We start from the raw sequence: 144,179 nt of genomic DNA on the forward strand, positions 1-144,179 counted from the left end.
TTGATACATATGGCCCCAAGTGAGGCCTGTCTTGCAACATGGTGCATCTTTTGCATCACTGCTGCATCGGTTTCATGTGGCACGTTTTTTTTACACCATGACACATCTGCCTAAATGCATCAATTTGTAATTTTGTCGCCTCATAGCAAATCTTTTGCACCGCCGCTGCATCATAAAAGTGACGCACAGTGGCGCAAAAGAGGCATACACCTATCATAAATCTGTCCCTAGCATTTTAAATGATTAATCCAGGATGACGATAAGGTGTGGCCTATCCAGAGGTTTGTTTAAGGTGAGGCCTACTCAGGATTGCAGATTAAAGTTACGCTTGATGAAGAATACAGAGGAGATAATACATGTAAAGGCCTACCAATGAAGTAAGTAATGTCCACTTTATTGCGCCAGTCATCATAAATGTATCCCTAAGCTTCTTATCTTGTTACAGATGAACCGCCATATGTATCATCAAACTATTTTGCATTTCCTAAATAGCGAATTTTAAGGAATAAATAGCGATTCTTTACCATTCCTAATTTGCAATGAGCAAATTGCTAATTGCAAATTACCCATTCATTTCCATGGGCTAGGAGGCTCATAGGAATGAAGGTGCAATTTGCGATTAGCAATTAGCTCATCGCAAATTAGGAATTTTTTCAAGGGTGCAGGGGTGTCTCAAGAACACCCTGCTGCACCCCTGAAAAAGAAATTTGGGGGCATATGGCGCACAAACATGCCCTAAGGGCATGTATTGGCGTCATATGGCACCTTTTGTTTTTTTGAAAAAAAGCTTTTTGAAAAGAATTCGCAAATTACCACAAACTAGAAGTTGGTGTTAGTTTCCAAATCCTTAATGTCATTTTTTACATATTTTTTGTTTGATACATTGCATTTAAGGAATCGCAAAATTTGCAAATCCTTCAGTGCAATCGCAAAATAAGGAATAGCAAATTTTGAATTAAGGACATTTTAAGTCATTTCCACATGTGCAGTGTTTTCAAATTTTGATTTGAAAATCGTTTTTAGGGAAAAGGAATGGTTTGTAAATTTATGACAAGGACATAATGGTGTATGCTTCTTTATAAGGCATTTCACTGTCTCTGATGTCATTTTTCCCATATTACATTATAAGACCTTTCCCCATGGAGCACATTCCTTGTAAATATGCTCCCACCTGTGCATGGTGAATTTAGATTTTGACTGTTTGAGTCACATAGCCATGTTAAAAGTGACCCAAAAAAAATGCAAAGGCTTTAAAAAAACACTTTCATGTGTCTTAAGGACATTTTAAGTCATTTCCCCATGGGCAGTGTTTTGTAAGTGGCGCAAAAGAGGCATACACCTATCATAAATCTGTCCCTAGCATTTTAAATGATTAATTCATGATGACGATAAGGTGTGGCCTATACAGAGGTTTGTTTAAGGTGAGGCCTACTCAGGATTGCAGATTAAAGTTATGCTTGATGAAGAATACAGAGGAGATAATACATGTAAAGCTCTACCAATGAAGTAAGTGATGTCCACTTCATTGCGCCAGTCATCATAAATGTATCCCTAAGCTTCTTATCTTGTTAGAGATCAACCGCCATATGTATCATCAAACTATTTTGCATTTCCAAAATAGCGAATTTTAAGGAATAAATAGCGATTCTTTACCATTCCTAATTTGCGATGAGCAAATTGCTAATTGCAAATTACCCATTCATTTCCATGGGCCAGGATGCCCATAGGAATGAAGGTGCAATTTGCGATTAGCAATTAGCTCATCGCAAATTAGGAATTTTTCCAAAGGTGCAGGGGTGTCTCAAGAACACCCTGCTGCACCCCTGAAAAAGAAATTTGGGGGCATATGGCGCACATAAAATGTAACAACATTCCTTTACCTCAAAACGATTTTCAAGTCATAATTTGAAAACACTGCCCACAGGGAAATGACTTAAAATGTCCTTAAGACACATGAAAGTGTTTTTTGAAAGCCTTTGAAATTTTTTGGGTCACTTTTAACATGGTTATGTAACTCAAACAGTCAAAATCTAAATTTACCATGCACACGTGTAACCATATTTACAAGGAATGTGCCCCACGGAGAAAGGTCTTTTAATGTAATATGGGAAAAATGACATCAAATGTCCTTAAGACACATAAAAGCGTTTTTTGATTGCCTTTGCAGCATGTTTGTATCACTTTTAACATGGCTATGTAACACAAACATTCAAAATCTAAATTTGCCATGCACAGGTGGGAGCATATTTACAAGCAATTTGCGCCACAGAGAAAGGTCTTACATTGAAATGGGAAAAATAACATCAGAGACAGTCAATTGCATTATAAAGAAGCATACACCATTATGTCATTGTCAGAAATATTATAACCATTCATTTTCCTCAAAAACGATTTTCAAGTCATAATTTGAAAAGACTCCACAGCTCCTATGCAGAAAAACACCCTGTCAGTACTAATACTTCACATTTTCTCCAATTACATTTTCTCAAAGAAACAAAATATATTTGTAAAACACTTGAGACAAAGCAACATTTGAAAAACACAACTTTCTTCATAATTTTCTCCTTAAAGCACACTATTCTCTATCTAAATTAAAGAAATATTTTCTCACCTTAGCAAATACTTTGAGTTTGAAAACAGTCTCAGAAACACACCAATTTGTCTTCAGCAGAGCAAAAGGTATGCACTCCAGAGTCTGAAGCTATCAAAAGCACAGAAATGCTGTAATTCTTCACACATATCTCTCATGTCACCCAATCAAAACTCTTCCCTCACTTTTTTTCAAATGAAAACCCTTCCCCCCTCTGCCATTTCATGCCTTTTCTGCATGGCAACCACCTCTTGGAAGACCTCTGGTGTTTGCAAGTTCACACAACAATGTTGCAATTGAACTCTGAACTCTCAGTGCACCTGCGTATCCACTGCAATCTTTCATTTAATGACTTTTTATTGACCATTCAAAATACATCTTTCAAAGAACTCATCCATGCACCCTAACTTTCTGTTTTCAGCAATCAAAATCCACCAATCACTGTTACTGCTTCATTAACACAGAAACTCCACAGTTTTTTTCATTTTAAACTCTCAATTTAATCAATTGCCATTTCATTGCCACACTTCATCTGACTGCAGCAGAACCTTCTCTCACCATGTTTTCTGTCTGGATTGTTGGACATAGTTATATCCACTGGGCTCACAGGTATGCTGAGAACAGAAATTTACCTAACCTCAATTTACAAGATGTGGAAATTAAGTGGTTTGGCCACAGAGGATTAAAATGTCACCAATTGATACCATTGGTGAAAACCTTTATGCATTTGCCAAAACCTGACCTGTTAATTGTGCACTGTGGAGGTAATGATTTGGGCACTTTGACTGGGGTAGGTCTGGAAATGCTTTTAAAGGACACCTTTGAGCAATTGATGGCACTTTTTCCTCAAACTGCCTTGGTATATTCAAATATATGCCAAAGACAGAAATGGAGGTGGTCAAACCAATTTTGTCCACAAATTGAGAAGTCGAGGAAGCATGTAAACAAATCTGTTTCAGCTTACATGAGAGACCATGGAATGGGCTCCCTGTACAACAATAACTTGCGTTACTACATGCAAGATATCTACAGAGGAGATGGAGTTCACTTCTCAGATGAGGGCAACAGAATTTTCATTCTGAATTTAAGACTGTGCATTGGTACCTACTTATAAGTACCTAAATGTACCATAAACCCAAAAGCTCTTCTCAGAGCTACCCTACATCTGATCACTCACAATTATTATTTTACTCTAACATTTTTCACTGATTTTCAACAAAGTACGCTCCCTGGGGCGCTTCCCGGTACGCGAACCGGGAGCTAACCTCGCGAAATTTTTTTTAAAAATGTTTTTTTTTCGCACATATAAGCCTCCTCAGCCACCCTCAGAAAACCTAGGGGGTCAAAATAAGTCTACCGTGCCCCCTTCTACCCATTCTGAACATTATTTGCCCTCCATCTTGTATCTTAATTTGACCGAAACACAAAATGGTGGACTCCCGTAACGCTTAAGGTTCGCGAACCGGGGCGCTCACCAGTTCGCGTACCGGGTCGCTCCCTGGGAAGTGCACCATCAAAAAAGGTGGGAAAGTAGTTTACAGAAAAGCAACTGGAGACAATTTCACCAAATATAGATTAGCTCATACTACATACCAATCCCTACCATTTTCACAAATTTGATTGGAATTCCATTTAGCCATTTAGCCTGTAGACCTCTCTAAATACCCTGAGGTAAATTACTTCTCAAAACACATCTGAAGTGTTGGAATTGACAACCAATTAAAATGTAAGGCCAGAACACTTTAAAATTTGTCGTACATTTGCTTCGCGGGGCCTTCCCAGAATCAGACTGGCAATGGGAAAGGGAGATACAGCGGGCGCATAGGTTTCCCTTCAATCTTAGGAAAGGGCAGAGGGGAGGTGGTCAGACAGGTAAACCACCCCTCCCGAGAGCAATTCTAATATATGTTGGAAACTATCTTCTCAGAGAAGAGATTATGGAGAAGGCAAGGCCAGAGAACAGACGATCTTTTGAGGGCACCACTTTTTTTGCCAGGCCGGACTTTTGTCATGCTACCGTGGAGAGGAGGTGGAGGCTCAGGCAGCTTATAAAGCCGCTTCAAGAGATAGGTTCTGAGGCTTACCTCTTATTCCCAGCAAGATTAAAGGTGGTGACAAGGGGGAAGGTAGAAATGTTCTGGTCAGAAATTAAAGCTCAAAAGTTTCTGGAGCAACTTAAGTCACAGAAAGGGGGTTAAAAATGAGATACATAGTTGGCCATAGCACTTAAGGGCTAGGGGGAAAGAAAAGAGGATGTTAGGATATGAGTATTAAGCCTACAGGGAGAGCACAGGGATTTAAAAGTTCCTTTTTTTTGGGGGGGGTGTAGAGGGGGAGGTTAGCGACTTCCACATACTGTAGCAACCACACATAGGTCTACCTGACCTATTTGCCTGTAAGGGGGGGAGGGGGGAGGGTCAGGAAGGGGGGGCGGGGACCTGAGTCGGGGTAGGGCGGGAGCAGGGGGAGAGGGGGGTGCAGCGAGGGTCAAAAAAACAAAAAAAAGGGTGAAAGTATGGAAGAATCAGCACAAGAAAGCACAATTCAGAGCACAAGTAAGGAATTTCTATTGGTATTTAACAACCGAAATGATGAGGTTTCATGATACACATCAGGTTTATTATGCGAACAAAATGTTAGACCTTGAATGGTTCACAGAGTTGGGTAAAACAAATGATTCAGTCAAATGACCTGTAGGATAGCTACTATCAATATCTGCGGACTGAATGATCTGGGGAAAAGATTAAAAGTAGCGGCACTGCTTAGGATACTTAAGCTGGATTTAGTCTGCCTTCAAGAAACGCATGTCGAAGCTTCCAAGAGTTATATAATGAATCATTTAGGGTTTTCGGTACTGGCAAATACTATGCAAGAAACGAAACACAGAGGAGTGGCAGTACTAGGAAGGCCCACTGACGTAGAAGTAATAAGGAAAGCAGAGGATAAGTGGGGAAGGTGGGTAATAATAGAAATAAAATTTAAGGGAGAAAAATGTACCATAGTTTCTGTCTATGGGTCCACAGAAGACGACCCAGACCTTTTTCAATACTTAGATATAGAGTTGGCACTATGGCCTGAGCCAATCGTATGTTGTGGAGATCTTAACATTCATGATCCTACTAGCTCATTTGGTCAAATGGGGGGTATATATACAGGGAGAAAAAAGAGAACCCACAGGGCACTATCAGATATGGTAGCAAATAACTCTTTAGTTGACCCGTGGATAAAAATCAATCCAGGTATCGATGGTAGTACATTTTATTCGGCTCCACATAAAGTACTTGTTAGGTTGGATTATTTTTTGATTTCACACTCCTTGATACCAGAGGTACAGATAGAGAAACAGCCTCGAATTGTTTCAGATCACAGTCCTTTGATTTTAACGATTAAACTGGGTCAGGCGCAAACGAAAGATAGGCAGTGGACATTCGATAGAGCCCTGTTGAAAGATGAAGGCAATAGGTGTCACATGACAGGATGGATCAGATCCTATTGGGAAATCAATAAAGATACAGCCCCAGTGGGAGTAGTGTGGGATGCCTTTAAGGCAGGAGTACGGGGAGAAACAATGACCTATGTGTTCTCAGCACAGAAAAGAACAAGACTCAAAATTAGCGAAACGGTACAAAAACTGATAAGGGTGGAGGAGGAGTTGGCGCAGGCTTTAAGAAATAGGGCACCAATAGAGGATCATCTAGTAAAAATAGTGGCACTCAGGGTGGAGGTGACGGAAAGTATCTCTAAAAAAGCAGCAGAAAATTATCTGTCTAAGAGAGAGGATGCCTATGAATTGAGTGAGAAGGTAGGCCATCTATTAGCAGTACGCACCAGACAGAGACTAGCTGCATCGGATATTGTGGAGACTATGAACGAGAATGGAATTTTGGTAACCGAAGTAGACGGAGTGAGAGATGTATTTAGGCAGTTTTATGAAAAACTATATACTAGGGATAGTATGGGAACGGTGGGGGAGATGGAAAGTTATTTAAGGGAGGGTATCTCGCCAGGTCTGACGGAAGAAGAGAAAGATAGTTTGGACTCCCCTTTTGTTCTAGAGGAATTCATCATGGCTTTAAGCACGCTTCCGGCAGGGAAAGCTGCCGGACCGGATCAGATCCCGGTGGAGTTTTATAAGGTATTTTACCAAACAGTGGGCTTGGAAATGTTCAATGTCATGATGGAGGCACAGAAAGGGGATAAAGTACCTGATACATGGGGGGAAGCAGATATTATTGTTATTTTAAATAAAGGGAAAAATCCGACACTCCCAGGATCATATAGGCCTATTACATTGTTGAATGCGGACGCGAAGGTATACTCTAAGATCATAGCGACAAGACTGGCGGGAGTAATAGAGGGATTGGTAAGTCACACACAGCATGGCTTTATTCCTGGCAAAGGCACAACGCAACATACCAGACAAGTTATTACAACGTTTGATGCAGCGAATATCCTGGGGGACTCTCTCGCGGCGCTATTCTTAGATGCCGAAAAGGCGTTCGATAGAGTCTCCTGGGAATATCTATGGCAAACATTAAAATGGAATGGATTTGGAAATAGTTTTGTAACAGCAATGCAGACACTCTATAAAAACCCAACAGCAAGGATTAGAGTAAACAGAGGCAAATCATTAGCAGTTAGGATTGGGAGAGGGACTAGACAGGGCTGCCCAGCATCACCACTACTATTCGCTCTTTATCTAGACCCCTTGATAAGGAAAATTGAAAGCAATGTAAGAATTCCTCCAGTAAAGTTGAATGGATGTGTAATAAAGACACTAGCCTACGCAGACGATATTGCCATCCTGACTCCTAATCCTAGTATGGCTATAGTGGAAATTGAGACTGAAGCACAAAGATTCGGGAAAATATCTGGGTACAGCCTGAACAGCTCCAAAACCCAAATAGTATGCAATCAACATATGGCGTTTAGTGATCAAAGAGTTGTGGATTCTGCTGTATACTTGGGGGTTGCAATCACAGCTAACTTAGACGTGTTGGTACAGAATAATCTTGCGCCACTCATGCTAAAAGTTAAGTCCGATCTAGTACGTATGAACAATTTGCACCTGTCATTAGTAGGCTGCACTAATGTTATAAAAATGTTAATATTACCGAAATTTCTGTATTTTTTTAGGACAATACCATTATTTTTTGAGTTAAAATGGTTTAATGATTTGGAAAAAATTCTGAACAGATTTATCTGGGCCCATGGCAAGACTCGAAGGGCATACCGCTTTATGTCTCTTCCCAGAGAAAAGGGGGGGTGGGGGGCCCCCGATTTTAGATTATATTATTGGGCATCTGCACTCCAATATATGCGGGGACTGATAGGGGGGGTGGTGTAGACGTTAGAACAATGAATGACTCATCTAGGATATACTCCATTGTGCTGGGACCGGAGGTAGAGAATTCCTTCCTCAGATGTATTGATTTTGCTTATTTTAAAAGAACCAGGTTCAAGACAGTCCAAGCTGCAATCAAGATTTGGAGTGTAGTGATGAAAAAACTTGGGTTGGGCCGATACAACTGGTATACGAGAATATATAAAAATATCTCCCTCCCAAGGCAGATCTTTGGTGAGAATACAATGGCGGGCTGGGTGGAGAAGGGGATAGTACAGCTTGGAGATGTGAGGAATATGGAGGGGATGTTCCAATTCACAGATCTAATGATCAAATTTGGATTAGATAGGAGGGACCTTTTCAAATTTTTTCAGCTAAGAAGTTTTCTGGGGAATAAGCAGGGTGGAAGTATAGGGTTTGCTAAAGTAGAAATCCTTGAGAAAATAAGATTGGGGGGTGATTGCTCAATACGGTGCTTCTATGCAGAGTTGTTAGCCGGGAAACCAGATGACATAGATAAACATGGTGAAAAGTGGGCAGACAGGCTTGAAGGGGAGTCCCGTTGGTTTAAGGAGTCACTGGATTTAGGGCGTACTCTCCTGTGCTCAGCACCGTTGCAATCGCAGCAGTATAAAACACTTTACTCGCTCTACTTTACCCCTGCAAAAATAGCAAAATGGGGGGGCACCACAGGCACCACATGCCCAAGATGTAGTGCCCCCGACGCAGACCTAATACATTTATTCGCTGTATGCCCGCAGATACAGACAGTGATAAAGGATATAGAGCAGTTTCTGGATGCCACTCTTAATATTCAGATTACTTTAAAACCCCCAGAAATACTCCTTGGGATAGTTACAGACATCAATGTTATTCAGAGGGAGTTCATCTTTGTCGCAATGGCAGTTTTTAGGTTATGTTTAGCTAGGGCGTGGTTAGACAAAAACCCTCCAGGAATGCAAGTCTGGCTGTCTAACCTTTTATCAACCTATAATTTGGAAAAAAATATATACGCCCGGAAAGGTAGGGAAGGGAGGAGACTGGGATTAAGGATATGGGACCCCATTATAAGATGGAAAGAAGGACTGGATTTGTGAGATTTGTGAGATTTGTGAGATTTGAACAGGTCATGTTATGGCAAATGAAATAATCAAATATCCTGAGTAGAGGTTGATATGTTGTTTAATGAAATCTTAATTGTTTTTTTTTGTGTATGATGTAATACGATAATTGAATATAATGTATGGTTGAAGAATATACAATGAATTGTGTGAATTGTGCATTGGTATAAATAAAAATATATATTAAAAAAAAATAAAAATAAAATGTTACTTTCATTTTCTACTTTTTTTACCTGACATTTGATTGGTTATGTACCTGAATATATATAAAGAAAGAGAGAGAAACACAGCCATTTTGACTACTACTTCCTGAATTACACTCACAACTTAACCTTGTTTTTAGAAGGTGAGATATTATTTTATACATTTGAAAACATTTTCAGATAGTTATATACTATCCCTCTGTAAGAGTTAGACATTGAGAAAGGCTTCTTTATTATAATTATGGATTGATTTAGGTTTCTGTGGTATAATTATGAATTTACTTAGGCTTCTTCACAGGCACTTTTTAATAGTACTACTTCACACCTGAAACCATACAGTGCCCATAGATTACTTCTCTGTTATAACCTCACAAGTACCTGTCTGAACTTAAACCCAACAGTGCCCTATCACTACTGATATATTTATTTTTTATGCAAATTACAGCAATAAAATGGAAGGTGAGCAGAATGTTTCCTTCGAAATTGTTCTGGACAGCAACAATGAACAAGTTATGGAACCCATTGATGACTTAGAATTCATAAACTAGTTAAATGTTAGAAATGTTATTACATTTTGAAACACAATCACAATAATAAATAATTGCTTAAAAAATAAAAATTAATCAACAAAACCAACAATCAATTAACATACAGTATTTGAAAAGTCTATCATTCATTTTTCATTATAGTACGCTGCCCAGAACGCTTCCCGGTTCGGGAACCGGGCGCTACCCACGCAAAAAAACAAATTTTTTTTTTTTTTTTTTTTGCCCCGCGGGGCCCTTTAAAGCCTCCACATTAAACCTAGGGGGTCAGGGAGGATATACTATGCCCCCTTATGGTCATTTCCCCCTTTGTTTTGGCCTCCTCTTGTCTCTCAATCCTACCGAGAGACAAGATGGCGGCCGCTCCGGACTGTTTAGAATGTTGACAGACACCGGAGAGCCAATCAGCTTCGCTACGCGAAGTTCCCGGTACGCGTAAAGTCCGCGAACCGGAGCGCTGCCCAGAGCGCGCTTACAGATATATATCTTTTTTTAAACGTTAATTTCTCAAAATCCACTGAAGCACATATATTGAGACCTAGCAAAGGCACATCGGGCTACCAGTCCCTACAATTTTGCCAAGTTTCGTGCAAATCCATTCAGCCGTTCGGGCTAAAAGTGAGGCCAACCGCCCTATGGAAAACTCAATGTTAAAAACACGTTTTGGGACCCCCCTTTTTTCTCGGCCTCCCCTTGACGAACCCCCCCCAAATTTCCAGGGGCTGCTCAGAAACAAAATGTTCCATTTTCCAGAAATTTCAGCCAATTCCGTCCACAAACGCCAAAGTTATTAGACATAGAATTTTCAAAAATCCCATAGGGAAAAAATCCTAACTATATATACCTACTGGCGACCGCCAGTAGGTAATATATATATATATATTTTTTTTCACTGAAAAAACCATAGGTTTCACACCAGTTATAGTTAGGAATTAGCATTTAAAAAACCTATTAAATTCACTGAAAAAAACATAGGTTTGACACCAGTTATAGTTAGCTGGAAATTTTACTGACATAAAACCATTGAAATTCCCACGTTATAGTTAGTTGGACTCACTATAACTTGCGCGCCTGCAATGCACTGCTTATGACGTCACATATTACATCACTCATGACATGGTCAGTGACATCACTCATCACATCACTGATGACACCACCCAGTGAATGTGTGTCTTTCTGAAAAAAAAATATGTTTTATATATGTATATGTAAAGGTCGATGGAAGAATAAATGTTTAAATAAGTGTCTTAATGGATGTTTTTAAAAAAAAAATTGATTGGTTAACTGGCTTATTAAGTGTATCTTAGTGAATACATATATTAGCAAGTATTGTTTAAATATTTAAATGTTTGTATCAGTGTTTCACTTTGTGTATAAGTGGCTGCATGGGTTGGTGAGTAGCTACATGTGTGTGTATATGGGTTATTAGATGTTTTTTTTAGTATCAGTATGAGTGTCTGTATGGTTTGGTGGGGGTGTTACTTAGCACATAGATGCATCAATGACTGACTCACTGTTTGTATGTGTTTTGAAGACAGCATATATGCAGGACTGTATGGGTGGATAAGTGTGTGTATATGTGTGTGTTAGTGAGTGAATGACTGTCTCACTAGTGTCTTTATCAGTAACTACATATGTTTTAATCTAGTATATGTGAGTATTGATGTATATAAGTGAATATATATGAGAGTGAGAGATTGAAAGAGTTTAAATAAGTATGTGTTTCTATAAGTGATGGTTTAAGAGAGTAAGTATGTGTAAGTTTCCTTAGAAGTAAGGTGGTAGTGTGTGTATAGCTGTATATGCAAATAAATGGATGTTCAATAGTTTATTTGCATGTGTGATTATGTGTGTGAGTAACTTTTGGATGACTGTCGGTGTGTAACAGGATGTATAGGTGTTTCACTACATATGATGAGTGAATATATGTATGAGTGACTATATAGAACTGTTGGTGAATGAGTGGATGTGTATATAGATGGTGGTATTACTGAATTGGTTGTTGTAACTGGTATGGGTATCTCTATTTTTTTGAAAATTTTAGTTTCTATTTTTGAATATGTGTTTCAAGGGTAACATTACACTGAAAGGAGGTCTGTCACTCTGTCACAAGGATGGTGTCATCAGTGATGTCATGAGTGATGTCACTGACCATGTCATGAGTGATGTAATATGTGACGTCATCAGCAGTGCATAGCAGGCGCGCAAGTTATAGTGAGTCCAACGATCTATAACGTGGGAATTTCAATGGTTTTATGTCAGTAATAACATTTCCAGCTAACTATAACTGGTGTCAAACCTATGTTTTTTTCAGTGAATTTAATAGGTTTTTTAAATGCTAATTCCTAACTATAACTGGTGTGAAACCTATGTTTTTTTCAGTGAATTTCATAGGTTTTTTAAATGCTAATTCCTAACTATATAAGGCCTGAAACCTATGTTCTTTTTCAGTGAATTTCAAAGGTTTTTTTAATGCTAATTCCTAACTATATAAGACCTGAAAGCCAATCAGGAATCTACAGTATGCGCCAGGGGACTGCATTGCAGAGAGGTGTAATGAATCCACGCCCCTTTTTACACCTCTCTGCAACCTCTCTGAAGAGGGGGAACTAATTCCCCTTGCATACTGGGGGCCCCTGGGGGCCAACTAGCCCACCTGGAACCTCCAGTATGCCCCAGGGGGCTGCATTGCAGAGGTGTAATGAGGCTATGCCCCTTGTTACACCTCTCTGCAACGCAGCCCCCTGCCTCATTTGCAGAGGGGGAACTAATTCCCCTTGCATACTGGGGGTCCCTGGGGGGCAACTAGCCCACCAGGAGCCTCCAGTATGCGCCAGGGGGCTGCATTGCAGAGAGGTGTAATGAGGGCACACCTTTTTTTATACCTCTCTGCAATGCAGCCCCCGTGCATGTTTGAAGAGGGGGAACTAATTCCCCTTGCATACTAGGGGTCCCTGGGGGCCAACTAGCCCACCTGGAACCTCCAGTATGCGCCAGGGGGCTGCATTGCACAGAGGTGTAATGAGGCTATACCCCTTTTTACACCTCTCTGCAACGCAGGCCACTGGCGCGTTTGCAGAGGGGGGACTAATTCCCCTTGCATACTGGGGGTCCCTGGGTCATATCTGCCCAAACACCGATATTCCGAACGATTGAAAATGACTTTTCTTAAGAAACATTTGGATTTGGATTATCATGTCCTATACTTTGGAATTTTTGAAAGACTGACTTTGAGGATGCTATAAATTACTCAAGTCTGCCCGAATTGTGTGGGTAAAAATGATACCTAGTCACTTTGAATAAGAATGTACTTACGTCTCGTCTAACATTTGGAAGAAATATCTAGTTATATGACAACAGGATACCGACATAACTTGAAGGAAATAAGAACGCCCTGAAGAAGTTCTGTTGTACAGAACGAAACGTTTAGTCTGGCTGTGGTACATAAACTTAAGGAAAATAAAAGCATTTGAATATACACCAAGATTCAGTGCTTCAATAAGGACTCTAAGTGATATGATTTGATTGGACTTATTGTGCAAGTGGTGCTGTGCCAAACTTTGGAAAATTCTCCACTACTCTCTACTACTTACTCTCTCCTACTCCACTACTCTCAAATACTCACTCTCTACTACTCATTCTCTACTACTCTACTACTCTCTACTACTCTCTCTCTACTACTCATTCCCTACTACTCACTATCTACTACTCTCTACTACTCACTCTCTACTACTCACTCTCTACTACTCTCTCTCTACTACTCACTCTTTACTACTCACTCTCTACTACTCTCTACTACTCACTCTCTACTTCTCACTCTCTACTACTCTCTACTACTCACTCTCTACTACTTTCTCTCTACTACTCACTCTCTACTACTCACTCTACTACTCACGCTCTACTACTCTCTACTACTGACTCTCTACTACTCTCTCTCTACTAGTCTCTACTACTCACTCTACTACTCACTCTCTACTACTCTCTACTATTCTCTCTCTCCGCTACTCACTCTCTACTACTCTCTACTACTCACTCTCTACTACTCACTCTCTACTACTCTCTACTACTCACTCTCTACTACTCTCTACTACTCACTCTCTACTGCTCTCTACTACTCACTCTACTACTTACTCTCTACTACTCTCTACTACTCACTCTCTACTACTCTCTACAACTCACTCTACTATTCACTCTACTACTCTCTTTTACTCACTCTCTGCTACTCTCTCTACTGCTCTCAACTACTCTCTACTACTCACTCTCTACTCTCTATTACTCACTCTCTACTCTCTACCTCTCTACATCTCTCTACTTCTCTCTCTACTAGTCTCTACCTCTCTACCGCTACCTCTCTACCTCTACCTCTCTAGCTCTACACCTCTACCTCTCTACCTCTCTCTACATGCACACATATACACATATATATATGCATATATATGCATATGCATTTATATATATGTATGTGTATGTATATATATATTACCAACTGGCGGTCGCCAGTAGGTAGTTATAGTTAGGACCTAGTTTCCATAGGAAATGCTCAACATTCTATTTGGATTAACTTTGGCCCTGGTGGATGAATCTTTGCGAATTTCTCAAAGAAGATGGCTCGGTCCGCTGCGCTCCTTCCCTGAAAGTTTGGGGGTGATTGGTGAAGTGGGGGCTGAGATAAAAGTGGGGTCCCAAAACGTGTTTTCTCCATGTTATTTTCCATAGGACGTTTAGACACGGCTACAGGTCGAACGGCTGAATGGATTTATAAGAAATTTGGCAAAACTGTAGAGTCCGGCTCGCAGATTACGCTTTTTTTGGAATGGTGTAAATCCGTTCAGTAGTTGCTGAGAAAATTAAAGTTAAAGTCAATTATATATCTATACGCGCGCACGAGTGCGCGCACTGAAGCGGTTGCGCGCGAGCGGAATTTTTTTTGTTGCTGCGTGACGTCTGTTAATGTTCGATTCGAAGGAAATCAGGAAGTGTTGACCGCCATTTTGTCACTGCGAGTAAATATATTGTTCATTTCAAAGCGTTGGAACATGGAAAGGGGAGAAGGTAGAGATTGTTTTGCTGCGTAGGTTTTCTCAGGGTGTGCAGTAAGGTCCTTAAAGGCGAAAATATATATATATATTTTTTTTAAAAGTTGCGTGGTGCGCGCACTCGGGCGCGCACACCTATTTACAAGAGTGTGAAAATGGAGATAAATCAGAAGTTTGAGTGCTTTGATATAAGGTGGCTATGAAAAGAGCCCTTGTGTTAATTGAGTTTTTTCTGCATTTATAAGTAAGTAGCGATGCAGAGCCGGATGTTGCAGAGGAAGATTCTGTTTCTGCCTTCCTTCCTACTTAGTTATGGTTTTTCACTCCCACTCCGGGCTTTTAGTCTGTGGATGGAAAACCATGAACCTAGACTCACCTATGAAAATCATACTATTGATGCTTGACTGAGGCCAAGGAGATCAGAGTGCATGTGTGTGTAAGGTGATGTAGCTCTGGGGAGATGATGTTACGTTTAAACGTAGCCCCTGAGTGCTTAGTTCGGTTCTGTTCTCTGTCACTGTTGTTGATTTAGAGCCCCAAATACAAAGGCTTGTTGTTGCTTGTGAATCCCCAAGTGTATATTTGCTCATACTAATCCATAACGCCCCGGCGTATCCATGTCGTAGGCCTCAAGAGTGGGCGAAACTCAGCTGGCCGAGCAAGACTTGGGGAGGGGGCAGGAGCCAAGAGGAAACAAGGAGGGGTTTTCATCATTTGGGACAAAAAGTATTTCTAAACCAATGAAAAGTTTTATTAACAAGTCACACGACCTGTTATGCTTACGTTACGGGCTCCGCGCCGCGCCCCGGATTGCTTCCGGGAAGCTGCGACTCGCGCCTCGAGCACCAGAGCACTTCCGGGTTCGCTAACGCGGCGTGTCATATGACTCATTATGCAACAACGCGATACGTCGTTGGGGCTCCACCGGAACTGATTGAATTGGTAGTCTACAGTGTTTCTGGAAGTTTCAGACTGAAGCTGGCGTCAGCATGAGAGCACCCCGTGGCTACGTCGTGGCCATTCTGCGAGCAATCGTGGCAGAAGCTCCCTACCGGAACTCTGCGGGAGTCGGGGGCCCCGGTGACTCTTGTAGAATCTTCAAGGCTGATGGGACGCTTTTGGGAATGGGGCCCATGCCGTAGCAGTCAAGCGTCCGAGTTCCAGGGTTGTCCAGAGCCATCCTTGCAGGCCAGGCCCAAGTCTGTGGAGCCGACCGCCATTTCCTGAGCTCCGTGGCAGCCGCCTGTCGCTGTACCGCAAGAGTGGGTGCAATTCAGCCGGATGGCGGGTGAGACGCTGTAATAGCAAGAGCAGGCGTAATTCAGCTGGCCGAGCGAGGCAATGTGCCGCAGGAGCGGGCGCAACTCATCTTGTCGAGTGACGCGCTGGGGTGTAGCTGAGAAACCTCCACCTGGGGAGGTGGGGGAGGCTCGTTCGCGCTGCCTCTCCCTTCCAGTGCACCCCACGCCGTCTCCTGGCGCAGGTATATGTGATGTTTGGACCAGGGCACCGCAGGACGTGTCTTCAGGTCAAACGGATTGTGGGACAAGGTCCAGAATGGAAGAGTCACCAAAAGGCTAAAAGTTCCGCCGGACCCCGGGAGCCGGCCGCCTTTGTCGAGTGAAGTGCTGGGGTGCAGCTGAGAAACCTCCAGCGGGGAAGGTGGGGGAGGCTCGTTCGCGCCGCCTCTCCCTTCCAGTGCACCCCACGCCGTCTCCTGGCGCAGGTATATGTGATGGTTGGACCAGGGCACCGCAGGACGTGTCTTTAGGTCAAACCCTCAACTATGGCACCCAACATCCAGGACTTATGCCATTTGTGGAAGGTAGTGACATCGAAGCATCTCAGGGACCAAGCATATGCAGAGTCCTTCCTACAGCCTCTGCGTTCCTTCTTACCTAGTTATGGTTTTTTCACTCCCACTCCAGGCTTTTAGTCTGTGGATGGCAAACTATGAACCTACACTCACCTATGAAAATCTTACTATTGATGCTTGACTGAGGACAAGGAGATCAGTGAAGCGCTGGGGTGTAGCTGAGAAACCTCCACCTGGGGAGGTGGGGGAGGTTCGTTCGCGCCGCTTCTCTCTTCCAGTGCACCCCACGTCGTCTCCTGGCGCAGATATATGTGATGGTTGGACCAGGGCACCGCAGGACGTGTCTTTAGGGGTGTAGCTGAGAAACCTCCACCTGGGGAGGTGGGGGAGGCTCGTTCACGCCGCCTTTCCCTTCCAGTGCACCCCACGCCGTCTCCTGGCGGAGGTATATGTGATGGTTGGACCAGGGACCGCAGGACGTGTCTTTAGGTCAAACCCTCAACTATGGCACCCAACATCCAGGACTTATGCCATTTGTGGAAGGTAGTGACATCGAAGCATCTCAGGGACCAAGAATATCCAGAGTACTCCCCGGGGTATTTGCACAAAGGTCCTCCACCCCTAGGCCGCCAGCTATGCTACCTTGACAGGAACAGTGTCATGCATTTGGACCGATGTTGCAGCAGGCTGCCAAGTAAATAGTTATTTAATGAAACGTTTTACCCTGTTACTTTGTTGGTGTGTTGTGTATATTTATAATATTTGCATAGGGTTTGTCGTTATTTTGGGCGGGGTGGGCGGCGGAGCAAATTCACTGAAAAAACCATAGGTTATAGACCATATATAGTTAGGAATTAGCATTTACAAAACCTTGAAAATTCACTGAAAAAACCATAGGTTATAGACCATATATAGTTAAATATCTCAAGTCCATCTCTGCACTCGATGGAGATACAGGTCGTCGATCAGAAAATGTGCTGGCCACCTCTAATGGTAATAGCGTGGCCAGGGCTTTTGTCGATGCCTCTGCAAATTGCACAGTGTGCACTTGTTTGACATGCCGCACCATGGTATGTATGGAAAAGGAATATTTTTTTGTTGGATTTCCTCTTGAGAGAAACGAGTCACATATCGTGCAGGTTACTTTTGGTGCATTTACTTTCTTTTGATCTTCAGGATAAGTGAAAAATTGCCAGATGAAAGATTCTTTTTTTCTTCTTAAAGGTAGTCGATCATTTTGTTCAGATTCGGAAGATGAATGAGATACGGTAGTCATTTCACCAAAGTCTTCCGAAAAATGTAGGACGTTGTTCTCTCTTGAGAGTAGAAAAGATAGTGAGAGAAGTGGGTGGAGTGCTTCGTGTAAATTCCAGAATGGAAACTAGTAAGAACCAATTGGAAGTGTTGTTTTCATGTTGCAGCAGGCTGCCATGTAAATAGTTATTTAATAAAACGTTTTACCCTGTTACTTTGCTGGTGTGTTGTATTTATTTATCATATTTGCATAGGGTTTGTCGTTATTTTGGGCGGGGTGGGCGGCGGAGCCGAGCTATCTTGCAGCCATCATGGCGTCGAGCTCGGTTTCTCTCACTAGTTTCATATTTCTCATGAGGGGTTGTTCCTAATGTTTCTATTTTAGCGAGGTCAAAAAGAGATCCTATCAGTGGCCTACTGATTTTGCTCGATTCCTTTTGTTTTTTGTAACGATTTTTAAGTTAAAGTTTGCTAGCACGATACAGCGGCTAGTCCGCATTTTATATATATGTCTTTTTTATTAGGGGTGTCCTCCGGTGGAGTCGGACGATCTACCTCTAATAAACGGTAAGTGTTCCTCTGAAGGGATGCGTCTTGAAAGTGGCTGACTGTAATGTATGATATTTCACTCAGTGACTTTCAGGCCCATGCTGTTTCAAAACTGTGCATGTGCTTGAAGCAGGCGTAGGTATTGACGCAGCATTGTGAATATAGTGCATTGGTGAGCCTTGCTGGAGCTGCATCACAGTTGCGATGCAACTCTAGCAGTGTATTACTTTTTCAGCACAGATGTGTTACGCATGTATGGTGTTTTTGTACCATGGTGCGCCACATTTAAAATGTGGCACACTATGGGTAACGGAGCACCATTATACTGTGGTGCACATTAACTGGTGCATATCTGGGTATGAAGTAGTTAACATAAATCTGCCCCATAGGTTACAAATCCGCGTTTAGTAGACTGTTTGGCCTTTGTAGTTTTATGTTTTTTCTGTTATTCTATGTAGGTATGTAATATTGCAATATTTTTGTCACGAAAAAGAAGCCATGAGTATTGGGTTTGTGAAAGATTGCAAGATTTTTAAAATTAAAAAGCAACAACCATGGCATTGTTTAATATAGTATTGTAAATACTTATCTTTAACAATGATGAGAGAGTAAAAAAAGGTTAACCTGATGTTTTAAAGTTATTCACAGGCTTCTTTAGAGGAAGTATTCTATATGATTGTAGCGTGGGTGTTTCACTTTGTTATAGGTAATAGAATGCATTCTGCAAGCATGTAGTACTCCTCCTGCTACAGCATAAATATTCTTCAGTGCTTATTTTCATTTCGTAAGTGGTATTGAGACCGACACAGAACTTCCTGTGCATCTGGAGGACTGCCAAGCCGTTGCAGCAGTGGGATTGAGGCCTCTTACAGGGGCGTAGCGCAGCTCCTTTTGATGTTCACAATTGCAGATAACAGGGTAGAGATGTCCGTGGAATTTATGGATGGTTAGTCACACTAGAATGTGCGCGGCGCCCCTAGCACCTTATTACGGCACACAGGGGAGCCGCGTTGCACAGTTTGAGAATCAGAGACTTAGGAGATAAACCTTCATAATAGGAAGGCTTCTAAGTGATAAAAATCGCCGGTGCTCGGCGTTAAAAATATCACTGCTATCGGTGGAATTTTCCACGGTGTTAGTGCTTCAACAGAAATGGGAACACATATCTGATAGAAAATCCTGTAACAATCTCAGTATTTCACATTATCGCGTGAAAAGAATGTCTTTCGAAAGGTGTTGAACGTTGTTCTCTTTTGAGAGTAGAAAAGATAGTGAGAGAAGTGGGTGGAGTGCTCCGTGTAAATTGCAGAATAGAAACTACTAAGAACCAATTGGAAGTGTTGTTTTCAAGTCACATGACTTCACATGCGCGTCTCAGGACGTGTACGCGGTGATAGTATCTGGTCACGTACGCCATTTGGAAGTAGCGGTCTAATTCAGCGAAGTTTCAAAACGTGAAAAGGAGTAAATCCAAACACATCCGGATTTAATATATCTTCTGAGCTCGATTCAAGCATACAATTGTTAAAGTATAAAACCTTTTATATATTTTTTTTAAAATACCAAGGTGTGTACATTCGGTCACGCACGAAAGTTTAAAAAGACATTCGGCTCCATTTAATGAAAATTTTCATAATAATAAAAAAGAAGCCTAGGTTTAGTGTCTTTGACGTAGTATAAGTTCTTTGATGGGTCTATGAAGAAATTTAATGAGTTGCAATTGCAAAGTTTTCACGAAATATATAGGCGGGTGCGTGCACACGGTCGCGCACGAACGAAAGCCAAAAAAGCGGAGATAAACCCCCTTTATAATATGCTCCTGGAGCTCTTTTTGGTAGAATGAGTTAGTTCTGAAAATAACTTTTTTTTTTTTTTTTTTAAAAACAAGTGTTATGTTGTTTTTGATTTTGGACCAGGGCACCGCAGGACGTGTCTTTAGGTCAAACCCTCAAGTATGGCACCGAACATCCAGGACTTTTGCCATTTGTGGAAGGCAGTGACATCGAAGAATCTCAGTGACCAAGCATATCCAGAGTCCTCCCCGGGGTATTTGCACAACGGTCCTCCACCCCAAGGCCGCCAGCTATGCTACCTTGACAGGAACAGTGTCATGCAGTTTTTGATTTTTTAAACTTGCAACAACATTTTCATGTGTGACACAGGATCAAAATGAAATGAAGAAATGTATCTTTTCTCGGGGCATTTATGACTCTCAATTTTTAGTTTAGTAAGAATGAGGCTCTGCTCTCCGTACAGAAGAATTTCTCCACACTCGTTGCATTTCATGTGCACCTTTGCAAGATATGGTCTCAAGTCCATCACAGCAATCGATAGAGATACAGGTCGTCCACCAGAAGATGTGCTGGCCACCTCTGATGGTAATAGCGTGGCCAGGGCTCTTGTCGATGCCTGTGCAAATTCCACAGGGTGCACTTGTTTGACATGCCGCACCATGGTATGTATGGAAAAGGAATATTTTTTTCTTGGATTTCCTCTTGAGAGAACCGAATTGCATATCGTGCAGGTAACTTTTGGAGCATTTACTTTCTTTTGTTCTTCAGGATAAGTGAAAAATTGCCAAATAAAAGATTCCTTTTTTCTTTTTAAAGGTAGTCGCTCATTTCCTTCAGATTCGGAAGATGAATGCGGGGCGGCAGCCATTTCAGCAAAGTCTTCCGAAGGGTGTTGAACGTTGTTCTCTTTTGAGAGTAGAAAAGATAGTGAGAGAAGTGGGTGGAGTGCTCCGTGTAAATTGCAGAATAGAAACTACTAAGAACCAATTGGAAGTGCTGTTTTCAAGTCACATGACTTCACATGCGCGTCTCAGGACGTGTACGCGGTGATAGTATCTGGTCACGTACGCCATTTGGAAGTAGCGGTCTAATTCAGCGAAGTTTCAAAACGTGAAAAGGAGTAAATCCAAACACATCCGGATTTAATATATCTTCTGAGCTCGATTCAAGCATACAATTGTTAAAGTATAAAACCTTTTATATATTTTTTTAAAAATACCAAGGTGTGTACATTCGGTCACGCACGAAAGTTTAAAAAGACATTCGGCTCCATTTAATGAAAATTTTCATAATAATAAAAAAGAAGCCTAGGTTTAGTGTCTTTGACGTAGTATAAGTTCTTTGATGGGTCTATGAAGAAATTTAATGAGTTGCAATTGCAAAGTTTTCACGAAATATATAGGCGGGTGCGTGCACACGGTCGCGCACGAACGAAAGCCAAAAAAGCGGAGATAAACCCCCTTTATAATATGCTCCTGGAGCTCTTTTTGGTAGAATGAGTTAGTTCTGAAAAGAACTTTTTTTTTTTTTGTTTTTTTAAACAAGTGTTATGTTGTTTTTGATTTTGGACCAGGGCACCGCAGGACGTGTCTTTAGGTCAAACCCTCAAGTATGGCACCGAACATCCAGGACTTATGCCATTTGTGGAAGTCAGTGACATCGAAGAATCTCAGGGACCAAGCATATCCAGAGTCCTCCCCGGGGTATTTGCACAACGGTCCTCCACCCCTAGGCCGCCAGCTATGCTACCTTGACAGGAACAGTGTCATGCAGTTTTTGATTTTTTAAACTTGCAACAACATTTTAATGTGTGACACAGGATCAAAATGAAATGAAGAAATGTATCTTTTCTCGGGGCATTTATGACTCTCAATTTTTAGTTTAGTAAGAATGAGGCTCTGCTCTCCGTACAGAAGAATTTCTCCACACTCGTTGCATTTCATGTGCACCTTTGCAAGATATGGTCTCAAGTCCATCACAGCACTCGATGGAGATACAGGTAGTCCACCAGAAGATGTGCTGGCCACCTCTGATGGTAATAGCGTGGCCAGGGCTCTTGTCGATGCCTGTGCAAATTCCACAGGGTGCACTTGTTTGACATGCCGCACCATGGTATGTATGGTAAAGGAATATTTTTTTCTTGGATTTCCTCTTGAGAGAACCGAATTGCATATTTGGCAGGTAACTTTTGGCGCATTTACTTTCTTTTGTTCTTCAGGATAAGTGAAAAATTGCCAAATAAAAGATTCCTTTTTTCTTTTTAAAGGTAGTCGCTCATTTCCTTCAGATTCGGAAGATGAATGCTGGGCGGCAGCCATTTCAGTAAAGTCTTCCGAAGGGTGTTGAACGTTGTTCTCTTTTGAGAGTAGAAAAGATAGTGAGAGAAGTGGGTGGAGTGCTCCGTGTAAATTGCAGAATAGAAACTACTAAGAACCAATTGGAAGTGTTGTTTTCAAGTCACATGACTTCACATGCGCGTCTCAGGACGTGTACGCGGTGATAGTATCTGGTCACGTACGCCATTTGGAAGTAGCGGTCTAATTCAGCGAAGTTTCAAAACGTGAAAAGGAGTAAATCCAAACACATCCGGATTTAATATATCTTCTGAGCTCGATTCAAGCATACAATTGTTAAAGTATAAAACCTTTTATATATTTTTTTAAAAATACCAAGGTGTGTACATTCGGTCACGCACGAAAGTTTAAAAAGCCATTCGGCTCCATTTAATGAAAATTTTCATAATAATAAAAAAGAAGCCTAGGTTTAATGTCTTTGACGTAGTATAAGTTCTTTGATGGGTCTATGAAGAAATTTAATGAATTGCAATTGCAAAGTTTTCACGAAATATATAGGCGGGTGCGCGCACACGGTCGCGCACGAACGAAAGCCAAAAAAGCGGAGATAAACCCCCTTAATAATATGCTCCTGGAGCTCTTTTTGGTAGAATTAGTTAGTTCTGAAAAGAACTTTTTTTTTTTTTTTTTTTAAAACAAGTGTTATGTTGTTTTTGATTTTGGACCAGGGCACCGCAGGACGTGTCTTTAGGTCAAACCCTCAAGTATGGCACCGAACATCCAGGACTTTTGCCATTTGTGGAAGGCAGTGACATCGAAGAATCTCAGTGACCAAGCATATCCAGAGTCCTCCCCGGGGTATTTGCACAACGGTCCTCCACCCCTAGGCCGCCAGCTATACTACCTTGACAGGAACAGTGTCATGCAGTTTTTGATTTTTTAAACTTGCAACAACATTTTCATGTGTGACACAGGATCAAAATGAAATGAAGAAATGTATCTTTTCTCGGGGCATTTATGACTCTCAATTTTTAGTTTAGTAAGAATGAGGCTCTGCTCTCCGTACAGAAGAATTTCTCCACACTCGTTGCATTTCATGTGCACCTTTGCAAGATATGGTCTCAAGTCCATCACAGCACTCGATAGAGATACAGGTCGTCCACCAGAAGATGTGCTGGCCACCTCTGATAGTAATAGCGTGGCCAGGGCTCTTGTCGATGCCTGTGCAAATTCCACAGGGTGCACTTGTTTGACATGCCGCACCATGGTATGTATGGAAAAGGAATATTTTTTTCTTGGATTTCCTCTTGAGAGAACCGAATTGCATATCGTGCAGGTAACTTTTGGCGCATTTACTTTCTTTTGTTCTTCAGGATAAGTGAAAAATTGCCAAATAAAAGATTCCTTTTTTCTTTTTAAAGGTAGTCGCTCATTTCCTTCAGATTCGGAAGATGAATGCGGGGCGGCAGCCATTTCAGCAAAGTCTTCCGAAGGGTGTTGAACGTTGTTCTCTTTTGAGAGTAGAAAAGATAGTGAGAGAAGTGGGTGGAGTGCTCCGTGTAAATTGCAGAATAGAAACTACTAAGAACCAATTGGAAGTGCTGTTTTCAAGTCACATTACTTCACATGCGCGTCTCAGGACGTGTACGCGGTGATAGTATCTGGTCACGTACGCCATTTGGAAGTAGCGGTCTAATTCAGTGAAGTTTCAAAATGTGAAAAGGAGTAAATCCAAACACATCCGGATTTAATATATCTTCTGAGCTCGATTCAAGCATACAATTGTTAAAGTATAAAACCTTTTATATATTTTTTTAAAAATACCAAGGTGTGTACATTCGGTCACGCACGAAAGTTTAAAAAGACATTCGGCTCCATTTAATGAAAATTTTCATAATAATAAAAAAGAAGCCTAGGTTTAGTGTCTTTGACGTAGTATAAGTTCTTTGATGGGTATATGAAGAAATGTAATGAGTTGCAATTGCAAAGTTTTCACGAAATATATAGGCGGGTGCGTGCACACGGTCGCGCACGAACGAAAGCCAAAAAAGCGGAGATAGACCCCCTTTATAATATGCTCCTGGAGCTCTTTTTGGTAGAATGAGTTAGTTCTGATAATAACTTTTTTTTTTTTTTTAAAACAAGTGTTATGTTGTTTTTGATTTTGGACCAGGGCACCGCAGGACGTGTCTTTAGGTCAAACCCTCAAGTATGGCACCGAACATCCAGGACTTATGCCATTTGTGGAAGGCAGTGACATCGAAGAATCTCAGGGACCAAGCATATCCAGAGTCCTCCCCGGGGTATTTGCACAACGGTCCTCCACCCCTAGGCCGCCAGCTATGCTACCTTGACAGGAACAGTGTCATGCAGTTTTTGATTTTTTAAACTTGCAACAACATTTTCATGTGTGACACAGGATCAAAATGAAATGAAGAAATTTATCTTTTCTCTGGGCATTTATGACTCTCAATTTTTAGTTTAGTAAGAATGAGGCTCTGCTCTCCGTACAGAAGAATTTCTCCACACTCGTTGCATTTCATGTGCACCTTTGCAAGATATGGTCTCAAGTTCATCACAGCACTCGATGGAGATACAGGTTGTCCACCAGAAGATGTGCTGGCCACCTCTGATGGTAATAGCATGGCCAGGGCTCTTGTCGATGCCTGTGCAAATTCCACAGGGTGCACTTGTTTGACATGCCGCACCATGGTATGTATGGAAAAGGAATATTTTTTTCTTGGATTTCCTCTTGAGAGAACCGAATTGCATATCGTGCAGGTAACTTTTGGCGCATTTACTTTCTTTTGTTCTTCAGGATAAGTGAAAAATTGCCAAATAAAAGATTCCTTTTTTCTTTTTAAAGGTAGTCGCTCATTTCCTTCAGATTCGGAAGATGAATGCGGGGCGGCAGCCATTTCAGCAAAGTCTTCCGAAGGGTGTTGAAGTTGTTCTCTTTTGAGAGTAGAAAAGATAGTGAGAGAAGTGGGTGGAGTGCTCCGTGTAAATTGCAGAATAGAAACTACTAAGTACCAATTGGAAGTGTTGTTTTCAAGTCACATGACTTCACATGCGCGTCTCAGGACGTGTACGCGGTGATAGTATCTGGTCACGTACGCCATTTGGAAATAGCGGTCTAATTCAGCGAAGTTTCAAAACGTGAAAAGGAGTAAATACAAACATATCCGGATTTAATATATCTTCTGAGCTCGATTCAAGCATACAATTGTTAAAGTATAAAATCTTTTATATTTTTTTTTAAAATACCAAGGTGTGTACATTCGGTCACACACGAAAGTTTAAAAAGACATTCGGCTCCATTTAATGAAAATGTTCATAATATTAAAAAAGAAGCCTAGGTTTAGTCTCTTTGACGTATTATAAGTTCTTTGATGGGTCTATGAAGAAATTCAATAAGTTCAGATTGCAAAGTTTTCACGAAATATATAGGCGGGTGCGCGCAGTCGGTCGCGCACGAAAGCCTGGAAATGCGCTATCCATTTTATTGAGAACTGTTGCAGAGAGTGCGCACACCGGGTCGTGCACGAAAGTTTAGAAAGGCTATTTTTATTTACAGACAAATTTTAATGCGTTGAAAAAAGGCAAGGTACAGACTTTCTAATTCTGTATCGCTTTACAAGGAGTCTCTATGCAACTTGAACAGTGAAGAAAACGGCTTGTTTCCCAAAAAAATATTGCCAGAACTTTATTGACAAAAGTATAGGTTGTATACACGAGATATTTCTGAATTAGCATTTTAAAAACCAATGAAATTCACTGAAAAAACCATAGGTTTTACAGACGTCATAGTTAGGAAGTAGCATTTACAAAACCTATGAAATACACTGAAAAAACTATAGGTTTTACACACGTTATAGTTAGGAAGTAGCATTTAAAAAAACTATGAAATTCACCGAAAAAACCATAGGTTTTACACCAGTTATAGTTAGCTGGAAGTTTTACTCGCATAAAACCATTGAAATTCCCACGTTATAGTTAGTTGGACTCACTATACCTTGCGCGTGCAATGCACTGCTGATGACGTCACATATTACATCACTCATGACATGGTCATTGACATCACTCATGACATCACTGATGACACCATCCTTGTGACAGAGTGACAGACCTCCTTTCACTGTAATGTAACCCTTGAAATGCATATTCAAAAATAGAAACTAAAATTTTCAAAAAAATGGAGATACCCATACCAGTTACAACAATATGCATTTCAAGGGTTACATTACAGTGAAAGGAGGTCTGTCCCTCTGTCACAAGGATGGTGTCATCAGTTACAACAACCAATTCAATAATTCCACCATCTATATACACATCCACTCATTCACCAACAGTTCTATATAGGCACTCATACATATACTCACTCATCATATGTAGTGATACACCTATACATCTTGTTACACACCGACAGTCATCCAAAAGTTACTCACACACATACTCACACATGCAAATAAACTATTGAACATCCATTTATTTGCATATACAGCTATACACACACTACCACTTTACTTCTAAGGAAACTTACACATACTTACTCTCTTAAACAATCACTTATAGAAACACATACTAATTTAAATAGGAACTCTTACAATCTCTTACTCTCAGATATACTCACTTATATACATCAATATTCACATACACTAGATTAAAACATATGTAGTTACTGATAAAGAAACTAGTGAGACACTCATTCACTCAGTAACACACACATATACACAGTCATCCACCCATACAGTCCTGCACATATGCTGTCTTCAAAACACATACAAAGAGAGAGTCAGTCATTCATGCATCTATGTGCTAAGTAATACCTCCAGCAAACCATACAAACACTCATACTGATACTAAGAAAAACATCTAATAACCTATATACATACACATGTACCTACTCACCAACCCATGCAGCCACTTATACACAAAGTGAAACACTAATACATATATTTAAATATTTAAACATTACTCACTAATATTTATTTTTCAGAAAGACACACATTCACTGGATGGTGTCATCAGTGATGTCATGAGTGATGTCACTGACCATGTCATGAGTGATGTAATATGTGATGTCATCAGCAGTGCATTGCACGCGCAAGTTATAGTGAGTCCAACTAACTATAACGTGGGAATTTCAATGGTTTTATGCGAGTAAAACTTCCAGCTAACTATAACTGGTGTAAAACCTATGTTTTTTTTGGTGAATATATATATACATACATATATAAACATATATAATCTGTATATCTATATAAATACAAATATAAATGCATGCATACATATACATATATGCATACAGATGCATGTTATTTACATGAAAGTTTAAAAAACACTAATAAAAGCAAAGCTAAAAAACCACCTCATTACAAACAGAATGGCTTTAACTTAAATGAAGGCGAGATCTATTGCATTTTCAATGCTTGTTTACTTTGGTTCCATCAAGAAGGCATTCAGATGTGTCACACATTTGCCATAAATTCTGAATGTTAGCGCTCTAGTTGCTCATTAGATCACTGTAGTAAAGCTACTGTTCACCAGGGAAGTCTGCTGCTGGTATTCAAAGTGCATGTTTCAGTCTGCATGTCAGAATTTTTTTAATGAAATAGAAGAGGATTTGAGAAGTCACTCAAAATGATCCATAATTTTTCTTTCTGAAGCACTAATCATACTTTCTATGGCAAAATGAACCCCCTCATTTTGTTCCTTTTTAAATTAAATGTTTTCAGACTTACCACTTCATTCCAATCAAGATGGCTTCTGGTGTGCCATACTTTTGTCATAAGTAAGACTGTTAGCGCTCTAGTTGTTCTTTAGAACACTCTGGGACATTCTGTCATTGGGCTATACTTGGGATACATCTGGGTGATATGTGGGCTACATTTAGGCTCTTTTGTCTCTGGTGGCCATCTTGGGAGACTGTATGTCAGAATGTTTTAATGAAATTGAAGTGGATTTGAGAAGTCACTCAAAATGTGCCCTAATTTTTCTTTCTGCAGCAATAATCATACAAAATATACCCCCTCATTTTGTTCCTTTTTAAATTAAATGTTTTAAGAGTTACCACTTTATTCCAATCAAGATGGCTTCAGGTGTGCCATACCTTTGTAATAAGTAGGACTGTTAGCGCTCTAGTTGTTCTTTAGAACACTCTGGGACATTCTGTCATTGGGCTATACTTGGGCTACATCTGAGTGATATTTGGGCTACATTTGGGCTCTTTTGTCTCTGGTGGCCATCTTGGGAGACTGTATGTCAGAATGTTTTAATGAAATTGAAGAGGATTTGAGAAGTCACTCAAAATGTGCCCTAATTTTTCTTTCTGCAGCACTAATAATACTTTCTATGGCATAATATACCCCCTCATTTTGTTCCTTTTTAAATTAAATGTTTTAAGAGTTACCACTTTATTCCCATCACGATGGCTTCAGGTGTGCTATTCCTTTGTAATAAGTAGGACTGTTAGCGCTCTAGTTGTTCTTCAGAACACTCTAGGAGGCTGCAGTAGAACACAAAGGAATCAACTGACAGTCTCTGTCCTTGTTGGAAGTACATGTTTTACTGAGAATGTCAGACTTCATTCTCACATGACTGAGAAAGATAATGTGAATTTACAGAAAATATGCTTTCAGTTTAGCTTATAGATCCCCTTCCAAACCACTGTGGGAAAATCATGAGATATTAGTTTTCTTTCAAACATGATTCATGATATCACAGCAGAAGGCTTTTTCACATGGTAAAATCACCTTAGAACACACCACAATTCCTAAAATGAGTATGGTACCATCAACAAATGATTTATAATGTAACTAAAGTCCTAAAACCCTCTATTAACTACAATGCTTTTTAATGAGGTGCTATCATGTATATTGGTCCCAAGATGGCTGCCAACACTTCTTGGATGAAGTGCTGACAGCCAATCAGATCAGATGTGTGGTTAGGCTCCGCCCAGATATATATATTTGTTTGAACCTAAATTACTCAAAATCCACTGGAGCACATATCTTGAGACATAGCAAAGGCACATCGGGCTACCAGTCCCTACAATTTTGCCAAGTTTTGTGGAAATCCATTCAGCCGTTCGGGCTAAAAGTGAGTCCAACCGCCCTATGGAAATTAACATGGGGAAAACACATTTTGGGACCCCCCTTTTATCTCGGCCCCCGCTTGAGGAATCCCCCCAAACATTCAGGGAAGGAGCGGAGCGCAGCAAGGCAAATTTAAGGAAAATTACAGGCAGATTCCTCAACCGGCGCCAAAGTTATTCCCACTAGAATGTTGCGGATTTCCTATAGAAAACAATCCTAACTATAACTACCTACTGGCAACCGCCAGTAGGTAATATATATATATATATATATATATATATATTGGAACACTTCACTCGGAAACGAGGCCGCTCACCACCGCAGGTTGATTTCCAAAACCTTTATTTGAGAAACATGCAGCTCACAGGTCCCGTGTTAACATCCTTGGCCTTACGCGTTTCGAAGCAATCCCGCTTCTCATCAGAGGCCGCATCACACAAATCCAGTTCATTGTGGATACATCCCCCACGTGCTTTCTTATAATTGCAATTGGCCTCAGCTGTGCCCAAATTTCAAAGTACAATGTTTGCTGGGAAATGTAGTCCTTTTTACAATTTTTTATACCCTCCAATGGGTTCGATTTATGTGTGCCAATCCAGGAATTTTTATAGCCCTCCAGTGTGCTCCGGGCTTGAAAGCGACATGTTCAATTCTGCTACCTGCAGCGCCATTGCAGAGGAAGTTCGTTCTCTCCCCCGCGGTCCTTAACCCTTCTAGGCAGTGCGATCCCTCCACGGCCGGAGCCGCCGTGATTAATCTTGGAACACTTCACTCGGAAACGAGGCCGCTCACCACCGCAGGTTGATTTCCAAAACCTTTATTTGAGAAACATGCAGCTCACAGGTCCCGTGTTAACATCCTTGGCCTTACGCGTTTCGAAGCAATCCCGCTTCCCATCAGAGGCCGCATCACACAAATCCAGTTCATTGCGGATACATCCCCCACGTGCTTTCTTATAATTGCAATTGGCCTCAGCTGTGCCCAAATTTCAAAGTACAATGTTTGCTGGGAAATGTAGTCCTTTTTACAATTTTTTATACCCTCCAATGGGTTCGATTTATGTGTGCCAATCCAGGAATTTTTATAGCCCTCCAGTGTGCTCCGGGCTTGAAAGCGACATGTTCAATTCTGCTACCTGCAGCGCCATTGCAGAGGAAGTTCGTTCTCTCCCCCGCGGTCCTTAACCCTTCTAGGCAGTGCGATCCCTCCACGGCCGGAGCCGCCGTGATTAATCTTGGAACACTTCACTCGGAAACGAGGCCGCTCACCACCGCAGGTTGATTTCCAAAACCTTTATTTGAGAAACATGCAGCTCACAGGTCCCGTGTTAACATCCTTGGCCTTACGCGTTTCGAAGCAATCCCGCTTCTCATCAGAGGCCGCATCACACAAATCCAGTTCATTGCGGATACATCCCCCACGTGCTTTCTTATAATTGCAATTGGCCTCAGCTGTGCCCAAATTTCAAAGTACAATGTTTGCTGGGAAATGTAGTCCTTTTTACAATTTTTTATACCCTCCAATGGGTTCGATTTATGTGTGCCAATCCAGGAATTTTTATAGCCCTCCAGTGTGCTCCGGGCTTGAAAGCGACATGTTCAATTCTGCTACCTGCAGCGCCATTGCAGAGGAAGTTCGTTCTCTCCCCCGCGGTCCTTAACCCTTCTAGGCAGTGCGATCCCTCCACGGCCGGAGCCGCCGTGATTAATCTTGGAACACTTCACTCGGAAACGAGGCCGCTCACCACCGCAGGTTGATTTCCAAAACCTTTATTTGAGAAACATGCAGCTCACAGGTCCCGTGTTAACATCCTTGGCCTTACGCGTTTCGAAGCAATCCCGCTTCTCATCAGAGGCCGCATCACACAAATCCAGTTCATTGCGGATACATCCCCCACGTGCTTTCTTATAATTGCAATTGGCCTCAGCTGTGCCCAAATTTCAAAGTACAATGTTTGCTGGGAAATGTAGTCCTTTTTACAATTTTTTATACCCTCCAATGGGTTCGATTTATGTGTGCCAATCCAGGAATTTTTATAGCCCTCCAGTGTGCTCCGGGCTTGAAAGCGACATGTTCAATTCTGCTACCTGCAGCGCCATTGCAGAGGAAGTTCGTTCTCTCCCCCGCGGTCCTTAACCCTTCTAGGCAGTGCGATCCCTCCACGGCCGGAGCCGCCGTGATTAATCTTGGAACACTTCACTCGGAAACGAGGCCGCTCACCACCGCAGGTTGATTTCCAAAACCTTTATTTGAGAAACATGCAGCTCACAGGTCCCGTGTTAACATCCTTGGCCTTACGCGTTTCGAAGCAATCCCGCTTCTCATCAGAGGCCGCATCACACAAATCCAGTTCATTGCGGATACATCCCCCACGTGCTTTCTTATAATTGCAATTGGCCTCAGCTGTGCCCAAATTTCAAAGTACAATGTTTGCTGGGAAATGTAGTCCTTTTTACAATTTTTTATACCCTCCAATGGGTTCGATTTATGTGTGCCAATCCAGGAATTTTTATAGCCCTCCAGTGTGCTCCGGGCTTGAAAGCGACATGTTCAATTCTGCTACCTGCAGCGCCATTGCAGAGGAAGTTCGTTCTCTCCCCCGCGGTCCTTAACCCTTCTAGGCAGTGCGATCCCTCCACGGCCGGAGCCGCCGTGATTAATCTTGGAACACTTCACTCGGAAACGAGGCCGCTCACCACCGCAGGTTGATTTCCAAAACCTTTATTTGAGAAACATGCAGCTCACAGGTCCCGTGTTAACATCCTTGGCCTTACGCGTTTCGAAGCAATCCCGCTTCTCATCAGAGGCCGCATCACACAAATCCAGTTCATTGCGGATACATCCCCCACGTGCTTTCTTATAATTGCAATTGGCCTCAGCTGTGCCCAAATTTCAAAGTACAATGTTTGCTGGGAAATGTAGTCCTTTTTACAATTTTTTATACCCTCCAATGGGTTCGATTTATGTGTGCCAATCCAGGAATTTTTATAGCCCTCCAGTGTGCTCCGGGCTTGAAAGCGACATGTTCAATTCTGCTACCTGCAGCGCCATTGCAGAGGAAGTTCGTTCTCTCCCCCGCGGTCCTTAACCCTTCTAGGCAGTGCGATCCCTCCACGGCCGGAGCCGCCGTGATTAATCTTGGAACACTTCACTCGGAAACGAGGCCGCTCACCACCGCAGGTTGATTTCCAAAACCTTTATTTGAGAAACATGCAGCTCACAGGTCCCGTGTTAACATCCTTGGCCTTACGCGTTTCGAAGCAATCCCGCTTCTCATCAGAGGCCGCATCACACAAATCCAGTTCATTGCAGATACATCCCCCACGTGCTTTCTTATAATTGCAATTGGCCTCAGCTGTGCCCAAATTTCAAAGTACAATGTTTGCTGGGAAATGTAGTCCTTTTTACAATTTTTTATACCCTCCAATGGGTTCGATTTATGTGTGCCAATCCAGGAATTTTTATAGCCCTCCAGTGTGCTCCGGGCTTGAAAGCGACATGTTCAATTCTGCTACCTGCAGCGCCATTGCAGAGGAAGTTCGTTCTCTCCCCCGCGGTCCTTAACCCTTCTAGGCAGTGCGATCCCTCCACGGCCGGAGCCGCCGTGATTAATCTTGGAACACTTCACTCGGAAACGAGGCCGCTCACCACCGCAGGTTGATTTCCAAAACCTTTATTTGAGAAACATGCAGCTCACAGGTCCCGTGTTAACATCCTTGGCCTTACGCGTTTCGAAGCAATCCCGCTTCTCATCAGAGGCCGCATCACACAAATCCAGTTCATTGCGGATACATCCCCCACGTGCTTTCTTATAATTGCAATTGGCCTCAGCTGTGCCCAAATTTCAAAGTACAATGTTTGCTGGGAAATGTAGTCCTTTTTACAATTTTTTATACCCTCCAATGGGTTCGATTTATGTGTGCCAATCCAGGAATTTTTATAGCCCTCCAGTGTGCTCCGGGCTTGAAAGCGACATGTTCAATTCTGCTACCTGCAGCGCCATTGCAGAGGAAGTTCGTTCTCTCCCCCGCGGTCCTTAACCCTTCTAGGCAGTGCGATCCCTCCACGGCCGGAGCCGCCGTGATTAATCTTGGAACACTTCACTCGGAAACGAGGCCGCTCACCACCGCAGGTTGATTTCCAAAACCTTTATTTGAGAAACATGCAGCTCACAGGTCCCGTGTTAACATCCTTGGCCTTACGCGTTTCGAAGCAATCCCGCTTCTCATCAGAGGCCGCATCACACAAATCCAGTTCATTGCGGATACATCCCCCACGTGCTTTCTTATAATTGCAATTGGCCTCAGCTGTGCCCAAATTTCAAAGTACAATGTTTGCTGGGAAATGTAGTCCTTTTTACAATTTTTTATACCCTCCAATGGGTTCGATTTATGTGTGCCAATCCAGGAATTTTTATAGCCCTCCAGTGTGCTCCGGGCTTGAAAGCGACATGTTCAATTCTGCTACCTGCAGCGCCATTGCAGAGGAAGTTCGTTCTCTCCCCCGCGGTCCTTAACCCTTCTAGGCAGTGCGATCCCTCCACGGCCGGAGCCGCCGTGATTAATCTTGGAACACTTCACTCGGAAACGAGGCCGCTCACCACCGCAGGTTGATTTCCAAAACCTTTATTTGAGAAACATGCAGCTCACAGGTCCCGTGTTAACATCCTTGGCCTTACGCGTTTCGAAGCAATCCCGCTTCTCATCAGAGGCCGCATCACACAAATCCAGTTCATTGCGGATACATCCCCCACGTGCTTTCTTATAATTGCAATTGGCCTCAGCTGTGCCCAAATTTCATATAGATATATATATATATTCACTGAAAAATCATAGGTTTCAGGGGCGTTATAGTTAGTTGGACATTTCACATTTCACTCATACAAAACCAGTGAAATTCCCCCGTTATAGTTAGTTCAGCTAACTATAACCAGCGCGTCCGCAATGCACTGCTGATAATGTCACATATTACATCACTCATGACATGGTCAGTTACATCACTGATGATATCTCAAATTACATCACTGATGACATCATTCAGTGAATTTGTGTTTTTGTGAAAATTACATATGTTTTATATATGTATATCTCAAGGTCGATGGAAGAATAAATGGGTATATAAGTGTCTAAATAAATGTGTTTTTTTGTAAAATTGATTGTATAACTGTCTGATTAAGTGTATCTTAGTGAATACATGGGTTAGTGAGTAATGCTTAAATATGTAAATATCTATATCAGTCTCTCACTTTGTATATAAGTGGCTGCATGGGTTGGTGAGTATTGGTGAGTAGCTACATGAGTGTCTATATGGGTTATTAGTTGTTTTTTGAGTATCAGTATGAGTGTTTATATGGTTCGGTGGGGGGTATTACTTAGTGCATAGATGCATGAATGAGTGACTCACTGTTTGTATGTGTTGAGGACAGCATGTGTGCAGGACTGTATGGGTGGATGAGTGTGTGTATGGTTGTGTTAATCAGTGAATGACTGTCTCAATAGTGTCTTTATGAGTAACTACATATGTGTTAAACTAGTATATGTGAGTATTGGTATATATAAGTGAGTATATGTGAGAGTGAGAGATTGGAAGATGGGAAGAGTTCCTGTATAAATAAGTATGTGTTTCTATAAGTGATTGTTTAAGAGAGTAAGTATGTGTAATTTTCTATTGAAGAAAGTGTGGTGGTGTGAATAACTGTATATGCAGAGAAATGGATGTTTGATACTTTGCAAGTGTAACTATGTGTGAGAGTAAATCTATGGATGAGTGGCGGTGTGTAACAGGATGTATAGGTGTGTGATTAGATATGATGAGTGAGTACATGTATGAGTGACTGTATAGGACTGTTGGTGAATGAGTGGATGTGTGTGTAGATCTTTGAATTACTGAATGGGTGTGTTGTTACTGGTATTGGTATGTCCATTGTTTTCAAAATGTTAGGTTGTATTTTTGAGTGTGTGTATCAAAGGTTATATTAGGGTGAGAGGTGGTCTGTCACTCTATTCAAAGGATAATTTCATCAGTGATGTTCTCAGTGATGTCATTTGAGATGTTGTCAGTGATGTCATGAGTGATGTTACTGGCCATGTGATGAGTGATGTAATATGTGACGTCATCAGCAGTGCATTGAGGGCGCGCGAGTTATATTTAGTTGAACTAACTATAACAGGGAAATTTCACTGGTTTTGTACGAGTGACATGTCCAACTAACTATATTGCCCCTGAACCTATGTTTTTTCCAGTGAATTTCTAAGATTTTTTAAATACTAATTTACACCTCTAACATGCCTGAAACCTATAGTTTTTCAGTGAATTTCAAAGGTTTTTTAAATGCTTATTTCAAACTATAATGTGCTTGATACCTATGGTTTTATAAGTGAATTTTTAAGATTTTATAAATGCTACTTTCTAACAATGCCTACAGAGGTAGGACATGTGAAGAAAGAAGAAAAAACACACAGAAAGAAGCAAAAGAAATGCAGAAAGAAGCAACAGAAGTCCACAAAGACAAAGAAAAGTGCAGGAAGAAGCAAGACATGTGCAGGAAGAACAAACAGAGGAGCAGAAAGAGGTCTTGTTGCAAAATCATCCTGTGCCCACAACTTTTTCAGACGGGTACTGGTGGTAAATGACTCTGACTAAGCAGTCCTAGAGCCAGTGCTATGCTAAAAGACACCTAGAATACAGTGAAAACACCTACATACACCAGGGAACACTATGCGTTGGGGTAACCCTTTGATTAGCATGACCTCCTCTGTAAGGCCCTAGTACATAATAGGGCAGGGGGATTAATACTACCTCTAAGTCAGAGGTGCAGAAATATGCTACTTTAACTAGTAGTTGAGTTTGCAGAGTGGTGGAGAAAGCGTGCTGGGCGTCCAACCAAACCTCAGGAGTTCTGCGGCATAGGACTTACAGGAGGTACCAGGAGGGATTCTTAGCCCCCAAACTCCCTCAGGACTAAATTGGACTTCATCCCCCATCCCGTAGTCTGCCACGAGGCACGTTTGCAGAGTGGTAGAAAAAGGGGTTCATGCCCTCCGAAGACGTCTTAGCAATCCCACTTTGTGGAACTTACTGGAGGTAACAAGAGGGGTAGTTGGCCCACGAGGACATCCTTGGGGGCCAACTTCCGAAACTGTTACCTCCAGTCAGTCCCACACAGCAGCCTTGGTAAGTACTTGTACCAGGCCATCCCCACTTTGCCCACCACTCTACAAACACACTCCCTGGCATGCTGGTGGATGGGGATTAAAGTCCCCTTCACTGCTGGCGGTCCTTTAGGGGCCAACTAGCCTACCTTTTACCTATAGTAAGCCCCACGCAGTGGGGTCGGTGAGAGGTAGACAAAGGCCATGCCCCCTTTCTCCACCACGCTGCAAACACGCCCGCTGGCCCATTGTAATTTGGGGGATTAAGTCCCCTTGAAGCCTGAGGGTCCCTGGGGTCCAACAAGCCCTCCAGTTACCTCCAGTAAGCACAGTAGAGCTGCGTTGCAGAGAGGTGTAAAAAGGGGCATGGCCTGGACCACCTCTCTGCAACGCAGGCCTGTGGCACTTACTAGAGGTACCTGGTGGGCTAGTTGGCCCCCAGGGACCCCCAGTATTGAAGGGGATTTAATTCCCCATTGTAAAACATGCCACAGGGCGTGTTTGCAGAGTGTTGCTGTAAGGGGGCAGGGCCTCCGGAACGATTCCGGGGTTTTGTATTATTTAATTTTTTTAGAAGGGGGCTGGGTGGCCCTCCTTCTTTTTACTTATTTCTTACCCAAATACATTTTTTTTTAATCAACGGGAAGGGGACCTCGTTGGCCCCCCTCTCGAGGCCAATTCCAGCCCCGGGCACCCCATCCCCCAAGGCATGGCCACACAAATATATATTTTTTCTTATGAAGGGGGGCTGCGTGGCCCCCCTCCTGACACCTCTATTGGCCCCGGGACCCCATCCCCCAGGGCCGCCCTTTAATTTAATTTTTGCTGATGACGTCACATATTACATCACTCATGACATGGTCAGTGACATCACTCATGACATCACTGATGACATCTCAAATGACATCACTGATGACATCACTAATGATGATAATATATATTTGTCATCAGTGATGTCATTTGAGATGTCATTAGTGATGTCATGAGTGATGTCACTGACCATGTCATGAGTGATGTAATATGTGACGTCATCAGCAGTGCATTGCGGGCGCACGAGTTATAGTTAACTGAACTAACTATAATGGGGGAATTTCAAAGGTTTTGTATGAGTGAAATGTCCAGCTAACTATAACATGTGTGAAACCTATGTTTTTTTTAATGAATTTGCAAGGTTTTTTAAATGCTAATTCCTAACTATAACATGTGTGAAACCTATGTTTTTTTCAGTGAATTTCAAAGGTTTTGTAAATGATAATTAATAAATGTATTAATTGTTATATTTTTTAGGTCCCCTTACATACTGGGGGTCCCTGGGGGCCAACTAGCCCAACAAGAAACCTCCAGTATACGCCAGGAGGCTACGTTCCAGAGAGGTGTAATGAGGCCATGCCCCTATTTAGACCTCTCTGCAACGCAGCCCCCGGGCGTGTTTGCAGAGGGGGAACTAATTCCCCTTGCATGCTGGGGGTCCCTGGGGGTCAACTAGCCCACCAGGAATCTCCAGTATGCGTCAGGGGACTGCATTGCAGAGTGGTGTAATAAGGCCACACCCCTTTTTACACCTCTCTGCAACGCAACCCCGGGCGCGTTTACAGAGGGGGAACTAATTCCCCTTGCATACTGGGGGTCCATGGGGGCCAACTAGCCCACCAGGAACCTCCAGTATGCGCCAGGGGACTGCATTGCAGAGAAGTGTAATGAGGCCACGCCCCTTTTTACATCTCTCTGCAACATAGCCCCCTGGCGCGTTTGCAGAGGGGGAACCAATGCCCCTTTGAACCTCCAGTATGCGCCAGGGGGTTGAGTTGCTTTGCCCCGGGGGGTGGCGGCCCCCGGGTCAGTGTGGTGGGGGTTGGGGCCCCCCCACACTTCTTTTTCACTATGCCCCGGGATTTGGTCCCCCCGGGGGTAATTTGAAAAAAAGCAGACCGGATTTTTTTTGGGCCTTGGGGGTCCTTGTGGTACCCCCTGAGTAGGCCTAGGGGGTCAGGGTGCTTCTACCCTGCCCCCTTTTTGAGTTCTAAACGTTTATTTTTCTGCTTCCTTCTGCCTCAGTCTACCGAGGCACAAGATGGCTACCAACAATTTCTGTTGACAGACAGTTGACAGCCAATCAGCAGGCAGCTCGTGCACGGGAAGGTGTGCGCACCGTACGTGTACCGTACGTGTACGGTACGCGTACGTTGCGCGTACGGTGCACGCTAAAAGATATATATATATTTTTCTTATGATTTTCTCAGGAACTACTGGAGGTATTTACACCATTTGAGCAAAAGCGTGATCTGCGAATCAGACTCTACCATTTTCCCAAATTTCTTGTAATTCCGTTCAGCTGTTCGGGCTGTAGCCGTGTCTAAACGTCCTATGGAAAATAACATGGGGAAAACACATTTTGGGACCCCCCTTTTTTCTCAGCCCCCATTTGACGAATCCCCCCAAAACTTTCAGGGAAGGAGCAGAGCACAGCGGGCCATCTTCTTTGAGAAATTCGTGAAGATTCATCAACCGGCGCTAAAGTTATTCCCAATAGAATGTTGCAGATTTCCTATGGAAACTAGGTCCTAACTATAACTACTTACTGGCGACCGCCAGTAGGTAATATGTGTGTATATATATATATATATATATATATATGTGTATGTATGTATATACATATATATGTGTGTGTGTGTATATATATATATTCACTGAAAAAAAATAGGTTTCAGACATGTTATAGTTAGGAATTAGCATTTAAAAAACCTTAGAAATTCACTGAAAAAAACATAGGTTTTAGGGGTGTTATAGTTAGCTGGACATTTCTGTTGTACTAACTATAACTCGCGCGCCCGCAATCCACTGCTGGTGATGTCACATATTACATCATTCATGACATGGCCAGTGACATCATTGATGACATCACTGATGACATCTCAATTGACATCACTGATGACATCATTCAGTAAATGTGGTTTGGTTCGATATTTAAATAAGTATTATATAAATAGAAATCTGCATTGAAGACTGAGTGGATGTATAAGTGTATCGATGGAGGATTTAGTAGCACTGTGATTGACTGTCTAAGTGACTAAATTAAATTAAAGTGTCTCACTAAATATATGGGACAGTGATTAAACTGTGTGAATAACTGTATGACTCTGTCTCTTGTTGTGCAAACTACTACATAAGTTGGTTAATAGCTATGTGAAAGTCTATATTAGTTATTAATTAGTTAAGTGAGTATTTGGATGGGCTAGTAAATGTGTGTGTGGTTGGGTGGGAGGTGTGCGACTGCCCAAAGATGTGTAACTAGTTGATTTAGTAGGTATATGAGGTTAAGACTGCATGTGGAAACAGTTGTTTGCATGAGTGAATCTCTTTATGGGTATGGTGATGAGTAAATATAATTCTCAATAATACATGTCCAACAAAGTAGAAATATAAAAGGCAGTGTATATGACAGTTGTTGTATATAAATAAGTATACATAAGTCTCAGTGATTGTATGAGTGACAGTATCGAAAACTGTATACTGGTAATAGTGATTTTATAACACACTATGTATGAGTTACGATCTATTTGAATAAATAAAGTGGTGTTTGTATGAGTGTGTTGCTTAGTAAATGTAAGTATGATCAATTGTTTGCATAAGTAAATAGGATGACTGCATAAGTGAATAGGGGCCATATGTAGGTGGCCCAATACTGGTCGGTAACGGTGAAATTCGTTAAATTTCACCGTTACCGACCGGTATTTAGGCATAAGAGATGTAGGGAAAATTCGGTATTAAGGAATCTGTATTTCCTTAATACCGATTCATTATGGCCTTGCATTTAAGGAATCTGTAATACCGATTCCTTAACTGCAATGTAGGTAGCACATAAAACAGTACACCTCAGCCTTAAGGAATCGCTATTTACCACCAACTCCAAGTTGGTGGTAAATAGCGATTTCCTTTCAAAAAGCACTTTTTTGCTTTTTGAAATAAGCCATGTGGCACACATCCATGCCCTTAGTGCATGTGTGCCACATGTGCACACATGCACATTTCAGGGGTGCAAAAGGGTGTCCTTTGGACGCCCTGGCACCATTGAAATACCTCCCGGTATTACCAATTCGGTAATATCGAATCGGTAACACAGAATGTCTTCACATTTATTCCTATGGGCCTCCAGGCCCATAGAAATGAATGGGTAGGTATTCATTATTACCGAATCTCAATTACCGATTCGGTTATAATGAATATTAAGAATTCTGTATTTTTTTACCAAATTCTTACCTACATCTTAAATACTGATTCCTAAATACCAAATCAGTAAAATTCGGTATTTAGGAATCTGTATTTTCAAGTTACCTACATCTAGCCCTAGGATGTGTACTGGTGTGTAATGTCGATGTAGGTGTATAAGTATATTTAATAGTGTTCTATTGATATTTGTTAGCATGTATGAGTGAATCTATAGGTAAGTGTTTAGTTGTGTGTGGAGACGTAGGAATCATCGAGTAGGTTTTTAGAAACCTGTATTGGTGTGTCAATGGTTTCAAATATGGTACTCCATATTTTATAATGAGTGTTAAAAGGTTATACTAGTGTATGATGAGATGTATCAGATTGTCACGTTGATGATGTCATCAATGATGTCATTTGAGATGTCATCAGTGATGTCATCAGTGCTGTCACTGACCATGTCATGAATGATGTAATATGTGACGTCATGAGCAGTGGATTGTGAGTGCGCGAGTTATAGTTAGTACAACTAACTATAACGGAGAAATTTCCATGGTTTTGTAAGAGTGAAATGTCCAGCTAACTATAACGCCCCTGAAACCTATGGTTTTTCAGTGAATTCCTAAGGTTTTTTAAATGCTAATTTGTTATGTTATGTTATGTTAGGGGATGTTTTGTATAGCGCTCAGCTACTCCGAGGAGTGTCCCGGCGCTTCTGACCTAAAACAGACACGGGACAGACAGAAGGGAAGCAGGCACTACTGAACAAACAGCCAATATTTTAAATCCTTCCTGAAGGCTAACAAGTTGATACTCCTTCTCAAAGACACAGGCAGGGTGTTCCACAATTGAGGCGCCAGACATCTAAACGACCGACCTCCGATCCGTGCTCTCCTGATAACAGGGACTGAGGCCAAAGCCAATGATGCTGACCTCAGAGATCTAGAAGGCTGATAGAAGGCCAACCGCCGTTGGATGTATTTGGCGCCAGTGTCATGGAGAGCCTTGAAGGCCAGAGTAAGTGCCTTAAAAATTATTCGTTTCCGGATGGGGAGCCAATTTAGGGTCTTCAGGAGACCAGAGGCTCTGGCTCTCCGATGGAGGCCAAAGATGGCACGGGCAGCCGAATTTTGAACTATCTGCAGGCGTTGGAGAAGATACTCTGGCAATCCGAGGTACAGGACGTTGGCGTAATCAAGGCGAGACCCAATTAGAGCCTGCACCGTGATTTCTCTATTTACCTGTGAAAGCAGAGGAAGAAATTTTCGGAGAATTTTAAGAAGGCCAAAACATTTCCCAGCTAGGCAAAGAATCTGGGGCTTCAACGAGAGATTATTATCAATTTTTACTCCAACGTTCTTGGCCACGGCAGAAGCAGCCAATGGAGGGAACATGTCCGCAGGCCACCAAGACTGCCACCCAGGATCGGACCGACAGCCCAAAAAGAGCACCTCGGATTTGTCCGAGTTGCACTTAAGGCTGTTTTGCTGGAACCACTTAAACACAGCCCCAAGGCAGCCTCTGATGCTCTCCCCGTCGAAATCAGACCCCTTCTCACAAATGAAAAGGAGCTGGGTGTCGTCGGCGTACGACACGATCTGGGCACCAAACGACTCCGCCAGTGCCGCCAGGGGGGCCATAAAGATGTTAAAGAGAGTCGGGCTCAAAATAGAGCCCTGAGGAACTCCCAACTCTAATGGCGGCACCGCGGCAGAGAAAGGAGGGGCCCAGACCGTTTGACGCCGGCCCGCAAGAAAGGACTTAAACCAGCTGAACACCGCCCCCCGCAGACCGATCTCACTGAGTCTTGAGAGGAGAGCAGTGTGGGGGACGGTGTCAAAGGCCGCCAACACGTCGAGCATCACCAGCATCGCCTTGCCCCCTGCGTCCAAAACCTCCTTGATTTCCTCCGTTACTTCTAGTAGCGCTGTCTCCGTGCTCATGTTGGTGCAGAAGCCGGATTGGGTGCAATGCAGAATGTTATTGGACTCAAGGAAGTTGGAGAGGGAGGAGTGTACATATTTCTCAGCGACTTTGGCAAAAGCGGGCAGAAGGGAGATAGGCCTATAGTTGGCGTGTTCCGCCGGATCCAGATTGAGCTTTTTCAGAAGCGGTATGATCAGGGCTTGCTTCCAGGCTAGAGGGACCACTCTGGTGCTGAGAGATAGATTGAGCACCGGGTTTATTATGGGATTTATCACTTCCGCCATTCTAGCTAAAAATTTGGCCGGACAGGGGTCCAAAGGAGAGCCTGATTTTAGTTTGGTGAGAAAATCCAATGATGTTGGACAGGAAAGCGGCGGAAATTCCCAAAGAGTAGGAGCCCCACCAACCAGGGAAGAAGAGGAAGGAAAGATCGTATCAGAGACTGCCCCTACCCCGGACTGCACAAAGGAGTCCTGAATGGTCTTAATTTTATTGGTAAAAAAATCGGCCAATAATGTGATCCAAGATTCGGAGTGAGCACACGGAGCCGTGCACATCTTGGGTGAGGTAAACTCCCTCACAATCGAAAAAATGTCCTTACTGGTATTGGAGGCAGCCTCAATTCTTTTTGAGAAATATACTTTCTTCTCCAGAAAAATTTCCCTATGGTAAGCTTTGATGGATGCCCTATACGCCATTTTGGCAGTGATGTCAAAGTGGCGGCGCCATGCCCTTTCTGCAATCTTACATTGCCGCCGCTTCATGGACAAGGCTTCAGTGAACCAAGGAGCAGAGACCCGGCAGGCGGGCTTATGGGACGATGTCACAGGGGCTAGTTCGTCTAGTCTCTCCACAAACCACGTCTGCAGGAGAACTAGGTCCTTCTATAGAGTGCCTGACAACAGGCACGGATGGGATAGACAAGCCCGAGCTAGCATCTCAGGGGTGACACGGTGATAAGCACGTGAGGCCTGGAGAGGTCGACTAGACATGTTGTGCAAAGGTTTGTCAGTGTGAAGAATTTGAAAATTAACTAAAAAATGGTCCGACCAAAGAACCGGTGTAGGAGTGGAAATCTCAATTGGCGTAGTGGAGAATACTTGATCGAGCGTATGGCCTTTATTGTGTGTGGGGGTGGACAGGTAGGGGGAGAGTCCCAAAGGGGAAGTAGTGTCACCGATCATAATGGCATCAGCATCAGCCCCAATATCCATGTGGATGTTGAAATCCCCCAATACCAGACAGTGCTCTGTTTTAAGGCAAAGTGCCGAAACCTCACCGTACAGTTCTTCGTGAAAGGAGCCAGTGGGTCCCGGTGACCTATAAATCAGTAACCCTGTGCAGGATTGGTGTGGAAACAAGGACAGGGAAAACCCCAGGGACTCGCACCCATGAATCTCATCGATTTGGATGATAGAACAAGTAAAGCGCTTGTCCACCACCATCGCCACCCCCCACCCCTACCATTTGTCCTATCTTTCCTAAAGATAACATAATTAGGGGGAATTGCAGCGGCTATGTCTGGGTTCGAGCAGTCATCCCGCCATGTCTCAGTAAGAAATAAGCAGATCGGCTTTGCTGCGACCAAAAGTTTGTGTATGTCTAGGGCATGTTTGCTAAGAGATCTAGTATTCAGGAGCAGACATGAGCTCTTTACAGGAGAAGCCAAAGGAGTGGAGATGGGGGTGTTGCCCGTTAGCCAGCCACAGCCAGGACATCGCCTCTTACCTTTAGGACGACCAGGGAAAACCGTACAACAGTGGGCCGCCTTTCCACTAAGAGAAATGAGCTCGGCTGCCGTGTATGCCAGCATGATGCCAAATCACTGTATTCACACCAATTTCTAACTATAACGTGCCTGAAACCTGTGGTTTTTTTCAGTGAATTTCAATGGGTTTTTAAATGCTAATTTCTAACTATAACATCTGTAAAACCTATGTTTTTTTCTGTAAATTTCAAAAGTTTTATAAATGCTCATTTCTAACTACAATGTCCCTGAAACCTATATTGTTCTTAAGTAAATTTGAAAAAGGCGTGCATACTTTTTGTAGTGAAAAACTAACTGTAACAGTAGTCTCATATAAGTTATAATTTAACAATGTTTAAAACTTAATTACCATGTAGAAAAACTGTGATGCACCAGCTATGATACCTGACTTCGAACAACACCGTTCACATTTTCGAGCCCCAGTTCCGGCGGCACGTTAGCCCACCACTATGTCACTATAGGCAATACCTTGCTTAATGTTCCCGACACTGCCGAGCGCCTGGAAACCTCTCTGGAGGTAGCTGTACGCCTTACAAATCCTGACTTTTTTTAAATTTAAAACCATAATGATTTTTTTTCTATTCTGAATGATTTTTTTTAATGTCTTCTATTTAGATTTACGGCAATACATACATGTCTTTAATCAGGAGAAACAAAATGACACGGTTTGCTAGGTAACAGTTTTTAAGCACTCCAACATTATAGATATACGTGTGAAGATCGAAATAAAACCTTTACGGCTTCACATTTTCTAACTTTTCCCAACACGTGCACAAGTTAAACAGTGAAAACGTGACCATGTCCCAACTGTAAAACATGACATCTAAATGGGCGGAGCCCCGTGTTCCTTCCATAGACTACTGAATAACCAAATAGTATAGAAACCACACCCGTTGATTGATTAGTTTTGTTTGTGCAAGTTATTTACGCGTGTCCCTTCTGTGAGGCAGGTTCCGTTATCAAGCGTCGGATTCTTCTTTTGCGACAACAAAAGATATTACGGAGTTGTAAGTTATTTGATCATGACATAGTAGATCCTTATAATACGCAACTATTTCTAAATATTTAAAGATTTGTACTTATAAAAAAGTATTACTGCTTGTTTTCTCCAATTGTATGTATCCTCAGCAGGTTGTATCCAGAAACACGGTAAATAGAGAAAACACTGTCCTTTTTCTGACTCCTTTGAGGTCATATACTGTGACTATGTACATTTGTAATAATCAAAGTATAGCAGATCTCAGAGGTGTTGGTGACCCCTGGGCGCAAAGACTAAAAATGTATATATAACCCCAGCAGCTTCTGGCTCTTACTGTGTTTCCCCCCTGGGATCAAATAGTGTGAGTATGTATAATTTAATATTCCCATTCATCCTGAATTTACTGAAGTTTATGACCCGTCGAAGCGAAGACAAAAAAAGTCGAAGTCCTGAAGAAAAGAAGCTTTCAACATATTCACAGCTGGAAAATATTCTCCTACTCCTTATATAACATATGGGTATAGTAGTGTGTATTATAGTATTATCCTATATATTCTTAAAGGAGTACCTGATCTATCAGCGAAGCAGCAAGCGACCTCTAAGCACTACGACAGAACTTTCCCGAGTTCTACAGAATAGAAATGTAATGAATTTTTTTTTTTGTAGTGACCATTATTCTTCTTCTCCTGTGGAATACTATAAACTCACCCTGTATATTCTAATACTGTGTGTTTATAGTACTTCAAAGGGGTTGGACATCTATTTGTATGACAAATGTACAATACATACTACAGATATTTCCATAGATAACTTAGTACCTCACAGTTTGTTACACGGCTAATGTTTCTTAAAATAGTAGTTGCTAAAAGAAAATTGTATACAAGTGCTTCAGGTAATGTTTTGATGAAGCGTACATTTCTATGTAATATCACGTCATTTGTGTTTAACAGTTTTTTACTGGGGATTGTTGGTGAGACCTGAGATGATGTAGTACGGGAATGCTTCTTGTAGCACTTCTTTTCTACTCTATCTAAAAGTAAATGATGCCTTTTATACTAACAAGAATATGGGGCAACACCTTTACAAACTATAGCCGACAAAAAAGGGAGGGTGTGGCCACAATTAACGGATATTTTACAAATTGCGTTTTTATCACTCCTCTGATATATACAGTTTCACTTTCCTAAGAAAGTATATTTGTGATTGCTTAATAGAAACTGTTTCAAACCTAGGCTGAAATTTTTGCAGCGCAACCACACCTCCCAGTCAGAAAAGTAAATTACATTATAAGTAAATAGTGCTTCTGGGGAGTATCCCAACCCCAGACTTAATAAAAAGAAGTCCGCAACACACTCTGTTATTTTTCCACCTTGCTTTGTAAGGCCGACGCAAATTATATAAATGGCCCTGGCAATATACAAAAATCAATTTTTACCTTCACAGTCCCTATCCACCACCTTGAGAGCACTGTACAGAGTTAAAAGTGTTCCTACCCTCCCATACTTTTTTTCTTGTACTCCTTTGAACTGCGTCACAAAATGGCTGACAACAGTGACCGTTCCCAACCAATAAGGAGCAATCTTGTACTTGGAACACTTTAGCCAATACAATGTCCATGGTGTTCTGCAGATGGTGAGGGAAAAACTCCCAAAGCTTTTATTTTTAGTGCTTCACAGCCAATGAACATTTAACTTGGGAAGCTACTGCTTGGAACACGTTACCCAATCAGATGTCCCTGCTACTCTGCAGAGGGAGAGGGAATGGCTGGCAACACTTCTACTTTCAAAAGTTTACAGCCACTGAACATTAAGCTTGCGAAGGTCCTGCTTGGAACACATCACCCAATCACATGTCCCTGCTACTCCGCGGATAGGGAGGAAATGCCTGGCAACACTTCTACATCCAATGGTTCGCAGCCAATGAACATTAAGCTCTGGAAGGTCCTGCTTGGAACATTGGAGCCAATCAGATGTCCATGCTACTCCATGTAGGGGAAGAGAATGGCTGGCAACACTTCTACTTTCAATGGTTCGCAGCCAATGAACATTGAGGTCATTGTTGGAACACCTCAGCCAATTAAACTTTAATTTTCTTCCGTGCACAGGGACAGAACATGCCCTCCCACATAATATTAAATTTCGTCTAAGAAAGTGACACTGTCCGTGATTAAAAGTGAACACAGTTTTATAAGTAAACATTACTGCGCATTATATTAAAGGAAAGCTGCAATACGGCGGAATTGTTATTTTCCCGATATGATTTACACAGTCTACTGAACATTGCTGCAATACCGCAGATTCACACTACATGTGTGTGCACCGTTACACAGCCTACTGAACATTGCAGGAATACTGCACATTCATACTACCTGCGTGTGCACCCTACACACTGCTTGCTGCAATACAACGCATTGTTTTCTCAGCGAGATTTCCAGAGCCTACGCAACCTTGCCGCAATACCAAGCACCGTTGTTCTGCGGACTTAATTTCCACTGCCTAAGCAACATTTAAACTCTCTGCCTCTCCAACATTCAAACTCCCTGCCTCTACACCGTACAGACTGTTTAAACTAAGACCACACTGTTCCTACTATACCCTACTATATCCTCTTATACAATTATTCATTTTTGTCTGCCCTTCGCCTTTCAACTCAGTCACAAAATGGCTGCCAACATTTCCTAGTTTCAGCAGTTTGCAGCCAATGAGCCGCACGCTCGTGCTCGTAATGCCTCAACCAATCAGGTGTCAGAATTCTCAAATATCGATATCTGTAAAATGTCATATTTCTCAAAAACTAAACAGATTTACACCATTTAAACAAAAGCGTGCTTTCAGGACCAAGACCTTTCTCCCTGCCAAATGTGGCGTAATTCCGTTCAGCAGTTTGACCAGTAGCCTTGTCTAAAGTTTCCAAAGGAAAGTGCAGTGAGAAAACACATTTTGAGACCCCCTTTTTTTCTGAGCCCCCCATAGACCAATAACCCCCAAACATTCAAGATAACAACTGATCAAAAACAAAAAACTTTTGGGAAAATTTCCTAAAGATTTGTCAAACGACGTCATAGTTATAAGCACATGGAAGGCTCCAGGAGGGGTACCGCACACCCCCCTCCCAACATGAGTGAAGCCCCGGGGCTGCAGGGGCCCCAATGGGCCCCAGCAGCCCCACCGAGCCCCCCTTATTATTTTCTAAGAAATGCACCTGCAACTTTGCCCACCCAGATGCCTCATTAAAAAAAATGCGTGAACCCTTGAGCCCAGCGCAAATGGCGCCGATTTTTTTTTCTGCAAAAAAATGCTTTTTTTGCCCTGGGAGAACTTCTACGACCCCCTGAGCAGGCCTAGAGGGTCAGGGTGTTTCTATCCTGCCCCCTTATCTTGTTTTATATCTTTGTTTCTCTGTTTTCTGGTGAATTGCTTCTACCGAGTCCCAAGATGGCTGCCAACACTTCCTGGTTTGGAGTGTTCGCAGCCAATCACAGTGAAGCTTGTGCTTTTAACTTAGGCTCCACCCAGATATCGAAACTTTTATTTTTCTAATTTCTCAGCAACTACTGAACGGATTTACACCATTTGAAAAAAAGATTGCTTTCTTATCCAAGGTCTACCTTTCTGCCAAATTTCGGGTAATTTTGTTCAGTAGTTTTGGCTGTAGCCTTGGCCAAAGGTTCCTGCGGGAAATTGATTTTTTGACTCTTATTTTTTTAATTTCTCAAAAACTACTGAACGGATTTACACTATTTAAAAAAAGGACACTTTCTGAACCAAGCTCTACCTTTTTGCCAAATGTGGGGTAATTCTGTTCAGCAGTTCGGGCTGTAGCTCGTCGCAACATTTCCTATGGAAATTAACATGGAGAAAACACGTTTTGGGACCCCCTTTTTACTCAGCCCCCGCTTGACGAATCACCCCCAAACTTTCAGGATAGGAGCTGACCTGGATAGACTTTTTTTGAGAATTTCAGGAAGATTCGTCAACTGACACCAAAGTTATTAGAAAATCAAAAAATGCTTTTCCTATGGAAACTAGGTTCTAACTATAACTACCTTCTGGCGACCACCTTCCAAATGCCTTTGCAATGAGAAACTCCGATAATGTAAGTATTTTCAGGTACAGTATCCATTTAAAAATACACCATTCGCCTAGCAAAGCAGTATCCTGAACCCAATCTAATATTGCTGAAAAGTTCCTTGGTGAATTTTGCACTTCCTTCATTGCAGTTTGTCAGCACATTTTTTTTGCGTCTTTGAGTTGCTGGTGGTTTTTGAATAGGGCGGACTTGAAAGTGTCTCAGTCTGTGGTGTCCATGATGGTGCACCATCTTCTCTCCAGTAGTTTGCAGCTGCATTTAATTGTGCTGAGTTCTGGTGTGTATCAGCTGGCTTGTTTGGTGGCTCTGCGTGTCCTAGCTTGTTTGATGGGGGTGATTTGGTCAACAGCGTTGGTGATTCAGGTGGAGAAGTTCTGGGCTGCTTGTTCTAGGTTGCTTGAGGGATCGGCCTGGTCCGTCTTACTGTTGATGGTGCATGGTGATCCTGCAATGGTGAAGTGGATGATGGAGTGGTAGGTTCAGGTGAGTTCTGTTGCATGGCTGTATTTGATTCTGTTGCTGTCTTTGAAAATCCGCTCCAGTGTGTCTCCTGCTCTGTGTGTGTGGTCGATGACCAGCTGGGTCAGGCTAATGTTGCTCATGCATTCCAGGAGGTTGGCAGAGTTAGTGTCCATGGGGTCATCCAGATAGAAGTTAAGGTCCTCGAAAACGATGTAGTGCTTGGAGTTAATGCCTAGTGGGGTGATGAAGCTGGAGATGGCATCACAGAAGCTAGTGTGTGGGTTTGCGAGTCTGCAGGCAAGGGTGCCTCTGATGGTCTTTCTTTTGTGCCAGAAGGATTGTTTCCTAGACCTATTCCGGATCCGATTTTTTAAAATCATTAATATATATTAACAGTCACCTGTCCATGATGAGTATCACAAAATAGATGACACTGAGGAATGTCTATACAACCATAGCCACACAGTATTGGATGGGGGCTCAAAAATCTACACATTTCTTGGCTTTAGAGCATTAAGGTTGACACAACAGTAAAGATCAGCATTGGACAAAGCTCTGCACTGATCACTGCCACATAATGCAGATATAGGCTCCAGCTGAAAATACCACATAATGGGCCAGATGTAGGTCACCAAATACCGGTCGGTAACGGCCGATTTCGGCCGTTACCGACCGGTATTTGGTGATTGAGATGTAGGGGGCCTTTAATTTACCGATTCGGTATATTTACAGAATCGGTAAATTTACCGAATCCCAAGTTTGTGATGTAGGTGGCACTGAAAATAGTGCCACCGGCCCTTGAGAATTCATTATTTACTATGACATACTATGTCATGGAAAATAACGGATTACTGTGTACGTGCACATCTGTGCATGTACACCTGTGCCATGTGGCACACATACGGCATGTTTGTGTGCCACATGGCACACAAGCCAGAATCAAGTGTGCAACATGGTGTCAAAGTGACACCCTGTCCCCCTTGCAAATTCGGTAATTTTACCGAATCGGTATTTACCGATTTGGTAATTGACATTGATTCCTATGGGCCTCAAGGCCCATAGGAATCAATGGCAATTACAGAATCGGTAAATACCGATTCATTAATTACTGAATCGGGAATTAATTCGGTAACATTACCTACATCCCAATTGCCAGTTCTTAAATACCGAATCGGTATGATTCGGTATTTAAGAATCGGTAACCTGGGATTACCTACATCGGGCCCAATGTGTTTTCATTTCAAATTGGAGAATTTGGGCCACTTTAGGTAAAGAACATGATGGTCATAAAAAAAACCTTTATTTTATTCAGTCATTGCATACAAGTAACACATGACCGTTGTTTCTACTCTGCAATTGTTTCTGCTCTGCTGATGGGCTCATTCTCATGCAATATGTCTTATTCATTTTAAGGAACATATTTTCAAACCTTGTTGAATAAGAATCCCCTAATAATGGATATAAAGAACGATAAAAAAATCCAGACGTGCAATGTTTAATGCCAATCCGAAGTATATGCTTCTTTTAAAATGCCATCATGGTTAATGTCACTGAATTATGCTCTTAGTTTGCAGTAGGGTTGAACGTGAAGAAAGAAGATGACAGACATCAGATAGGGGGTGGAATGCCTTCCATGCAGTCGCTGAACGAGTGAGTGACTGTGGTCAGTTCTCAAGGCCGAGGGAGGCTCGGGGGACCGCGGCTGCAGCTGAAGGCCAAAAGCTGACATCTACAATGCATAGAATTCGAATTCGAATCACCGGTCTTTATGAGGAATCTGCATCGGCTGAGGCTCATCAGTATTCAGGTGAATGGTTCCACTGCTACTTTTCAGGTCCAGAGTATATCATAAGGTTCTGAATTGTAACATTTTCTTCAGAATTTGAACACAGTATTCCGTATTGAAATGCAGGGGTTCGTTCAAACTGTGGCGAGAATACTGTGGTTGGTTGTCAAAGTCACTGCCTTTTTAAATAAGAACACTATTTTCCCTGGTTCCGTTGGGAACAGTTTAATCTGGCGTTCTATGATGAATAATGTATATATTGTGATTTCCTATTCGGGAATTTAGCGCTTTGCTAATTTGCGATTTCCCAATAGCAATTGCGGATCCATAGGAATTGCTATTAGGAAATCGCAAATTACATGCATTCCATTTTGCGATCCCCAAAAAGCGATTTCTACTGATTTACTATTTGGGAATCGCAAAATCGGAATTTCGTGCATCTGGCCTTATCTTTCACCGCTGAAAAAACAATGTCTGGGTCCTTTCACAGACAGGTCGGAGTAAGGCAACTTCTATTTAATAAAGGACAATGCGATTACCCTTGCTAGCTACAATATCCAAACAGGTAGACAAGATACTACTTGCTGGAGGCGATTTTCTAGTGGTCAACATTCCTAATGATGATGACTACTATTTCCTGATGTACTCAGCAGGAGGGGGCACTCGAAATTCTGATTAGTAAACAGGAAGAGGATGGAAGTTACCTGATGGAGAGAATGGGAAGAGTTGATGGAGGGGCTAGAGCTGTTTGTGGAGTAAATGAATTTGAATAGAGGCCGTGGTCCATGAAAACAGGGTTGTATTCTTTTATTTTAATCTGTATTACCTATGTATTAATATAGAAATGCCCCCAAAAGCAACAAGAAAAAAAGCACACTAAGGACACACAGTGAACACCAAGACCGAATAGGGATGGGTAAGATAGGTTATTTATTTATTTATTTATTAATGCAATTTATAGAGCGCGAACAATTGCCTGAGGGCGTCTCGGCGCGTTCAACGGCCCTGATCTAGTCACTAGGGGGCACATGCATCAATATTGCTTTTTGCCATTCCTTAATCGCGAAAAATAAGGAATTGCAATTAAGGAATTGCAAACTGCAATGCATCAAGAAATCGCTAAATAAATAGCGATTTCCTGAAATTCCTTAATTGCGATTCTCTAATTGAGAATCGCAATTAAGGAATACCTCCCCATTCATTCCTATGGGCCTAGAGGCCCATAGGAATGAATGGGAAGACAATCTCAATTTGCGATTCTCCATTAGAGAATCGCAAATTGAGAATGCAATTTCAAGGGTGCATGGGTTTCCAAAGGACACCCTGTTGCACCCCTGAAATCTGCCTACAAGTACATCTTGCACACACACACGCCCCAAGGGCATGTGTGTGTGTAAAATGGAACTTTGAAAAATGCACTTTAGTGCATTTTTCAAAGTTTTCGCAAATTACCATGATGGTCAACTTCATGGTAATTTGCTCCCCTTATTAACAAAATCGCTAATTTTCTGCATTGCATTTAAGGAATCTCAATTTGAGATTCCTTAAATGCATACGCAATTTAAGAAATCGCAATTTTTCTTAAATTGCGAAAAGTACAAAAGTGAAGATGCATCCCAAAAATTGAAATTGCATTCACAAACGGCCGAATTTTGCGATTCGCACCATTGGCGAATACAATTTACAATGATGCATGTGCCCCTAGGCACGTTAAGCTTGATCGTAAAATTCTTGCAAGATACCCTCAATTTTTTTTATCACATCGATATTTTGAGTGAAGGTTCTCCAGAGAAGCTAATCTAGAGGACTCTTGCAAACATAAAAACGCATTCAGTGCTAGATGGTATCAAGCATTTTTCCATTCACAAACGGGATAATTTTCAGAATTGGGCCATTCGCGACCGAATGACCGCGATTGTTAATGAAAGCTGGATACATCCAAAAGGCTTTTACCCTTGTGTGCATCACTCAGTCCCCCATCTCATTGCAGGCTCTTGTAACTGGCCCCAAGACTGTACCAGGCGCACATTTTACAAAAAAAACTTGCACTGCATTTGTTGCTTTATAGGGAAACTAATAAACGTAGCATAGCACAACGTGGACCTTCAACAGTAATTAAGGCCCTGCAATTTTAAATGAAAAACACTTTTGGGAGATTAATGTGGTGTCTACAGGATATTCTATTGTACCACTTAGGGTTTGTAATTAAGGATCAATTTATTCACTTTAATAAGAACACCCCTAGCTCTAATATTCCCATCTTTCTTGTTCTCTTCGTTCAACAGGATATCCTGTTTGTAGTATACCAGGCTTTTGTAGATAGCAGAAGCCGTGGTACGCTGATGATGGTAACACCAGTGGAGAGAGAAGAAAAGTGCAGTGTCAGTCTCACCAAACTCCAAGGAAGAAACAGTCGCCTCAGATAGGCAACACAAGTTTAAATACATCTAGAAATCTCAATAGGATCACTGCCTGTTCCAATGCAAAGTTTTCAGAAAGTCTCAATAAGCCATGACTCAAAATAAGATGCTGGGAGGTTTTAGACACTAGGGTGTAGATTTAAGTGCCACAGTCAAAGTTGCTGTGCTGATTTGCATCAATGGCAAAGACAAAAACAGCTCTGTATCTGCAAAGATAGGCACTGTTTTTCGCTCCTGCTCCACCGGAGCACCTTAGGCTGCGATGCTTCAACCATAGTCATCATTACACCATAGTGCAAAGGTGGCTGCACTCTGTCAAGCACATGTTTTGTGATTAAAGGGGACCCTTCCAGTACAAAATCTATGTTTTACCACTTTTTAACTTTTTACTTATGCTGGACAGTGCAGCACCCATCCAAAATTTGAAAAGCTTTGAGAGAACAAATCTTTTCCCAAACCTTAAATCTACATCGAGAAGCAGTATGTTTTTGTTCGAATACTGAACTACAAATGTTAGCCGACAGGGCTTTGTTTCAAAAGCCAGGGGTGGTTGAATGGGAAACCCCTTTGGCCTCCCATAGAACGAACCCTCGATGCAAAGCAGCACAATGTTGTGTATAGCGTAACTCCTTCTTACTTCAGGAATCTTTCAAACACAAACCAGGATTTGTCTATGAAAGTTAATCCCAACATAACATTTTGCACTGCATTGACATATACGTTTGTGATGCAAACCTGGTGCAAAGTGATGATATACTCCCCCCGCAAAGTATGGTAGAATATGGTTTGGATGGGCAAAAACCATTGAGACTAAATGATGTGCCTATGGATAAACCAGAGTTCAACGAACAGAGGTAAACAGGTTCCTCTATCACTCCCTTTGTTAACCTTAGGGGGCTTGGCGAGAGAAATAGGACAGACATGAAAGAAAACGTGTATGGTGTTGTGTGCAAGAGAACAACCAAAGGTTGAACAGTTAAGAGATGATGACCAGACGTACTATTGTAACTGCGTAGTACTCTGTTCGCACTGTGCAAGATGCCGTTTTCAATGATTGCACAGTGCGGACAAGCATCCAGCACTGTGCAATCATTGAAAACGGCATCTTGCACAGTGCGAGCAGTAGTTTTCTGCCGCTCAAGTAGATTTTTACTCGAGCGGCAGCTTTCTCAACGCGGACTGGTAGTTTCTCATCGCAAGCGGTCGCGAGCATCTGCAACCACTCGCAATGAGAAACCTGACCTTCCCTCGTTGAGAATCTCACCAGGAGTTTTATTGTCCACGCTCGCGATCGGCAACTTGATGTTGCTGGAAGGAGGAGGAATAAGTCTCGCCGGGGTGTTATTTTGCTTGCTTGCGGTCGCCAACTTGACGTTGAGGACCGTGAGCAAGCAAAAAATGACCGCTGCACTACGCTACACATGTTTGCACTTTGCTACGTGCAATTCGCGTAGTGCGAAGTAGCGGAAACTTCGCAAACTACGCGAGCGTAGCGTAGTGCTCTGCCAAGGGTTACTATTTAGGTGGTTGTAAAAAGAAACTTATGAAAAAATAGGCCAGTTCACAAAATAAGGATTTACATAGGTCACAGAATAACCTGCGTAATTAATATTCGTTAGGAAGATCAAACTCCTGTGATCATCTGTAATCACAGGGATGGTGGCTGGCAAGAGACAGCAGAACTGCATCCTTGTTTCGTAGTCTGCTGTCTACAGCCAATTGAATGATATTTGTCTAAAAAATATTTAGGAAGTATCCTTTGTCAGTTGATATTTTTGTCAGCAACATTTTGACACACAGTGTCCGGAAGGGATAATACCCTAGGGCTAGAATCCTTACACTGTTTCTTTCCTTCCATGAACTTCACTCGTAATTCCCATTCTCTTTCGCTGGTACCGAAAGTGCATGCCTCCCACAGAATCACTGACTAAGTTTCCTTAACACTACCAACACTAATTAGCTGGACTAGCATCATCCTAGGAATACCTCACAGCGTGAATAACATGAATGGATATATAGGTAAAACCCATTTCTGTGGATTCACCATTATCACTTTTGAATGAATTTCTCAGAGCTTACACTAATACTGCCTATAATAATGTTTACTGCTCTGCTACTCCTAGGCAGACTTCTTAAGCTCTTCCCTGTTTGCTTATCAGCAGTTCAAGGGGTTGGGGTTCTGTCATTTCTGATTGGGCTCAATGTCGTATCATTGGTTGCTTTATCGTGTGTACAGTTGTCAGGTTACTGTCACTCCTTGATGGACTACATGTAGTATCTTTGGTTGCCTAATAATGTCTATGGAGTTGGGCTTATGGCATGTTAGTTGCAGACCCCAAAGATTCACATAACTGATGGTTTCTACTTTTAACTTTATGCCAAGATAACTGCCTGCTGAATTTAAATGTGGGAGGACCACAGTTGTAACCATGGCAGAGACTACTTTGTCTCCGCCATGGATACACCCTTTTGACGACTCAACAGAGTAAGGCTCGTCAGAGGCTGACTTCTCTGCCTGCCCATCTGACTTAAATGGGTTGGTATACAGGTCAGTTTTTATTGCCAGTCACTGCCAGGAAAACCCTGGTGGTAAAGGACAGCGAAAACTGTACAATGCTCCCCTCACCATGGGAGATTACTCCCGCTCTGGGATTTTGTTTTTGAAAATTTAATAATAAATATGTTTAACGGATGGCTCCGTCATGTTGATAAAGCCATGCACAAAACTTTATAAAGCATTGACAGCGGTTTCTGCCAATATTTTTGAAATGACTACCTGCTTGGCGGTCATTTCTAAATTTGGCTGGCAGAGAAGTCTCAGGCTGGTGGACAATAAGAGATAACGCTATCTGCCGAAAATTAAATTGGAACCTACATTTTTTCTCACACTCTCCTCAAATGTATGTATCCAAAGCTCATATACATTACCCAACACAGGTCGAAAACAGAATATTGACTCTTAAATATGTTCCAATAGCATTGGTGTCAAAATATCACATACAAAAATATTGTGAAGGTAAGTATACTTAGGAAGATATAGACTTTCTATACTTAAATAGACATTTATTTATATTGATGATATATATCTTCAATGTAGGAGAATGTGAAATTAAGCATAGTAAATGTATAAGTACCTGCATAAATGTATCATTATGATATTATAATATTTGAACAGTTGGCATTTTAGGTATGATATTTTTGTAGTATAATATTTTTGTGGTCACTATTCTGACATGAGACCCTTAACGGCTACCATGTAATCTAAACAACAACCATTTAGTTATGCTCTCTGATAGGGAGCCTAGGATGAAAATTTGAGAACTTCATTAGGGATTGTAAAGCACTATAAATCTCATATTACACAAACCAGTATAACGTTGCTCGGGGCACATTTACAATAGAAATACATTGAATTGGTAAGCCATACAATTCTGTTGGCTATTTCCCTTTACTCGTTTAAGTATGGCCTACTGGTGGCTAGTCTGAGAGTTGTTATTGTAACTCCATAAAATACAATAATCCTTTTTTAGATGCATTGCAATCATCCTGTGTTAACCTACTTCAAACTACCTCTTTAAATCACAATCACTAAGTATAGTAAAACAAACAGGCTTGTTGACAGCACACAGCCAGTGATTTTATATCTTGTTTTTGTTTGTAAGCACTAGTGCAGTGCAAACCTATAAACAATTCAAGGGAGTTCTACATGTAGAGTGGTTAGTCACCATGGGGGTAATGCAAGTGCATTATACTCGTTTAAGGATGCAGCATTACTCTTAAGACAACAGTGGATGGGACATGGGTTCCGTTCAGAAGGGGGATACCGAAAGAGTTTTTTCTTTTTGATGTAGGTTTGAGATAGTTTCAGATTCCTTAATGCTAGCATTAAATGGTCTGTTTTCTGTTTTTCTTCTTCCTTTCTTTGGGCTCAGAAATATAATTCTTGTGGGAATTGTGAAGGCTACCATTGGACTTAAGCTTGCTTGCTCAGTTTGGTGTTGTTGAAGGTCACACAGCATTTCCATTTCACTGCATATCATATAAATGATGATAGCAGGCTGGGGACATAGTAAATTATCCCAAGGCATGCAACTACCTGATGGAGTCTTTTTAATTCAGATGTGCCTGTCAGCACCATGTTGCCCTAGTTCAAGTGTGGTAGGTCTAATGCATATATATCTGCTATGAAGGTGAATTTATAGATTTATGTTTCGGGACTGCAAATCAAGGATAGCTGGTGCAATGCTGGTGCTGGCTCTTTCTAGCATTATGTTATTGAATGATATGCTGCCCCCAATATGGAACTCCAGGAACTAGCTAAAATGTGTGGATTGACCTATTCCAGGTTAATTACTGACAGCCACCATTGAACATGAATATGTTTGCTGTCATCCGCAGTCAGTGGAAACTTAGGCTCTCACTACGATGCCAGGCGGACCGCCACCGACAGGCCATCTTTGGCAGTCTGCTCAAAATTCAGAGCAGCAGTGTGACCGCTGGATTACAATACCAGTGGTTGGAGCGCAGTGGTTGGAAGGAAAGACCACCACCGAGGACAGGCTCAAGGAGCCCGTCATGGGGGCAGTCGGACTACTGATTTCTACAATGGAGGCGGTGCCTGCGCAGGCATAGCTGTAGGGATTATGATGCACTTTTCCTTCAGCATTTACATGGCGGTCTCACCACCATCTAAAGGCAGAAGGAAATGAACTTTGGGAGGCCAAAGCACGGCTCCTGTCCTCTTTGGGCCACTGCTCAATGGACAGATTGGGACATGTGTGGCCATCCCAAACATCCATGCACCATGTACCAGGCACCCCATGGTGCCTTGCACACAGTGTGTGGATGTTTGAAAAGTGCCTTTTTGTACTGTGGCTTGTGCTGCAGCCCTTTTTTTGGGCTGCAGCACAATCCGTAGTACAAAAAGGCACTTTCCTACTGCCATATTGGTGGTTGTAAACTAATCTGGCAGGTGGGACCACTGGCTCATTGTCAGACAGACCCCTGCCCGCTGCAATGGTGGTAGGCTGCTAATTCGATCTCCATAGTAATGAGGGACTTAATTTTTAGGCAGTTGAGCTTTTAGTATGCTCTCAACCTAATGGATTGAATTGTGGAGAAGCTATAAAATAGAATTGAAAGTCAACTTCAGATTTCTATGTATTGAAGTTGATTCCAGTCTGGAGTACTCCAAAGAGTTCCAATTGTGCTTGAGAGTAACTTGCAACACCATGTAGTTATGGGAAATGCGAAATATTACAGGGATGTGCTTTGATGTGAAGAAGTTGTATGCATTGGTATCTGTGGTTCTGATAACTACAGTACAATGTTGCTGAAGTTCATTTATGTAGAGAGGGTATTGAGATAGGCTTAACAGATCACACATTTGAACAATGGCAAATTTGTAGAAGCAGGAGAGGCATGGTCACACTTGTCAAGGTCTTGTGGTTTCTGTCTCTGTTTGAATGTACACAAGTTATTTGACCTGAAGGCAGGAACGGGTCTGAATGTTTGGATGAGCCTTTTTGATTGGTTGACCATGGAAAATTGTGAGTAATTGAATGGCAGTTTGTGAGCTTGTCTGGGTTGTCGGCCTTCTTTAAAAAAATATCAGTTGTTTCTTTAAAAATCAGGAAATATGCAAAGTAAAGAATGCATTGGGTGATCAGGCTACTAAATATTTAACCAATGATCAACTTCACCCTGGGTAGAGTGATGATGCAGTCTTCATATAATGTTATTCTAGAGAATTTAAGCGACGTAACATGTTTTCACTGGTCATAGTAGTGACGAATGTTCACCTGGGTGCATTTATGGGTCGGTATTGAAGAAACGTGACTGGTGATTCAATGTTTTGAGGTGCTGCTTAGTGTTGCCAGTTTTCTCTTTGAAGAAGTTGTTGTGTTGTAATTCTGTGCTATTCTGAAAGAAGCATAATCCAAGTGGTTGGCACAGAATTTAATGGCCTTGAACAGAGCTCTGCTTCAGTTGAATGTTGTGCTGACTTACGGTTGCATGATAGGCTGACTTGACATCAGTGATGAAACTTCAACAGGTTGCCCAGTGTATATTCAGGTCTCTAGGGTGTTGTTCATGGAGCACTGTTTCACACTATTTCTTTGCTTTAATGTGAAATATGTACTTGTTACCCATGAGCTCTTGGGAAAACAAGGCTTCTGAATTGGTTTTAAAAACAGTGTTTTCATGGGTGCATGGACATCCCTGTTAGCTCATAGCTTGAAGTTGTGGGGATCAAGCGAAGCACTGACATGAATGGTGAGGTCTGATGTGACTTGTACAGTGTTTAGAGGTTGTATATGGCTTTATATTTGTATTAGTGATTCTGTGAGTGCAGGCAAACTACCTCTAGGTATTGAGGCCCTCTAGAAATCACTGATGATTGATTTATGTTCCATAAAGCCTCCTAGACGGTGTGGGTAAATCCATAATTTCAATCTTTTCCTAAATTTTCTTAAGTTTGTCTCCCATGGCAATGGAATGCAGAATGTATTCCACAGGGAATAGCATTTAGAGAAAAGCTCTACTGCTAATTTGTGCACATTTGAACATAGAAACTAGGGGATAAACAAACCCGAATAGAGGATCTATTTCTGTACAGAGGTTTGTCTCAGTTATATATCTTAATTGGTGCGAATATATGAAACTAGAGAGCTTTGTGGACAAAGCACAGAGTTCTAAACTAGGCCTCGGCATAATAATTTGCATAATTTTGGAAATGTAGTGTTACGCTTGTTATTCGAAATTCTTTAAATTACAATTCATTGTGTAGTTATGCCATATTGGCAGCACAGTTATAGAATGGGAATGTGGAAACAACTCAAATGACCACTACTGGTGAATTCAGGGAGGCAGAACTACCCACAATGCGATGTGTGTGACTTTCTGGATACCCGCCTTCTCTCTTCCCACCGCCTCAAAGTGCGGCCGAACGTCATTCCAGGAGGTCTCAGAGAATAGCTAGCAGCTATCAAGACTGCTTATAGGCATTGTGGTTACTGAGCACTGAAAATATTTGGCATGCATTCTAGCAAGTATGTAAAATAGACATGAAATATAGCTTTCAAAGCTGGTTAGATGAGATACTAAAGTTAGTAAATCTGGTTAAGCTGGAAGAAAAGCTTGAATATTTGGCGCATACCCAGGGAAGAGCAGTATTGGTTATGACTGAGAAGAACACAGAGAGGTTGAAAGAGGCTATGCTAGGTTCAAGAGTGGGTATGTTTTCCAAGCCAGAATGACAAGGAAGTGTGGGGGGAATAATACAACTAATGTTTGTGGAGTGGGAAAATCTAGAACTAGTGCCAGGAACAGGGTGGCAAAGGGGATAACCCTTTCACAGAGAAGCAAAAAGCCCACTGAAGAGATGGTTGAAAAACCTGGGGGACAGAGTCTGCAAAACACAGATTTGGATAGGCAACAGCCATTTCTGTCTTTCGAGTGCCAAAGACAATATGAATACTGAGTTAGCTGTTCCACAGGATAATGCCCAAATGCCTCTCTGGTCACTGGAAAGCAAGAACACCACAGAAGTGTTCTCCTCTTCATCAACAAATTAAATTCAAGTAGGATACCAGACTAGAAATAGCTCCTTTAGGGAAAATGAAGCAAGATATCATACAAAACCTTCAAGTTTTATTAAACACGGTTTCAGAGGCTGGGAAATTAGATACCGTGGCTTATGGGACCGGACTCCATTTTGTTTTATGTTGTTTGCGACTCCATTTTGTGTTGCCCTCACGTAGGCCATAGGGATAAACGAACGAACGAAGTTGCATGGGCCTCGTTGTCCATGTAAGCATTTAACGTGGGCCTTTTCGACTCGCGAGTGAATTGCAAGATGCTGACCCCTTCACCTGAAACTGACCCTTTCATGAAGCTAGTTTCTTTAGCAGATCTTGTCTGCAAAAGTAATCAATGTTCAGGATATCGTTAACTTTTAGTTTCTTGCACATATCTTATCCTACTCCACATCTGAATTGTTTCTTTCTTTACGACTTTTCATTACATGGGTAGTGCTTTCAATTATGGGATCAAATTTGGGACAATCCTAATAATTAACTTGTGGGGTTGGTACGATGTAAAGTGAGCTTTTTGGAATGTGATAATGTATAGAAATGTGCTTCCATTGGTCAGAATTTGCCGCAATGGGTGTGCATTTGTAATTGTCTGAAAGTTGCATAAAAAGCGGTGTCTTGCTCTACGAATTTGAGCAGTCTCCTGAGTTGTACACCGTGTTGTATTGCTTGGTTTACTGTTACTAGCTGCAGCTAATAAATTTGATCTCTGACGCCACCTAGAAGTATTCCGTGTCTCTGTGTGCCAGGACAGGAGAATCCGAAGACTTCAGGCGTGTCCCTGATGCCGCCGGGTTCTGAAAGACCCGGTTCTTCAGAAAGGTTAGGAAGCTGTAGATGAGCTATTTAATTTGCATGGGGGGCATGGCGAGGTTCCAGTGACTTCTGAGGTGTTCGACCAATGTGAAAAAGAGTTAAGGGCAGTATAAAACAAACAGGAGGAGTTAGAAAACAACTCTAGAAGGTTTCATTTGAGGATTATAGGAATTCACAAACATAAAGAAGATACAGTAGGATCCATGTCTTATGTGAGTGATCTATTGAAAAATTATGTCCTCAAAGAGCACATGCAGCATTTGACTGTTGTTCATGCAAATCGAGTTCCATTTCATGCCTCCAGCAATGCTAAATTTCCTCATGCACGTCTGGTTAACTTTGCAGATTTCCTAATTGAGGGAAAGAATGAATGAATGAAAGGCTACTTGTATAATACAGTTACTCCAGGGAGTGTCCTGGCGCTCTGCCCATAAACCATTACTGTTGAGTGTATTTCAGCCAATTCATCATGGGTAAATAGCCACATTTTCAGCTTCTTTCTAAACAAGAAGGTAGCAACAATAGCTCATAGTTCAAGTTGGAGCTTGTTTCATGCTGACGGCCCTAAGAATGAAAAAGACCTTCCCTCAGCCCTGGGACGACAAATCTTAGGAATTCTGGCCAGAGAGTGTTGGCTGATTGAAGGTTCCTTGAGGGGGCATAGAGCTAATCCTTGCCCTGAGATAGCCTGCACCTGTGTGGTTGAGAGCACTGTGGACCAACACAAGTGTTTTAACTATAATGTTCTTCTTTGTCGGGAACCAGTGAAGAGCCTGCAAATGAGGAGACACATGTATTTTCTGATACAGGCCCAGAAGGGTACGGGCTGCTGTGTTCTGAACCACCTACAATCTATTCATAAGATAGTGTGGGAGTCAAAAATACTGGGAGTAACAGTAATCCAGCCTTGATGCTATCAATGCCTGAGAGGTCCCCACCACCATTTTAACTTGAAGTTGGAAAGAGAGACAGTCGTTGAATTTAACACCCACATTCTTTACTGAATTACCCTCACACCTGTGAGGGGTACTAGCTGGCCAAAAGGTTTACCAAGTCTCAGGGGCTTTTAGACCGAGAAATAGCAGTTTGGTCTTATATGCATTGAATTTAAGTTGATGGTGAGTTAGTCACTGGAAAAAGGCTGTTAGACAGGATCTGATTGTTTTGCCCCATTACTCTGCCTCCCTGCTCCAGGAAAACAGTAGCTGAGTATCGCCACCATAGGATATCCCTTTTTCTACTGAGGCATGGCTAAGTGAAGCTAGTGGAGTGAGATAAACATTAAATAGAGTAGGGCTTTTGGCTGAACACTCTGGCACTCCCACTGACAGTTCCCAAGACTCCGACAAGAAGGTAGTGATCCAGACCTCTTGACCTCTGCCCTCCAAAAAAGTGGCCAACTAGTCCAAGGCATGATCTGCTATTCCGATGGATTGGAGACACACTAGGAGTTTGGCATGGGGTACCGTTTCAAATGCCGTTGATAGATCTAACATGATCAGCACTGCCTTCCCCCCAGCATCTAAAGTGCCTCTGATGTAATCAGCAACCTCCACTAGTGCTGTCTCCATGCTGAAATTGGATCTAAAGCCTGACTGATTCTGTTGGAGGAAGTTATTACTTTCCAAGTACGAGGAGAGCTGCTGGTTAATATGCTTCTCCAGTACTTCAGTACTTTAGACAAAGCCAGCAGAAGAGATATGGGTCTGTACTCCAATTGCTCTCCCGGGTCTTCCTGAGGCTTCTTGAGCAGGGGCAAGATTTTAGCCTGCATCCAGGTACGGGTTACTGTTGCTGTAGACAATGTTTTGTTCAGATGTTTGTTTGCCAAGGGTTTATTAACACTTGGCCCTAATACTAGCATGTTAGACGGGCAAGGATCAGCTGGAGACCCACACTGAAGGCTATGTACAGCTGCCAATGATCCCTCTAGTGAGATGGGTTCAATCCTTGAGAGTGTCACTATAGATGTAGGAGCTGTACAAGGATGCATTACTTCCAAAAGTACCTCTTCAGACTGTGGGCCGGAGAAGAGACTGGCTTGAATTGGCAAGATCATAATATGAAAGTAACATGCCAGCTGCTCACACCACTCAGCTGCTGACGTCTCAAACAGTCCTCTCGGGACATAAAGTTTTTTGCAACTTTAAATATTTCTCTAGATTTCTTTCCAGCTCTCTATTCTTCCTTCTAAATAAGCCTTCTTGGCTATTTTTACTTCGATATGGAATTTCTTTAAGGCATCTTGCTTCAAGCCATGGCATTAGGGCTATTAAGTTTCCTCCATTGACTTTCTAAGATTTAAATTTTTTTTTTCCATCTCTGAGGGTATGTGTATACCAGAGGCTCAACAGCTTAACTCTGTTAGGTACATGATGAACTACTGGTGCAAGCTTATGGACCGTAACATGAATCCAACTGTCCAAAAGATAAGCATAATTTTTTACAGCCCTCAAGAAGGAGGAAAGGTTCTCTTTCGGGGACCTAATGATTTCCCCCAAGTGAATTCTGTGAAAAGCTCTGGATATGCTAGAGATTTTAACTACCAGCGGTTGTACTTTTTCTAATACTGCTCAATCAAATTTGATCAAGTAGTGACGGGACCAAACTTGCGTAATAGGATCACCTACTTCCAACATAGCCTTGGAGAAGATCTGGCCAAGCACATGACCTGCTTCGTGTGTAGGGCTGAACAAATTTAGTACGCTTGTGGAAAAGTAAATTTTGCCATGTTCTGTGTCCCTACGCCTCATCCATCATATGTTATGTGTGCATGATCAATATGCATATGTTATTCCCCATTCTGATTAAAGACGCAATTACAGTTGTGTCCACCTCTAGTATGCTAGTATGTTAGTTTCCAGTCCTCGTGAATACTACGAATATCAGGCCTATGTAAGTAATGTTGCCACGTTTCTCAGTGTGCACGTTATTCAATTATAAAGTCCCCGTTTCCAGGCCTCAAAAAGGGCCCGGACCACAGATTCAGCTCCTGTCTCCTGAAAGCCTCGCTGAGGAGCGATACAGCCCCCACCTGTATCCTCGACCCTTCACTTACTTCCTGCCTCGCAGTGCTCGGTGCACCCCGGCTCTGCCTCTGAGTCTGCCAAAAGTATGTTATGGTTCCTGCTATCAGTTCAGTCCTCCTCCTCTGCATTCCTAAGCTACTGGACTGCATCAATAGTTTCCGTCATTGTCTAGCCTTCTCGTCTCCATGTTAGAGAAATACTGTATTTAATGGTCATTTAATATTCTTCACGCATTACATGTAGAATAATGCATGGTCCAGTCTTAGAATCAAGTTAGTTTTTCCCCTCATGACTTCTAGTTTATATCAACATGTTCCCTAAACATTAGATACCAAATAGGGTTTAGGTACATGTCGCTCCGACCCTCCAGACTCTAGTCTCTGCTCCTAGCACAGAGTTCGTAGCCCCCAGCTTCTCCTAGTAACACGTCATTGCTAGTTTCCGCGCACCATTAGGTTAGAGGTCCCGGCTCCTTAGGTAGCCCCCTCCTATGTTTCCGCCCATTCATGACATATTCTGTTACGTTCACATCACATGTCTATGTATACTCCCAGTTACACCTTTTTTTACTGTTATCTCTCGCGACTGTTACGCGTCACGCCTTCTGCTCCACCCACTGTTACGCCTACTGCAATGTAATGCTATGTGTTTGCGCTATGTATATATATCAATGTTATGTTATTAAATGTTAGCGCGCTCATCCCAGACCTAGCCCCAGCAGCTGCTGGGCCTCTTTTTTCCCCTGCTGGGTCCCAGTTGTCCTGCTGGGCCCTGTCATTCTGTTCCTATGCAGGTCGTCCTGATCCTGTCCCTTATGCTGTAATAAACCTGCAGAAACTCCTACTACCTCGAATCTTGACTCTTATTTATTGAGCTATCTGTTATGCTATAAGTCTAGTCAAAAATAGGGTATTATTTATTTATTTACCACATAATGGCGCCCGAACAGGGACTTGCCCTTTCCCCACGCGTCGGTGAAGCCACGCCGACCCCCTGACCCTCTGCAGTCGTGACGGAACCATACTGGCCAAGTGCAGATATTTCTGCTTCAAGTATCCCTCAGGCCCACGGAGGAGACGGAGGAGGCGGTCCAGCATCCGAACGAGACGGTGGAGGAACGCGGCGAGTCCCGACCAGAGCCCAAGCCGAGAGTCCAAGGTCCGAGGTATCCGGAGGCCCACCCGTAACTGAAGTCCGAAGTCCGAAGTTCGTCGTCGTAGTCCAGTCCCGTTCGAGGCCTTCCGTTCCGTGCTGCCCGGTGAGTACCATTGCTGGGGTAGTGTCTAGACAGGGTCAGTCTAAATTGACTCCTGGTCCGTGGGTTGGTGGTACCCAAGCCCACAAACGAAGTGTTCACCTAGGTGGATACGGGTCTTGATGCGTTCCTTTATGGGACCGGTATGTTCCGTACTGTTACAGCAGTGCATCCAGTAACTCTAGTCTGTTCCGTTCTCGAGAATTCTGTTCTGTTTTCAGTATTTTCAGGTAGTATTCTGTTCGAACTGTTATTTATAATGTTGTTTAATGTATTTCCAATGTCGTGGTATGCCTGAATTGTTTTCCCAATTGTTATTGTTTTTCGTGTATTGTATTGTGTTCCGATTCAAGTTTAGAATGCCGCTCTTTTCCAAGTTACGTCAGTTAAAAACTAGAAAGGGTCTGCTGGAAGCAGCAGTTCCTGTTCCGCCTAGGGACAGTCCAGGTCACTTTATGTATCAGAAACATGGCATAAGCGCCATATTGTATCTAGATTTATGGGTAGAGTATACCAAACAGTTAGAAGAAGAGTATAGATGGCCCGTATCGGGTACATGGGATGCCGAATGTATCATGCGAGTAGAGGAAGCATTATGGAAAAAGAAAGCCAGACAGTCACAGAAAGATGCCATCGAGTTATGGCGTAAGGAAGCGCATAGAAGAACGGAAAAGGAAGTCAGAAAGTCAGAGTTAAGTAGAGAATCCCAAGAACGAGCCCAAGAAAGAGAATTAATCGAGATAGGTGAACAAGTCAAAGCCGAACAGTCAGACAGACAGAGGCATGCCCTTATTAAGGGTATGTATCCTCTCCTTGCCGAAGGTTTGCCAAAAGCGACCCCAGAGGCACCCAGTAATTTCCCGCCACCATTAGTTCCGACCAAGCTACGTCACAAACCGACCGCAGCTGATATTTTTATTTCGTCCTATTTGGACGACACAGTTCCAGAATATGCCAATCCAGTTCGCGCTCCACCTGTCCCTGTAAATCAGGCACTTCCCGTTTCTCCAGACACCGGAGTACCTGTTACGGTACCCCCGGGTCAGCCTGTCATACAAGTTCAGCCCACGTTACAATTACCGACCCTGCAAGCACGAAGAATGTCAGTCGACGATTCCAGTCTAGGGGCCGCAGGAGGAGGTCCTCCTCAAACCCCACCGCCACACAAGCGTTTATCAGCACTCGAATTACATGCTCAAGCATCACAGCGTACTCCTAAAAGTAATAAGTCTGTTACAGAAATCAGACAAGCCCTTGCCGAATGTGTCTATGACGCAGTCCCAGGCGAGTATAATATGGTTTTATATTCCGTACGCGTAAGAAGGGTGACCGAGTATCTAGTCACCTTACCGAATATGAAAGAAGATCTAGACAGAATATATCGTTTCATCCGTACAGGGGATGATCCAGAAAGTATTGGCGAAATTATGTCTCAAAGGAAAGCCGAGATTCAGCTCATGATATTAAAATTCCTGATCAATTGTCTAATAAGAGAACAAGATTATCCGTCTAAAGATCCCGCCGAAATGAGAATCTTAACAAGGTGGAGTGATAATATAGCCGAGGGTAAGCACAAGACCATTAGTGCCATGGAAAGTATGTACAAGAAAATTCGTAAAGAAATAATAAGGTTACACGAACAGCGTAAAGCAGCACAAGTAAGCGAGAAAGAAAGTATCTCTGATCCTGAAGAGGAAGAGAACGAGAATCCCGCCAGAATAGCGTATGTAGGAAAATCCAGATTTCCAGATCGCCATTTACGCCTAGAACCCAAGTCTGTTTTTCAACATCTAGCACCAGAACAAAGCTCTTTAGAACAAGTATTTCAAGCTACCGATCACATTCTGAAATCACGAGTCGGTTATAGCGAATTAAGTACCATGCACGAACAAGAACTAGCCCGATCAGCAGTCCGATGGATTACTGATTCTACCACTTTTCCAGACGAAATAGTGGCACAAATGTTTCTGAAACTGCCCCCAGCCGAGCAACGACTGGTGGGTATGTATATGATCCAGCACCTCATTACCCTGTATGAGGGTCAACATTCTGATCCAGGCCCGTTACATGATATCCTGAACGAGTTACTCCAGTACAGATGGAGAGGTCTAGGTACCGATTTAATTAGTGTCATTCTAGAACAGCGCCACAAGTATAGAACGTTCCTGAACCCGCATTTTGTTCATGTCTCACCCCCAGAAAGTAAACCATTCTACATAGACAGACAGAATCCGTTACGAGAAGTCCACCCAGTCCAAGGGGCGGGTGGCGTAATGCAACGAGTGTTTGTATACACTCCAATTTCAAAGATGGAACTCTTAGAAATGAAAAAATTAATTCCCTGTCATGACAAAGATCCAGCAGGGTTCCATAGAGAATTAAAAGACATGCTCCGTATGGGAGAATACACTTACCCAGATATCATTAAAATGTTAAAGGTCCTGTTACCCGCAGGGGTGTATGAAAAGTTAAAAGAAAAGGAATGGGAGGTGGGAGAGAAAAAGATCGATTGGACAGCTCTAGAAGCTGAAGACAAGGCACGAGTACCAGGTACCGGTCTTGGAGATAAATGTAAAGAATTACCAGAATTATTGATTCAAGTTTTACCCAGATTATTGACAACTAGGAAAGAAGACTGGGATGCAATCTCAGCCTGTAAACAGAAACAAGATGAGGATATTAGTGATTTTTATTCTAGATTTGAGAAATGTTTCAGTATTAACAGTGGTCTCAAGACAAGTAGTGAGTCATACCCTCATCTTTTCGTTACCAAATTAGTCGAGAATTCAAGTCCACAAATTAAAAACCGAGTTTTGAAAGTCGAAAGCACCTGGCAAGCAAATACTCCGTCCCAGATGCTCCAGATGCTCCAGTACCACCAGAATAGAATTAGAGAAGAGCAAGAACACGAAAGAAAACGTATGAAAGACACGAAAATGAAAGTGCTAGTTGCACAATCTATTCCTCAAGACAGTCAGAAGAGGGGTCCGAATCAAGCCAGTCATCCTGCGGCTCCCGTTAAAGGGAACTGCAATTATTGTAAACAGCCAGGTCATTTTATAAACGAGTGTGCAGTTCTGAAGCACAACATAGCTACTGGTAAGACTAAAGAAAGACCACGTCCGCCTAGACAAGAACAAGTTTCACAGATTCCTCAGTCACAGAATGCACCACAGACAGTTACAGTACCGCAGCCTATTGCTGCAACACAGCACGTTACATCGCAGATGTACCAGTATGCACAGTCCGAGTATCCAGAGTACCAGTCATATTCATGAAACAGCCTAGAGAGGGAGGTAGGCTTGCCTCTCATCGAGATACCTGTAGATCAAGAAGGTCCCTATGTTCACAGTCAAGTATTAGGGAAAGACAGAAAGTTTTTGATCGATACAGGGGCAAGTAGGACCACAATTAGTCATGCCGAAGTTCCAGGGGCTCCGCTCTCAGGCTCAAGAAATGTTTCCCTTGGATTTTCAGGAAAACCCATAGTTAATGAAATATCTAAGCCAGTTACTCTAGAAGTGGGTCCATTGTCCCGTACTACTGATCTGTTACTTACTAAGTCATGTCCAGAAAATCTATTAGGCATTAAGACATTGAAAGAATTAGGTGCAGTTATTTGCTGTTCCCCAGAGGGAATACGTCTGTTCCTACGTGACTTTAAGGGTCACTATGTATTACGAGATTTTGATTCAAGATTGTCTAATGTTCCGCAGCATTTATGGGCGCAAGGTCCAACTGATGTAGGTTACATGCAAATCACACCCTATCGTGTGACTCTCAAACCAGGTGTAGTGTTACCCCGAATCAGACAGTACAGATTGCCACCTGAGGCTGTAGCAGCCTTATCCAAAATTATTGACGAGCTCATGGTTCAAGGAGTAGTTGTAGAAACTGACTCCAATGTATGTAATTCTCCGATCATTCCAGTCATGAAACGTACTGATCCAAATGCACCCCCAGTATATCGATTAGTGATTGATTTACGAGAGCTTAACAAATGTATTATTCCTCAGTACCCAGTTGTTCCAGACATTTCTTCCCTGTTAACAGCCATTGATTCCGAAGCCATGTTTTTCACTGTTATTGACCTCAAGAATGCATTTTTTAGTGTTCCAATTCATCCAGATAGCCAGTTTCTTTTCGGATTCTGTTTAAATGGAAGGAGCTATATGTTTACACGCGCTCCTCAAGGTTTCACAGAAAGCCCTAGTATTTACAGTCAAGCACTCAAGAGACAACTAGACAACATTCACATGCCAACTGACACTGCCCTGCTCCAGTATGTCGATGATCTACTGATCACAGCCCGTTCTGAACGTGCTTGCGAGCGAGCATCACTTACAGTTCTGTATTTTCTAGCCGAGATGGGGCACAAAGTGTCACCTTCAAAGCTTCAATTCTGTGTCCAGCAAGTGGTATACTTAGGACACTTGCTGTCCAAGAGGGGTAGGCAGTTGACACCCGACCGTATCCAGTTAATAGCGAATCTTCCCCAGCCCAGAACCCAGAAGGAGGTACGTGCTTTTATCGGCCTTACTTCTTATTGTAGACAATGGATTCCCCAGTATGCATTTCTAGCCAAGCCACTGATACAGTTAACGACACAGGAGGCAGCCGTATCGACTGTCCTCCCTTGGACATCTGACCATACACTTAGTTTCAACGAGTTAAAGAAAGCCCTATGTCAAGCTCCAGTTCTAGCTACACCGAACTACAGTAAGCCTTTTACACTTTTCGTTACTGAACGCGAAGGTACAGCATTATCTGTCCTCACACAAGATCAAGCAGGTCAATACAAGCCCTGTGCTTATTTTTCGAGCACATTAGATCCAGTCGCCCAGGCGTTGCCTGCGTGCCTCAAGTCAGTTGCAGCCACAGCACTAGCTATCAGACAAAGTGATTCCATAGTTTTAGGACATTCCCTGACAGTACAAGTTCCACATTCAGTAGAAGTTCTTTTAAACCGAACACAAACTCAGCACTTGACAATTGCACGTTTAACAGGTTATGAATTGACACTGTTCCAGCCACACATAGAAATTAGACGCTGCAACGTTCTGAATCCTGCTACACTGTTACCATCAGTTAGTTCAAATCCAGACACACATGATTGTGTGGAAGTAGTTAACATTACGACAAAGCCAAGACAAGACCTGACAGACATTCCGTTACCAGATCCTGACCTGACACTTTATGTGGATGGTTCATGTATGAGAACTAGTACAGGAGAACTAGTCGCCGCGTATGCAGTGACTACTGACACTGAAGTTATTGAAACACACCGTATTGATACTCTGTCCGCTCAAGCAGCAGAGCTAGTTGCTCTGACACAAGCCTGTATACATGCCAAGAACCTGAAGGTTAATGTTTACACAGATTCACGTTACGCATTCGGAGTTGTACACGACTTCGGAGTGCTCTGGCAGGAGAGAGGTTTTATGACTTCTCATGGAACCAAGATTCAGCATGGTCTCCTTATTCAAGCCCTGTTAGATGCCATACATTTACCGACATCTATTGCTATCATGAAGTGCAAAGCACATACGAAAGTTACAGACATTATTTCCCAAGGTAATGATTTAGCAGACCGCACAGCCAAGCTTACAGCACAGACACCAGACATTCCAGTTAATCAGACACAGACACATACTCCAGATCCGATTACATGCATGACAGTTAAGGACCCTACTCAAGATGTCATAGATATCCAGTCACATGCTACTCCCGATGAAATCAAGAAATGGTCTGTACAAGGAGGGGTCCAGACAGATCAAGGATGGTTAACGAAGGGTAGAGCCACATGGTTTCTCCCCGATTCTATGGTTCAAGTCATTATCAATACCGCACATAGTCCAGCACATTTAGGAGAAAAAGCTATGTTAGACAGTATCCAGAACATTTGGTTCAACAAGCATTTACGAGCTGCAGCCAAGCAGAAAGTCCGTACCTGTATGATATGTTGTCAGTTTAATCCAGGTAAAAGTGTTCCGGTGGAACAAGGTGGTTTCCAGCCCCCTGACCACCCTTTTGAGGTCCTCCAGATGGATTATATTCAAATGGAGCGATGTCGAGGTTTCAAGTATGTCCTTGTAGTAGTATGTGCCTTGTCCAGGTGGACAGAAGCATATCCAGTCCCAGATTACACAGCCGCGACCACTGCCAAGCAGTTGGTTCGTGAATTTTTCCCTAGATATGGACTCCCTAGAGTCGTATATTCTGATAACGGTCAGCCATTCTCATCCGAACTCATGAAACACGTTTCCCTGTTGTTAGGGTACCAGTGGAAGTTCCATTGTGTACGCCATCCAGAAGCAGCTGGACTAGTCGAGAGACATAATCAGACTCTGAAAATCCGTATAGCAAAAGTCTGTAAAGACAAGGGTGTGGACTGGTTAGTAGCTTTGCCAGTCGCTCTGTTTTACATGCGTATGGTCGCACATTCCAGATCAGGTCTGTCCCCGTATGAGGTCGTTTTCGGCCGCCCCCCTAACATGTGGGGTACTCCTAGACCCCGAAGTATTACCGATGTTTCATGTAATATGCTGACAGATTACCTAGCTTCCTTGATGTCTGCCCTCAACTCATGTCGTTCACAGGTTGCCGCCGCATTTCCAGACAATACCGAGGTGGCACCGCACGAGATCGTTCCAGGTTCCTTGGTGATGATCAGAAATTTTGACAGATCAAGTCCGCTGGAACCACGTTGGAAGGAGCCACGTCAGGTCCTCTTGACCACCCGAACTGCCGTCAAGTTGGAAGGCAGGAAGGGGTGGGTCCACCTTTCTCATGTAAAACTTTTCAAAGGATCGAAACCAGACATTGCCAAGAACATTTCCCAGGATTCGAAGGATTGCCAGAACATTGTTTTGAAGGACTGTCCCGCACCAGACTTTATTACAACCCCTCCCTTGTTAGAGAAAACTCCGCAACAGGAGTATAAGTTAAAGCTCAGGTCTAATAAGTCAGCCAGTTTGATTGTATAAGTCCTCCCCTAGGTGAAACGGTTAAATTGTTTCTGACATGTATAAAATAGACCCCCATAGTGAGAGAGTCAGTCAAAGCTCAATCAAATATATCGTTTTTCTGAGTTTTGTATTATTCATCAGCATAATGATTTCCTGCACCAGCTATGCTTTCTATCTGTGTTTTTCAGTTCCTCATGTAAATATGTCTGCTCATGCTACAGTAGAGCACACGTTTAGTGATCTGCCTCCTCACGAATATGCATACCGCCTCGCCATGCGTAATAACACATTTATCCGTATGTTACATTATTCACACCAGACCAGCAATGCCACTAATTGTTGGGTGTGTGGTCGACTCCCCCCTTTCCAGACACCGAAGGGAGTTCTGCCACTTTTTCCTTATCCATTCTCACACAATGGTTCGTGTGGAGCATGGTCCACGTTAACGTTATCCTCAACAGATATGTCTTTTCTTAATAGTACATGTTTCCCAGACAAGCAAGGTTTCCCCCACAGAACAGGTTTAGATTTAGAAAATGAAGTATATAATTTAGGAAATTATTCGTCGAATTTCATGGTTCTGAATGTTCAGTCTGATACTACTCCAGACTCACCCGCTATTTCAGTACTACCAGTCAAAGGCGAATTATGTGTCCGTAGTTATGGTTCTGTACATATAGGACATAGTGAATGTACTACTGTTATCAAGTATAGTGACAGTGGGAAATCTATTTTCAAAGCTTCACGTCATTCTTATTTTATTTGTGGTCAAACTGCATATGTCCGTCTGCCCCTCGATTGGGAGGGTACCTGTTACATTGCTTTCCTACTGCCACCTGTTTTCCCTTATTTAGGTACAGTTGTAAATAGTAAGCTAATTCGTAGGTTAACCAGAACCCTCGAAGCAGTAGTAGATGAGACTGCCTCTGCTCTAGGTAATTTAACTGAAGAGCAATCCTTTATGAGAATTGTCGTTTTACAGAATCGTCTCGTCCTTGACGTCATACTGGCCGATAGGGGCGGGGCCTGTAGAATTCTCGGATCCAGTTGTTGCATTTTCATTCCAAATAACGCGCCGTCTGTTTATTCAGCTATAACCAGACTCCATAAAATTGCCCATCTGTTACACCAAGATCCAGGCACCTGGACATGGTCCGGTTGGTTCTGGAATATAATTTCCGCATGGGGATGGAAAGTCCTGTCCTTCTTAGGTATTGCAGTAGCGATCATATTTAGCTGCTGCCTCTGTATACAATGTGGCCCTGCGATTTGCAGCATGTGTGCTACCTCTTGTATTCCTAGTCCCAAGCCCCGTTCTAAATCCCGTTCCAAGACAATTCGAGACGAGCAAATGGTACTGTATGAAATGATAGATGGTATCATGAATATTGATGTTTCCTGATGGAAACGTAGTGACAAGGAGGGAATGTGGAAAAGTAAATTTTGCCATGTTCTGTGTCCCTACGCCTCATCCATCATATGTTATGTGTGCATGATCAATATGCATATGTTATTCCCCATTCTGATTAAAGACGCAATTACAGTTGTGTCCACCTCTAGTATGCTAGTATGTTAGTTTCCAGTCCTCGTGAATACTACGAATATCAGGCCTATGTAAGTAATGTTGCCACGTTTCTCAGTGTGCACGTTATTCAATTATAAAGTCCCCGTTTCCAGGCCTCAAAAAGGGCCCGGACCACAGATTCAGCTCCTGTCTCCTGAAAGCCTCGCTGAGGAGCGATACAGCCCCCACCTGTATCCTCGACCCTTCACTTACTTCCTGCCTCGCAGTGCTCGGTGCACCCCGGCTCTGCCTCTGAGTCTGCCAAAAGTATGTTATGGTTCCTGCTATCAGTTCAGTCCTCCTCCTCTGCATTCCTAAGCTACTGGACTGCATCAATAGTTTCCGTCATTGTCTAGCCTTCTCGTCTCCATGTTAGAGAAATACTGTATTTAATGGTCATTTAATATTCTTCACGCATTACATGTAGAATAATGCATGGTCCAGTCTTAGAATCAAGTTAGTTTTTCCCCTCATGACTTCTAGTTTATATCAACATGTTCCCTAAACATTAGATACCAAATAGGGTTTAGGTACATGTCGCTCCGACCCTCCAGACTCTAGTCTCTGCTCCTAGCACAGAGTTCGTAGCCCCCAGCTTCTCCTAGTAACACGTCATTGCTAGTTTCCGCGCACCATTAGGTTAGAGGTCCCGGCTCCTTAGGTAGCCCCCTCCTATGTTTCCGCCCATTCATGACATATTCTGTTACGTTCACATCACATGTCTATGTATACTCCCAGTTACACCTTTTTTTACTGTTATCTCTCGCGACTGTTACGCGTCACGCCTTCTGCTCCACCCACTGTTACGCCTACTGCAATGTAATGCTATGTGTTTGCGCTATGTATATATATCAATGTTATGTTATTAAATGTTAGCGCGCTCATCCCAGACCTAGCCCCAGCAGCTGCTGGGCCTCTTTTTTCCCCTGCTGGGTCCCAGTTGTCCTGCTGGGCCCTGTCATTCTGTTCCTATGCAGGTCGTCCTGATCCTGTCCCTTATGCTGTAATAAACCTGCAGAAACTCCTACTACCTCGAATCTTGACTCTTATTTATTGAGCTATCTGTTATGCTATAAGTCTAGTCAAAAATAGGGTATTATTTATTTATTTACCACACGCTCCAGGAAGACATAATTTCACATAGGGAAACTACCTCACTGTCTTTTATTTTGTCAATGTGAAGATTAAAATCCCACTATATTTTAAATAAAAGTGAATTGGTGTGTGTTTTGAGGAAAGACTGATTGGCACCTGTTGAAACTTGTTGAACCATATGGATACATTCTGGATGAAAATGGAGTACTTATGGATTAAAATATGATCAATAAACAAGAATAAGCTTGAACATGTCTGACTGTGAATCCTTTTGGCTGTGCATCTTGTTGCTTGAGGGGACAGAAAAGGCTTGAGTTTTTTCCAGAAACTCACATGCACAGATGGAGCACGTCACAGGGTAGCACACCCTAAATAATTGCATGTGAGCAGCATCAAAAAACTTGCACACTTTCGTAGTGCATCCTACAACTTTTTCATGAAAAGATTTCACTTGCCAGGTTGACATGGCAGTTTAAAAACTGCATGCATAGGCTGCAATGACATACCTGAGACATGTTTAAAGTGCTATTTAAGTGGGTGAGACAATCAGTGCTGCAGGCCCACTAGTAAAATTTAATTTACAGGCCCTAGGCACAGGTAGTGCCACTTAACTATGGACTTACAAGTCAATTAAATATGCCAATTAGGTAACAATTCTACCTTGTTTTAGGGAGAGAGAACAATCACTTTTTAGGAGTGGTCAAGTGTACTAAGTTATAAAGACAGCAAAAACAAAGTCAGCAAAAGAGGAGTGTTGACGGTAAAATGTTAGGGGAAGAATCACGCCAAGGGCCCTCATCATTCAGTGACCTCTGGTTGAAGGCCATTCCTACACCGTGTAGCAGGCACCGGTGCAGGGATTAACAAAAGCTCCCATTTCTCCATGGGAGCTAGTGCTGTGGCTGGTTTCCAACTGCAGCACAAGCTCCCATAGAGAAATGGGAGCTTGCTACTGCACCATGTGTGGTTGCATTGTAATTGTGGTGTTGGGACTGCCAACCAAAGGTTGGTCAATCCCAAGACTGCAATGGTGTCAGGCGGATGTGAGTCCGTTCAACATCATAATAATGCCCTCAGCGATGCACCATCTAGGAAAATTCTGCTAGGGTCATACGGGCTTTAGTAGATCCGTCCTGACTCTATCACGTAATCTGATATATGCATCCACCACTGAGACATCATTGGATTCTATTGTTAAATACTACTCCACCACCCCCTGATTTGCTCCAATTATAGTATTACCAAATTGGACAGTGTCCCCAAGTCTCCAAACGAGCCTCAAATTACCGGTTACTGGTTATAGATTACAAGATTGACATCTACCCTCAACCTTTTCTTTCGACAAAGGAATAGTGATAGCTCAGTAGGGTTATGATCACTAAAGGTGGAAGGGACCACAGAGCAATAAGCTAGCAGATGCTCCAAACTACTAGTAACAAAGATATCATTTATAGAGCTGCCTCTACCATAAAAGGCAAGGAGCGCACATTCATTCCACTCAACAACTTCTAGAGCATTAACCAAGTTGAGTAGAGTAAAAAATGAGGCTAGTTCCACAGCTCGTGGATTACTATTAGCTGTCAAATCAATAGAACACAACATATCACATGTTGCATTCAGCCGAGAAAGATGAACATTAAAACATCCCACCAGGCAAAGATGTACAATGTGCCCTGATTGTACCAATGTATCTAATATTTTAGAAATAAAATTAAACAGTGGAGGAATCTTTGTATTTGGCATCCCGATAAAAGTTTTAATATAAAAGTTCATAATGTGCAAGCTCACATCAATCGTTAACACTATTACTTGGAAATTACTATCCGCTGTCTCCAATACTCTAACATGTCCCCCTAGGGATACCCTTATCCATATTGCCAGCCCCCCTGAAGAACGCCCACATCTTGATGGGATAGCTGAAACATTGAAGCATTGGAAGCCAGGCACTATTGAGGGGGCTACTGCCCATGTTTCCTGAAACAGGATGATGTCATAGCTCCTATCAAAATTTTGCCAGTCTGGTATATTAAGCTACCCCCGTAGACCGGCCACATTCCAGCTTAATACTTTTATGAGATGCCTACATTCATCCGTGACAAGGGTCTGTGGGTCAATTGCAGAGATGTTTGCTACAGATTCAGCATTAACAGTGACACAGGGAAGGGCAGCTATTCCCCCAAACTGTTGGCCTGTCTGCAGTTCCCCTGATATAGGGGTAGCTAACACCCCAGGCTAGTTCACTTCCACTAAGTCCCCTGGCATGTTAAAAGCTGGGTATACCAATTCGTCAACATTGAGAAGAAGATGTGGCTCTAAAGCATCAATCTATATTTTCAAGACTGCTAAGAGTTGAGAACATATTAATGCATGGTATATCGAGTAATGATTTTTGTAATCCCTGATTGCCTGGAGGGATGGTGGGGGCTTGTAAAAATACCCTAAAGGCAGGCAACAATCTGTGTTTATGTATGGCTATCATATTCTTTTGCACTTGGAATTCTTCTAACACAGACAGGATTCCTAAAATGTACAACAATACAGTCCCCTGCTATGGTCTTTTTGGATTTACAAATCCATCCTACTCTTCTCACCATTATAATCTCATTCTTAAAGTCCCATGCATTAAAATGTTTATGTTTATTAATCCAATGAGCAACTTTATTTTGAAGCTGAGCTCAAGACTCCTGACATTCAATGAAAAGGATTGTTCCCGGGACCGCAGAGACTTTGTCAGCATACTGTAGACATCCAAACACCACGAACAACAGGAATACGACCTTCACTATCAGACCCTTGCCTTGAAAAAGTCCTCGGCCGATGGGCCATTTGGGCAAAACACGTGTCGGCTGTCTCTTCACCACTCTTGTTCCTGTTCCATGTATGGAAATACTAATAAATATTCAGCATAAAAACACGCAAATCAAGAACGCACAACCTTCCATTTTTCTCTACTCAATGAAAAGGATGCTACATCCTATGGCCTCATGAAGGGTACCCCGATTGAGGGCTTTGTATTCACTGATGAGTACATAATCATGTTCAGGGAAGCCAAGAAAATCCAAGGTCAATCCTGGGTGGATTTTGTAGATTACTCTGAATACACTGAGAGGTTGGTTGAGTGTTAACAATGTACATGATTATGAAGGGCTGTATCATTTAGTTATGAAGGAGCACCTTTTAAGTAATTGTTACCAAGAGAAACTACACCAATTTCTGGTAGACCTAGGTCAACTGTCTCAAGAATTAGGTTAGAAGGCATAAAAATGGGCCAAGACACGGGTCACCAAAACTAACACTAGTGGGGGAGCCCAAAAGAAAGATGCCAAAAAGTTCCTCCAAGGGGAGGAAGGTAACCTAGAAATAGCCAAGAGTCTACTACAGGCCCCGAAAAACTTGCTCAGGAGGGTGGGCCCAGAGTCTGTACACAGTCTACGGGTGGGTTCCAGGGTAAGAACTGGGATCCCAACAAGGCTTGGTGCCCTGACTGTAAAGCACTACGAGACTGAACTGGAGATCTTATCTGTAAACATAAGAAAAATGCCTCTAGTCCACCTGCAGTAGCTAACATCCAGATAGGATCCTAGGTGTGGCCTGACCATGATAGTAACCCCACTTAGGCAACATTAGTCTGTGCTGCCTGGTCAGATAACATGAAAAAATACAGGAAGTGTTCCAAGATTTATGGGTCCAGGATGGAGGCCTTGAGGGATACTGGTGCTAGTGTCACAATGGTGACCCGGCAGCTTATTCAGTCAGATCAGTACCTGATTGGAAGGTTCTTTCCAGTCACCAGTACTAACAATGCCACCACATACCATCCCCAGGCTATCATCACTTTGGACTGGGGGAAGTAGTTGGACAGAAAGCGGTTGTTGTACCCCTGATGTTCCTATAGATTGCCTGCCTGCAATTGACTTGGAGACTTCTCCTTGGACAGAGGTTGATCTGAGAACGCATGCCAGCATGGTTGATCTCTCAGGATGGGGTTGTGTTACAACCAGAGCACAGAGTCGAGCTCTGAATGAAAAAGAGGGCTGGATCCAGGAAGAAAGAACCAGCCCTCCAAGAGAAAGGGCAAGAAGACTGGGCAAACAGCTTCTACACAAAACCCCTCTTCTCAGAAAGAGGACGTGGTATTCTCAGAGGGAACTGAGCCTGAAGAGATAGGGCATTACCAGGCAGGTCTCATGAGCCCAGTGGAACCCTCTAGTATGGATCTGTGCCAGGGACAGGAAACTTGTACCACTCTTGAAAGCCTGATGCAGCACATTGCTGCACAGGAAAAGGGTGATATCAGTGGCACTCACAGGGTCTATAGGAAGGATGGCCTCCTATACACTGAGGCCTGAGACCCCAAAGCTGGTACCAACAGGAGAGAGGTAGTGCCACAGAGTTTTAGAATGTTCCCCCTTACTTTGGCCCTTGACATCCCCTTAGCTGGGGGCTTTGGTCAGGTAAAACTTATAGCAGGTTAGATAACCACTCTACTGGACAGGGATGGCCCAGAAGGTGTGGGACTTTTGTCAGTCATGTGTCACCTGCCAAGCCAGTGGCCAGACAGGAGGCCACAGAAAGCCCCTTAACTCCACTTCCAGTGGTTGGGGTACCCTTTAAAAAGCCTAGGGGCCATTGCTGGCCCCCTGGACCCTCCAACAACCTGAGGAAACAAGTGTAGTCTGGTGGTAGGGGATAATGCAACCAAGTATCCTGAAGCTATTCCCCTAAGGGCCACCTGCTCCAGTGGTGGCAAAAGCCCTCTGTGGTGTGTTTACCAGGGCTGGGTTCCCAAAGGGGGTATCAGACAGAAGACCTGAAGTGCATCCTGCTCAACACCCGCTCCGTCCACAGACACGCCGTCGAGCTCTGGAACCTGCTCGACACCACAGACCCAGACGTCGCCTTCCTCACGGAAACCTGGATGAACGCCTCCTCAGCACCCGACATCGCCATCGCCATCCCGGACGGCTACAAGATCATCCGGAGAGACCGCGTCAACAACACAGGAGGAGGCATCGCCATCATCCACAGGAACACCATCCGCATCACGACCAACACCGACGACACCATCGCACCCGCTGAACACCTGCACTTCCAGATCCACGTCAACCCCAAGACCACCCTCAGAGGCACCCTCATCTACAGACCCCCGGGACCACGCACACAATTCAGCGAGGACATCGCCGACTTCATCAGCCCGCTCGCCCTCCCCTCAGCCGACTACGTCCTCCTCGGGGACCTCAACTTCCACCTGGAGAACAACGACGACCGCAACACCACCACCGTGCTGGAAAACCTCGCAAACCTGGGACTCAAGCAACTGGTGACCACCCCCACCCACCTCGCCGGACACACACTCGACGCCGTCTTCTCATCAAGCAAAGACATCGCCTTCAGCCACGCCACAGGACTCCACTGGACGGACCACAGCTGCGTCCACTTCACCTTCAGAAGAACGACGACCCACCACCACCAGCAACAGGTTGCCCGAAGAAGCTGGAACAAGATTACAGCCGACCAGCTCGCCGCTTCCCTGAGTCAGCACCCTCCCGCCAGCTCAGCGAACCCCAGCCAGGCCGCCGACAACCTCACGAAGTGGATCAGCAACTGCGCGGACGAACTCGCCCCTCTGAGGACCCCGCCCAGCAGACCCGGCAGCAAGAGAGCCCCATGGTTCACCGACGAACTCAAGAGCTCCAAGAAGAACTGCCGAGCCCTCGAAAAGGCCTGGAGAAGGGAACCAACACCGGACAACATGACCACCCTCAAGCTGGCCACCCGGAAGCACCACCAACTGATCCGCGCCACCAAGAAAACTGCATTCAAGGACCGACTGAACAACAACGCACACAACTGCAAGGAACTCTTCAACATCATGAAAGAGCTCTCCAACCCCAACGCAGGAAACAACGACATCACCCCATCGCAAGACCTCTGCAACTCCCTCGCCTACTACTTCCACAACAAGATCGCGGACATACACAACAGCTTCAGCAGTCAACCATCGCACACAACGACCGCAGCAACGCCACCCACCACCAACCTCCGCGCCTGGACTCCGATTAGCACCGATGACATCGTCCACATGATGAACTCCATCCACTCCGGATCTCCGACCGACCCCTGCCCTCACCACGTCTTCAACAAGGCCGACACTGTCATCGCACCCCACCTGCGGGACATCATCAACACCTCCTTCGACACCGCCACCTTCCCGGAGAGCTGGAAGCACGCCGAACTCAGCGCTCTACTAAAGAAACCAACAGCGGACCCCACCGAACTCAAGAACTACCGCCCCATCTCGCTCCTCCCGTTTCCAGCCAAAGTCATCGAGAAGACCGTCAACAAACAGCTGGCCGCCTTCCTCGAGACGAACGGATCCCTCGACCCTTCACAGTCTGGCTTCCGAGCCAACCACAGCACCGAGACCGCCCTCATCGCTGCCACCGATGACATCCGAGCCCTGATGGACAACGGAGAAACAGCGGCCCTCATCCTCCTAGACCTCTCCGCCGCATTCGACACGGTCTGCCACCGCACCCTAGTGCAACGCCTCAGCAACGTCGGAATTCAAGAGAAGGCACTGGAATGGATCGTCTCCTTCCTCGACGGAAGAACACAGAGAGTCTGTCTACCACCGTACAAGTCAGAGGCCACCGAAGTCATCTGCGGCGTCCCTCAAGGATCCTCGCTGAGCCCCACCCTCTTCAACGTCTACATGAGCCCCCTCGCGCCCATCGCACGCCAACACAACCTGAACATCATCTCCTACGCCGACGACACCCAGCTGATCCTCTCACTGACCAACGACCCCGCCGCTTCCAGAGCCAACCTTCACGAAGGGATGAAAGCTGTAGCCGAATGGATGACGACCAGCCGCCTGAAACTGAACTCAGACAAGACGGAAGTCCTCATCCTGGGCTCCTCGCCCTCCGCCTGGGACGACTCCTGGTGGCCCCCCGCCCTGGGCTCCGCACCCACACCGACAGACCACGCACGCAACCTGGGCTTCATCCTGGACTCCTCCCTCTCCATGACCAGGCAAGTCAACGCCGTCTCCTCGTCATGCTTCAACATCCTGCGCATGCTACGAAAGATCTTCCGGTGGATCCCCACCGAGACCAGGAAGACGGTCACCCAGGCCCTCGTCACCAGCCGACTGGACTACGGCAACGCCCTCTACGCCGGAACCACCGCCAAGCTCCAGAAGAGACTCCAGCGGATCCAGAACGCCTCAGCCAGACTCATCCTCGACATCCCCCGACGCAGCCACATCTCCGGACATCTGAGAGACCTGCACTGGCTCCCCGTCAACAAAAGAATCACCTTCCGTCTCCTCACCCACGCACACAAAGCCCTACACGACCAAGGCCCGAGCTACCTCAACAACCGCATCAACTTCTACGCTCCCAAACGCCACCTCCGATCAGCCAGTCACGCCCTCGCCGCCGTACCCCGCATCCAAAGATCGACAACAGGAGGAAGGTCCTTCTCCCACCTGGCCGCCAAGACCTGGAACTCCCTCCCGACCGACCTGCGCCTGACCCAAGACCACCTTTCCTTCAGGAAGAAGCTCAAGACCTGGCTGTTCGAGCAGTAGCAGCACCCCCCCCCCCAAGCGCCTTGAGACCCTCCGGGTAAGTAGTGCGCTATATAAATGTCCATGATTGATTGATTGATTGACAGAGGTACAAACTTCATCTCTGCCTACCGAAAACACATGTGGGATGAGTGTGGAGTGAACTACCAAATCACCACACCATATCATCTCCAAACCAATGACCTGGTAGAGAGATTCAAACAGACATTGAAAGGCATGACTGGTGGGCTCCATGAAAAACTCAGAAGGGGATGGGATGTCCTACTTCCATGCCTACTTTTTGCCTATAGGAAAGTACCACAGAAGGGAGCAGGGTTTTTCACCCTTTGACATTTTGTTAGATGTCCACTAAGTCTAGTAAGAGAAGGTTGGGAAAAACCTCCCAAAGAACCAACACAAGACATAGTAGACTATGTGCTTGACCTTCGTTCCAGGATGGCTGAGTACATGGAGAAAGCAAGCCAAAACCTGCAGGCCAGCCAAGAATTGCAAAAGCAGTAGTATTACCAAAAGGCTACTCTGGCAGAATTTAAGCCAGGGAAGAAGGTATGGGTATTGTAGCCTGATGCCCCTAGGACCCTCTAAGATAAGTGGAGTAGGCCCTACATAGTCCTTGAAAGGAAATGGGAGGTCACCTACCTGGTGGACCTTGGCAGTTGCAAACACCCCAAAAGGGTAATACATTTCAACGGCCTGATGGCCTATTATGACAGAGCTGACCCGACCATGTTCGTGGTCACAGATGAGGGACAGTAAAACGAGAATGAATCTCTATCTGATCTCCTCTTCACTAATCCCCAAGGTGGGTCTGTTGATGGAGGGATCTTTTTAGACACCCTCACTGACCAACAGTAGGCTGACTGCACGCTAGTCCTAAGTCAGTTTGCTGAGCTCTTCTCTCTGAGCCCTGGTCAGACTAGCTGGCGTACCCTTGATGTGGACACTGGTTACAGCATACCAGTCAAAAACAAAAGTTACAGTCAATCTGGTAATGTCAGAGAGATCATCCAAGCTGAAGTCAGCAAGATGCTGCAATTGCGTATCAGAGAGCCCCTGAGCCAGCCCAGTTTTCTTAGTCCTCAAACCTTACTCCCTGGGTGAAATTAGGTTTTGCATGGACTATAGGGGCCTCAATGCTGTGACAAAAACTGATGCTCACCCAATTCCTGGGGCAGATGAACTAATCGAGAGGCTAGGGGCAGCCATGTATCTTAGTACCTTTGATCTCACACCTGGGTACTGGCAGATACGTCTGACCCCTGGAGCAAAAGAAAAATCAGCATTCTCCACTCCAAATGGACACTTCCAGTTTACTGCAGTGCCCTTTGGACTAAAGAATGCCCCTGACATCTTCCAAAGGTTGGTGAACAAAGTCTTTGCTGAGTTGGAATCCTTTAGTGCAGCTTATCTTGATGATTTTACAGTCTACTAGTCTACCGGGCAGGATCACCTGATCCACCTTGGCAAGATCCTAAAGGCCCTGAGAAGTGCAGGCATCACTATCAATGCAAGAAAGCATCAGATAGGGCAGGGGAAGGTTTTAAACGTGAGTCATCTATGGGGGGAATGTCAAGTTCAGCCACTCCAACCCAAGATCCAGACAATTCTGGCCTGGGTGGCTTCAAAAACCCAGACCCAAGTTATAGAGCTTACCTCCAAAAGGATGCCAACTAAAGCAAACTGGACTTTGGGCTGTCAAAAGGCTTTCAAAACGTTTGAAGGATGCAACATGCTCTTCCCAAATCCTGAAAGCTCCAGACTATACCAAGCAGTTCATTGTGCAGACAAATGCCTCTGAGCATGGGATAGGTACAGTCCTAGCCCAAACAAATGATGAGGGACATGACCAACCTGTTGCTTTTATAAGCAGAAGACTACTCCCTAGAGAAAAGCTTTGGAGTGCCGTAGAGATGGAAGCCTTTGCTGTGGTCTGGGCCCTGAATAAGTTGAGGCCATACCTGTTTGACACTCACTTCCTAGTTCAGACAGACCACAGGCCTGTCAGGTTGTTACAACATATAAAAGGTGAGAACCCCAAACTGCTAAGGTGCTCCATATCCCTACAGGGAATGGACTTCATAGTGGAACACAGACCTGGAACTGTCTATGCCAATGCCAATGGCCTTTCCAGATTCTTTCACTTAGAAGATGACTCTCAAGGAGAAGGCTAGTTTCATCCTCTTTTGTTTGGGGGGTCATGTGAGAATGTGCCCCTTTTGCATGGTTAGCCCCCCACTATGTGCCATGTTTTGATGTGGTTTCAAATATAGTGCACAGAGTCCCTGCCAACCAGGTCCCCTGTGCCAGTGCCCCTTTGTTAAAACAAAACACCCAATTGGCACTTCTGCCCCCTGTAAATCCCTAGTAAATGGTGCCCTCGGTACCTAGGGCCTGAGAGATGAGGGTTCCTGGGACCCCCCATACTGGGGTCACACCATCGCCCTTCCGGCCTGCATGCCCCTGTGAGGAAGAAAACGAACGAAGGCGACATTGCACCCTGCCTGGGTGCAATGCCAGCTAGCGCTGCCTGACAGCATAGGCAAGTCATCCCTCTAGAAGGCCTAAGGCAGAGGACATTATACTACAGGTGAGGGCATATTTGCATGAGCATGTATGGCCCTACAATATTGGACACCATTCGACGATATTGTAATTGCCAGTGAAAATGTAGAGAACACATGGGATGGGAACTTAACAACTCTGTTTCCACAGCAGCATGATGACTTCACTGATCAAAAGAGTGTTTGGTACTATGTGGTGTGGTCTCTGACCAGCTGTAGGCAGCCAGCCACCGCCATACATGTTTCTGGACCCCTTGGAGGAGAGCCCCTGCTCTCTGGGACCAGAAACAATGCACATCCTGGGCAGAGGTAAATGGTACAGACGCCTGCACCATACGGTTACCCCAGCCCCCCACGACCGACCCTGCACTCAGTGTTGGTCTGACCACTGGTGGACTGGAACTGTGAATTGTATACTCAATTGATACAACCCTCAACTGATTTCCTCCACAGAATAATCTTGAACTGTTCAAATATTGCACTGTTGACTTTTAATCGTGAAAACTATCTTTAATTGAAACGTACTTAGCTTAACAAAAAGGACTTGGACTTAAAATAAGAATGCAGACAAAGTTTAATTTTACTAAAACTGATCTGGATCTCCTTCTTGAGTTGAGTGTCCATTATTTGTCACAGTTGCACAATAAATGTCTTACACTAATCTGTGTTAGGCATAAGGCTACTCACTACAGTACCACTAATAGAGCACTTTGGGTTTTGCATTGACCCCTGTAAGTTTTGGGGAACGCCTGGACTATTTGCATGGTATCACCACCCAGTGGCAGTATCATATTCAGAGGCAGCTTCCTAGAGGTGCTCAATATGCTACAGGACTCAAGCTACACCTCATTGACAAGGCTTAACTAAGCCAAAACCAGCTAGTGGTTGCCTCTTTTTCTGTCTGGTAATGACATGCCTTGGCACTTCAGGTTGGATTCTTCCAATAGGAGCAGGATCAAGGGTGATTTGCATATGGCTGAACTCTATCAACAGTGGCAAAGTAGATGGGAAAATGCTAGAACAGAAAATGACCCAATGAGTGGCAGTACCTGAAATGAATTCAAACATCCCTTCCATTACCTTGTTGATTGCTGCTGTGTGACAAGTATGACCTGGAATGGGTGCTGTGCTTCCTAAGTCACAGGCCTCAAGGTAAACCTTACTGATGTGGCGTAAGTAGGCTGAAACGTGTCTTAGGTTGGTTATATTTCGCTCTGGATTTGAGCTCAGGTGTGGCCCGTGCAGGTAAGAGTGGTTGGGCGGGTGGGGGGAGTCGACAGACAATGATGAGGGAAACTTACATTTAAAAAAAGAAAAACATTTATCTTGCGCTAGCCTCATCACCGACTCGGCAATGCGATGAGCGCAAGGTAGGTGTTTTTCTTTTTTTAAATTTAAGTTTCCCTCGTTTTCTGTCGACCCCCCCATCCCACCCAGCCCCACCCCTCTTATTTGCATGGGCCGCACCTGACTGAGCTGGCCAGGCAGTTTGAGCTGAAATGAGCAAGAGTACAGCTGATTTTCTCATATGGCTCATCTCTGCCTAGAGTGGAACAATGGGTGAAAAAACATGAATTGGAATGTGGCCTCAAGCATTTGTCAGAGTTTGACATTTATTCAACATTTCTTCTATCACTTTTTGTTTTTGTTTCTTGGAATATACATCCATGATGAAAAGGGCATCTGTGCTGCATGTTCTCATGATATTAGTGATGCCGATTTCCTGCCTATTGCATTACGTAGCGTGTGTGATCAAGTAAAATATTGTTTCTATGTAATTGTTGTGATTGCTTGTAAAATGGATGTGCAACATTGTTGTGGGTTGGCTGCTCACTGGTGTTGCAAGTGGGTGATGTGTCTATAAGTGTGTAAAACGGCGGTGAAGGCTGTGGGCGAAATCACTGGATGACTGAAGTCTGTTGTAAATTAAGGAATTTCAGCCCATGCTGTTACAGCATGAAGAGGATGTGGCCTAACGGCTAGAGCGGCCAACCGCAAAGTTGGGGAACCGGGTTTGAGTCCAGACAGGGACGCTCGATATCCTGTGATTCTGGGCAAATCTCTCAATTTTCCCGTGCCTCAAAAAAACGTAACGCAACTGGTGCTTATGTAAATCACTCTGATACCTTCAGGTCTAGTTTGAGCTTATAAAACTAGAAAAAAAGCTGGAGTCACTCTTAACTTCAACTGACTTTTATTTCAGTAGATTAGTCGACCATGCCTTAAGTGGTACTGAATAGAAAGCAACATACAATGCTGCAAGATGCTGGCCAAGGTAGCCAGCGGGATGGCACACAACCTCTTAAAACCTGCAACCAACAAGCGATTTTGTGAGCTTAGTATCAGCAACGTGTGTGTGTTTCAGCTCTAATTTTGGCAGGAGGAGCTTGGGATGCATTAGTAGTCTACTTGGGGTGATGCTTGGCTGGTAAATCAGAGGATCTCGGCCCTGAAGACCCTGCTGGTGATTCTGTGGGCATCTAGGTCAAAACCTCTGCCTTCTTTGGACTACACTTTTGGTGTGGAGGAGGGGGAGATGCTATGATTGGCTAAGACTAGAGTGAGGGGTGGGAGGACACTTGACCTCTACTGCACTGGTCCTATTGGCAATTCTGGAAGCCACGAGGGTGGATTTATGAGTTTGTGGACTCTGGAGCTGGCGTTAGGGGCTTGTGGTTCTGTGTTTGGCGGACTTTAAGAAGTTGGCATTAAGTCAAGTGAGGCATCATTGCTACCATTTAATTAATTATGAAAGTCTAGATTTGTCCCGAAGGAAAAAAAGAAGCTATGATTAGCATTTTTGCAATTGTGGGCAGAGGTCAAATGTCCTCTTCCAAATTTTCCATGATTATGCTCCTGTGGTTGACTCACTGAACGTGGCCGGTTGAAACTTCCATTTTGGTGGTCCTTTTGGTGATTTTATAGGCTCTTGAAACCTGAGGTTCCAGGTATTTAAAATCTGACTTTGGCAGCAGAAGCACTCAATGTACTGATTGGTCGGGTGGTGAAGGTGGACAAAGGTCACATATCCTCTACCACCCCCGTACAGCTCGAGATTCTGTAGTCACATGGCAGGGACTCCTATTGCTTAAACTAAGCAGCAAATATTTCGCTGGCTGGATGTCAGTGTTACACTATATCTCCTGCCTAGCTTCTTTTCTCCAGCGTGTATTACTGATTTGTTATCATGAGACCAGCATTAGGTTTGCTGGTCACTTTTTTATTATAGTGCATTACTAGCAGATGTTGTTGAGAAATGTTTCCTCTGTCCATGATGTCCTTAAGAGACCTGCACCACCCCTTGTAATTCAACATGTGGTCATAAACACATTATTTTTTTCAACAGCAGACACTGATTTGACTAGATATGAAACACTCCTAATCTGAACTTTACGATAGGGTGCCAACTACCAACATCAATTGGTGATCACTACATCCACTAGACAAAGACATGAAGCAAGCTGTTAAGGAATAGAGGGACATTTCTTAACAGTTATTTTAGATCTGTTTAACAAAACACGGGATTCATCAAAACAACTCAAAACCAACCTGTTTCAACTTTTTTAAATATCAACAGTCATCTCATCACCCTACTTTACATAACTTTTTGCCTACCTGCAATATGCTGTACAGCAGCAATAATGCAAAATGTGCAGCATTAGCAGATATGCAAGAAAGTGATTTACAATGTGTAGGTAATCTGCACGGTGCTAAATCACCAACTATCTAGTTCCAGGGCTCAGGATTTCTGTCCTTATGGTAGAAGGGTTATATTAAACATGCATACTCTTAGGAAGGAAGCTGGTAAGGATAACCTACAGCACTTTGCACAACAGTCACGCATAACACACAAGGAAACGTTTGTCTTAAAAAACATAGAGGGGCCAATTCACAAAGGTAATCTGGTATCAGAGAAAAATGTGGCCAGACACTACATTATATCCCTGAAAAGTTTGCTCCTGTGAGTCATGGTACAATTTGTGCTTCCCTCAGTGTTGACTGCAGTGTTAACACTACAGTTAACACTAAGTGGAACGCAAATTGTGCACTACGTGTACCATGATGCAAAGGAGCAAACTTTTTTGGGATATGATTTAGTCTCTGACCACATTCTTTTCCCTGCCCAAACTGATTTTCATTACCTCCTCTACCTTTCATCACACATCCCTAATGTTCCCTTTTAAAAAAATTGCATTCTGGCCCATTGATTACATTTCACCAGCCCAAGCTGGATAGTACGGCCCGAGCCGGATATAGGGCCTGGGTGCAGGGAGTACGGCCCGGGTGCGGAAATTCCGGCCTGACTGCGGACGTAAAGATACGACTCGTAAATGGTCTCTGTGAATACCAAAAGTCGTAAAGTTAGACTTTTGTCTCAGATTACCTTTGTGAATTGCCCCATACTTTTTTTATTTTATAGCTAAGGAGTCAGTGCTAAGAACTGGGCAACATTCAAAAAAATACTTACTGAAGGAATCCATCCACAAACAGATTTGGAAACAATTTACACATATTTTACAGTCAGAAATCAAATTCCTACTTTAATGGTGGATTTCCTGCTGGAGCAAAAGAACCTAAATTGCAACAAAACATCTAGAGAACGATCTCTAAAGTTTTTCCAGTCCTTCCTGTTTGTGGTTCCAAATGGAGCCCTGGACATTGATAAGCTGAGGGTAGAACATAACAGTAGTTGGAACCTACTGCAGTTCATCATAAAGTGTTTGCTCAGGAGCTATCCCACAGTAGCTTTAGTTGCTACATCTTTGGGGAAGATGTTTGACCATAATAAAGACTTTAAAGATGGTAACTGGCTTGAACTTTTTTGAAATGTCCAATAGCTTGCCAAAATCCATTGTAGGGATATTTAATTGCTCCCATATCCTTAAAAGCATGAAAGATAAGCGTTAAACAAAAATTATTGTCTTGGTGTTTCAATGGTAACTAAAGCCATGTCCATCAGACAAAGATGTTCCTTAGAGATGAGTTGTTATTCACAGTTCCAGTAGGAACTGGTCCATGTCAGACTATGACTTTATGTAAATTTATCTGATTTGAATGTCCTGTAAATCTGGCTTTGATCTTTCCCTCCTCAACGCATAGAGGGTATCACACTATGAGGGCTTTCCTTCATATAAACCCATATGCCCAGCACTGAGTCACTGCCTCAAAACAATGAAGGGTTTGGCGCTATTAAGGTAAACCTTTCAGCTCTTCTTACCTCTGAGTTGCTCTTGGAAGGATGTTAAATTCTGAGACAGCTGGAGATTTCTAAGATTCTGACATACTAACCTGATGCTGACCTAATTGTTCTCTTTTTTTTGTATTTTATTTTTTTTATTAAAGTTTTTTTGTCAGCACTTAGAGCACACAATACAATTTACATACAGCAGTAATTATATATACAAAAAACAAAAGAGAAAGAGAGAGAGAGAAGAAAAGAAAGAAAGAGTAAATAAATAAATTATATATCTTTGACACATGTATACACTCCAGATTATATAACATTCCTATAATCCAAGCCACGTAGTTACAGGTTGCCATATACAACTGCCTTGCCTTTTTTTCCGCCGACCCTTAGTTCTATACAATGCCATCTCAAGATGATATATTACAAGCAGCTTTTTTTGCCAATTGACAAAAGATGGTGGATTAGCATCGAGCCATTGTGAGGTTATAGACAACCGATACAGAGCCATACATATGAATATCATCCCCTCCAAATCGGCCGGTCTCCCATTGCTTTGGCATCCAAACATTACCAGAGATGAGCTTATTTGTACTGGAATTCCCAAACTACACAACATAAAGGTCTGTATTTCCCTTATAAAATCTTTGAGTTTAGGACAATTGAAAAACATATGGAGCGAATCAGCGGCATATTAGCCACAACGACTACAGCTATTTCCTCTACCTGTATTCCATTTAGCCAATTTCCCCGGGGTGTAATAAAGTTCAAAAATTGCCATATAGTGCTGGCTTTTTAACGGGCCATTAATCAAAACATCACGTGAAATTTCAATACTTCTCATCATATTAACCCCTTCAGAGCCCAATTTAGTAGCCCATTTCGCCTCCTGAAACTCTAAGTCATCTTTTACCTTGCTCACAAATAACTGATACAGAATGCCCGTTTTTCCTCGTGCTTTAAGTGATTCCATGATCTCAATTTTCCGTAAAATAATTGCATTTTGCGCTTTTTTCCTCTCACAATAACTGCGCAACTGGAGATATTTAAAAAAGTCCCCTCGTGGTAGCTTAAATTTACTTTGTAGACTTTCAAAAGACATAAATTGTAATCCTACATATAAATCCCCTAAAGTACATATTCCTAAATTATACCATCTTGTCATAACCGAATCAGCAAATATTGTGGGTAATATGTGGCAGCCTTGTAATGGAGTGTATATATTCAGATTCTGGCCGATACCCAACCTTTTTTTCGTTTTCCTCCAAATTGTATATGCTGCTATTACTGGCTTAAACCTCGTTTTTTTTTTAAATAACTAGGCTCAATTATTCGATTTAAGCACTGCTTAGATTCTTGACCCAAGAGCATCTCATATATCGAAGGTGCCGCATAATCAGGGGTTATATCTTCTGGTAACAATAAGACTCCCATATTTTGTAAAATTGCAACCCAATGATATAGCTGAAAATCTGGTAGTCCCCATCCTCCTCTTTTGCGTGGTAAAATACACCATTTCATAGCACGCCGTGCCCTGTGGTAGCTCCATATAAATCGTGAGCACATTCTCTCAATGCGAGAAAAGTATACTGCAGGTATCAAAAAGGGGATGGCCCGAAAAACATATAAACATTTCGGGAATATCAACATTTTGATAACATTACAGCGACCATATAGAGATAAATGGAGGTTAATAATTCTTTGCAGTGTTTTGTTTGACGAGATTATAATAGGGTCGAGATTTTTAGCAATAATATCCTCAACATCGGCTGTAATTTTTATGCCTAAATAAGTTGCCTCAGAATCTAAATTAATATTATCAGGTCGTCCAACCTGCGAATGAATCACCTGTGTTTTTGCCACATTAAGTTTATACCCTGAGTATCGTCCAAAAGTTTCAGCCGCTTGGATAATTCGTGGGAGTGCTTCAGTTATATTAGCAGTTACTACCGCAATGACATCCGCATATGCATACACTTTATGGCATTGTGTCCTGATCTGTACCGAGTTAATGCTATTATCTGCCTCTATTATAGAGATAAAAGGATCGATATACAGGGCAAACAGGAGCGGGGAGCAAGGACACCCTTGTCTTGTCCCACTAGTTATAGCCACCTATTTTGATAATCTACTGCCTATCCGCAGTGTAGCTGTTGGATGTAGGTACATCATTTGTATAGCTTTTATAAATTCAGAAGGAAAGCCCTTCCAAGCTAAGACTGCCCACAGAAACCGCCAGGTGACCCTGTCGAATGCCTTTTCGGCATCCAGCAGGGCCACTCCGACCGGTGATCTACTGTTCTGAGCCCAGTCCAATATCGCTATTATTCTACAGATATGATCAGTAGTATCTCTAAGCTGTATAAATCCATGTTGCCGTAATGACACTAGTTCTGGCATCAGGTCGTTCATCCTATTAGCTAAACTTTTTGAATAAATCTTGTTGTCTGCGTTTAATAAAGAAATGGGCCGATATGAGCCCATTTCTAAAGCATTTTTCCCTTTCTTTTTGAAGATAACTATTGTAGCCTGCGACCATGAAAATGGTGCTTGTCCATTAAATGCTTGTTGGCATGTTTCTAATAATTCTTTCTGAATTGCTGTACAAAACGTCCTATAGAATTCCAGAGGGATAGAATCCGGACCCATGGCTTTTCCCTGTGCTAGACCCATTAGTGCCACTTCCACTTCCTCCCAGCTCGGTGGGGCAGACAGATTTACCCTATGTTGTTCGGCCAGTGCGTTATTCACTAAAGGAGCCAAATAGTCCAACTCATCCTCACCACTTATTCCATCTCCAGACTCACAATATAATGCTTGATAAAAATCGTGAAATGCATGGAGTATCCCACTTTTTTCCTCTTGTAGCTTCCCATTCATATCTGTGATTTTAACAATATCACTGTATACAGCTTTTCCCCTCAGCCTTTTTGCCAAAAATCTCCCTGTATTTTCACTGTACTCGTATGCTTCTTCTTTGTATTGTTTATATTTCTCCGCTATCTGCTCAGCCACATTGGAATATGCCAGTGACCTGATGACTGTTAAGTCTTGTTGTGCTTTTTTTATTGATTCCAAATCTCCACCTTGATATATTACTTGCGCTAATTCCTGTTCTTTCCTCATGACCTCAGCAAAATCTTGATGGTGCTTACTCAACCATTGTTTGTGTTTATAGTTAGTAAATTTGAGTGTTTCCCCCCGAATAACGGACTTGAATGTATCCCATACAACCCCTTGCGAGGCCGTGCCCTTATTTATTTAAAAAAATTCCTGAATTTGGTTAACCATTAGTTGGCAATAATCTTCGTCCCCTAATACCTTCCTATCAAAGGTCCAGGTTCTCTGCTGTGTTTTTTGTGTCAATTCCAACTCGAGCTCTAAAATCATAGGGTTGTGGTCCGAAACCAATTTCGGATGAATAACTATATTGACCTTATTCAACAGGTCGGCAGAAACCATAAAATAATCTAATCTAACAAACTTTGTATGGGGAACAGAAAAAAATGTATATCCAGGGTTCTCAGGGTATAAAGCATTCCAAACATCATACAACCCTTGATCCACCATTAAACCACGTAGAGCGCTATACATCAGAGTTTTTCTTCCAGTATATCTGTAATTCGACCTAACATTTAAAGCAGCCGGAATATTTATGTTCAGGTCCCCACACAGTATAACAGATTGTGGCCCTTGGGCCAGTTCTTCATTAACAAAGTTAAACAATTCCGCGTCGTCCAAATTTGGCCCATATATATTACATACAGTAAATATCCTACCTTCAATCAATAACGTTGCTATAGCCCACCTGCCCCACTTATCTGCAGCAGAATTAATACACTTCCCCAAGCTTTGTCTCATCAATATGGCCACCCCTCTTTTTATCCCAGTTTGTCTAGAACAAACAACCAATTGCATACCCAAATTCTTCAAAAGATCTTTATTTAACCAAGGCACGTGCGTCTCTTGTAGACATAATATATCAATTTGCAATATTTGAGCAATTTTTGCCAACATTTGTTGCTTCTTAATATTATTCATACCAGCAATGTTCAATGTACATATTTTCACCTTTTTATTCGTCACAGAGAAAAAATATTTTTATCCCCAGCATCTTGACCTTTAACAATACCTCTTCCTCTTTCAGTGCTAAAACCATTAACAAAAAACATGTAATTCTCATACTTCTGAGCCTTCCATACCCACTTGTGCTCTAATGCTGACTTTTCACCCTGCCACCACCACCCCCTCTGAGCCCCCCCCCAACTCCCTCCCCACAATCCCGACCCGGCCACCCCTCACCCCCCCCCACACATGAGGCCCGGGGGCTATTAGTCCCCGCATAATATGGAATACCATGCCTCCCTTTTCCGAGTCTACCCGGGGAGAAAGAGCACCCATATTGATATATAAACATGAGCAAACCGTATCAATATCTTAAGTCCTCTAACTTATACTCTTTACTATATACACTTTTCTTTTTAAACCATTCACCCGATTGATTCTAGGTATTCTTTTGCTTTGCTCTCCATAAAAAAGAATTTTGTCTGCCCTTTAAACAGCACTTTTAACTTAGCTGGATTTTGCAGATATGCTACTGCCCCTTTGCTCTGGAATTGTGAAATTAGTTGACGTAGATGCCACCGTTTGGAACCTGTCGCTGCACAAAAATCAGGTCTCACAAAGAAGCTGCAGCCTTTGGCTAGCGCCCTCTTGTCGGGGCGAGCTCGTGAAAAAATATCTTCTCTTGCCAAAAAATTGTTAAAACATACTAAGATTGCCCGTGGAAAATTTTCTTCAGTTTGTCGAGTTTGCTTCTTGTTAAATGGAAAGCGATGAGCTCTTTGTATTTCTTTCATCCAGTCCCATGATGTCAATTCCGGAAAAGCTTCCTGTAAGAGTTCTGCAACAAACTTCCGTGTATCTGATCCCTCTTTCTCCTCTGGTACCCCCAGAAAGCGTAAGTTATTTCTACGGCTTTGATTTTCCAAATCCATGAGCTTGTTATTGAGATCGTCCCTATGACCCCTTACTAAATCCAATTCCGCTTTCTGTGCACCCAGTTCGTCTTCCAACACAGAGATTCTAGACTCAGTTTCGGTCACCCTGTCTGCAGTCTCAGCGCAGCTTTTTATCGCTTTCCTCACCGCATTTTTAACTTTGCTACACATAGCCTGGGTACGTAGATTCTCAGCCTCGCTTTCCTCCCTATGTTTCATCATTGTCTCGTATATGGTCGCTAATGTTATCTCTTGTGGGTTGGCTTGGACTGTAATCGCATTAGAATCCATAGGCTCTAAATCCTTTCTACCACTCTTTTCTTTGGCCTTAGTGGCTGAGTTGTGATGACCTCTCTTCGTTCGTTTTTTGACTGTCAATTGACTTGCATTCGGGGAAGCCAGGCTGGCCCTCGAGTCATCAGGTGAGGAGCTTCCCTCACAGGAATCCACCCAGTCCTAGCTGACATTAAGACTTTCCTCAGAGGAGTGATCAGACATTGAATAGAATTTTTCTCCCCCCTCTAGATTTTTTCCTGTTGCATGGGTGAGTATTTCCAGAGTCCCAGTATCAGCCACCACCTCTCTCATATCAATATCTTCGCTGTCCCCCTTAATCTGAGACTCATTTTGACTAGAGTGTGTAGTAATATTTGGCTCTTTTGGCTCATTTACAATTCCGTCTCCGTCTTCATGAATCTCTGTCTCTTCTCTTTGCGTATTTACAACTCCATTGTTTAGTATCGTATTAACCTCACGACCCTCCTGTGTAATCTCAACATCACGAGCCTCGCTCTCATTCAGCGGGTCTGTTCTCCCAAGGATCACCGGAATATCAGACTCGTCGGCACTTGCGCTTATAATTAAGCCTCCTCCAGGAATTACTTCTTGCTGCACAGAGTTCTTTTCCTTCTGTCGTTCAAACATTGACACCAAACTATGCGACGTTACCCGTGGACCAGCCGTGCCCCCAGCGCTAGCGTTATTTTTTTGTGCTGTCTTTGAAGAAAGTATCTGGGATCTTTCAATCTCAGAGCCATTTTCTGCGGTAACTGCTGCAGGCACACCCATCTTCCCCGGCTCTACTCCTTTATTCCTCGCGTTACCGCCATTTTTTGCACTGCGGGTTAACACCGTTGTTTGCGCTTGTGGTTTCATTCGTTTAGGAGGCATTTCCACTAGCCCCCCTGTAGCGCTGGTGCCCTCCACAATACTCAGGCGAACCCCCCAGAATGGGGTAGGGAGACGCTGCAGCCACCGGACCCAGAATCGTCTACGCGCCGAAAAATAGCCAGCCTGCATTAAATTTCCCAGTTTTTTAGCTGAAGAGCCGTCTAACTGCACAAGTCTCTGAACCCGTTACGTTGTGTTATAATGTATCCCCTAACAGGGGAAAAACATACCGTTTTTATGTCCAATCTGCTTCTTTCAGCCCTCCAGAGTCTCTGTCTCGCTGAGAAAAACGAGCGAGTACAGCGTCTACCACAGGTGAGTTGTATCCTCAGTCATCCGCACTGTGAACCATCAGCCCGCCAGCCCGTCAGCTCCTTCGGTTCTGCAGCTCCTCCAGGGTCCTTTCGGTGTTCTCCGCACAACAACCAGGCGTTCTTCGCACAGCCGCTTTCCTCTCAGCATAAAACTGCAAACTTCATGCTTTTGCAGCTCCGATAATAATGCCATTCATTACGGGCGGAAAACATCGAGCCGCAGCTTTTGGTGCCGTTTGCCTGCTCCCGGGTTTTCGCGGAGAGGGAGTGAGAGCTGCTCAAACAGCCCACGCCATGGTCGCCATCTTGCCTCCTTGACCTAATTGTTCTCACTTCAAACTGGCAAACCACAGTAAGTTAGACCAGTGTATTATGCCCTTACATTTTATCAGTTTCACTGGCTTGATATATATGCAACAACCACAAAAGCAAATTGGCCCTGTATCACTAGCCCCACCTCTGGTCTTCCACGTCTTATTGTGTAGACATTTCCTCATCGAAAATGTGTATCGACTGACTGGCCACTGTATTCATTCAGTACTATAGTGTTATCCAGATGTGCAGAAAAATTGATCGATATGGCCTCACACACCCCCTGGGTGTCAGGTTTCATTATCGGCCATCCTACATTCACCGAAGAATCATAAAATGGCGAACGAGCACCTTATTTTGGGCTATAGGTCGGTCATTAGAAGGAAACTAAGGGAAGAAGGGAGGAAGTCCAATAAAAATCCCTACCACCTACCAGTCAAAGCTCACTAATCTTTATTCTTTGGTAGAAGAGGGATGGTTAAAAACATGAGAAAGTGGGACAATAGATCGAAACGCGTCGGCATACACCCCCTATTCACCTACCCACAGCAAGAAGCTAAGTGTATCGCTAGTGTTCAAACAAAAAAAGAATGAGAGACAATCAGAGCAACCAACGTTTAGTGGTGTGAACTCTGCGATTACATTTACAAAAGGGTTTCTCTGACCTCAACACCCCCCACATTCTTCTGGACCATGTAGAAGAGAGAATACCGAGGCTAAGTAGTGAAAATCCCGGTATACAAGTATGATGTAGTAGGTCTATATGACATTGTAAATGTTATGTTATTGTGTGAATGTTTTTTGAGTTATGCACTGTATATAAATCATTTCACCACTGTACATTGATGTATTAGTATACAAAAGGTAAATGTGTGTATTATGTTTGTAGAATACATGCCAAGACAAAAAAAGAAAAAAAGAAATAATCATGAAGTATAAATATTTTTCTAAATGAAAGTTTTGAGTACATATTGAGTATTGTTGTATATAGATTGACTGTACATTTGCTTACTGACCCATATGACAAAAAAACTATAAATAATTTGATTCATTATTTGAACCTTATAGGTAGGGAACAGTTAGGCCCTGCTGTTGAAATAAAACTACTAATGAACGGTACTAGAGGTATTCCATTATAAACAATATATATTAGATTCCCTGACTTTAGATTCAGCTCTAGAGGTGGCAAATCCTTGCCTGTTCTACGGTCTAAGGCATGGAACAAACTCCCCCCTCATCTGCGTGCCATGGAACGAGAATCCGAGTTCCGAAAGGCACTGAAAACCTGGATCTTTAATCTCCCTGATGCCGGCGCCAGAGCACTAGTGTGTCCATCTAGGGCTGGACCTTTGAAAGCTGCCTGACCAGTGTTTTAGATCTCTCTGGTCAGCTTAGGCGCCTAGATGCTCCCTGGAGTGACAGTTGCGCGGTATAAGTATCAGTTTACATTACATTACATTACATTACATTGCATTCCAGCCTCTAGGGTCCTCAAACGAATCAATCCCCATAATCTCCTCCATTACGGAAACATTATTTTCTGCATGATTAAAGAGGTTTTTTTTCTGTTTCTTTATCCATGCCTACCACTCACTAGACCCAAGATATTCTGGGAAAGCCTATATCGAAAGCATTGCCCTGAAACTAGACCCGGCAGACCTGGGAACAACCAGCACTCTGTATTCCACTTGAATATGCGTTAAGGAGCTTTCATAATAGTTCAAATCCAACTTAGGCCTTGTGCCTGAATCCATGTGTGTCTATTGAATTAATACATTGCTTATTCTCAAAGTCAAGCCATTTACCCAAATACACATTTTAGACCCTTTCTGTAGACAGATCTTTTTCACTGTATAACATTAACCCTGGGTGTAGTTCCGCTATGCAGAAATCCACAAAGTGACCAAAAAACTAGGCCGACCTAGTCGGAGTTCCGCAAGCGGCGGAATGCGCTTGGTAATGACTGTAACCCGTTGATTTTCAGCACTAGGTGTTTGTCCTGCGCTAGAAATCAACGCAGACAATATCATGCGCAGCACTAGCGGGCGCTGCTTCTTTTCTGCCACTCGATTAGATTTTCTACCCGAGCAGCAACTTTCTCAATGCAAACAAAATGTTTCTCAGCACGAGAAGTCGCAAGCACCTGCGACTGCCCTCATTGAGAAATACGACCGCCCGCGTTGAGAAATGTCACCGGGAGGTGGACTTTTCTCGCTCGCGCTGGCTAACGTGATGTTGGGTTCGTGAGCAAGGAAAAAACTCTGCTCCATGGAACAGAGTTTTTGGGAACTCGGCGTGTTTCACAGGACACGTAGTGAGGAAAACTCAAACTCCGCAAGCAGAGCGTAGTTCACCTCCCGGGGTTATATAACATCCTAGTGCTCTCTGCAAAACTGAAAAGGGCATGTAAATCATATCAGGTTAGCAGGAGTTTATATGAACTCATTTATTTGAGTAGGATCTTACAGTGATTAGAAATAACTAATAGAGTAATTAATGTGAGTAAAAAGTTGGATCTAAGAAATGCCATCAGCAGAACATTTTTTAAATCTACTGTATTTGTCATAGATGGACCATTCTTGCATAACGTGTAGCTTGTCACTGGTACAGGACTTGAAGAAGACTGGAGCAGCAAAGGTGAGGTGAGGTGAGGTAAGAAGGTGAGAAAACATACATTCAAACTGTGACATTTTTACAGCAATAGTTTGCCACATTAAAACTAGCTGCTTGAGCTCTTGGTTCCCGGATGAATAATCCTCTCATCAATGAATCTATTTCTCATTAGGCTGGAGTTCCTATTCATATCGGTAGATCATATGTTACAAGCTCCCTGGAGTACAAGAAACTCATTATACCACTGGTGGATGCACTGCATAGCACAAATATGAGAAATGAATTGAAAATGTCGAAAAGAATTATTGAAATGGAGTTAGAGGATGCTGGCATCATTTAGAAGCAATTTTTCATATAAATATTTCTTTTGATTGCCAATTTATGCATATTTTCAGCATGCAAGCTAAGTCAATGTGACCACTTGCAGAAATACAACCCATTATGAGATTGAATCATTAGCATTTTACAATACATTTACAGGATTTACACACTAAACCATTTGTTACTGCTCTGCATTTCACGCTTGTGAGGCATCTCTTTTATAAAGCTAGCTTTCAAAGTGAAAGTAGACTTCTTTGCATGCCTCATGGTATTCAGTTCTAGTGTTCTGCCTCCTCTGTGATCGCTCTCTAATGCTGTGTCCCTGCTTTTGGAAGGTATGAACTCTCACCTTTTGAAGAAAACATCATCCGATTTGCCAAGCTAAGACTAACGTTCACTGTGTGATTGTACAGGGAGAAGGGACGGGCCTTGGAAAGAGGGAGGTGATAGGTTTTTTAATTTTTAATTTTATTTATTTAATGCGATTTTATATATCGCAAACATTACCCGAAGGTATCAGAGCGCTTTGCAAAAGAACCAGTTGCTATACATATGGATTTAGGATTACATGGGTTACATAAAAGATACAAACAGAAAAAATTGCAAATGTACAAGTTGTAAAGTCACACAAGGAAGTGATACAAACAGAGAAAATTGCACGTGTACAAGTTGTAAAGTCACTCAAGAGAGAGATACAAATGGATAAACTCTAAGAATCACATAGGAATGGTAGTGAGTACAAGGGTCTACTACATATACTAGTGGTTATGTTTATCTCTATATACATATATATACAATTAGATTTTCTCAGGATTTTTGGTGAGGGAAGCAGCATGCTGGATACAGGTTGTGCTTGGCAAAACCAAGTAGGCAGAGTCCGTAAAGGTTAACAAGGGAGAAGCCGATGCTCCCCCCCTCCGATCCCTGCTGTTTTAGATACTAACCGATCCAATGGCTTCTGAGAGGGGGGGCTTCAAGTGCGCAGATCCAGCGCGAGCGTGCAGCCGCCATTTTAAAGCAGGCATGTTCCAGAGATAATGTAGCAACTTAGCACATGTAGGGGTGCGATGCCCCTCCCACCAGGGGCAGCGATCGTCACGGCGGCACGGCAGCCTACCTCTACACAGTGGACAGAGTGCTCCGGTGTTGGGATGCAACTCTCCTCTCTCCCAGAGTCAGCCGCTAAGTCCTACGAGCGCCATTTCGGAACCATGCATCCCCAAAGGACTAGTGTTACCGGGATTCAGTTTGGGGCACAGAGCCTCTCGCCCGCTGACCCCAGGTGGGAGGTGGTGGGTTGCTCCTCACTGCTGTGCCATAGGCCAGCCCAGGCCTGGATTCTTGGCTGCATCACCGTCGCATCGGGAGGAGAAGGGGGAAGTCCCCGGTCCGGTCCCGTGCATCCCCGCAGGCACTACAGCGTGCTGCGCAGGTGCCGACAGTAGGTCTGCTGATTCACCGCTCCTCAAATGGGAGTCCCCCACTCGTAGGTTGTGCTACAGGAGCCTTGCAAAAAGTCACAGGGTCCGCCGATCAGGAGCAGGCTCCAGCAGGTGGACGGCCGCCATCTTGTCTCTGGGGCCGGTGTCAGATGGAGGTGGTTTTCCTGAGAGCCTGCACCCAAACAGGGCTCAGCCTACAACACCAGATTCTCTCCATATTCACGAATTAGAGTGCCGGTTTTCGGCGACCTGTGTAGCGATTTGGCGGGTGAGTTTCGTGCCTGTGTGCGGAGCCCCAACAGATCGTGTAACTGCTGCACGTGTGTCTACCTAACATTATATGTGGATCATATGTTGTAGTATGTTCTGCTCCAAAAAATACAATATTAACACTAATCCAGCAATCATTTCAACTCCGGTTGCAAAGGAATTACAATAATACAAACACCATGAAAGTAAAATGGTGAACCAACACATACAAGTAAAACAGGAAAAGCTAATAAAATGATTCAGTTTACCTCAAAGGAAGAATAAAATCATCTGGTGCCTCCTCCTATGTCCCTGAGAGGTTTTAAATGCCATCTATGTAGACTATTCACGCCTGAGCTGGACTTTGCAAGTGTTTGCAGCAGGAAACCTATTCTGTGCAAGGGTTTCCAACTCACTGTGTGATAGTAGCTCTTCACAGGTGAACTTAGGATAAGTGAAGAAACCATGTAACTCTGCGGCACCCTGTCAGTTGGCAGGCCTACATCATTCGTAGTCTGTCAAAAAGGCCTTCCAACAACCTCTAGAGACATGTAATTTTTGAGCTTTTCAAAGTGTAATGTTATCAGCATTTGTATGGTACATTTATACTATATGAACAGCCTCTTAGTCGGTTCTGCTGTCTGAAGAGTGCTTCTCCTCCCGCACAATTCTGAAGTTTCTTGTTTACTATAGTCATTGGGCCAAATTTATCAAAGAGTTAAGTCGCTCTTGCGCTACACAGCGGGACAAAAGAGTAATGAAACTCTTATGTTAGAGTTATCAAGCCACGCGTGGTCACCTTGTGTGGCCCTGAGTGGCTTGATAAATCTAAAGTAACGCAACGCATCACAAATCGCTTCGCTATAGTACTCTGCCCCCGGGAAGCAATTCATTGTTGGAGCATGGATGTTCCAACACACCCGCCTATGGATTTTTGCGCATTCCGAGAGTTACTATTATGGGTAGACCTGGGAATGCGTCAAACTGCCACACATTCCCTGGGGAGTTGTAACGAGGAAAAACATCTTTATTTTTCCTCACGCATTTTGCAGCACACATAAAAAGAGGAAAATGTCTCTGGGATTGTTTTTGTGCAAGAACAATCCTGCTTACAATGCAGAAACACTTGCACCAAGGTGCAAGGGTGCCTGAGTTAGGGTCAGGCAGCACATTGTCCGCCAGCACTTGGAAATGTCAGGAATGAGCTGTATCATGTTAAATAATGCACATTCCTGTCCTTTCAATATCATGCAATGCAGAAAGGTGGCTTGCTGCACTGCGTGAATTTTTGATAAATATGCCCCATTGTGTCAAGATATCATTGCATTGCAATATTTCCAGGAGGTGTTAGATGATGATATCCACTCAAGTGTCTTAGTTGGAGAGTTTGTTAAGTGTTTGCCAATGTAAGGCGTAGAACTTTGCTGACTGATATATTTCAATGTTGAAGAGACGCCCAACGCAGGAGTTTGAAATTGTGTACATTTTTGTGACATTCTCTAAATTCCATCTTAATCTTCCTTTTGAAATATAGTGTTGTGGCTGCATCATATCACACCGCATCAAGGGTAGCAAGCGCTAAATAAATGCAAACCCTTTTCCCTCTTCTATCCCTACACTATCCTTCTCAATCCAAATAACTGACTAACATATTCACCGCTCAAATTATTTTCATTTCTTCACTGTACTAATACACCACTAATCCTTTATGGGTTCCGGAGTAGCGTGCTACACGCCGAAAAAGCACTTAGACCCCTCGTCAGGGGTAGTAAGTGCTATGTAAATGCAATTACAATGCAATATCATGTGTAGGACAATATATTCAGCAAAGATCTACCATTGAAAGGCACGTTCACAAGCCTATTTTATAGGCCATTTTAGCTGTATATGACTCCATGCATCAATTTCTTCATCAAGCATTTTGAGAAGGTGTGTACTGCTTATTGAGATCACGTGACTCCAGGTCATTACGGAGGCTGTCTACACCCATGAGCTTTTTAACTACTAATTATTGCTTTTAGGTTTGTTAGGGTAATTATTTCAAAGGTGTCAGTGTAAGTAATAAACAATATATAACTTAAAATGGATTAGCAAGGCTACCACTTATTGTACAAAGTTAAAACAATGTTGGGAACACATTGAACAAAACATTTAGCATATTTACAAGCCCCTATCGCCAGTGGAATGTCAGTTTTTATTAAACTCCAGGGACGTAGCGTAATTTTCCATATTCACAAGTTGGTGCTTAGCCACTTGGCATGGCTTAATGCCACCTTGTAAATATGCCCCTTTTCGCCGCAGTCCGTGCAATGGCTGTGGGTGTTCCACCACAACACCTATTACTTTTTGATGCTGCCCCAGATTTACAAGGCTGAGCCAGTCCCAAAAACTAACACCATGGAATACCAGGCGTTTGAATGGCGATACAAGGAGGAATGATTAATGTCTCCCCGTTTTTGCTCTTTCAGTGTGTGCTGTAATCTGCAGCACACATAGAAAGAACAAACCGCCATTATTGATTATTTATGTGCAGGAAGGTGTCACTTTCTGCACATAAGCAATCGTCCTTGCAGCTAAGTATGGGTGCAAAATCCGCTCCGCTCATGTAGTAAAGTTCTAATGGTATGCATTGCGCGGTCTGTCGCGCGATGTGTACTCGCGCTGTTGCGCGTGTACAAACATGTTGTGAATTGAATTGAATGGTTCACTCGCGCATGGACGGCTGTTCTGCGGTTGGCATTGTCACCGTTGGCTTTACCGCAGGACAGATGCTTCATGACCGGGTGGAGTTCGTATCATACAATAAACTGGATGTATTCGCTTTACATGGACTTGCTCATTATTCCTTTGAGCCTGCTACATTTGGCGACATCGAGAATTCGCTCCACCCGCACCCACGTATGAATTTATTTATTTTAATTACCTTCGAGTTCACAATCATCATCACCAGCATTTGGAAATCACCCCGGTAGGATTGATCTATTCGTTATTCGACGAAGGTACGTCCTGTATAAGACGTGAAGCGTGATTGGTAAGCCACAAGCTTTTTCATTGGCTTTTGGGATTTTAAAGGGGTGTCTGGAGATACTCACGCATCTAACTGGATAAATGACTAGTTTTAATGCGATCTCCTTCACGATTGGCCCGTGATAATCAACAGCAATGAACCAATAAGTGGCTGATTTTGTGTGAATATTATTATTATATCGGCGCATCGTTTCAGCGATGCGCACGCTTAATTGAAGTGAAAGATTGAATCATCACTATTTTAAGACATTTGATCATACAGCCACAGCGTTTCATACACTTACCTTTTAAGTGATTTTTCAAATTTGATGTGAAAGCGTATTTCTTCAGCGATACGCACGCTTGTTTATAAATTATTTGGTTCTGTACCTGCTGTCACATGTTGTTTCCATTTAAATGTCTCTCATATAAGAGGTGTATTATTTCAATGATACACACGCTCATCTATAAATTACATTTTAGAGTGCATCATTTATACAATTCACGCTAGTTCATTTGTTCATGATATTTTTTCTTTGTGATTGTATTTAATTTTTACCTTAAATATTTAGAGATAATTCTTAGTAAATATTTTATATGATTTTGACAATTACAATTACATTGGTTTACATAAGTAGTGATTATGGCAAACAACCAATGGAATCGAATTACTCAACCACCTCCTTTTCTAAGTAAACCAGGGTCTCCAGATATTATTTGGACTGAATGGTTTGGGTTATTTGAGAATCATCTAGTTGCAATAGATGCTTCAGAATATTCTGCTCAACGCACGTTTGCAATTCTTTTTGGTTGCCTTGGTCAAGCTGCTCAAAGAATATTTAAAAGTATTACTCCTATTGCTCCTCCTCCAACTCAAGATGAAGGTGGTGATAATCCATGGAATATTTACATTGGAGCGATTGCTAGGTTGAAGAAACAGTTTTGTGATGAACCAAATATTATGCTTGAACGGCATAATTTATATGCAAGGAAACAAAAAGAGGAGGAGAAGGTAGAAGAGTATATTTCTGCTCTTAGAGTACTTGCTATTACATGTGATTTTGAACCATCTCCAGATAAATTCATCAGAGATCAATTTGTGTTTAATTGCGCTTCAAGGAAAATTAAACAAAGGATTTTAAGTTGTAAAAATCCATCTTTAAATGAGGTAATTGATCTCGCCTTAAGTATTGAGCGATCTACAATAACAAGTAAATTAATGATGGACTCTCCTAAGCAAGGAGTAAGTATGGTCGATTTTTCTGACTACGAACAAGAAAGAACTATTTGCGCAATCAACACGAAGAGTAAATCACAGTTTGTTTCTAAACCTGCTCAGAAGAAACAACTTATATTCTGTTATAGATGCGGTTCTAAGGATCACATAGGCAATTCTCCAAACTGCCCAGCTTTAAAAAAACGTTGTACAGTTTGTAAAAAAATTGGTCACTTCCAAGGAGTGTGTAGATTCGCTAAAAAACCTCCAAATGTGAATTTTATTGAACATGATGTTGATGAATGCTCAAATTCTTTCAAGAATATTGTGGTGGCTCTAGATTGCAATGGGGATGTTGATTCTATCAAGGGCCCCCTATGTTCTGCTATAATAGATAATATTCCTTTACAGGTAATGGCGGATTCTGGTTCTCCATTCACAATTTTAAGAGACTCAACGTTTTATGAAAAATGGAATAGGAAGGTTGACCTAGTTAAATCTTATGTTAATCCAAAGGCATTTGGTGAAAAAGATATCAATGTGATTGGTTATTTTTCAGGCCTGGTTCAATGCCTAGGAAGAGAAACCGTAACTAAGATTTATGTTGCAGAGAAAGGAAAGAATATCGTGGAGTGGAAAGATCTTGCTCGAATGGGTCTGTATCTAGTTCCTGGGGACGACAATCCTATTAAGGTTGGTGATTTACCCAAATACATTAAGAATGATTTACCTGTTTCCATAGTTGATTGTTCTGACTCTACAGCTACAACAGTACATGATATCCTTGCTGAGTTCAAACCTGTTTTTAGTGATACAGTGGGAAGTGTAAAAGGGTTTGAACACAAAATCAGACTTATTACTGGAGCTCAACCCGTGGCACATAAAGTACGTGCGGTTCCTTTAAGTGTAAGGACTGAGTTAAAGAAAACATTAAGGGGCAGATGCATCAAAGGGTTTTGCCCATTCTGTGTCTATGGAAAAATGTGTTGATGCATATGGCCCAAAATGACTTATGTGATCAGGGCATCATAACAGCTATAAATTCATCGCAGGGGGTGGCCCCAATTGTAGTCGCACGCAGAAAGACAGGGGAGATTAGGCTATGTGCAGACTTGCGCTCCCTAAATAAAAGCATTATTGTGGACTGTTACCCACTCCCTAGAATACATGAGCTTTTTGCACACATAGGGGAGGCTAGATGGTTTTCACTGATTGACCTAAAATCAGCGTACCATCAAGTTTCATTGTCAAAAGAATCTCAAGAACTAACTTCGTTTAATACCCCTTTTGGAGCTTTTAAGTTTTTACGGCTTCCTTTTGGTTTAGCTTCAGCTGGAAGCGTTTTCCAGAAACGTATGGATCTTTCGTTTCAGGACATTACAGGGGTACAGGCATATCTTGATGATATCTTAGTTTTTGCTAAATCTTTAGAAGAGCACAACAAGATTCTAAAACGTGTTCTTTCAATTTTAATGTCCAGGAACATGACTGTTCGCAGAGATAAATGTAAATTTGCTGTTAACAAAATTGACTATCTAGGTCACACAGTTTCAGATCAGGGCATTACTCCTAAGATCTCTGTTATTAGAACCATCGAGGATGCTAAACACCCAACAGATAAAGACGCTTAACGGTCTTTCCTTGGTTTAGCAGAATACTACGCTAGGTTTGTCCCATCCTATTCTCAGTTAGTTGAACCTTTACGGTCTCTTTTGCGAAAGGGTTCCAGTTTTATGTGGTCTGATTAATTAGACAGAATTTTTTGCGAAGTTAAAAAAATGATTGTGTCAGCTAAAGCCATACATGCGTTTAGAGAGGATGCTGTCTCCATTATTACAGTAGATGCTAGCATATCTGGTCTTGGTGCTGTACTTACTCAGAAGGTTGAAGGGCGTGAACAAACTGTCGCATTTGCTTCTAGAGCTCTAAAAGAGTTTGAACAAAGATACAGCACTATAGAAAGGGAAGCAATGGCATGCGCATGGGCAGTTCACAAATTTAAAATGTATATTTGGGGAAGAAAATTTAAATTAATCACTGAGCACAAGCCTTTGGTATATTTTTTTAATAGATCTAATTCGGCTTCTATGTCAGCAAGGCTTATGAGGTTGGTCTCAAAATTACAAGAATTTAATTTTGTAGTAAAACATATTCAAGGAGGCAAGAATTTCCGTGCGGAATGTTTGTCCAGGTTAGCCATGTTCAAAGATGATGAGGAAGATTTTCTGGTGGAGGATGTAGAATGTGTTGCTTTAGTGGATGCAGTAAATGAAATGAGTGATATTATTTCTGAGAGTGACTGGAAGGCGGCTGCCATAGTAGATAATGTGTTACAGAAGGTTATTCAGTATTCTACCCATTGCTGGCCAGAACCCAGGGGGTTGAATGGAGATTTGCACAGATTTGCACAGGTGGCGGAGGAACTTTATGTAGAGAATGGTATAGTTCGTAGGGGTGAAAAATGTGTTCCTCCCTTCAAACTTCGTGACTCAATCATCAATACGGCGCATCAAGGTCATTTAGGGGTGACTAAAACTGTTATGCGTATCAAACAACATTATTGGTGGCCCGCTATTGATAATCAGGTCAGGAATTTAATCGATTCATGTCCCGAATGTTTAATGTCTGACAAACACTGGCGTACAGTAAAAGTTCCTTTACACCTGACTGAATTTCCTGGTTCAGCTTGGGAGAAAGTTGGTGTTGATTTTTCTGGCCCTTATTCCATTCTGAATCAGGAAAATAAGTATGTAAATCTATTAGTAGATTATTTTTCGAAGTGGATGTATTTCGATTTTGTGAAATCTCCAGATTATGATTCCACTATTTTTTTTCTCAAAAGGATTTTTGACTTGGAAGGAGCCCCTAAAACAATTGTCACTGACAATGGGACACATTTTGTCTCTGAGAAGATATGTAGATTTCTGGAAGAATTCGACGTCAAACAATTGAAAGTGGCTTTATATTCGCCGGCTTCTAATGGTCTAGTAGAAAGAGGGAATAAAGTAATTAAAGAAGGTGTACAAACTGCAGTATCATGTAATTTAAATGTGGAGAATTTTATCAAAGAAAAAGTATGGCATTACAACACATCACCTCATTGTATTACTGGGGTATCTCCATTTTCTTTATTACGAGGGAGAGAAAATCCTGGTTAAATCGAAATTCTGCCAGAAATGAAGTAGATTTGGACTATGTTAGAAACACTGTCCAAGATAAGCAAACACGAATGAAATCATATTTTGATAGTAAAGTGGATAGTAAATTGGTCGATATTCTTGCAGGTGATTGGGTTTTAATTAAGAATCCAAGCAGGGTTAGCAAAGGTCATTCGAAATTTTTTGCACCTGTTCAGGTGTTGAAAGTTAGTAAGGGAGCTGCATTTGTTGGCAGGAAGGGTTGGTGGAATAAGCGTCAATTAGTTAAAGTAACAGATAAACAAGCTGAGATCATTCAGGAAAAACAGAAAAAAGGTGGTTCGAATGGTTTAGATTGGTGCTTTTGGTTCAATGAATGAAATGGGAAAAAATGCTCTTCTTGTTCTGAATCCTTACCTGTTAATTCAGGTGTTCAGCAAAATTCTAGGAATGTTGTTAATTGTAAAAATGTTACTAATCAAATTCTTTCTTCTTTTGGCAGGCCTATTAGAGCACCTGAAAGATATAATGAATTTATTAAATTTTAAAATTATTTCTTTTTTCCTTTTTATTTTTGGTTGTTGTAAGGGGAAAGGTGATGTAGTATAGTTCTAATGGTATGCATCACGCGGTCTGTCGCGCGATGTATACTCACGCTGTTGCAAGTGTATAAACATGTTGTGAATTGAATTGAATGGTTCACTCGCGCATGAACGGCTGTTCTGCGGTTGGCATTGTCACCGTTGGCTTTACCGCAGGACAGACGCTTCATGACCGGGTGGAGTTCGTATTATACAATAAACTGGATTTATTCGCTTTACATGGACTTGCTCATTATTCCTTTGAGCCTGCTACAGCTCGCGAAATTTGCGAATTTTCGGCAATTTCGCGATCCGCAAATCTCACAAAATTGCCGAAAAATTTGCGAATTCGCGAGCGGGCGGATTTATTTTTTCTTGGCCCCAGGAAGCACAGTTAAGGCAGGTGCTCGAGTTGAAGCTAACTTTGTAACCATTTTGGAATGGCGCCAGCAAGCTGTCAGAGTGCTTGCTGGCGCCATTCTAAAATGGTTACAAAGTTAGCTTCAACTCGGGCACCTGCCTTAACTCTGTAAGTGCTTCCTGTGGGCCAAAAATTAAACCTCAACAGGAAGCACTTACAGATATAAATAAAGCAGTTGTCCGAGATGAAGCTCAAATTCAGTAACGTTTTAATCAGCCCAAAGCATTAGTGAGCACGGTCGAGGCTGGGCAAGTGTGCTTTAACCCCATATCTGCCGTTGAAAATTATCTGTAATACCCGAGGTAGGTCTTTGCATCCCTGAGTTTCTCGAGCGCAATCCCCGTTCCTGTGACCTGGAGGCTGCTTTCTCCTCACCTGCTCGCTCTCTGACCCTTTTTACACAAGGCATGTTGACAAGCATAGAAGCCCCGCACCACACACTAGCGGTATCAAACGTCTTCCCGCCCTTTCCCAACTATGATGGACAGCTCACTCAAGGGACCTCGGCACTTTTTGGCGCGGTGGCAAAGTTACAGGCACACATGGTCAGTGGAGACAAATCTTCTGGCCCTACGCAGCTGCAGTGTAGGAAAAGCACTATTATTTACCCAACGAGGTAGCACTTACTGGATTAGCCAGTAGTACTCCAGTTGAGTAGAGGTATTGCACAAAACGGTGGCATCTTCGTGGATAACTATGCAGGGCAGGATTCATTCTGGCACGAGGCTCCTGTCACAAAAATTAAACCTCAACAGGAAGCACTCACAGATATAAATAAAGCAGGGGCCCGAGTTGAAGCTCAAATTCAGTAATGTTTTAATCAGCCCAAAAGCATTAGTAAGCACGGTCGAGGCTGGGCAAGTGTGCTTTAACCCGATATCTGGCGATGAAAATTAGCTGTAATACCCGAGGGAGGTCTTTGCATCCCTGAGTTTCTCGAGCGCAATCCCCGTTCCTGTGACCAGGAGGCTGCTTTCTCCTCAACTGCTGCCCTGCTCGCTCTCTGACCCTTTATACACAAGAGGCATATGAACACGCATAGAAGCACCGCACCACACACTAGCGGTATCAAACGTCTTCCCGCCCTTTCCCAATCCCAACTATGATGAACAGCTTACTCAAGGGACCTCGGCGCATTTTGGCGTGGTGGCAAGTTACAGGCACACATGGTCAGTGGAGACAAATCTTCTGGCCCTATACGCAGCTGCAGTGTAGGAAAAGCACTATCATTTACCCAACGAGGTAGAACTTACTGATTAGCCAGTAGAAAGTACTCCAGTTGAGTAGAGGTATTGCACAAAACTGTGGCTTCTTCGTGGATAACTATGCAGGGCAGGATTCATTCTGGCACAAGGCTCCTGTCATAAAAATTAAACCTCAACAGGAAGCACTTACAGATATAAATAAAGAAGGTGCCCGAGTTGAAGCTCAAATTCAGTAACGTTTTAATCATCCCAAAACATTAGTGAGCACGGTTGAGGCTGGGCAAGTGTGCTTTAACCCCATATCTGCCGTCGAAAATTAGCTGTAATACTCGAGGGAGGTCTGAATCCATGAGTTTCTCGAGCGCAATCCCCGTGTAGTGCCTGTGACCAGGAGGCTGCTTTCTCCTCCCCTGCTGCCCTGCTCGCTCTCTGACCCTTTATACACAAGAGGCATGTTGACACGCATTGAAGCCCCGCACCACACACTAGCGGTATCAATCGTCTTCCCGCCCTTTCCCAACTATGAAGGACAGCTCACTCAAGGGACCTCGGCGCCTTCTGCCGCGGTGGCAAAGTTACAGGCACACATGGTCAGTGGAGACAAATCTTCTGGCCCTTTACGCAGCTGCAGTGTAGGAAAAGCACTATACATTTACGCAACGAGGTAGCACTTACTGATTAGCCAGTAGAAAGTACTCCAGTTGAGTAGATGGAAATCGCAAAAAAATCCGCGATTTCACGGGAAAATCCACGGACTTTTTTGCGATTTCGCGTCATTTCGCGGACCGCAGATCCGCAAAATTCACTCATACTTTGTTGCAGCACAGGCATCCTTGCAACATGGCCGCAGGGTGCCTGTGCTGGAGCTAGACAGTTTTATTAGTGCCATCACTAGGGGAAACACAGGGCCGTGCCATATTCTTGTGAATACGGCGCATCCCGTCGTTTTCAAAATGTCAGAGTGCGGTGCTGCCAAATTTGGTGCAGCTCCACGCTCTGACATTTATTTGTAAAGGTGCCTCTGCCTTTGCTAATTAACAACATGATGTAGTATCCCAATAAAAGCTTTGCACTGCTCTGATTATGATGCGTTATTTACCTGAATTCCGCACCCGAGTTTTATACAACCAGCCCTAACAAAGGAAAAAGGTGTGTAATCAAATGATGCCGAACGTAAATGGAAAAATGCGAGCGTTAATTAACACTAAGTTGCAGAGCATTTGTTAAGCACTGCAAGAACATGTTCACGATTCGCGCGTCCCCTACAGCTCTGTCTTTTGGTAATTAGATTTCCCCGGGAAAAAGCACAGATTTTAAGCAGCAACAATAATTGCTTCTGAGGGGGTGAATAGCAGTGACACACTCTTCTCGCTTCCAAACGTCCTTTAGTTAATCACTATGCTGGCGCATGAATTAGCATGTCCTTCCGCCAGCCTTTCTTATCATTATCACCAGGTGTCCCTGAAGGAAACATTGACTCAATTTAACACATTATTGGAATGGCTCAAGGAACAAACACTCGCTGGACAGACAGGCAAGCAAGTCACGTGTAACTAAATAAATGGAACTATTTTTCTTCTATAGGAACATACCTTGGACTCGGACCGATATTTATCTAAAATCGAGCATAACTCAGCTACGTCAAAATCTGCAGCAGTCAGTTCCAGGAAGGACGACAATATGTGGAAAGTCATGTCCGCAAACAGTCACACGCCAATGATGTAATTGGCTGCCCTTATGCTTAAGCTGTCTTAGTCATGCTAAGCATTGCCTTACACCCCCAGGTAAGCTAGCAGTGTCTTGCATGACACTGTTTAAACTGTTTTGTGTCGATTGACTTTAGGATTTCAAGCAAAGTCAGGTTGCACTACGTTAGTATATCTTCCTTCTCATAAAATCCTAGCACTGTTTCTGCAGTTCCTCCACTACGTTAGATCCTCTTTGTATACATCATCAGGGGCCCAACTGCTTGCATCTGGTATTATGCAATTTGATTTTGGCCATGGCTTAACACTAATCTAGAAAGTGCACTGAGGTTTAGGCCTATCATATGACATGAGTAGGTCTTGGACTTGTCCTGTGACCTGAAAGGTTCCCCAAATGCACTCTCATTGACAGACAGTGGACTACTGTCCCTGTCATGTGCTTAGCACATACAAAAGTGGTGGAACCATACCATGTTTTTTGAATCCATGGTTGTGACCAGAGCTTTTTATTGTGTGACTGAATGGATGGTTATTGGCCCACTCACGTAAAATGCTACTTCTAATTACCTACTGAGTCCTTAGAGCTAACAACCAGAGTGCAAGTTATACTTGTTGATGTGTGTAGTCTACATAGTTCATGCATAATATGTGTAAGTGAACCAGAGTAATGCAGACTTGTGGTATTCATTTTAGATAGCCCAGCCTTGCATTTGCACCGCATGGGAGCAAGATTGTTTTCCTCTGACAATGGAAGTGAATTGCTGACATTCTTAAGCTGGTGGAGGGCTAGATACTGATATAAGGGTAGTGGACAAGGGGCTGTTTTAGAAAATTGATTAGGCCTTTTGCTAACAAGGAGCTATTGATTAGTCTTCCAGAACACTGCCATTTGGAGCATTGAAAGAAAAGAGGTGTGACTGCAGACTATGTTGTGCTGAGGTGGAACCATTAAGGTTTGTCTTTCCCTGATTGTTAGAAACAGGTTTTCTACATAGTAGTAGACATGGCAATCCCTAGACAGTGAATCATGACCCACATAGCAATAGGCCCCTTCACATAACATTTTCTTCATGGCTCCTTCCCAGTTTATATACTTAGCACATAATACTCCTCAGGTCTTCCTCCCTTCGGTGAGTCGACATTGTGGCTCATCGCCTGGAAGGTTGCCTCTAAAGTTCTTTCATTTCTTTTGCATCCATTTTGAAAGCGAGACCCGAGATACCGCAAGACCTCAGGCGCCTGCAGAAGTGGCAGCCTTCTCTGGATCGGTAGTCAAATACTGTGTACCACTTCCGGGTCCTCACTTGGCTACATTGCCATCTGAGGTGAAGAGAGAGGTCCGCATCCCTCTGCCTCCTGTATTCTTGCTTGGCTTCATTGTTTACCCACTCGAACCCTATTTGAACCCCTACCGCTTCTCAGGGCCTGCAGTACTTTGCCTATTTTCCCCTCTTCTTCCCTTTCTCCCTAAATTGGGTCCTGTCCAGCCGCGAGCCGTGGACGGAGTTACGGTGGGGCAGGGAGGCGGGGAGGGGGGAGGGGCAGGGTGGAGGGTGCTAAAAACAGGCATATGGATCATTGCAGGTAAGTACACAATTTAATTAATAAAACGAAATTCGTAGCATGCACAGCATTGCTTTTTGCCATGCAGTGTGCGCTACGAATTTCGTTTTATTAATTAAATTGTGTACTTACCTGTAATGATCCATATGCCTGTTTTTAGCACCCTCCACCCCGCCCCTCCCCCTCCCCGCCTCCCTGCCCCACCGTAACTCCCTCCACGGCCCGCGGCTGGTCCTGTCTTGTCCTGGTTCTCCTTCAAGACCCCCTTGAAATGGGACCCCTCACACATTTGCCTTTCTATTTGGATCCTTTTGCCTACAACATATTGAACAAGACAGTTCTACCCTCAAGACATGGGAAGAGATCGCCAATGCCCTTCATGCCAGTGCACTGTACCTTGGCAAATGCAAGCTGCTCCGGAGTTCAAGACTTACGCATTTTTCTTTCTACCTACCAGTTACCCAAGACTTTTTTCATGTGCAAAAACAACATTGTGTTCATTTTGTCATAAAGACAATATTATATATATATATTTTTTTAGGAAGATGTTGTAAGGGGTATTGTGACGTGGACATTTACTCTTTGTCATTGAGTGAGAGGACTACTTTATTTATTTTGTTTTTTTGTCCAGAAGGATCCCTGGTTTACACCCTCAGAAGAAGGACTTCTAGAATACTGTTCTGACCTGCTCCCTTTGATACTGATTTTTACAATGAGGGTGAGTCCTGTACAGTAGTATATGGTGGGTGAGTGCAACAAGGGCTAAAAGGGGGAATAACCAGAACAAAATAAAAAAACATATACTTTATGACTATCTTAGCCCATTGTGTGCAACATAGAGAGGATCTCACACAGAATCAACCCCATTAAATTGCAGAGTGCGCAATTGCCGTGACAAGAGGTCAAGATGGAGTGTAGCAACACCTCCACCCTGGGAAAAGCCGACCTACCGGGGACTTCTCCATCTCTTCATCCTTCTTTTCCCCTGGAAAATGAGCTATAAATGCTCACTGGTTTTGTCCAGTGTTGGGGGTTGACAGACAGAGTATATCATTACTCCTGAGGAACTCGGCAATCCAGGTGAGTGGACCACTATGCTGATTACTCCTCCAGTTGACAGATGATAACCAGGTGCAGAAACCTCACACCTCTATGTGTCTCTGTTATGGGTGCTCCACATTGGAGACTACCCTGCCGTGAGAAGCATCACCGTACACAAACGTTGTATCTGGAGAGCAGAATGGAAAGACCACTTGAAAGGAGAACCACCCCATATCCGCTCTACATTTGAAGAGAGAGGATAGGGAGCTCCTGTGTGATTTTGGTGAATAAAAGTGTGACCATCTTGTTTTTCCATTTCTAAGTCCACCATGGCCATGGGAGGGAGTTCTGCACAGGGTACTCGGATCACTGCTGTGGGAACAGACTTTTGTGTCTGCATGACAGCTAGTTTTCCATAGGTGAGGGAACCTCACCTGAGTCTGGATCTCTTGTTGAAGGAGCTGTATGCTGCCCTGAAGAGCTATGAAGCCTGACGGTCACTAGAGAGAGAGGAAAGGAGCCTGACAACCCTGTATGAGGAGTGTCTGTCCATTGGGAGTATTATTCAACGTGTACCCGACGTTTGTGTGACAACCAAAGAGAGGGACTAAGGAGAATTATCTAAAAACATTTGAGTTACCTATCCCATAATCTCTCCATGCTGGCTTGCACCAGGAGCCAAGTTCAATGTGACTGCAGTTGCTAAGGCCCAGTCGAGTCTGTGATTGTGTGTCGAACTCGGCCTGTGTGGCATAGCAACTGATAGTGGAAGAGTTGGCTTGTGTTTGGGTGTGCCTTCTTGAGTTAATCAGCCAGTGTGTGGTAACCATTGGCCTGTGCAAGACCCCAACTGCCCAGTGTTGTGAGCAGCCTGTTTGTGGCTGCAATTGCCCCCTTTTTTTTTTAAATGGACTGGTCGTTTGTGCAACTGCCCCGCATTGTAATCTGCTGGTGTGAAGCCACAACTTCTAAACTGACCTGCTGATGTGGAGGTTGCAACTGCCCATTATATATGACCCATTCAGGGTTTCATCTGCTGAAGTAACGACCAGCAAGGAGAGCCTGTACCTTCAAGTGTCACTTGACAGGTTTGAGCCCCATGAAAGACTACTGCAACCACTTTGTGTGTCCGTTGCCAAGACAGCAGAGACATTTGGCATTGGACAATTGTGGCTGCATTAATTCAGGACTGCCCCTTCCACTCTGCTGGCTGCACTAACAAGTTGGGAACAAAGAAGAACATTTAGATTTTGTGTAACATCTCCTGTTGCTAGGGTGCAAGTGCCCTTGAGAGCCAGGTGTCTGAACTTATCCATCGGGACTGATCCGCTGCAGAAGGTTAGATGTGAACTGTGTACTTAGCGCACCAGTTTGGGGGTGATATACAATGGCACCAATCCATACTCATGCTACTACCTATTACCCCAAAGATGTCGGGCACTGAGATCTGAGGGAGAAACCTGGATCAAGGGGAAGGTCAGGAAATAGCTGGAAGAGGTGCAGCACAGTCAGACATACTACAATACATTCTGTTACTATAGTGTATAGTATTTGGTTATAGTGTTCTAAAGTAATCTTTCTGAATAGGGCAAACACTGAACTGGATATTCCACTATTGTGTTGTTTTGTGACTGTCTAGCACCCTCTCATAATCTCGTAACGGCTCACTCAGTTTTCAGAGTGGTAGGAGGACGGTTCTTGGGGCATCTGAGACAAACAACCTCAACCCCCACACTAAGGCCCAATAGCCCCTGCATGCCCCATGGCACCTCAAAAGAGACTGGATATGAATTTTAGCTTTGTTTTTATATTACGTCCCTGATTTCCAAATAACTTCAATCAGTAGTTGTGTATTACTTCTGATTTAGGCCCTCATTAGCAGAATATTGGGGCAATACTATGTTAGTAATCTTGCTGTCAGAGTACCAATGCTACAGGAATCCGTTTTTTTCAGAATGAGAGATCATCAAACCATTATGGGTTTTTCATTCATAAATGAAGAACGGAGTTGGGAATCGGTGCTTCTCCATTTATTCCCACTGGTGTAGCACCATATTGGACCAATACCAGCTTATTTCCTATTCACCACTGTTGCAATTGGGTTCCCCCCATTCAGTATGCCAATTATTTTTTGCTTTATGATCACCCGATTTTGGAATTTTTACTCTGGATGAGTCTTACTACCGGTGTCTCACCCACGGTAATCACATGGCAAACAGACTGTGCATGTTTATTGCTAATGTACGCCTTTTAAAATAAGGCCACGGTGATGCAGCAAGTGTAAGGGGCACCTGGTTGGTTACACAAGAACACGTGTGCACAGGGGTGTACACATATGTACGGGCTGAGTGTAGGAGACTACTGTTGTGCGGAGCCCGGTAACTGCGCACAGGTAGACTGGTACAATGGGGACTCTGCAGGATTAGATATTGAGCTGGGATAGACCTTATATTGTTTGTGTACACTAATCAGGAAAGTCAGTGTGATTTACTGTTTTGTCTATAGTGACACTTTATTATACACATATGGAGAGAATTGCCTTAGAGTGCAGTTTCGCTTACCTTTGGCCTACAGAGACCATTGATGTCTTGAATTGGGATGTAACCTGTGTGGGAAAATCAATTCTGTACTTTCAAAAATTATAATTTTGCACTTTATGGGTCATCCAGAGTTGTCATATTTCTCCAACTCAGTTCAGGATCAGAGCCTCGGCCTTTTGTCACCCTGCTGTTCCCAGTTAGCTACAGTTTTCTCCGACAGCAGTCACAAAGGCCTCCCCACACAAAGGGAGCAAGTAACAATGCTTCCCCACTCCTGAGTAGGAAAGGGATGGGACAGAATGATCTGCATTGATCACTCAGCTGTCACACTGTACCACGAACGGGCCTGCCAAAACCCATTCGAGAAAGGAGAGAGCACAGACAACTGGATCCAATCATGAAGGGGCATTCTTTGAACTTTAGGTGTACAAGGGCCTGACAATTATGTCAGCATGGAGTAGAGCTGAGCCTCCAGAAACTGATGTGACCACTGACTCCTGGATTAAAACATTTTTAACTGTCCCAACATGCTGTGCCAGCCACTGGGACAGGGATAGGGAGGTGACATGACATCCTAGGATTGTCAAGGGATGCCTGACTTCTGGAGCCTTCCTCTTCCCTTTAAATAAATCTCTCGCACAAGGGGTAGATTGTCACTTTGCTGTGGATTTTTCTGCACTTCACTGCTGGAGCCTGGGTCCGCCATGGAGAACTGGAAGGAGGAACCCCCTGATCCCCACACAGGCGTAAGGACTCTAACCAGTTGGCCCCAGGACCAGTGGATCTCCCCATGGGCCACTGAGGGTAGCCTACTTACACCCCCTATGGACCAGTTGAGGGAAAGCCGTGGACTTTTCTGTGCCCAGAAATCAAGGTCAGGATGAGAGCTGGTTCCAGGAGAACCAGCTCCTTGAGGATGCAATGCTGAGGATATAAGGTGGGTTAGCCCTTATTGGGTAGAGCTTGCCGCCAGGAGTAAAACAAGCCCAGGATCATCCTGGTTATGCCATTTTAAAATTTGATGACCTTTGACCTTACTTGCCTTAGAGCCCGTGGGTCTCCACTGCCATCAAGTACATTTCCCCGAGGTCCATCAGGGCCCGGTAGTTGTCGCAAGTTAGAACTATAAATATCTTGCAGGGAGGAGGCATGTGTGGGGGCCCTTCCCAATGTTTCATGTCTTCGACTGGGGATCCAATCCCCCAGAGGTGTTTTGGTTCTAGGAGGCCGGGACCCAATCCCCAGGCCCCTGATATCACCAAAAAAGCAAAGAAATATGAGGGAGAGCCCTCGCGCTCCCCCACAATGGCAGGTAGAAGCCCAGAATCCCATCACTGGGCCTGATGGCAGAAGAAAAGGGGGAGCACCACCATGCCGTACCGCGTGGCTGGCCCCCACCTCACCCCATGCCCATGACTAGGGGGATGTGGGGGCCAGCCACAAGAGTTGTGCCTGCCCGCATGGGCGATCAGGACAGAGGAATGCTGCTGGCTCCTGCGGCAGCACACTGTAGTGCTGCCCGCACTGGGATCTGGCGGAGACAACCAGGAGTGGCATCCCTGGGTTGTCACCCAATGTGTGGCCATGCGTGGGGCCCGAGTGGGACCGGGAAGCCTGAGGCAAAATGGCGTGGCGCATGGCCACACATGGAAAAGAAGAAAGAGAAGGTAAAATCAAGGAGTGCATCTACCCAGCACAGAAGGAGATCCTCTTCTACAATATTCACTGCTCTTGGAGGAACGCCCTATAATGCCCTGCCAGGCCAGGCTGTGTTGCCCTATTTTTGTAATTTCTCCCCTTGTGGTGGCCCCAGGATGGCAGGGCCACCACAAGCGGAAGTGTGAGCTTCTCCCAGGACAGATTTGAGGAGTTCTCACCTTGAGTTGGGTGGGACTCGAAAACATTCACCTCCCCTGAGTAGGCTTTGGACTGCTCTGCCTTGCTACCCTGAGAGAGTCAAATGCTACAAGGGTGTGCTTGGTTCCCAGTCAGGGAATTGTGGACCTATTGCTTGTTCAGGCCACACAACTATTAACCCAATTTACTACAACCACTTTTCTAAGAAAAAATGTTCTACTATTTAAGCACATAACAAGTCCAGTGTTAGTGGAAACTCCTGTTTGGTTCACTTTAGAATCACAAGATTAGAAATTCTTGAGTCTACCCACATCAGAATTACAATTGAACTCGCATTAGAGTCCTAGAGCTACTCCTGAATTTCTAGAAGTGAGACAAGCTTGAAAAGAGAAATGTTAACCAGGTCCCATTTCTCTTCAATGGCATTCTCTTATCCTGCCCCTTTCTATTCAATCAACACAATGTTCAGATGTTTACAGGTAGCATCAAGTGATGCCATTCACGTGGCAAATTATATTTATACCAGCCCCCAATGTGGAACCAAAAGAATCATGGTCTTATTTTTAAATCTTCGTTTAGCACATAAGGGCAGTGATCAAGGTTGCCTGTAAAGGAATGTGCAAAAAGGCTTAATTTTTTTCTTGAGAAATTTTGTGAATTCCTAGGACACGTTTCGTGAACGTATGCTTTTTTAGTGAAATCTAATTTGCTGTTCTCTTCTGTTCCTTTTTTTTTTTTACCACAATCTTGTGTGATACCAGCGGGAGACTGTTTTGAATACTAAAATGTCTTGTGCAAAAAAGTTATCATTTACCATTGCACAACAATGCAAAAATTCAAGAACATTTAGATGGTGGCATTAACATTTCACCCGGCCCCATTATTTACAATTAAGCTTGCTAAAACAGGTTCTACCACTACTCCTAACCAACTACAAGGAAAGTTGATGATCACTCCATTCACTGCCGAACAGATCTATTAAGGCATTTCTTTCAAGGGGGGGATATGCTCAGGTAGTAACTGATATGGCCTAGGTTTGAGGGACTAAAGTGAATTATAGGCCCCTACTCTACCTCACATCAATAACTACCAGCGAGGTTCCCACGTTAGTATTGCTATTCTAAATTGTTGACATTTTAGCTGTAATTCACATTAGGGTTTCATTTTTTTATGCTTTTATATAAGAAAAAGAACATATTAAAGATAGCAGCTGCATTGTGTTCTTGATAAGGCTCCACAACGTTTTATCAACAGCAATAAGCACTCCTGCGAAGATATCCATCGATCTGTCTTTATGACGAATTTTACAGGGTGAAACATACCGCCAGAGAGGCCAGTTAGTTTTATAGTAGGGATACTGGAAGGCGCCTATGTGATCAGCCCTATAAGGAGCACAGACAATGTTCCTTACTCTGATCTGCTGCTTTAAAATCTAAGTGAAAATGTCAGACTGTTCCCCATTTTTCTCCTTTTCATATTGTTAGGGCAGTGAAAATAGTGTGAATTTATTTTTGGCGCTGCTCCCTGTTTCTTATATACGAAAGACGTGGCATTAACAACGTTTTTATACCTGCAGAGAAGGACTGGGTAAGCAAGTAAGCCTGGGAACCTAATTAAAAGTTGCCCGCATTAGCGATCCAGAGAGCTAAAAAAAAGTGGCTCACATTTTCAAATCAGGTCAGTTTAAAATTATTAAAGACAAGCTATATAATAGGGCTTTAAATGGGATGAAAAAACTCGGGGGTATCACTTAATACCGCATAAGCTAAAAATTCTGTGCTTAGCATAGTGTACCACCCCACTGTTAATTTTCTGCTTCTGTCATTGCATCCAGATATGTAATACAACAAGTAACATTACACCTACAAGAAACCAGAGCTATTGGCCTTGTTAGTGGTTGTTAGCTGCATATAATAAATAAGAAACGACTATGGCTTTCTTGTATATAATATTGGAAATGCTTCAGCTCTGAAATGATGAGACTGTGAAAGAACTAAAACGGGTCTCTTTAAAGTCACATCAAAGTCTTTGAGCAGTGGTACTGCTGCAGAGTTAAGATTTTCGTTTCCAACCTAGGGCAAGGCCAGAATTGGAGAGCCCAATAGGGACCCGTCTTGGCACCTGCTTTTAAGAACTGCCGGGGCGCAGCACCGGCAAGAACTGGCCCACTTAAAGCCCTGAAGCTATACATATGTTTTGCACAGTATGGGAGACATCATGCACTTGTGCTTGCTGCAGGCAATGTTTATGGTAATTTCAGAGAAATCAACAGTAAGAAACAGCCCACCAGACCCTAAAACAAACCCACAAACAGGCAAAAATCCAGCCCTTAAACTGATCTGTGAGACCAGCCCTTCAGGCACAGTCATATTTCCCAACAACTCTGTCCAACCCTGCATGCACATTGTAGGGAGCAGGATTCGTCAAAAAGTGCTGCACAGCCCCTTATGCCTGTGCACAGGCACCGAACAGAAGCATGATATAGGCACTTATTTCTCATGAGAAACATTATAGCCCAGGTTTACTAATTTTTCATGTAAGAAAGCACAGAACAACAATCAAATTTGCTGGGCCGTGGTAAACAATTGGGGGAAACGCAACGCAATTCCATGTCTATTGAGATTGACAAGCTGCTGGTACCAAGACACTCCTTGGAGTAACAGAGCGCTTTAGAAATGCCCATTACATTACATTACATTCCCTGCAGCAGGCACTCAAGAAAGGCGTCCTTGGGTTTGTTCTGGAATCACATCCTTCCAGGACAAAATTCCAATGTCTAGACAAGCATAGAAGGATCTCATGCTGCTTCAGCACACATTCAATGCGCACTTTGGGAGAAATACACTTATTTTCAGGGTCGGATTGGTAAAGCAGCACTCAGGAAATAGCCGAAGGGCCGGTTGCTGAGTTCTATCTGTGGGCTGCTTTATTGGGAAGCCTGGGGGGTGCCTGTGCTGTTAGGAAGCCTCCAGATGCCCAGTGGGTGCCTGAGTGGCCTTTCTAGAGGCAGATGGGCAGAGGTATCACTCCATTTCTCTCGCTGGGCCGGCCCATTAATGTCAATAAAACATGACACCCCCCCCCCACTCCCTTTATTTCATACAACTTCCCTGAAGCTGTGTTTTGTGAAAAGGCAATACGCAAATGTGAGCCACTTTTTTTTGGTGTGCCCAGCCGATTTCTGATCCTAATCCAACTGTGCATATTTTCTCTTGTTTACACATTCGTCATCATATCTTTGCATTGGCAAAGGTTAGACTCCTACACGTTCCTCATATATTACAATGCTAAAGGAGAGTAATTAGGCGAAGTGTAATTCGAGACTGAATGTCATCAGGGACTGATAGGCAGGAAGGTGACCTCCAGAGACCTGGGTTTCAGTTTCCTTGATTACAAAGCGAAATGAGCTCAGAGGTAGCTGAACACCACCTCCTCCTCCTAAAGCATTGATAATGATCCAATCACCGTAGCAATGTTTGCTTTTCAAAGGCCGCAGATTGAGTGTACACAGACATGGCTGACTTTCCAGTCTCAGAGGAAAAGGAGGCGTCGCTTGGGCGTGACTTTCTCTGGAATCAAAGTCCTTGCCCTTTCGGTGACAATTTATCTTTGCATAAATTAGAATGGGATCATCAACCATCAAATTTAGCTCTTGCAGGCCATTCTCTTAAAATTTCTTGTGTGTAAATCACTGTGTTGTGAAAAAACAAGTGGTAACGCGAAACACTAGTGACAGAGCGTCATGTTATTTTGAAAATTGTAGGGGTGCACTATAACCACCCGTAGTCAGCAGCCGCATATTTAGAGGACTATATTAACGTGTGATTATTAGAGATGCAGAACTAATCAAGCGTATTGAAAATTGTAGAAGTGTGCTCATATCATCTGAAGACTAAAATAGTGCTTTAGTCAAGAATATGCCTTAAGTAACATAGAAATGATTGCTTCATGTGTAAAATGTTGTATTAGGTTTGAACGTGCCATATTAAAGTTGAACGTGTAGGTTGTATTGAAGAGGGAAATTGTGTTCTAACATGAGAAGGAATAATGTTTTAGAAATGCAATGAAATAATGCTTTTTAGAATGGTTTTAAATGTAATACTTATGTTGTAGTATTAGAAATGCATTTAAAAGTGTAAAGGCCTGAGACATAAAAACGCCAGCAGAGGCCTAACTGTATTTTCTTAGCTTAGCTAACATGAAGACTTGAGATGTGTAATTTTCTTTCCTTGGAAAGGCTCCTTTTCACAGTTGAATTCGAATTGTAACTTAGAGAGTGTGCAAGGTTGTTTCTCATGCGTTTCTGTTGTAGGTGCAAGGACACAAAGCTTGTTAGGTTGAATGATCCATTGTTTAGGAGTTAGGTTCGCATGAGTGAGAATGAAGGGAGTACAGTGGAATGCAGAGATGCAACATTTGGCGGAGAAGGTGCCTGGGACCCAAGGACACATCAATGGTTTTTGGACAAGGATGGAGTCTTGGTGGAAAACTCCAGAAGCAGGCACCTGCCGAGATGGGGTGTGACTAAGGCGTGTCTACTGTTTTGGGATTTTGTATTAGGGAAAGCGCCCCGAGGGAGGAGAGTCAGTCTAATGCAGTCCAGTTGGAGGTGCAGTTAGAGTAGGGGTCTTGGGTTTGTAGTGGGAGCTAGGCAGGAGAAAGGAAGGAGCATCTTAGGACGAGCTCGGTAGCTTAGGCTACTTACCTGGAAAAAGTGAATGTGCTTCTTAGGGAGCATTCACAGCTGACACCTTTTTCTCTTGCCTGGGAGAGGTATGTTATGTAGGGATGTCACCTTAGAGTTAGTGTAGGGACAGACTAATCTTTTCTTTCCCTTTGGAGCAGATGCAGTCAAGACTTCAAGTGGGAACAATTATCGTTTGCCTAATGCTTATTGAACTTATTTTGATTTTTCATTTTGAGTCGTCTGGGACTCTTGCGTTGGATTACTTTTGTATTAGGGCCAGTTTATTTCTTGAACCTCTTGCTGAGTTGCTTGTATGTTCAGTTATTTTTGGCTTTGTAATAAATATTTAAATTATACTTCATAGTCAGTGGTCCTTTGAACTGGGATGTATTTGGTCATTGGAAAATTGTCATAAGTATGAAATTAGAGATCTTCCCTTTACACTTCTTAGCAGACAAAAAGGTTCAGTCGACCAGGGATTCCACGGATTGGAAAGGGAAAAAATCTATATGAGAATCCCAGCACCATCACTAGGAATGAGATACTCATGGGGTTGCACTTTTTGGACCATCTTGACTCCCACATTCAAGTGCTAATAATGCTACTGCACGAAATTACCTACTGGTTTAGCACTTTGTGAAAAATGTGGAGAATAAGAAATATTGGCCTGATTAATTACCAGTGATGTTTATTACTCTGAGTGCTAGCCTTTGCTGACATAAGCCAACAGTAGCAAAAACCCTCATCCTGGTGTCTGGGTGTTAAGAGGAGGAGGCAGACCATAGGATTGATGGAGAGGCAATTGAATAAAGAAAACAAGGAATCCGCATAATATAAATTGCCAGCAAATACTCGAGCGATTACCTCCTTTTCTGACTTCCTCATTCCATTCCTTGCTTGCTTCTAGATATAAGAGTACTGGACCTAGCTATGACACCAATGAAACAGGAACTGGTACCCAGTGAAAATATAGCATTTGTTGAAGAAGACTCACACAGCTGCTGGTCACAAAACCCAGACCGAAAGCCCCCTACCAGAAGCAAACACATCCAGATGGAAATGAGACACAATTGTATGTTTGTGATTCCAAGTGGCAGGACCACAAAAATACTCTCAGTGGAACTCCACTAGCCCAGTCTTGAAGCAAGTCAGAATCCTAGAGGAGTGACCCTGAACTCTCAGTGGGGCCCACTCATCCAAGTACAAATAGATTTAAGATTTAGGCAGCAGGACCGATTCACTAAAACTGCAGTAGAAAATGTCTTCCTACAACTGACAGCCAGAAAACGAACACACAAGTACTCTAAAGAATGAAGTTCCTTGGTCTTTTCCAGACAAAAGAACTTAGCTCTACAGACATCCGGGAAATTAAGAAATGCCACCTTTTGCACCTTCTATCTAAACAGATGCATCACTTTGTAAAGCCCTGCCCTACATTTTACCTGTGTCAGGTATAATGTATGCAGGGTGGCCGTTCCCCTGTAAAAAGTCTCAGAAGTGGCGCAGTGAAATCTATCAGATTTCACTGTTCCACTTCTAGGATGTCACTGTGTCAAAATCTTACACCTGCCTCACAGCAGGCATAAGACTGACGCAGGCACATTTAACATGGGACTTGCCCATGTGTAATTACACATTGCTGGAGTTGAGTCACTTTTGCGACACACTTCAGCAATGCGTCATTACTGCGCCTTCAGATACATCAGAAATACAGAAGTATCTGTAACTCCTTGCAACATGGAACGCCGCACATTAAATATGGCGCATTCATCTTGTTGCAAAAAGGGCGCAGTGAAAACTGTTGCATCGCTGTTGTTACGCAGCGATGAGACAGTTTCCATTGATGAGGTCAGTGGCGTAACAAAACCTGAGGGGGCCCCCTGCAGAGTACCTGGATGGGCCCATCTGGACTCAATCTGGAGCTCTCTGGCCGAAGTGCAGTGCTGAAGGCCCCCCCCCCGTACAGCGGGGGCTGCGGGAGCCTGTGTTATGCCCCTGGATGAGGCCCTTATGTTTTTTGGGAATGTGGATGTCAAAGCAGAAGCCTTCAAAAGACCATTGGTGTCAAGATCTTCAGAGGACAAACTAAGGGAGCAATCTTCTGTAATGTTTCATTGTAAATCTTTTTTTTTTAAAACACTGGCTGCTGTTTGATCATCATACTGAAGTAATGTATGGAGTTCTTCACCAAGATGCGGAGGAAGTCCATCATTTGCCTTGTCCATCAGTTCAAACATCCAAAATAAAGTCTCAGAAAGAAAGTCCTGCACAAAGAACTGTAGTGAAGGCCGGGTTCTGTCTGCACACATTGCTATGTTGGCATAAGCGCATTAAAAGTTTAAACGCCATGTTGCCACTTTGCCGCTTTTGCACACGACACTACATGCATCTGTTGTTGTAAGTTAACCTGCTTGATTTTCTTCACATGAGAACGGTCTGCTTTAAACATCCCTAAACTAACAAGACGGTCTCAGTCTGTACAGTTTGTGCTGCCAGCATCAAGGTCAAATAACAATGTATGCTGTTGATTCAGGGTGACCGGCCCACGGTCTAGACATAACATGCACCCAGCTGCGAGAAGCTGAAATTCGAGTGCCTTTAATATTACACTGCATGCATATTTGCAGGCACTTGGAGAAAACCTTTCCATCTGCAAGAGAGCTTGCTGATCCTTTGATGTTATTCACCTAAGCTAATTTTTGAGGTATGGTTCCCTGTTTAAACCTAGAGACCTTCTATTAGTATAAAACCTAGCTTCGAGCAAGGAGAGGGTGGTACACAAGGAGCTATATGACCTGTTTCCACTATTATTATAATATGATTTCTCCCTTTGTGTTTTATGGAATTTTACCAATGCTGATTGTTTTATATCTAATGATATGCCTGTTTATGTTAGCCAAAATACTGCATCTTAGAGCACGTAGTTAAAATAAACATTTTAAACTTTACCATGACTCTGATTACTCATGTTGTGAACTTGTATGAGGATATAAACGAAAGAGTGTTCTTGATTCCCACCATTCCTGAGAGTATTCTAAGTTGTTTGTTCTGGGTTGTCTAATCACTGGTAGCTTTGCAGTAGGACAGAGAACGAATGAGAGACTGATGCTAGTCGGATACGGGTTCTGGATACTGTGATGAGTTTCTGGTGCACCACAAGTCACTGAGGTCCTAGTTTCCTGTGCACAGTTCTGTGACTATGTAGAATCCTCGCAACCGAACCACAGAGTACTTGAAGTTGTATTGTTTTCCCCCATAATATGTGTACTTTAATGCAAAAATTAGAAGCATTATGTGAAACGCATTGGCCAGTTGCTTACATGAATGCTGTATGCAGGAACATGTCTTATGGTGAGATATCACGCTAGTTAACAGTGTGATATGGTTTAATATGAACATTTAATTCTGATGTATGAAAAGCAACTGAACGAGTCTACTGAAAGTGAGAAAATTATACAAACAATCCTAAAAGGGAGAACAAAAATTTAGCAAAATATACAAAACCTACAAATTATGAATCAACAATATTTTACTCACATAAAGCAATGGTTGCCTGGATTTCACAGCTGTTTTCATGGTAGCATTCCGAGGACAAGGTGTAGATAGAACACATGAATCAGACAGAAAAGAATAAAACTTGATTTTGTCAACCTTGCTTATCACTTGCTTCACATACAGATACTGTCTGATCCTCCCAAGCCTGAAGGAACTGGATCGGTCTGCACCCTACAGGTAGTCACACGCTTCCCCTTCTCCCCAGCATAGTTAGACTGCAAACAACTTCTGTTTTGCCCAGAAAAGTGGTGGGAGCATGATGATTGGAACGAGAAACCATACAACCTCTACTGATAGATCAGTTCCCCTGAAGAGTCTCAGTAAATTTCCAGGCACTGAACGCAGGATAAAATTTGTTTTTGCAGCTATGGTCAAAAAACCCATAGAAAGCATCTGCATGCCTTATCTCACTCAGCATTTGATCCAAAATTATAAAAAGACAGGTTTACTGGTTGCGTCATAAGGTGTCACCATACGCTCAACAATGGAATATGAGAAATACATAAATAAGGACTTCTGAATGCCATGACAGAAATGCACATATTTGACTGTTACTCGTAAAAGCCATGCCTGTGGAATTTAACATTTGACTTTCTTGTATCAAACAGTTACATTTCAGTGAAAGTTGTATTGATCTTTGCAGACAGAAGCCCACTGAACCAAGAAAACCAATGGGTCTACACACTTCCAAGTTGGAGAATTTGATAGCTACCACCACCTCTACAGAGTCTCTAATTCAATATCTAAGGAGAAGGCGGATGGAACAACTTTACAATCAGGTTAAAGCACCTATGGTGTCCTGCATTGGTCCTAGCAGTCCCTCATCTCCACCAACCTATTATGAAACAGTCTGGAGTGTACCTGTACTCCAGGAAAATGCTAGGGCTAGCAGGGCGCTTTTTTGCCTCAAAATGTTGACTTACCAACACCTTTGATGGAGACACTGAAGACATGTTTTTGTTAGAAGCTATTTTTTTAGACCTACTTGGCGGGTGGCACAATTCAATATGTTCCCCTCGAAGCATCCAGTGCCTTCTAACCAGGACCACCGTTACTGACACATCGTTTCCTAAATCAACTGTAATACAACTAAACAACAGAGATTTCTCTGCCTTGAGACAGCCCGGGCCTGCTGGCCCAAAGGGTGAAATACGTGTCGGCTGTTCTTTGCTTTAGCACATGTCTTCAAATAAAAAAGATAAGACCACCGTAGACAATATTTAACTCTTTCTGTTTATAAGACGTCCAGAACTAAATTTGGGGATGTATTCACCCTACACATTTTCATGAGCAAAAAGAGGCACAAACCAATCCTATATGTTTATACCTTATTATAGTGATCTCACCCCGTAATGGGAATCCCCTGGAACCCCAGAATCTCTCAGGGACAGGCTAGCCATTCCATTGAGGGAAGGAGGCATAGCCAAATGGGGTCAACTCATAGAGGAAAAAACCATTACTGATTGGGAAGATCTCACAACCAAAACTAACAACACTCTATCAAAGTTTAAGTACTACCAATGATCAAGTTCGGTCAGGAGCCTCGGAGAGGAGGAAACAAGAAGTAAAGAAATAGAGAAGAAATTCCAGGGAAATGAGATACCTAAAAAATAAGTTTCATGTTGGTATTGGGCCCTTATAGAGACTGGAGAAGAGGAGTTCACAATACCTATTATGATCTGGGAGAAAGAGCTGCAGACGCTGAATGTGCAACACAGATGGCAAATATCTATGGCTACATGTTGGCATATTGTAAAATCTGCCTCCCTAAGAAAAAAACATTTGTTTACCTCACATAGAGCATTCTGGTCACTGAAGAGGCTATCTAAATTCAGCAAACAGAAGTTGAAAAGCTGCCCAAAATGTGGAGAAGAGAGGGCGGGCAATTTGCACATGTTTCGGCAGTGCCCCCAGCTCGAGGAATTTTGGAACAAGGCTTGTAAGGTTTTCTCGAAGTTGCTTGGCCAACCAATAGAGGTAAGCTTAGATCTCATTATCTTTGGGGTTGGTCACTCTAGTGAAGGTTATCCTAAATTAAGTAAGAAACAAGAAAACCTCCTTTTCCTGTTAATATTGCTGGCTAGAAGAGAAATGTGTATTAAATTGATTAAACCTATACCTCCAATACTAGCGGAATGGCTGGCATCAATTCAGAGGGTGAATAAGTTGGACAGAAGTAGGAGGAAATGTAAGAGGTACAACTTTTGGGATATTTGGGAACAGGAATACCGAATGCGCTTTGGATGTCCAATGATTATGTAATAGCAATAACCAACAAGCAAAGGGCTTGTACAAGTACCCTTCCCGAAAGGTGAACAATGGAAGCGGAAACAAAGGGGTCCCGAGAACAAAAAAAGGGCAAATCCCCCTTCCATCGGGTGTCTCCATAAGGAGTGGACCCAAGTCGGTACAAAAGGGCCAAGGGCCCCCGATACCTCCTACTCCAATTTATTGCACCATGAGGAAACAAGCATTTACAATGCAATGGTCTCAGCATTATTAAAGGTAGAGCTGTTGGCATTGCTCATGGCATTTTTTTTTTTACTTATAAATAAATGGCATTGTTATTTACATTGCCAGCAGCTCTCACAGCCCACACAGCTCTTACAGCTCTCACAGCCCACACAGCCCTCACAGCCCACACAGCTCTCACAGCCCTCACACATCTCTCACAGCCCACACAGCTCTCACAGCCCACACAGCTCTCACAGCCCACACAGCTCTCACAGCCCACACTTCTCTCACAGCCCACACAGCTCTCACAGCCCACACAGCTCTCACAGCCCACACAGCTCTCACAGCCCACACAGCCCACACAGCACACACAGCCCACACAGATCTCACAGCCCACACAGCTCTCACAGCCCTCACAGCTCACACAGCTCTCACAGCCCACACAGCTCTCACAGCCCACACAGCTCTCACAGCCCCCACAGCTCTCACAGCCCACATAGCTCTCACATAAGCACTCGAAGGCCTTTGGAAGCTCCTGCAACGCAAAGAGGTTAAAGACTAATACTGAGAAATAAAAATATATGGTCCGAAAGGGCTGTCCTAAAGTGAGGAGCTCCTTTAGAATGTATGGAATCCCTTCAGTACGCATTGGATATTGAGATTACTTGGGGTAATGTTTGACTGCGAGTTGACTTAGCCAGCCCAACTACTAGAGGTAGAGCAGGGTCGGATTGGTAAGGCGGGCACTAGGGCAATGGCCGAAGGGGCGGTATCCAAGTTCCATCTGAGGGACGCTTTTTTGGGCAGCCTGGGGGTTTATTTGGGCTGTCTGTACAGTTCGGATGCAGCCAGTGGCCCGTGGGGGCCTGTGTGGCCTCTCTGGAGGCAGATGGGCCTCTGTTACGGGGCGGAGGTGCCACTCCCTTTCTCTCGCTGGGCCGGCCCATTAGTGTATGCAGATGGGGGGGGGACCTGAGCAGAAGGGGTCTCACTTGTTTTCAGGGGTGGTTCACTAATCTGTGGCTTTTTTTTTAAATAAATGAATTTATCAAAACATGCCTCTGTCCGAGACCTCTTCCATTCTTTTTCATAAAACTTTCCCGAAACATTTTTGGGCGGACAGGCAATCCGCAAATGTGGGCCACTTTTGTTTAGCGTGCCCGGGCTGACTTTTGATTCCAATCCAACCCCAAGTAGAGGCGCCACTGAGTCACTATGCAGGCAGTGTCCTTAGCTTTGCCATAAGCCAGGGGAGCAGATTGATTGGCCCCGCAGGACTATACGGAGCAGAGTTGTGGCGCTTCAAAAAGACCCAGACGCTGGGTCTGCAGAGAAACACTTATTAGGCTGCGTAATTCTCCTTGGCCCAGAGACCCCAATGGATGCCCTGAGGCCTGAGCTGGGTATAAATCTGTCCAGCAGTCTGCAGCACTGCGTCCCCTCCATCCACGTAACATTTGAGTTGAGACCACATTTGGATACGATGCAAGACGCCTGGCTGCTAAGCGAGTGGAAGGACCCTGCTTCGGCTATGTGGCATCAGCTGGCAAGCCACAGGGGGTGCGGATTGCTGGCTGGAGCCAGACAGGATGACCGCGGATGGTGGAATGGGCGGTAAAGGAAGGTCCTGGCATTATATGTCAAACACTCAGGGAAGACCAGCTCCCATTTTTAAGCCCACCCACACTTCTGAACATTCCTGGAGACACTCAACCACCCCTCAAAAGATCCCTGCACAGTAGCTCCAGACTGGGCTCTATGCCGTTGACACAGCGCACTAGCTCCGGGCGCAAGGGCGGGCGTCGCTCCCTACTTATGGATGCCGTTTGGCGGGACAGAGTCCCTGAGGCATTTTATGTTGATTTGTAGTTTTACCCTGAAGGCCAGAAGAGATTATGTCTGCGCCTGTCACTGCTCGCGCGATAAGACACGGTAAGCGGTTTTGTGTTTTAACTTGTGGGTGATTCTTTACGTGTCTCCACGGCCTTTTAATTAGATGGTATGTTGGCCAGCTGCAACCAATGCACTTCCTGTGAGGGCTGGCACTTTAGAGCGGCCGGTGGCCAAGCACGAGCACTTTATCGAAGGCTGTTTCTCTCCTTCAGCGATCTTATCAACAGCGTAGATTTTTTGTTTTATTATGAATAATATGAGCTTGTCTCTTATTGGGTTGTGTCATTAAATGTTAAATGGTAATGGTGTATGTGTTGTGTTGTTTATCGTATGGCCTGTCTTTAATTGACTGACTGACACAATGCAGTATCCTGACTCTCCAAGGCGTGTATCCTGGGTTGGGGGATGCTGTGGGTTCAGTCTGATAGATAATACCTCTCAGAGCCACTCTTCCCTTCTCGCCTGCACTCCTCCCTCTTGCAAACTTCGGGATCTGTCTGACATTTCGGCCCCGCCCCTTGTTTTATGGCCAAGAAGGCCGGCCTCTGCTTTCGACGTTCACAGGCTCGAGGGCGTTTGTCGGAGCCGCGTAGTCGGTCACAGATTCCTATTTAAGGATAAACAAGCAGCAAACACTTCACCTCTCAGTTGCGGGGGGCCGGAGCTTCACTCTTCAGATGGGGCTCCCGGCGGCTTCACAAACGAACCCTCAGTCACTCGAGAGTCAGCCAATCGCTTTGCGGCTTCTGGGACGAGTCCCTGATGACGTCGCGGTTTCTTGTGTAGGCGGCCAATCGCAGAGCGGCTTCCGGGACGAGCCCTTCTGACGTCACGGGTCTTCCAAAGCGGCCCAATCCTCTCGCAGCTTTACCGGGTGAGCCTCCTGAAGCCCGCCAATGACAGCGCGGCGCCGCCGCAAAGCTCCGCAAATTTTGGATTCGGGGGCGTGGCTTAAAAGTGGAAAGAACAGCACGAACACGCCCCCGAATCCGAAAAAGACGGAGCTTCTTTAGAGGGACGCCTCTCTCCTCCAATGGCTGGCCTCCGTTTAGGAAGCCAGCCAATGAAGGAGAGACCAGGAGAGAGGCGGGTTTAAGCACTCACTGAAAGACATTAATTCTCCGACTTCCGGCTGGCAAGCCAGCCTTCGGTCCGAGACCTAAAAAAAAAAAGCTGGAGCCTTGGAGGCTGGTTTTGAACACCCCAGACTTCTGCTAGTACCTCTGTCACACCCCACAGCTCCCCGAGATTAATTTCCACAGGCACAGGGGGATTTGAGAGAAAGAGAGGAAGAGGAGATAGAGAGAGAGTGAACAATCAGAGTGAGAGAAGAGAAAAGTCGGGAGAATGAATGAATGGGAAGAGTGGAATAGGGCGAGGAGAGAAAGAAGGAGTCAGGCTAGTAGGAGTATTTTTGCCAGGGCTGCATTTGGTTCTCCAGTCAGGCCCTGCTCACCAGGAATACAGAGGAGGCTTATAATTAGCAGCAGACCAAATGTGGGCTATTTCCTAGCCAGATGGACCATTTTCAGTACGGTTGGCGTTGCTTTGCTCCTGACAAAAATACACTAGCCACATGTAGTGTTCTTCTTGATGCTTTCAGATGCTTTTCCTCAGCACTTTCAAAGTATTTGCTGTTTTTTTCTTTTCCTAACCCTCACCCTGCTTTAAGAGTGTGGACCTGCCCTCTTGTCCACTCCATAGTAGTCAAATGACTTGGGAGTCCTTCTGCAGTAGCTCCCCAGGGTCCTAAAGGCAGGCCCTTCTCCACACTTGTACTCCACAAACACCCAAAGCCTTCCACCATTTTCAGCGTGCCTTTGTGTCCTGCAGGAACCCAGAATACTTTTCCCTCAGGCACTGACACCCAGGATCAGTCCACAAGTGTCCAAAGCATCTGTTTTTTTCTTCACGGTCCCCAACAAGTACACCCTGTACTGGCGCAAGAGGGAAGTGGAGTCATAATAGTAATACATTTTATTGATAGTTAATGAAACCTGTCAACCACTATTTTTTTTAGTAAAAAGATTGTTACAAGCAAGAGCACATGATCAAAATTATGAGTCAGTTTGTGCAATCGTATCTCAAGGCTTAACTGGTCTTTTCCAGGTTCATACATTTCTCCTTAGGCTATGAAAAGCACATCAATATATGTAATAGATTCACCAAATAATCTACTGTATGAGCTATTACAAATAGCAGCACCTGCGACTCTTCAGTTTCCTATATTAAAACAGAGAAAAGCAAGAGCCTGAAGCTTCCGATGCTCATTTAAAAGTGCTGGACAGTAGCACATAAGATAAGGCAAGTTTTCAGGTTTATAGCTACAAAATCTGCAGTTAATATTGTGCCTCTTATTCTTCCATTTATGCACAACGTCTAAATGCAAACGGAGGTGTTTGATCTTGAGCTCCCATGAGACAGGAAGCTCTTGGTGTGCTTGGGGCTTTTTCTGGTGAATGCTGTCACACACCAATTGACTGTGAGGTCGTTCTTTAAATATTTTAAGGTCTTTTTTTGTCTATTTAAAGTAAACATTCTTCACAATTTCTTTCTAAAAGCTGGGTATGGAATATTTTGCTCCCACAGGGGCTTCAAACCATGTTCCTAAAACATCGAATCAATAGACACACCCATGGAGTTTTGATGTAGCAGGTTAACAGATTAAATTCCTTTATGAGGTTGCGCCTGAAGGATCTTTCATCAGCACTTTTCAGTTTGAATCAATATCTTAACACCAATGAATTCTGTGCCAGTGACTGGTCAATCAGTATAAACTCCAAGTGAACTTGTTTTTTGGCTCATTGATTTAGGCTGTCAAAGATTGCACTGAATGACTTACTATGTGCCTGTTTAAGCGAACTTCCAAAATCATCTGGAAATGCTTCCAGTTCATAGGTTAGCGAGGGAAGACATTTTGGGCCCAATTTATTTCTTGACGCTAAAGATACTTTGTCACAATGACGGCACAGTATTTTTAACCACCAAGAATGTATTCCGCCTGCCAAATTTAGACTGTGGGTGGACCATAGGGTTAATCATGAGAAGACTACTCTGTCTCTGCTGTGATTAAATGCTTGCAACAGCCCTGCAGAGCAAGGGTTGTTTGAAGCTGACCTGTCATTCTGCCTACCTAACTTAGATGGGCAGAATTACAGGTCAGTTTTCACTGCCCGTCAGCGCCAGGAAAACTGTGGTGGTAAGGGGCAGTAACAACTAATGAAAACTACCCTCAGCATGGGAAAGGCATCCAATGGTGAGTGGAGTATTATATTTTTTATTTTCAAAAAGGAATTTCCGTGCCAAATATTTATATGATTGGATATGCTCAATAGGTTTCCAAGCAAAAATCAAGTTATGTCTAGGGCTCTCAAAGTGAGAAAAAATCCAGAGTTTTGAATTGTCCTAGTTAACCTTACGTTTGTTTAGCCGACAATAAGAACTTCATTTGTTTAATGTATGTTCCAATCCAACATGAGTAGAGTCTAAGATCACTGTATCATCAAGAGGAAGGCATTATAGGCCACTTGTAGGTAGCAGCTTACAGGCTCCCCAAACCTCCTGTTGTGCATTATGGGAAGGATCAAGAAGATAGCTATACAAATACCCCAATGTATGAGACACGCTCTGCCCACCCAGGTCTGGTTTCTTTCCTCTAAGCTGCAAAGAAACCCATGTCTTGTGGCTGCAACCAAAGTTCTGCCTGCTTTCCCTTTCTTTTGATTCCTCTGCCATCATCCTGCCTGTACTGGTCAGGAAAATGTAGTTCTCTTCCAGGGGATCCTCATCAAAGTCATAAGCACTGAATATTCCCGCCCATGTGCGGGACCCCGGAAACAATATAAAAATATATATGTACAAATACATATATCTTGCTCCACATATATGTACGTACATATATTATTTTTCTCATACCAATGCAGCCCCAAAAAGAGGCTAACACAATGTAAAACCTTGTACATGTACTGTAATTATAAAGGAAACAAAGAACACATTAAATCAAATATCCTTTGAATTTTGTGTTTTAATGAGTAAAACCACTCATAACTCCTGAAAATTGCTCATAAAAAGACATTGTTAGCCTCAGGCTGCATTGAAAAGCAATAACATAGAAAATGAAAGCATTTTCAACAAAAAACTGGCACTGTGCCTTTAAGGCAGCCCTGACTCCAGGCTTCCCATCATGCCTCAGGGGTGACAGTTAGGTCAGTTGTTCTTCCCGGCTCCTTCTGTCCGGACCCTGGTTAACAGCTCCCACCTTTTTTTGACTTTCTGTCAGAATTACTTGGTGTTTTCTTCAATTTTTTGATCTCACTCGACGGGTTTTTACCCTAGAGAAATAGTTATACCTTTTTTGGGCTCAAAAAAAGGTAAGTTTTTTGTCAAAATGCCTAAGGCTCTTTTTGACACCTGACCTGCCTGTGGGCATAAGAAGGCTTGGTCAGATACACATCCAGTGTGTATTCGCTGTCTACCTGAGTCTCATGAGGTAGCATCTTGTGTCCACTGCCAGTCCTTGTCATCCAGAACTATCAAGGACAGAGAAAGAAGCAGGATTTATGGACTTTCTGAGAGAGGTAGGTCTCCAAAGAGACTTAAGAAGCGGTCGACGTCGAAAAAAGTCCCGACCTGCTCTCCTTCGGCGTCGGGATCGGCGTCGAGGTCTCCAACGACGAAGAAGGTGAAGTCTTCAGCGTCGAAAGTCAAGAAAACTCCGCTGCCATCAACCGGGCGATGTGCAGCGTCGAGAGAGAGGTCACCGTTGAAGCAGGGCGGTTCAACGTCGAGACCTCCGTCGTCGAAGGCTCAGCTAGAGTTTTTGACGTCTAAGCCTCCGCCGTCACCTAGTCATCGGTGCAAACACAGATCACGGACGCTTCCCTTCTGGGCTGGGGAGCGCACATGGGCCCACTGCAGGTGCAAGGTCAGTGGTCACACAAGAAAAGCACTTACCATATCAACATGCTGGAGCTGAGAGCAGTCCACCTAGCTCTCAAAGCGTTCCTCCCCTCAATCCAAGAGGCATCTGTGCTAGTACAGACGGACAACACCACCACGATGTACTACTTGAACAAGCAGGGGGGAACGTGCTCCCGGATGTTGTCGTTGGAAGCACAGAGGATCTGGCATTGGCTACTGGCTCGCAGGCTGTCTGTCACGGCGGTTCACCTTCCAGGAGAGCAAAACGTGAGGGCAGACGCTCTAAGCCGTCATTTCGACGACAAGGAAGACTGGGTTCTTCACGACGAAGTGGTAGAGGAACTTTTTCAATCCTGGCGTCGTCCCACCATAGACCTGTTCGCGGACGACCAAAATGCCAAATGCCGAAGCTTCGCCGCCAGGCTCAAGAGGGAATGCTCTTTTGATCGACTGGTCAAACAAATTTGTGTACGCCTTCTTTCCACCTCTCCCGTTGATTCCGAAGGTGGTGAGCAAGCTAACACACTCATGCACAACAATGATTCTGATTGCTCCCGATTCGCCGAGGCAGTGGTGGTACACGTTCCTGCTTCACCTGTCAGTGACTCCTCACAAGAGGCTACCATGCAGGCCGGACCTGTTGTCCAAGATGGACGGGAGGATCTCCCATCCCAATCTTCCGTCACTGAGCTTGGCAGCATGGCTCCTGAGGTCATCGAATACGGCCAGCTAGGTTTGCCAGAGGACTGCATATTCATTCTGAAAGAGGCAAGGCGTCCTTCCAACAGACATTTGTATGAATGCAAGTGGAAGAGATTCCATATGTGGTGTATACAGAATAGTCATGATCCGATCAAATGTCAAGAAGAAGCAGTTCTTCCTTATTTGTTGTATCTGGCTAAAGCAGGTTTAAAATTTAATTCCATCAAGGTGCACCTAGCGGCCATAACGGCTTATTGGCGGTCACCTTCTCAAACCTCTTTTTTCCAGCTAACATCTGTCAAGGACTTCCTGCAAGGGTTGAAAAAAGTATACCCTCCAGTGCGTCCTCCTTCTCCACCCTGGGAGTTGAACCTGGTGCTATCAAAGTTGATGGGTCCTCCTTTTGAACCCATTCACAAAGCTACTTTACAACATCTTTCATGGAAAGCGGCTTTTTTGGTGGCTATACCGTCAGCTCGCAGAGTGAGCGAGATTCAAGCCCTCTGTGCATCAGAACCCTATACGGTGTTCCATTTGAATAGGGTGGTGCTGCGGACGCATCCATTTTTTCTGCCTAAAGTGGTGTCAGATTTTCATGTAAATCAGACCATTTCGCTGCCCACTTTTTTCCCAACCCCTCTACTCCAGCTGCGAGGGCTCTGCATTCTTTAGACCTGAAAAGGGTTTTAAAATTCTATCATGACAGGTCTAAAGTGATTCGTCATTCTGATCATCTTTTCGTTAACTATGGATCGATCAGGACAGGCCATGCTGCCTCAAAACGTTCCATTTCCAGATGGATCGTTTCATGTATTAAACTTGTTTACCAGCTAGCGCAAAAACCCCTGAGGTTTTCTCCCAGGGCGCATTCCACCAGGGGAAGAGCTTCGACTGCGGCCTTTCTCAATAATGTGCCCATGTCTGAGATCTATAAGGCGGCGACCTGGCGGTCCGTCCATACAATTACCAGACATTATTGTATTGATTCTGACACGAGAGCAGATACCCAAGTAGGCCAAGCCTCCTTGCGGAATCTGTTTAACAGCCAGTCTGGGCTGTGATGTTGGGTCTTTTAAGGTAGAAGATGTACTTCTCATTTACCTGCAGGTGGTTGTTGGGCTTGCTATTCTATTCTGTGCTTATGACTATTGATGAGGATCCCCTGGAAGAGAAGGATAAGTTACTTACCTGTAATCCTAGTTCTCTTCCAGGAGTATCCTCATCAAAGTCATAAGCAACCCACCCGCCTCCCCAGGTAAATGAGAGCTGTACGTTTTTATATTTGTATTTAGCCCTGATATCAGGGTTTTGCAAAGAACAACTGACCTAACTGTCACCCCTGAGGCATAATGGGAAGCCTGGGGTCAGGGATGCCTTAAAGGCACAGTGCCAGTTTTTTGTTGAAAATGCTTTCATTTTCTATGTTATTGCTTTTCAATGCAGCCTGAGGCTAACAATGTCTTTTTATGAGCAATTTTCAGGAGTTATGAGTGGTTTTACTCATTAAAACACAAAATTTAAAGGATATTTGATTTAACGTGTTCTTTGTTTCCTTTATAATTGCAGTACATGCACAAGGTTTTACATTGTGTTAGCCTCTTTTTGGGGCTGCATTGGTATGAGAAAAATAATATATGTACGTACATATATGTGGAGCTAGATGTATGTGTTTTTACATATATATTTTTATATTGTTTCTGGGGTCCCGCACATGGGCGGGAATATTCAGTGCTAATGACTTTGATGAGGATACCCCTGGAAGAGAACTAGGATTACAGGTAAGTAACTTATCCTTAATTACCTTATGGATATTTCAACTCCCCTTCCTATATATCATGAGAAAGCACATCTCCCATAATAGGTCTATTGTTTGGGGAGAGCTTTGAACTGGCAGCTGGCCAATAGAATAATTAACTCGCCACAACGAGGTAGGTTGAAAACGATTTAGGCTGGCTCAGAGAACATGTGAAATTTTATAGAGCATAACACATGGACATACAATAACATATCTGTAAATGCATTTGTGGCCCTACAACTTATAGGAAAGAAAATGTTGATTTCCTTCCTATCTCATGCTTATCAGAGGTTTTGGTTTAGGTAAAATGTATACAAAGATCAATAACAGTTCCTACACTACATATGATAAACTTCGACCAGAATGAAAGGGAACATTTCTGTCTGGATTCCCAGTTAAATTACAGGGTCTTAACAGGATATAACCAATTTAGCGTTGGTCGTATCTGCCACGGCTACCTGTATGCAGGTGCCAGGCTGAGTCAAACAACAGCATTCCTCCATTAGACTGCACTTGTTTACACATACACATATATGGGAACATGTATGCACAAGTTTGATGCAGAGAGCCTATTAACCTAGCTACACCGCAGCAGACGTTATTTTAAAAGGTTGGCCCATGGGCCATATAATGAATGGCTGTGCTCGATCAGAGCAGAGCTGCAAGCCTTTTTTTCGGATGTGTGATGTCTAAAATTCATGGGCCTCAATTATGAGGCCATGCGTCACTTTTACGCTGCCGGTGCGTTACTTTTTGTGACGCACCAGCAGCGTAAGAAATGTGCCTTGTTGCACCATATTTACAAAGAGACGCATCTAGGTAGATGCGTCACTGTGTAAACCCCTGCGCCAAGTATAATGTATGCAAGGGGGGCGTTTTCACGCAAGAAAGGGTCATGGAAGTGACACAGTGAAATCTATAAGATTTCACCGCGCCACTTCTAGGACAAAAATGTGTCAATTTCTTACGCCTGCTTCACAGCAGGCATAAGACTGACGCAGGCCCTTGTGAAAGGACACATTGCTGGAGTTGCGTCACTTTTTCACACACTCCAGCAATGCGTCACTTTTGCGCCATACAGATACGTCAGAAACTGACGTATCTGTAACTCCTTGCGCCATGATGCGTCATACTGTAAATATGACGCATCATTGGTCTCGCAAGGAGGGCGCAGTGAAAAGTGACGCATCGCTGTTTTCACGCAGCGATGCGTGACTTTTCATAAATGAGGCCCCATATATATAACTTGGAAAGTGAAAATATAGAGAGCACGCATCACAACAATGAGTAGAGGTTGCCAGTTTCTGTTTCTGACTTGTTCTGCCTAAAGCTTGTGAATTAACTCTGAGTTACATGTATGAACTTGAGACACCTCAAACACACTAAGATAGAGAATTGGCTCTGTGGTGAGCCAGCAGAGCTCCTCATTGATGTGGCCCCTCGAGGCTATAATTCAAAAGCACTTGTACCAGAAGCTTACAGTGGTTAAGACTCCATTAATAAACATTCCACGAATTGTGTGCGTGCTGTACAGTGTCGACACGTTTCTCTGTGCTAGCGCCTGCTTTCATTCTCTCTCATTTTTTCTCTCTTTCACACAAACAAAAAATTTACTCTGTGACCCTTCTCCATTTACGATCGCCCCCTCCACCTCAAATTTAACACGCCTCTTTCTTTATAGCGCTCTTTGTTTCACCATCTCCTCCTTTTTTCTATCTCACAACTCTCTACCTCTCTCTATTTCATGTATGCCGCTCAGCCTCCTCTTTCCGCTCTTCACTAACTTACTTTTCCTACCTTTTAACCCTTGCTCTGCCTTTTCTCTATTCTCCATTTCCCTCTTAACTGATCCTCTTTTCTTTATATCTTCTTGTTTTGCTCTCTCTCCAGTCATGTATCTCTCGCATGTATCTCTATGCGTTTCCTCAAGTTTCTCTATCTGCATCTGCCTCTCGCTCCCTTAACCTTTCCTTCCTTAATTTACGTTTTCCTTCATTATCTCTCTCTCTCTCTCTCTCTCTCTCTCTCTCTCTCTTTCCCCCCTTGTACTACTCCTCCGTCTCTCTCTACATGTTGTTCTCCCTATGCTTGTTTTTTTTCTTTATTGCTTTAACTTTTCTAGTGGCTAGATAACCTTTCTCTATTTACTTCCCATCTCCCCCTACCTCACATATCTCTGACCATCATCTCTATCTGTAGCCAATTCTTCTATTTCACTTCGCTCGCTATATTGCTCTATTTCTGTCTCTCTTGTTGTCCTGTATAATACCCCACTCCATTTTTCTAGTGGGACACAGGTAACTGTTTAGCCAGAGAAGTACACAGAGGAAAATGGGTTAAAGTCTGGTAAAAGGAAATTCGGAGAAGACTATTAGATTTTGCCAA

This window comes from Lissotriton helveticus, chromosome 7 (assembly GCF_964261635.1).
Source record: "Lissotriton helveticus chromosome 7, aLisHel1.1, whole genome shotgun sequence".
Classification (NCBI taxonomy): Eukaryota; Metazoa; Chordata; class Amphibia; order Caudata; family Salamandridae; genus Lissotriton; species Lissotriton helveticus.